General features: G+C 42.7%; 3 protein-coding genes across 4 annotated transcripts in view; 1 reads left to right on the forward strand and 2 right to left on the reverse strand.

Annotated features, from left to right (window-relative positions):
- Positions 1 to 4325: 4325 nt before the first annotated feature.
- ppp1r21 (protein phosphatase 1, regulatory subunit 21) lies at positions 4326 to 33727 on the reverse strand. Its single transcript, XM_007896833.2, has 23 exons — positions 33601 to 33727; positions 32473 to 32646; positions 31006 to 31074; positions 29721 to 29867; positions 28859 to 28960; positions 27155 to 27319; positions 25889 to 25947; positions 25704 to 25798; positions 24687 to 24739; positions 21251 to 21400; positions 20296 to 20397; positions 19956 to 20044; positions 19358 to 19494; positions 18511 to 18603; positions 15627 to 15754; positions 12939 to 13091; positions 12056 to 12148; positions 11513 to 11767; positions 10236 to 10271; positions 9833 to 9949; positions 8582 to 8680; positions 7341 to 7469; positions 4326 to 5198 (listed from the first exon to the last, which is right to left on the reverse strand). Exons 2-23 carry the CDS (start codon positions 32524 to 32526, stop codon positions 5169 to 5171), a joined length of 2355 nt encoding a protein of 784 aa, XP_007895024.1. The 5' UTR covers positions 32527 to 32646; positions 33601 to 33727; the 3' UTR covers positions 4326 to 5168.
- An 8892-nt stretch (positions 33728 to 42619) lies between these two features.
- On the reverse strand, positions 42620 to 84662 carry foxn2a (forkhead box N2a). Its single transcript, XM_042333169.1, has 8 exons — positions 84593 to 84662; positions 83297 to 83399; positions 59344 to 59437; positions 55357 to 55484; positions 51211 to 51275; positions 48778 to 48846; positions 47592 to 47706; positions 42620 to 46909 (listed from the first exon to the last, which is right to left on the reverse strand). The coding sequence occupies exons 1-8, from the start codon at positions 84660 to 84662 to the stop codon at positions 46411 to 46413; spliced, it is 1143 nt and encodes a 380-aa protein (XP_042189103.1). The 3' UTR covers positions 42620 to 46410.
- Positions 84663 to 118909: 34247 nt separating this feature from the next.
- LOC103180792 (F-box only protein 11) overlaps positions 118910 to 144179 on the forward strand; it is a 44629-nt gene continuing 19359 nt past the window's right edge. Inside the window, exons 1-6 of one of the 2 annotated variants that reach the window (XM_007896836.2) lie at positions 118910 to 118927; positions 126705 to 126832; positions 137437 to 137518; positions 140857 to 141001; positions 142739 to 142868; positions 144115 to 144179. The exon at positions 144115 to 144179 is cut by the window's right edge and continues 19 nt beyond it. In XM_007896836.2, coding sequence (XP_007895027.1) covers positions 118921 to 118927; positions 126705 to 126832; positions 137437 to 137518; positions 140857 to 141001; positions 142739 to 142868; positions 144115 to 144179 — 557 coding nt within the window. In that variant the 5' untranslated portion in view covers positions 118910 to 118920. Of the gene's footprint in view, positions 118928 to 122306; positions 122376 to 126704; positions 126833 to 137436; positions 137519 to 140856; positions 141002 to 142738; positions 142869 to 144114 lie in introns of those variants that run through there. The other variant, XM_007896837.2, reaches the window with a different exon arrangement.

Below are 144179 nucleotides of genomic sequence, written 5' to 3' on the forward strand. Positions count from 1 at the left end.
CGGATCTCTTTTCCGGGAGCAATAATCCCTTAAAAAAAATAATAATTTGGTGACTCAATCCACGACTGTTTGTGGGGCACTGCTGTGCGCAATTGGCTGCTGTGTTTCTCTCACAAAATCTACAGTCGATTCTTTGCAGTAAATTCTGTGAAGCGCTTTGAGACGTCTCGAAGACGTGATAAGGTGTGATATCGAATGCAAGGATTATTATTGTAAAGTTCATGTCCCAAACAATTTGACAGGTAATGTCGTGGCTGTGGTGCACATGTCAGGCTATCGCCAGAGTGTGTGCCTGCTGGAGAGTGTAATAGAATTGCATGGGGAGAAATGAGAAGCAGTGTGTCCTCACTGACACCAGTTGTGGCCTCCACTGTTACAGCTCACATCATAGGTTATATGTCACAAAGCACCTTCTCCCCTGGTGTATTACCAGCAGAATGGGGTGTGCAATGGTTTACCACCTACCAGTTTGGGGGTGTATAGGAGCCCTGTCGGTCAGTGATTATTTTTCTGTTTACATAGTGTATTGGATCTTTATCGACGGGACCTGAGTTTAACGTCGAATCCATAAGATGTCACTCCGGCAATGGTGTACTGTGCCCCAGTCCTGCCGTCCTGGACTGTGAGCTCGAATCCCAACGTGGGGCTTGGATTCCCAACCTTCTGACTCGGAGGCAAGAGTGCTACAGACTCAGCCAAGCTGGCATGGCTCAAATCCAAGTGAACAGCTGGAGGAGGCTGTACTGTTTCAGGTTCAGCTTTACTCTTTTCAACTGACTACGTGCCAGCAGCTCTGTTAAACAAAAATGATGTTGAAAGTTTTGCTGGGAATGAGCACGACAATCCCCGCTAGCAAAATACCCAACATTGGATTGCCACCAAAACACTGAAGGCTGACTTACTGAAAAAAACATGGAGAGGTAAAATATTCTGGGAATTTTGTTTATTTCCACTTGTGGCCTGATCATTTCCTGAATAAGGTTTCTGCAAATTCTTGGCAGCTATTTACTGGATCCTGCTGTTTTTCATGTAGACAGCCAGTGAGTGGGTCCACAGTTGGTTTCAGTCGGCAAACACTTGGATCTTTGGATCGAGGCAATGTACCACTGAACAAACAGCCAAACTGCATGACACTATTGCATGGCAACACACTCAATTAATTGGCCGCTCATCTCGTTGCTGTTTTTTGGGATGTCCATCACTGCCGTTTCTCAACAAAACTTTCATTGCACTTCAAAGCAGCTGATTGTATGACGCTCTGTGTCCGCTGCCCGGATACTCACCCGCACAAAACTCTGTCTCCCCCGCCCCCCCATCACACCAGTCCTTGCCAGGCTCCACCGGCTCCCAATCATCAAACGGATCGACCTCAAGATGCCTTCACTCGTCTTTAAATCAACTTTGTTCCCACGCGACTCCCTACCACAACTGAGAGCTGAACTTGCAGCAAAAATATCTGGGTAGCAATTATTTGGGAAAGGGAAAGGAATATCACACAAATCCTGGATGACATTTCCACAGACTGGAAAGCAAATTCGGGGCCTGGAGGCATGCGTTCTAACGAAGTGTCCCACACAAGCCATTAACTTGCCTTTTTTCGCTTTCAGACGCTGACTGTTTGTGGGACGCTGCTGTGTGCCACCGGCTGTTGCGTTTCACCCACAAAATACACAGTCAATTCACTTTACAATGCTGTATATTCCGTGAAGCTCTTTGAGACATCGCAACAATGTGATAAGGTGCTTTATCAAATGTAAGGATTATTACTATTATTATTATTGACCGGCTGTGGATTTCCAACATTTTCTTTTTTTGATCTCAGCATTTGAGTCTTCTGTCTTTGCTCTTATTTCCCTGGTGGAATACCATGACACAGTTGATTTATTGTCTATTCGTGACCCCGCAACCTTAAGTAAGTGAGGATACATTGTGAAAATCACATCTTGAGTTCTCCCTTTCTAATAAAAAACAGCCTCTACAGACAATAGGTTTTTATTATTCTTCCCAGGAGTCGTGACATGAGACAGCAATTCCTTCTACATATAGAGGGAAAAACTGAATATAATCGGATCGTCCTTTTGGCCAGCGGAGAATACGCGAGTAACCAACACACACCTATCCCAAAAAGCATTCTTACCAATTAAATGAGTGAGATGGCATATCCTTCTATTTCACTGATTGCCCTAAGTCAGAGTGGTCCAAATGGCAGCTGCGTTCAACCCGGGGTCCGATTTGATCCACTGGCCCCCTCCAATCTTTCTGGCTCACCCGCTCCCTCCATAACCCTAAACGTTATGTTTCTGGAAGGGAAACGCAAAAAGATTGCGTGTGTGGTCTCCAATAGGGCATCCAGCCCTCAGCACCCAAAAAGTTGGACACCCCTGCGCTAAGCTACCTTGGCCAAATGGCCATCATTCATGCGTGAGCAGAGTAGTGAGTGTGAACAAACTGCACGGAGCCATCAAATCTGGTCGTGTAGGACACGTTACCAACCACCTTTTGTCAGTTATATTTAAGTGGCGCAATGAACCTGATTCTGTTCTGAAGCAATATTCAGACTTTTTAAATCGAGCACAAATCTCCTGATGATGGTGTAACCAGGACCTGAGCTGATTCCCTCCCCCCCAGAGGACTATTGTAGCCTCCCAAACGAGATCAGTGCATTCTAAACCTTGGCCTTCGAGTCAGGAAGAGCTTTCACCTTTATCACGTGGTCTATTTAGGATGCCGTGGCATTTAAGAACATAAGAATTTGCTGAGCGAAAGAGGACCAAGGTCCATCCAGTTTGCCTTCCACCCATCCCGACCATCGCTTGACATGTCCTGACCCAAACTGTATACTATATCCCAAGATAATCTGTTCTAACACAAATCTATCTAATTCATTCTTGAAACAAACGACACTTTCTGCTTCCGCCGTCTCCCTCGGGAGCCTGTTCCATATGTTTGCTACTCACGGATTTGTTCCGAATTTAACTCCTTCAAATCAGGCTAATTAAATAATTGACCAATTTTAATAAGGTGAAGGGCTACATGGAGCCACTGGGATTGCTCAACCAATTGTAGCTCAGTGGTTAGAGCACTCGCCTCGCAAGCGAGAGACCCGGGTTCGATTCCCGACAGAGCAAAACCTTGGGCAAGTTTCCTTACTCCACACGGCTGATAATAATCCCTCAAGAAGAAAAAAGATAATCAATTGGTCACTTCAATCCACGACTGTTTGTGGGGACGCTCCTGTGCGCAATTGGCTGCTGTGTTTCGCCCGCTAAATATACAATCAATTCACTTTACAGTATATTCTGTGACGCGCTTTGAGACGTCTCAAAGACGTGATAAGGCGCCATATATCAAATGCAACGATTATTATTATTGTTATGCTATCTGGAATATGGGCCTGTCGTCACACTACTCTAGTCAAAGGCAGTCAATCTGAAGGCTCTTTGGAGGCCCTCGGTTTCTCCAGGACATTGTGTCAAGGCCCAACATCAAACAAAGATTAATTATTTATTTTATCCATTGCATACATCATTGACTAACTTTCCACTGCCTTTGCCAACGGGTCATGGTGCACATAGCACACAACAGTTGAGTCTCGTTTCATGCAATGCAGCAACACATAGCATCTGTCGGACTGAAATTCTTCTGCCTCAGTGTAATCTTGATTGCAAGCATTTTAAGTATAAAGGTGTTCCCACACCAGATCCTAAGCATCCCTAAACATTTTCTACTCCCCATTTTCTGGCTGGTTTCCCTAGATTTTCTCCTGAAGTTTCACAATTTGTGAATAGATATACATAAACACACACACACAAAAGAACAGCACAGGAAAAATATTTTGGTGAAGCAAAGGAAGTTTACAACAAATAATAATAATCATCTTTGCATTTGATATAGCGCCTCATCATGTCTTCAGGACGTCACAAAGCGCTTCACAGAATATACTGTGAAGTGCAGCGACTGTGTATTTTGTGAGCGAAACACAGCAGCCACTTGTGCACTTTAATGTCCCACAAATGGTTGTGGAATGAGTGACCAAATTTTTTTAATTACATTCTCCTGCTCTTTCTCGCTCACGTTCAATATTACTCTTCCTCAAGGGTTTTATCGATTGCCTTTTAAACGCTCCGATACACTCAGCTTCAGCCATTTGCATTGGAGGATTCTTTATTCCAACATCTTCTAATGTGCAAAACCGTTGCATCTGACAACCCTCTATGCTTAAAACCTTTGCTTTTAATAGCCCTCGGAATCAGAAGACTGGTGTTGCATCAGTGTGCCACTGGCATATCAGTGAAAGATACAGAATACAGCTCGTCAGGACACTGTTTTTTTTTAACGTTGTATTATTTAATGTATAGGTAGATTACGAAATTGTCCACGTTCTCAACAAAGCCATTGAATACCCACAGCGATTAAGTAATCTACTCCACAGTTGGCTTTGTAGCTTCACAAATGCACCTCCTTTAAATGAGACAACAAGTTTTCGTGCACGTGATATACTCATTTATGAATTCCCTCCCCACCCACCGCGCCATTAACATTCAATGCAGTGAACTGTTTCACATTTCAGGTCTGCAGGGAAGAAGGAAAGGAAGGTGCATCTCATCACTAACAGTGGTCCAAACACTGCAAAACTAGGATGGAGTTCGGAAAAATTAGATTTGTGCTCCGTGTTTTCAACAAGAATCGACGCAATTAATTCTCACAAGATGCTGCAAATTCAGAAGACAGTTACACCAGACGATATGCTCTGCCACATAATTCAGTGTACAAACCCCCCCCTCCATTATGGCAATACATAATGAAGCAAAATGTCAGATTAAAAAGTTGTCATTACAAATCATCTGTTTTATTGAACAGGAATTTCATAAGCACATTATTCGTGGAGTTTACTCTCAAGTGCGAATACTTTTTCCCCCATTGTATTCCTAAATCTCTAGAGAAATATATATATATAATATATTCTATATATTATATATATATATTAAAAGATCCCTTTTAAGTTAGGCATAGCTTTGATTCCCTGGCTCTATAACAGGTACACCCCACCATTGCCAACAAATGTCTTCTGCAAGAAAATGTGACTGCATCTTCATTTGGCATCAAATGTCCCTATAGCCAATGCATCTTCAGTTTACAGCTCCACGTTTGTATAGTGACCTCAGGCGCTAACGGCTCTTGTTTTTCTTCAGGTTACCCTGCAAAGCACGAGAAAAGCGTAACATTACATAACATGACTGGTAGTTTGATGGTCGTTTAATCTTCCCCCCACTTTCCCACATTAACATCTTTGCAGTGAACGGTTTCACATTCAGTTCATCAGGGAAGAAGAAAAAGGGGAGGGAGGGAGCGTCTCATCAGCAACAGCGTCCAAACACACTGCAAAACTAGGGTGATATTGAGCGCTCTGGGATGGGGCGATATAAACGCAAGTTGTCGTAGTTGTTGATGCTTGCGTAATCGAGAGAACCGGAATGCCCAGATCACGCTTGCACTGGTGGAAACAAGATACAAGATACAATACAAGATTACATTGGCATAGCGTCTTTCATCGGGAGGACGCCTCCAAGGTGCTGGCATTGGCTGACTGGGGGATCTCTGCCCGTTGGCAACTATGTGAGGGCACAGAGGCATGAAGTCAGTGTCAGCGCCAGCTGAGGGGCTGGTCATTGGCTGCTCAGGAGAATCAACGGGACCATTTCTAAATAGACCCTGAAACAACTCGAACCGTCCCTCCACTGCAGTGTTGCGAATGATAAGGTGCCAATACTACCTCAATGTCTGGGTAGTGAGCTCTGACAATTCACACTGGATCAAGATACATAATCCCCATTAACAATGTTCAGATTACTCCACGGTCTATCCCACCCGAACCAAATGCCATCGGCTCCAACTTTACATTGCAATCCATACTCTCCACCCCTTGATTCTGGTCTAATCCTCACTCTCCACTCTTATTGCTCCAACACTGGTGACCACTCCTTTTGTTTCGTCTTTAACCGCCATGACTCTGTCCTCTGAAACACTTCCAAAACATTCTTCTCTCTCCCTTGAAAATGTCTCCAAAAAAAAAAAAAACTCTCTTTTAATTTTGGTGTCGTTGGTTGAATATCTTATTTCCCCGCTTGGTGTGTCCACCACTGCACTCTTGAGACATTCAATACCAGCTATATCAATGTACTGGAGTGTTCAATGTTCAAACAGTACTTGTCCCAAAGGATCTCACAAGTAGTGCACAAATAAGGGAATGTGGGTTTTTAGCTATCATCATCGTACTGGACAAATGCAACGGCATAACATTGGTGCAGCACTTTTTGAAAACTCCTGTTGAAATTGGCTGGTCGTCAACTAAAACATCCAACAATTGGCCAGACCCCATGTTGGAGAATAGGACAGTCAGAGGGATGGATCATTAATGCAGGCATTTGGTCAGGAAAAATGGTTAACCATTAAACCTTAAAAATTCCCCTTGACGGAAACTATGTGCTGAAAACAAAAAGGCATTTGGAACAGGATTTGACAATCTATGACTGCGGGATAATACATAATTTTTTAATACATATTGTTTGATCTGATAATGTATCTAAAAGCTACACTTGCAGTATGAAAAAGAAATTAACACGACATATTTGTAGGCATTACAACAACCAACTTCAGTTTCATTGTAGAAATTGTATGGTTTCCAGTTTGCAAACATCAGTCAGAACAACGCAGAGTAATCTGACTGAATGTGAGTATTATTTTTATTCTTATAGAGAGTACTACAACAACAACAACAAGATTCCATTTATTGAGTGCCTTTCACGTCGGAAGGACGTCCCAAGGCGCTGTACAGTTGGGTCAGGACCCGAGCATTGGGGGAGGGAAATGGTCAGGGTGAGGGGAGGGAAGGGAGGGAGCGAGGAGGGGGTAGAGAGTCGAGGGGGGAGCTGAAGGCACTGTCAAAGAGAAAGGTCTTGAGACCGGCCTTGAAGGAGGAAAGGGAGGAAGCGGCGAAGGCACTGGGGGATAGAGTACCAGAGCCTCGGGGCTGAGAGGCTGAAGGCCTGACCACCGATGGTAGGGTGGTTGGGGCGCGGGATGTGGAGCAGACCGGAGCCAGAGGAACGGAGGGTACGGGCAGGTAGGTAGGGGGATAGTAGGTCGGAGAGGTAGGAGGGAGCGAGGCCGTGAATGGCCTTGTAGGTGAGGATGAGGATCTTGAATTCGATCCTCTGGGGGATGGGGAGCCAGTGGAGGCGAGCGAGGGTGGGAGTGATGTGTTCCCGAAGGATATCTAGTGTTACTAGGATATCAAGAGAGCACAAGGATCTCGCACATACACTCGCACACCGATTTACCTTATTGCCCATACGAAGAGTATCGATTTCTTCCCTTTGTTTTGACAAGGTTTCATTCATACGACAGAGGTGGTCGCTCATCATGCTCAGCTGATCCTCATAGCTCCTTTTGGTTGTGGTTAGCTCATCCTGTGTGTCCAATAAAAGAAATCCCGTAGCTTAGTGATTAGAGCGCTCGCCTCACAAGTGAGAGGACCTGGGTTCAATTCCCGGGCAGGGTGAAATGTTAAGCAAGTTTCTTTACTCCACACACCTCTGTTTACCTCGCAGTAAAGTAGGAACCCGAGTTCAGCTCTCCGGGATGCCACCTGGGGTGAAGGGCACTATATAAATGCAAATTGAAGCTGCTGTTGGATCGCTTTTCCGGGGTTAATAGTCCCTTCAAAAATTATTTATTTTCTTAAATAATAATTTGGTCACTCAATCCACGACTGTTTGTGGGACGCTGCTATGCGCAATGGCTGCCGCGTTTCGCCCACAAAATATACAGTCAACTCACTTTACAGTATATCCTATCGAAGCGCTTTGAGACGTCTTGAAGACGTGATAAGGCGCTGTATCAAATGCAAGGATTATTATTAAGAAGTCAACACCACAACCATCAACAACAACAAGATTACATTTGTATAGCGCCTTTCACGTCAGGAAGACATCCCAAGGCGCTGGACAGACTATCGTCAAAGCCAAGGGCCTTTGGAAGTCGCGATTTATTGCTCAAGCAACTATGGAAAGTCTTTCTCAACTGCCTGTATTGTATTTAACAAGCATTAGACTGAGAGAAGAGATTCCTTTTTAATCAATCAATTCAGATGTAAGAGAAGACCTAATAAAACATTAATGCAAATCAAAAAAATCTGTTAGCGTTTAGTTAAACATGTTGAATTCATACAGGCTGCCTTCTCATTTACTATTGGAAGAAGAACAATGATCATTTCTTCTTCAATTTTTGTTTGTTGTGGCAGTTTCTCCCACGTAGCAATTCACGGATTGCAATGTGCTCACATCTGGTCATTGAGAGAGCTCACACAAGGGACGAACCAGACTGAGCTTGGCCCGCATACGAGAATTAACCAGAGCGGACTCCTTGTGTGTGTTCTTGTTGTGCACTTGGTCTGAAACCCAAACAGGCAGCAAGCTAGCAGATGTAACCAGCGTGAAGGTGGCTATATCAATGCAAATTGTTGTTGTAGGCTGCAATGTTAACTCACACAGCAGTAGCACGAATTTACATCCGTTCTTACCTGCAATCGCACAACATTCTGAGTGGCCACTTTAACTTCCTCTGAGAGCGTTTCCCTGGACTTCTCTCCCAGTGTTAACCGCTTAGCAAGGGCTCGGCACTACAGTATTTTTTTGAAGAGAGAATAAATATATAGGTTTAAACGGCTTGGAGATCACCGAACATACTAAAACACCAGATATTCACACGCAACCGATCTGTGTGCCTGCTGGACTCCTAATGCAGAAGTGAACAGGGGACTTGAGTGATACCAGCAACGAAGGGTAGCGGAGATCTGGAACCATCTCCCCCAAAACAATTCTGGATCACTCTAATTTTCAAGACTGAGGTGGATAGGTTTTTGTTGGGTAAGGGTATCAAGGGATATGGAGCAAATAATAATAATAATAAGCCTTACATTTGATACAGCAGCTTATTACGTCTTCTAGACGTTTCAAGATCTAATAGAATGGTGGAACACGCTCGAGGGGCTGAATGGCCTACTCCTGTTCCTATGTTCGTGCAAAAGAATCCCATTGCACAAAATGTTACGAGGGACGTGAGTTGCCCACTCAGCATGACTGCGCCAGCTGTGTTACTGTATTAATAAAAATAAACCTTATATTCAATATAGCTTTTCCAACTTGAGGATGATTCAAAGTCTTTCACAGGATATACTGCCAAGTTGGAGTGACTATTTTAGGCGAACAAGGCAGCTAATTTGCAACAACAATCTCCCACAAACAGCCATGAAGTTATGGGTCTCATGGCGTAACCCTGCACAATCCACAAAAGTGTTTTTTTCTAAAAGCAGTAGTGCAAAAGGATTTATGCTTTTGTTGCCAGGAGAAATGCAAAGTAAGTGAGAGGGAGATACACACACACACACACAAAGCAATGAGAGAGAAAAGGAGACAGAATAGTGCAGGACAATTTTTTAAAAAATCTTTGGGATTGGCCAGATGGAACTGGATTGTACACTCCTCTGATTCATGTCCCACAGATTAAAATTGCTAATGGGATTTGTGCATTAGCACCTTTATCAGGTCTAATGCCATCTAGGGTTAGTGTCAACTTCCCACGATAAGGAGTTTGCTCCGGGGAGAATTCGCTGCTGAAACAGTGTTTGTCAGGAGGCGTCAGTAATACTATCACTTTCACCAGCGGCGCTTTTCACTCTGGGACGCTGCCTTGAGTGAGGAGCGCTATATAAATGCAAGGTGGTGTTGCTGTTTTCGGCCCTAATGCTGCACATTAACATCGACTGTTTTACCTCTGAATAAAAATGGACAGACTTGCTATCTGCCACCTGAAGCTGTGAGGTGAGCTCTGCGACTCTGGTCATGTAGTGACTTTTGATCAGGTATTCTCGGGAGTCCTCGTGTAGAATCTAAAGACGGAAACAGACCAGATTCCTTCAGTGATAAAATCGCAAATGCGGATTACTTCTACAGTTTTCACCAATACATTTTCGTTTCAGTGTTACTCAGACATTTCATAACCAAACCAGTGTCAACATCCCCAATTCCCCATTAGTTTAAACACAATCCCCCTGGATATGATCTGCTATAACACTATGCTCACACTGTAATTAGCAATAGAAACCAAATGTACCTGAAGGGAAAAATAAAAGCTAGGTAGCGCGATATTTCGCAAAGGAACAGACAGTACTATACCTCATCAGTGCTGGTGGAAGTAGTCATATTTCCAACCTAAGGAGAAAACAAACCTTTTTTTAAAAATCAACGACAAAAGTGGAGTCATAAAGAAAACCTACTGGCGTGTCAGCCTGGCTCAATTGGCAGCCCGCTTGCCTCGGAGTCAGAAGGTTGTGGGTTCAGGCCTCAGATTGGGACTTGGAACTCATAGGCAATACTGACCCTCTGATGCAGCGTTGCACTTCCTCCATTCCCCACTTTAAGTGTGTGTGTGGGGGGCTGGGGTACACAAGGGCGGGTGGGGGGCGCAGGAGAACCTGCACAAGCACAGCACTCTGCTAGTGGCTTCTATCTGCCCACTGCCCCGAGAGTGAAGACATTTTTTCTCCGATTTGACTTCAGGATAAAAATATCCTCAAAGAATATGTGTAAAAGTAATGGTTCGTGAATTGTTGATTTAAAATCACTATTTATTGCCTTTGGGTACTTTTATGGAGCAGATGTCTTGAAAACTTACTGCATTATAATTATTTGAGGTGTTTTATAGTGCACGTAAGTTTATAGCCACACTGTGAATCCGCACATCTGGCTTCCGGCACGCAAATACAGAGAGTAACACAAGCAGTGAACAGATGTTTCGCCCACACAATACACAGCCATTACACTGCACTTTACAGTATATTCTGTGAAGCGCTTTGAGACGTCTCAACGACGTGATAAGGCGCTATGTCAAATGCAAGGATGATATGTAGTGCAGAGGAAGGGACGGGTGTAGGTTTTCTGTACATAATGTACAGGAACTGACATTTGCAGTGGTTTTGACTGTAGAGCAGACAGTTAATGGGCTTGAACAAGCTCTTTGCAGTATTTTTTCCGCAGGGAATTAGGTATGTTACAATGACTCGAAAGATGTTGGCTCTGATGTAAGATCCACAATGAATTAAGATCGTACAAGTTACGAGTTGTGAGGGTTTCTCTGCAGTGAAGTTTACGTTGTGAAGTGATCTTTCTGGCAGTCAGGCCCCAATAAATGTTGTTATCCAAAGCTGGGTAATGCTGGGGTTGAGAATCAAAACAGCACGCAATCATTGAGTCCTATTGAGCTTCTTGTTGAGACTACAAGAAAAACAACACTATATTGAGCTCTTCGCTTAGGTTAGCATCTCTTTGAGCACCAACTAGACGTCAGATCACTTGGCTTGATAAGAGGACGAGGTTTAAGCAGCAGGAAAGCTTTGTCAATAATCACAAGTTGACTGTAGCATCGAAGGTCTTGTATCATTCACATCTCTTACCAGACTTGTGCTTGTAACTGGTTTTCTGGATTCCTGTTCAACAAGGGCACCGGTTTCTAAGTTGAGTGCAGAATCTTCCTCCTGGTTCGAGTCAACCAATGGCATGTGTCCAGGGAAAGTGGTTTTAAGCTGAACTTCCAAGTCTGCTATTCTCTGATTCTCTTTTTCCAGTTTTATTTTGGCCAGTTGGGTCTCCAGCATCCAATGCTCCTTCTCTTGTTCCAACTTTGCTATCTTCTCTTGGCTTTGTATGACCTGGAGAAAGATAGGAGGAAAAATAAAGCTTGAAGGTGCTGCAGACCTTTTTTGCCACATACAACAGCCTCAGCACTCCTAATAGCACTCATAATTCAGCCCTTGGGACATCCTCCTGACGCAAAAGGCACTATACAAATGTAATTTGCTGTGGCATTATAAATAATCCTTGTTTTTGACATAGCGCATTATCACAGCTTTGAGACGTCTCAAAGGCGCTTCACAGAATATCCTATATTGACTTACGTCTATCAAAATTCACGGTGCATTCAGTGTGCTTGTCATTACCTGCTGCGAAAGACCTTCTCGGCTTTCGGTAGAGCTCAGAAGGACCTTGCGATTTACCAAAGCTTCTTTGTAAGGCACTGATTCTGGACAAGGCTGTAGGAAGATGGCTCCAATTAGATCAGTGTTATTCATAATTAAGCAGAGAGAGAAAAAAGGTACGCTTTGTTCTTTTGGACTGTTGGCTCCCAGGGTGACAAGTTTGTTGACGGTAGATAAGAAACGAGCCAATTCTCTATGGTGTCTTCCTGAGCCAGATAGGTCCATAGTTCTCCAGGACATGGCCAATGATGGACGAACTCGAGGCGCTGATCACTTGTTGGGGGCTGAGATTTCAAGCTGATAAACTTGCAAGCAAAAGCCTTAAAGGGTCAGGGTAGGGTGGACCTACCAGTGGGAAACTTGCCAGTGTTAGCTTTGGTAAGGTGCAAGGTGAGTAAACTTTACAGGATTAGGTAAGCAGAATGCATATCCCTGGCTTGACAGCACAAACTCTATTCGGGACAAACGGAGACTGTACTAATACGGAACGCTCAGTAGCTTCGGTTTGGATACCTTTAAGCATAGATGGGTTTCCACGTGTATCAGATACCCGGTTGACCACCCCACAAAAATGGATCCCAGCTGGGAGATGTTGGTATTCAGCACTTCCCTTGTTGCTAATACTACCTACCTACTTGCATGGAACCGTCATTTCTATGGCTCTTCCCACCCATGGGGTGAAGTACTATCCTGGGGAGGTGGAGAATGTGGTGGCGTGGAAAGAGAATGTAAGCAGGATCTCCTTAGAATTGAGATGCCTCTTGCCAACCAGACCCTTATAGAACTGTGCTTAAAATCAAAGAGTTCAGCTCTAACAAAATGCAACACAAAAATCCACACCAACCTTCTTCAGAGACTGAATATAAGCGTGTGCTTTCTTCTTATTCTCCAGCATGCACTCTGCAGAAAGGGGGTGTATAACCCCCATTCCTCCTTTTGAACTGTACACCGAGGGAGAAGTGAAGAAGTCTAGGTTGTTGCTGAAGTATGTTCCAATCTGGTGAAAGAAGAAACCCAAACTGTAGATAAGTACCAACACTGGAGGTCAGCTGTACACTTCTCTCTTACAACCGGTTGTTCAGATTCCATATTATTCATTTTCAAACAGTTATAGAATAATAATAATCCTTGCATTTGATATAGCACCTTATCACATCTTCGAGACGTCTAAGAGCTCTTCACAGAATATACTGTAGAGTGAATTGACCGTATATTTTGTGGGCGAAACGCGGCAGCCAATTGCGTACAGCAGCGTCCCACGAACAGTCGTAGATTGCGTGACCACATTTAGTTATTTATTTTTAAAAAGGAGCATTATCCCTGGAAAACTACTTTTTTTTTTGAAGGGATTATTATCTACTGTCACCAGCTGTATAATTTCTAGAAGAAACAAGTGTGCCTGCATGCCTCTGCCTACCACAGGCAACGTCTGTGTAGAGCACGGCTCAGTGACAAAGACATTGGCCAGTGTCAGATGTCCTGCATTGAGTTTCGCTCCACACTGTTACCCAGAAAAGGCAAGTTTGAACCGGGCTGTGATTGCACCTCAGGGTCAAATAGTTTGCAGACACTCGCTCCAGACTAGCACGTGAAGTGTGTGGAAGGTACCAGAGAGTGGTTGCCGTCCGTTAAACCGTTCCTGGTCGCATGACAGTACCTTCAGGGGAAGAGAATTGAAGAACAAATGCTACACGTTACTTCTGTTACTGTGACCATAGCTTTTTTTTTTAAGAAACCAAAAAATCACTGAAGACGTAAAGCTATGAAAAAAATTCCTGTATGACCCACAGTAAAAAAAACAGAAATTTTAACTAATTCCAAGCCTTTTCATAGCATCTTATTTATTGACCACGATTTCGAGCTTTGATACAATCCCGCTGAGGACCTTGACTAATGTATAGAAAACAATGAACACATTTGCCGTCGATGCTTTCCAACTAACCCTAGTGACATAACCACACAGCTATGCTGAATTTGGCAAACTTTTTTTGATATAAAGTCAGCAACGAGATGTCTGTGCTTCCTTTGTGTTGAGCAGATTTTGCAAACTAAGTGAGAGCAATAAACTGTGTGAAGATGAAGAAGTGCCAAACCATTCAGCCGTGTACACCAATACACACACACTAATACACACTAATACACACACACACACACACATATATTGTTGCAGCGTATTCCAGAATGCATTAGTTACAGACACGGCTATATATTAAATGCTGGTGTCTTTGCCATCACTGAACTTTTAGCAGTCGACCTGCCTCATTTACCCCTCATTTACACACGCACTCGCACATCAACTTAAATCATTCTGTGGACAAAAAGCTGCTCATCGGCCTTTCAGCTCCAATATCATGTTCTGCATGATCTCACCCTTGGCTTTCCACATTGGAGTTGTCTGTCCATCCACTTGGAACACCCAGCTGCTCTGCATCTGAGAACACAGCCCCCTCCTCCCCGCACACACACCCAGCTGCAATCCACACATTCCCACGACCCGGACCTTCACACCAATCCAAACCTGTCACTTTGGAACACAAAAAAATCCCTCAAGCGATTTAAGGAACAGAGTGAGAGAACGAGAGAACAGCACAGTTCCCGGTATTCTTCATCTAGAAAAGAACCATGGTTGTTGGAACTTCATATAATGTCTCTACTTCAGCATTCGTGAAATCTAACTGAAGTTTAGAGTGCAGCCTTACCTCGGACTAGATACACCCAGGTTTTATGGCTACCATCTCCTCTCGTGCAAGCTGAACAAATTGCACCGCAACTTTTGACACGTAGCAATTTAAAGCTTCATAGAAAAGCAAGTCAGAAGAAAAATATACAGGGCGATCCCAATAAGTGTGATGGTTTGGGTCCATGAAATTAAATCGAGTGTTATGCTAGAAAACTAGCCATGAAAAATAGTTATAAAAGTGTAGCGCACTTCCGGTCTACGTTGTAACCTTGCTATTAAGTGGACTATATACCAAGACAACACGGCATATATTCTCTTCCCCCCCAGTAAAGATATTATTTGCACTTCCTGGAATGAAAGAAAATATGAACGAAATCGGGAAAACAACTAGCTTTAATAGTTGTACAGCTGGTCTAGATTGAAAGATATAAAATGATGATTGATACACACCCATTTTATTTGTGGAAAAAAAAACTTGTTACAGTGCCTGTAAATGTCACAACGTCTCAGGCGCTTTACAGTAATTACTGTGAAGTGCACTGACTGCTTTTGTTGGCAAACATGGCAGCCGCTCTTGGACACAGCAAAGCCCCAAAAATAGCCTTTATTAGATGACTGGTTGCCAGAAACTGCAGGGCCATGAGTGAGGGGAACACAAATGCAGTTTAACGCCTTATCCAAAAGAACAGTGAAGTATTGTGAGTTTGAAAAAAACAGTCACCATCCATTATCCAAATAGAAGCATTAGCACTGACCGTAATCATATGTGGCAACCGACTGACAACTGCCACTTGCTTCCGTGTCAAATTACAACCACAATCACAGCTGAAGAGTGTAAAATAAAAAGATTACCTTTCCTGAAACATTTGACAATGCCACAATGGAAGACAGGATGCAGTCGTTAGTCGTTTTAAGCTTCTGTGTTACTGTGGGGAGCTCCTGTTCCAATGAAGCCTTCTGATTGTAATGCTTCAAAATATCTAACAACATTAAAAAAAAAGATTTAACGGTGGTGAATCAATATCAATACAAGTTACACGTGTACAGTACCTTTCACGTCAGGAGGACGTCACAAGACACTGGACAGTCAGGGATTTGGAGTCAATAAATAGAATGCTCATAAGAGTCCTTCTTCTCCCACTCATCCCCTTCCCTACTCCGAATCTGATCTACGCTCACCGCCCCCCCACTCCTCCCTCCATCACAGCTCAGCCTTCAGACACCATGACCCTGCTCTGGAACTCTCTGCCAAACTCCCTTCATCTTTTCTCCCAGATTCAAAACTCTCTCAAGAACACGTCTCTTTGACCGCGCCTTCATCCAGTACCCTCAAAATCACTTCCCTTCCCACCTTGCTCGGTAATCCCAGGCTTTTGTTTTGAGTCACTGTCCTACATGAAATGTGCAATTTGTCCTTCATTCCTTCCTGTATGGAGGAGCTGTGTATTTCTGGGGGCTGCTCAGCGCCTTAGGACGTCCTCCCGAAGTGAAGGGCGCTTTACAAATGTAATTTTGTTGTTGTTGCTCAGAAGGAGAACCTTACATACGCTCTGCCCTGGCAGTTATCCGGGAGTAAAGAAAATGTACTGACATGAATTGCGTAGTCCAGTCGCAATCAAATTCAAGCGCTGAGAGACAACATCAATAACATGATTGACTGACAGGCTGACTATGAGCAAAACTGCGCAGGTTTTACTCCGGCTGTGCAAAGAAGATGCTCCAGGCACATGTGGATTAGCAGCAGTTTCGCTGCCAGAAGCAAACAGAACGTTACAGAACAGGTCAGTGTGCCCATCAAATCTGCATTTTTCTCTACATGATCCCACACTCTCCTCGCCTCTCCTATCCTCGTTAGCATTCTTTTCCAAGCATCGAATTTCCTTTTAAAGTAATCCATCGACTCTGATTCAGCGGTTTGGCACACAGAATTCTACATTTCAACCATGCACTGTGCAAAGATATTTATTGTAATCTATCGTTTAATGCTGTCACAGCTAGAATACAAAGTGTAGTGTTTTTATGGCTCCTTTGTTCCGCAAGAGAACAATAGCGCCTTAATTTATTTTTGCACATACATATAGGTTTGCACTAGATTTCTAAAAAAAATACGCGTTTGGTTTATAAATGGAATGAATTACATTCAGCTGGAGCTCACTATAAATAAACTCGTGATGTAATGTTCGTACATATGCTTCACGAGTGAAAGAAGTTTGGTAGTGCATAGATATTGTAATCTAATGTGGGTATATTCTATCTGAAAAAAAGCACGGAGGCTATACAAAGGAAACATGTTATGGCATATAGAGAGGTGTCAACTCAATAAAAATAAATCAGCACATCCTGGTGTGTAAAATTGGGTAGGAAGCCTATTTCAAAAGATACAAAGCAGAAACCTTGCTGTGACAATTTAGAAAATTGCCTTAGTCACTGCAGTTATGTATAAAAAAAACAGGAACAAAGGCAAGCAGATTTCTGAAAGCCATTGTTTGCACAAGACTGCTCGATTTCTGTTGGAATCAAAAAGACAACGTCAAATGACACCCCCAGCATAATGAGCCTTGAAACAACAACAAAATGACGTGCGTATAGCACCTTTCACGTCAGGAGAATGTCCTCCCAAAGCGCTGGACAATCAGTGTTTTGGTTTGAAAGGCTCGTTGCTTCCCCCATGAGGTTCAAAGACCCCTGAAATTGTTTGGTTTAAGATTGCAGGACGTTAGCCAGGCTAGGCAAACACTTAACGGGGGGAGAGAACAAACAGTATACATTTCTGACAGCACGTCTGTAGAAAGAGAGAAAGGAGAGAGAGAGAGAGAGCAGGCAAGAGCTTGTTTTTTAAGGAAAACTTACTAATTAAACCATTTTGAAACTAGTAGCTTTTATACTTAGTTTTCTCCTATGTTATGTCTTTTACCCGGTTCTTTATATTCCGTGTTGCGTACATAGTACCTTGTTTTCATTAGTTATTAGATTGTAATTGGAAAACAGGTGAGATTGGAGATATTATTTTGCTTCCTATATAAAAGACTGAGAAACAGAATTGCAGTTTTATATCTTTCCAAACAGTGTCATGGGTTCTTTATTGTCCACCTAAATAAGCAGTTGACCTTAGTTTAGCATTTCATTCAAAGGATAACACCTCCAACAATGAAACTCTCCCCCCAACATTGCACTGGAGTCAAAGTCACTGACACAGGATTTGAACCCACACCTTTCTAACCCAGAGAGAGCAATGCTGGATCTTTTCAATCAAAGATTTATTTTTTAATTTTTTTAAAAAAACGCTGTGTGATCAAACAGCAATCAAATACACTGATCAGAATTGGTTTGTGTGAAAGACAATCTAGCTGCGTGCCGGTTTAAAGCATCGCCTATTGCTGAGCTGACGCATTTACTATTGCTAAGATAGTGACGTTGAAACAAGCAATCCCATAATGTTGTAACTTTGGCAAAAGGAATCTATTGCACACCACGTGGAAGCCTGAGTACAGAAAGAACTGCAGGAGTATTTAATTATGTAATTATGTAATTAACCACTCGTCAAAAGGGACTGGTTGTTAATTAAAAAATTAAGGTATTTGTAATTGCCTCTCTACACGTGGTGTACACATGGAGCACAATAGCTTCCAAGTCTGCCAGTTGTGTTGTGACCTTGAACCAGGCACTCTATGTAGAAAGGAATCCTTGCAGCCCCCTTATTGGCATTAAAGCCATTTTATTGCTGTGTTTGCATTACCTTTTGTGACATCGTGTAGTGAATGAAGACAAGCAGCAAGCTGTGTGAAAACAATGTTGTGGTTGGTCTGAAGAAGCATTTCAGGTTTTGTGCCTGTAACGAACAAGAAACGCAAAGTAAAAATTCAGTTGAATATAAGACAGCAGCTCCATTGAATAAAATATAAATATACCCTGAAATATTTAATGCTGGATAATTAGTGCTCAGTATTGGTAGTTGTGTGTGTGTGTGTGTGTGTGTGTGTGGGTGTGGGTGGGTGTGAGCCGGACGGGGGAGAATGATAAAATGGGAGCAAACTTCCCCCTCAATAGTTAAAAACACATTCATTAAGTGTTCCTGATCCCAACCACCAGCTCGGGTGCAGATCTCTGACTGTCCAGTGCCTTGGGACGTCCTCCCGACGTGAAAGGCAATTTGTTGTTGTTCACCCACTGCAGGTTTTAAAACAATTTCAGGAAGGACCAATAATTCTACACTGCTGTACGTAAACTCTGCTAATGTGCATTGTATAAAATGCCCAGATAATCAGCATTCTAGATGCAATAGCACCCGTTGCGTCTTCCATAATTGAAGTGACAACTTGTGCAGATCGATGTGTGTGCTCTCCTCACTGGAGCATCCCTGAGTTTTCGCTACCAAGACAGCAGCGGAGCAAATACTTGAGCAAAAGAATGGACACAAGGAAATAATGCACCAAGCCATTACTGTTATTAAGAGTTATTGACTATCCACTAAAAAAAAAGCCACTCTGAATGGCAGCTTCCAAACACCTACAGTAAAGGGTTTGAAGACGTCAGCATCAAACATACTTTTAAGCAACGGAGACAAAGGCATTCTGTGAACTCACTTGGTAAAGCCAGGAGGCTGATATAAACCTGCAGCTTCTCAAAGACAGCAGTCAGCTGTTTCATATCAGATTGTAGCTCCAGGTTTCTGGCTTGTAAATGAGCTGTGCAGAGAGGAGACTCACATTCCTCCTCTAAACTAAGAAGTATTTGAACAAAGTAAAAATGAGTAAGATTCCTGACAAGCATCTGAGCCAAGCATTTCTGAATCAACTCCCACCCACACTCCCTCCACATACACATTTCTGAATGAGTCTCAATTGAAGGAATTGTATCCAAAACATAACAGCCATGTTTTATGTACACATATATATTATATATATATATATACACACACACACACACCTAAAACAGTATGTTGTAGGACTAAGATTCTGTAAAGAGCAGGATATAATTAACTAGAAGAGTAATCTTCACTCATGTGCCCTGAGAAAGGAGTACATAAGAATTTTACGAATAATGATTGCTTGGGCAAAGTACCAGAGGGTTTCTGTCAATGTTCCTAAGAATAACAGATAAATAAATCCAGCTTCTACATTATCAATGTCTCCATGAAAAGCTACAACGTTTATTTAAGAAGAATCGGTCCAGTGAATTTACCTTTTCAACTGATAGGGCAGAATCTTCTTCAGAAAGCACACATAAGCGTTAAGGTTTTCAGAAAACGGTTTGAGTTTCACAGCAGTTTCCTAATAAAAAAAAGTGTGTGGGGGGGGGGGGAAGGGGGGAGAGAAGATTAGTGTTCTCGACGGAAAACAGAATTTGTAATTTAAATTAGAAACATGTGCTGTTTTTATGTTCTCTCCACTCCAGGTTAAATATTTTCAATAATTGGTACCAGACAAACTCCAACACCACAGATCAAGTTTGAACTTGTGCCAAAAAGTATTAGAAACTGCGCCTTTGGCCTCTTTTTACACGTTCAGACTTCAGACCTTACCAGAGAGGTAACAGTTTCCTCAGTGATGCTCTCGTACAGATGTAACATTCCGTCCTCCAGAGGGCGAACGTAAGAGGCGTTCTCATGGAGATACTCGGAAAACTTTTTTAAAAAAAAGAAAAGTATTTTACAACATAGCTCTGGTAATTATATTCGAGAAAGTAAGAACGTTCTTTCTACAAACAGTGTGATCGTTATAGAAGGTGTGTTTGCCCACAAAATATACAGTCGAGTCACTTTGCAGTGTGTAAAGGTACTGGTGTTCAATTTGTTTTTTTTAAAAAAAATGATTTTCACAAATACCCGTTTTGTTTGGTTAAAAAAGTTTGGGGTTAATTGGTTAAAAAAAAACTATTTTCACCCGAATTTAAATTATAAAAGCTGATTTTTCCTATTGATTGATTAAAATTGATTTTGCCAATGATTTTCTATCTGTGATTGTATGCATTCAACTGAAGCTCATCTCATCGCCTGTCCCACATTCCCCTCAACAAGCCAGTGCAATAGTACATGAACTGTTCCTAAGGAACAAGACTCGATGAACCCTAGCACCCACTACATGGAGATATTCAAGAAGACATCTCAACCTCCATTCTCATTGATTTTTTACCGCCTGCCATTTTTGTTTCTCTTCTGAAGGCATCTGAGTACTTCTTACTTAATGGGGCACAAACACCCTCTCCCTAATTCAGGGTTAAGGAGCCAAACCAACATCACTTATTGCTATCCAGGGTGAAATCAGCTAACTGAGCAAAGACCATAATTCAAGCATGCATTGTCCAGTGATCCATCGGAATTGCTTTGCTCATGTAGTTATTATTTTTAAACAATAACAAACACGACTTCTGTGCTAGAAACCAAACTATTATACAATTAAATTCTTGGCAGAATGAGACACATGGGTCGGTTGAAATTGTTTCCTTCATACGTTCTTTGTCCAGGAAACAAAACGTACCTTCTGGTTCAGTGAAGATACAGTATCTGTCGCAGAATCAATGGGGTAGATCTGAACCCTCTGTTCCATATACGTATGCAGATTCAACAACGCTCCTACCAGGTCGCGAAGAAAAGCCAGCGCCTGGCTGGCAACATCCCGAGCTTTCAGCTGAAATTGAATATCTCAATTACAACTCTATACATAGGACATAGAACATATATATAATAATAATACTTGCATTTGATATAGCGCTTTTCACGTCTTCTAGACGTCTCAAAGCGCTTCACAGAATATACTCTAAAGTGAATTGACATGACAGATTAAGCATTTCAGTCAATAAAGAACTATACCGTACTTACAAAGTGCATTGTTTTTCAATGAAAGAACTAGCCTTATTATAGCACTTTTCTAGTCAAAAGATATTTATATGTACTTGTGGTCTCGTGACTTGTGTTTAATCCAAAGGTGCCTTTCTGTGTTCTGTGCCATAAAAAAAAGTCACTGGACAGCCAAGGCATCAATGACTAATTGATGCTAGAGAATTGGTGGCCAGAACGTCATGAGAAACTCCAATTTCTTTGAAAATATTATTTTGATCTTCAACATCCATCCGAACATCAGGCAGATGGGACCTCAGTTTAATGTCTCATGCAAAGGACATTTATATCCCCTACGCACATCCAAAGGGAGTTCAATATCAGCAAATGACAGACATCACCAGTACCCAACTAAATACCCTCAAAGATCCATCTACCCCCACCCTTATTACACTCAACCACATCACATGCAGTGCTTCCCAAATGTACAGCATTTGTATTTGATATAACTTCTTAACACAGTGAAACGTCTCAAAACAGTTTACACATCAAATGCAGCAACCCTATTTATAGATAACTACTTTGCGCACATTAGAGTTGCTAACATCTCCAGTGCAACATCTGGGCAAATACCTTGAAACGTAATATGACCGCAAAATGTCATGTTGCATAAAAATAATAGTTATCCAACTTGTGCTGTTAAGCATTTTGAGACCGCGCAGTGTTGCATAAACAATACAGTTGATTTACAACACACAAGGGCTTATTTAGCAGATGGGTTAGTGTCTATGCCAATAACAGCAAGTAGTGTATTCATCTGGCTCCATCCAGGCACAGCTTTGACGATCAACCTGGAGAGCAAGTAGCTGTTCAAAGCTACAGAGGGAGGAAGACGTTCCTCCACCCCCCGTACTGTCTCATGTGGAGTCCCTCAGGGTTCTGTCCTCGGTCCCCTCCTCTTCACCCTCTATATGCTCCCCCTGTGGTGACATCATCTGCAGACATGGAGTTAACTTCCACATGTATGCGGATGACACCCAACTCTACCTTTCCTCCTCTACCCTCAACTCCACGACCACCGATGTCCTGACAGCTGCCTGTCCGACATCGAGTCCTGGACGAGAGACAACTTTCTTCAGCTCAACGTGCGAAAAACCGAGGCCCTCCTGATTGGCTCAAGTCAGCGCCTCCGCACCTCAGGCGCTGACACCATCAGCATCCAAGGCTGCACTCTCCACCTCTCAAAGCCGGTCAGGAACCTCGGCGTTTTGTTCGACCCTGAGCTGTCCTTTCTCCCTCACATCCGCACCACAACTGGCACCGCCTTCCATCACCTCCGGAACATCGCCAGATTACGGCACTACCTCACCCCTCACGCCGCTGAAACCCTGGTTCACGCCTTTGTCACCTCAAGGCTGGACTATGGGAACTCTCTCCTCGCCGGCCTTCCCGCCACCTCCCTCCACACTGCAGGTCATTCAGAACTCTGCAGCTCGTGTACTGTCCCGCACCAGACACCGCGACCACGTCACTCCCACCCTCGCTCGCCTCCACTGGCTCCCCATCCCCCAGAGGATCGATTTCAAGATCCTCATCCTCACCTACAAGGCCATTCACGGCCTCGCTCCCTCCTACCTCTCCGACCTACTATCCCCCTACCTACCTGCCCGTACCCTCCGTTCCTCTGGCTCCGGTCTGCTCCACGTCCCCCGCCCCAACCGCCCTACCATCGGTGGTCGGGCCTTCAGCCTCTCAGCCCCGAGGCTCTGGAACTCCATCCCCCAGTGCCTTCGCCGCCTCCTCCCTTTCCTCCTTCAAGGCCGGTCTCAAAACCTTTCTCTTTGACCGAGCCTTCAGCTCCCCTCTCGACTCTCTACCCCCTCCTCGCTCCCTCCCTTCCCTCCCCTCACCCTGACCATTTCCCCCCTCCTCGCTCCCTCCCTTCCCTCCCCTCACCCTGACCATTTCCCCCCTCCTCGCTCCCTCCCTTCCCTCCCCTCACCCTGACCATTTCCCCCCTGCTCGGGTCATGACCCAACTGTGCAGCGCCTTGGGACGTCCTCCTGACGTGAAAGGCGCTTTATAAATGGAATCTTGTTGTTGTTGTCTATTGGACGCTGCTGAGGCATCCTCCCAATGTGAAAGACACTATATCAAATGTAAAGATTATTATCATCATCATCATCAATATCTAACAGTGGTGACTGTGCGGCACTTACAATATCATTTCCATTAGCACAAAAGTCACAGGGTGGGAAGTGAGCACAACTTAGGAATTTTGCTCAAATTCTTTTCTACTTCTCTTAGTTACAAGAGGACACAAATATAACATCCCAAAAACAAGGAATGGGGGGGAACAGAAAAATATGTCTTAACAAATATGGTGATTGGAAGATGAATATGAAGTGATGTTGAGGGGAAAAAATACTATTGTTGCATCTAAGTAAAGTTGTGCCCAAGTTCATTACAGTGTGCAACACTAGGTCAGCGTCCTTGGAAACCAAACTGGCAACCTCACACATGTGGACAAAAAGTATTTTAGCCTGTACTTCATCATTATACATCCAACTTCCACTTGGGAAGCCCTTGTGATTAAACGGACATGTTGTTAACGGCTTTCTTATGTTCTTTCTTATGTTCTTTAAGATTCTGAAGGGACTAGATAATGTAGACCATGATAAGCTGTTTTATCTCGTACTGAACAGTAGAATCAGAGATCAGAGGACACGGCCTGTGATTGAAGGCGGTTAAATTCAGAACAAATCTGTGGAGACACTACTTCAGTGAGCGAGCAGTAAACTTACGGAGCAGGCTCCCTAGGGAGACAGTGAAAGCAGAAAGTGTTGTTTGTTTCAAGAACAAATTAGATAGATTTCTACTAGAAAATAATATCTCGGGATACAGTATATAGTTTGGGACACGACTTGTCAAGCGACTGCCAGGACGGTGGCAGGGGAACTAGATGGACCTTGGTTTTCTTTCACCGATCAAATTCTTATGCTCTTATGGCTTGTGGATAAATGGCATTCTACTGTAGGGTTATATTTTATAAATTATGACTGAGAATGAAAAGGCAGGAAGAGATAGAATAACTAATCAATTAAACAATTCCCACTACTCAGTTCAAGGATACTCACCTGATGTCTCCGATCATGGACCGGTACATTCAGAGTGTTGTACTGAGTAAACCCTGTGTAGAAATGAGACATTAAAAACATCTTTTGAACGGTTTTTCACCATCAAGAAACAAATAACTCAACAGGACCAACTAATCAGAAGAGCAATGGTCTTTTCTAGTCCTGCACATTCTTATGTAGAAAACAGGAGTGTGAGAAGGTTTACTTTCAGAGAAATTTGGACAATACTTAATAGTCACAAAACGACACCACTCCGGCCACGGGAGATTGATAAAACCAGTCTGGGCTATCCTTCAGAAGAAAAGGCAACATCCTGCCTCAGTGTGAAATATATGCATGTTCAGGATTGGGCTCTGATACAATAACCTCTGCAGCGAACTCGCCCACAAACACTCACTATACATGTCAAGCCAGAAACATCAATCAAAATATTGTGGCTTGTAATCATAAGATCTATAATAAATAATAATCCTTGCCTTTGATGTAATAATAATAAATCTTGCATTTGATATAGCACTTTTCAAGTCTTCTCAATGTCTCAAAGCACTTCACAGAATAGACTGAAAAGTGAATTGACTGTATATTTGTAGGCGAACGCGGCAGCCAATTGCGCACAGCAATGTCTGTCCCACAAACAGTCGTGGATTGAAAATGACCAATTTATTATTGTTTTGTTTGGGAGGGATTATTATTATTACATGTGTGGAGTAAGGAAACTTACCCAAGGTTTTTCCATGCCTGGAATTGAACCCAGGTGTCTCCCTTGCAAGGCAAGTGCTCTAACCACTGAGCTACAGGACTCCGTAGCTCAGATCTAGTTACCCTAATAAGGCAACTTATCAATTTGTTACAATTGATCTTAAAACTCATGGTGATCCGCTCATTTTTGTTATAACCACATTTAAGCTGCAATAAAAAAATATTCACCAAAACATTGAGCAAAGTTTGTGGTCTTCCATTATACCAAGAGACAGACCTGGAATCACGAAACACGAAAAACAACAAAGAAAAACTCACTCGTGTCATTGAACGATACTTTTTCTTGAATGACACTGGCCGACTGGTCCAATCGACTGCTCAGATCGTCGTATGTATTCTTCAGCTGTTGCTGACTGTTTTAAAGAGATTCAAAACCGGTTACAAGTTGTGTAACAGTGTGGAATGATCGGTGGCAAGTAGCACAGGACAAATGATAGCCTTACCATTCCTCGGCCCTCAGCCTACATTCCTTTGCCTCTCTCTCCAACGACTGGGACTTCACCTGGGGGAGAAAACAGCAGGTTCTGTAAGAAAAGCTTGCAGCTGTCTTGTCACTTGTGACAGGGGTCTTTAAGTTACACCTGCGCATGTGGGTGCGGAATATTTCTGGACAAAAATCAGCCGCCTTCTAACTTTACAGCTCAGTCTAAAGGCTTATTGAACCTGCAAATCAGCAAATGATTCTGACATTTATGGGGCTTTTGAAACAGACTAATTATAATGACTAAACAGCTGATAATTATTTCCTTTCCTCCCATTTAAGGACACAGGAGGAGTTTTGATGAAGAAGACCTTTCAGCCCACTTGAACTCAACCTTCCACAATACCCATCTTACCGTTTATCTATTACAGCTTCAAGCCATTCCTTAAATGAGTCCCAACATCCTCGCCTTTGCAACCCATCTTGGCAACTCTTTCCAGCTGTTGATCACTTTCTTCAAATAAATACTTCCTGGCATCTGTCTTAAATGGTCCTTCACAACCCTGAATCCATGACCTCTTGTCCTGCTTGTCTATGCATATCTGAAGGTATTGCCTCTCTATTCATTAAGCAGCTTATGTACCTTTCTATAAGATCCTCTCTGAGGCAGCAGTTTTCAAGGTTGAAGAGTTTTAGCTTATCTAGTCATTTCCTCATAGTTCATCCCTCTGCATTAGAGAATCAGCCTTGTTGCTCCCCTATTGCTGTCTCCGAGTCTACGCAGCTTTAAGTTGCGTTTTAAAAGGAGTTACTTTTCTAAACATTAAACTTCAAAGCCTCATCTTCCCCCCGGAATACCGTGTTTTTGATATCTTTTAACTGTGCAGAGATTTTTTTTAAAAACCAATTTAAGATGTTTATAACGCATACAACAAACAGCTTGCATTTACACAGTGACCCTCACACAGGGTAGCGTCCCAGAGCACATCCGGAGCAACCACCTACCTTTCCCTGCTTTGAGGCTCGGCAATTGGCGTCACCGTCAAAGCGATGGAACGAAACGTGCTCAACACAGAGTGACCACTTCACCACACCACAAAGTAGAAACATCCAGTAATTCTGCAATGAGTTTTCAGAAACAAACCCTACCTTGCGAGCTCCCCCTAGTGGGTAAAGGAACAACGGGGCACTGAAAACCACAAAGCCAGATACCAATGGGGCTCAACTGTGATTCGAATTTTGCGTTGGAAAAACAATCCGCAGAGGAACTGATGACAGGCTAACCAACCTCCAGATTGGCTTTGTCGTTCTGGAGCTTCTCGATCATATCCATATATTTCTGGTTCAAGCCTTCAACTACAGCTTGATGCTGCGCGGTTTCTTTCTCCAACACGGCTAACCGCCCTCGAAGATCAGTCTCGATTTGTCCATGTTGCTCGTGGGCCTCGTGCACCTGTTTGTTTTAAGAAAAATCAAAGAATAATATAATAATAATCCTTGCATTTGATATCAAGTCTTCGAGACGTCTCAAATCGCTTCACAGAATAGACTGTAAAGTGAATTGACTGTGGGCGAAACGCAGCAGACAACTGCACACAGCAGTGTCCCACAAACAGTCGTGATGAGTGACCAAATTATTCTTATTTAAACCAAAAATTTTTATGAAGGGACTTTGAAGCGATCCATCAATCAATCCAGGTTCCTACCTACTGCAAGGTGAACAGAGGCGTGTGGAGTAAGGAACCCTGCCTAAGGTTGCACCCTGCCCGGGAATCAAAGCCAGGTCCTCTCGCTTGAGAGGCTAGTGCTCTAACCAATACTCTACAGGACTCTACGATTGTGTAGAGTGCGGATGTCTAATAACGGGAAGGCTTATTGTTTGCCTGGGTCACAAGCCATCTGTGAGATTACAGTCCAGATGGGTAACAGTCGGTCCAGATCATTGGGTGGGCAGCAGGGAGAGAAAAAACATTTCCTTAGCCAAGATTCCAATGTTACAGGTAAATCCTGGAATTTATTCAGACCCAGAGGAGAACTGCGAAGCCTGTACAGACCGACAACACAGCCAACACAGAATTGCTAACCCCAGGATGCTCCCCCCCACCCAATGCGTATGGTCGCATGGCTTCAGATTTGAGACGTCTAGAAGATGTGAAAAGCGCTATATCAAATGCAAGGATTATTATAACAATATTCTTATTAAATTGGCTCCCAAGTCTAAACTGCCAGTTACTGGAGCTGTGGGAGGGTTGGAGTGGAGGGTGGGAGAAAGAGTAGGGGAGCAAGTGGAGGATCGGTAACATTTAATTCCCTCGCCAAAACGTACATCACCAGAGCAATCAAGGAAGGAAAGTGGCCTGACATAGTTAGAAGTCCGTGAAGTGGAAAATTCAAGGTTGTATTTTCTATTGGAAAATTCACAGTAAACCCCAGGGTATCTGGGATTCATCCCTAACTGGATCAGGCTTGAAATGGAAAAAATATTTAAAAAATAATTCTTCTGGCTAGCCAGGTTTTTATTGTAATATATAACATAATAATAATCCTTGCATTTGATATGGCGCTTCATCGCATCTTCGAGATGTCTCAAAGCACTTCACAGAATATACTATAAAGTGTAGTGACTGTATATTTTGTGGGCGAAACACGGCAGCCAATTGCGCGTAGCGGTGTCAGACAAACAATCGTGGATTGAATGACCAAATTATTATTATTATTTTTTGAAGGAATCATTACTCCCGGAAAAGTGATCCGCCAATCAACTAACAACCAGGTCCCTACTTACTGCTGCTAAACAGTGGCGTGTGGAGTAAGGAAACTTGCCCAACGTTTCAAACCCAGGTCTCTCGGTTGCGAGGTGAGTGCTCTAACCACTGAGCTACAGGACTCCACGAAGTGTACTTTCTGTTCAAAATATTCCCTCCAAGATGGTCCTTCAATATTCACAATATCTTATGTAAAAGCCAATTTGGAAATCACAGGCCAGACTCACCTGTTTGTGCAGTCGTTCGTTTTCCTCAATCTTGTTCTGTAGATCTTCATCAAACACACTCTGTCGCTGCTGCCTCAATTGTGATGGAGAGTCATTACTCTTCTGTGTAGGAAACAATTCAAGAGTTATAGGTAACAACACCTTGCATTTAAATCGAGGATCTTTAGCAGCAAGAGCACACTGTCCAGTGTGAAACAAAGCTACACAGATAGGAAGGCCCTTAGTTACAATGGCTCTCCCCTCTTCCCCGTGGTACACTGATACTCATGATATCAGCTCGCACATGAATAACTGCCCTGAGGCACAAGTGGGTTTGCGTTTGACGCCTCAGAAGAGAAGCACAATATAGGTTTGAATCATGCATCAGCACCAAGATGAAGCTTTAGCTCTGAATTGCCAGAAGGCAAGTCACATGAAACATTCTGTTATCAGACACAACCTCATGAATAAATGGTGTACTCAAAGTAAGCATTTTACGACACCTAGGGAAACACAGCCTTTTAATGTTTGTGGACAACATGTGACAATGCAGAGATCCTCACTGAGACTAACACAAGCAGTATACAATGAGGCAGTACAAGGAGAAAACTCTTATCTAAGGTGCGGTGCTGGGACAATATACTGTCGGAGATGCCATCCATTGGATCTCACATTAAACCGAGAATCTGTCAGCCGAGCCTGTTCAGGCAGATCACTTGACTTCTTCACATATTTTAAAAACTGCTTGTGCTGGGGGTTATATCTAACATACAGTTCTTGGAAGCCCTCTTTAAGGCAGAAAGGTTAACAACATTTGAATCAAATAGTCACTGGATTGAGGCTCGCGGTTCTCAGGAGCTCAGCAACACTGCAGCTCTCTCACCTTGTTTTTTTTGCCCTTGGTCTCGCTGTTCACCAGCTCCTCCTGAAGTAGTTCAACGCGCTTTGCCAGCTGCTGATTGCGGAATGTCAAACTGTCCATTTCCTGCTGCAACTTTCTAACACTTTGGTCCTTCATCTTCAATTCCTCCTGTCGACAATGCAAAGACTGGAGGGTTAAATCTCTCTTTATCACCTCAAGGCTGGACTATGGAAACTCTCTCCTCGCCGGCCTTCCCGGCCCTCCCTCCACAAGGTGCAGGTCATTCAGAACTCTGCAGCTCGTGTACTGTCCCACACCAGACTTCGGTACCACATCCCTCCCACCCTCGCTCACCTCCACTGGCTCCCCATCCCCCAGAGGATCGAATTCAAGATCCTCATCCTCACCTACAAGGCCATTCACGGCCTCGCTCCCTCCTACCTCTCCAACCTACTATCCCCCTACCTACCTGCCCGTACCCTCCGTTCCTCTGGCTCCGGTCTGCTCCACATCCCCCGCCCTAACCGCTCTACGATCGGTGGACGCGCCTTCAGCCTCTCAGCCCCGAGGCTCTGGAACTCCATCTCCCAGTGCCTTCGCCGCTTCCTCCCTTTCCTCCTTCAAGGCCGGTCTCAAGACCTTTCTCTTTGACCGAGCCTTCAGCTCCCCTCTCGACTCTCTACCCCCTCCTCGCTCCCTCCCTTCCCTCCCCTCACCCTGACCATTTCCCCCCTGCTCGGGTCCTGACCCAACTGTCCAGCACCTTGAGACGTCCTCCCGACGTGAAAGGCGCTCTATAAATGGAATCTTGTCGTTGTTTAATCCATACAGAATCCTGATGCTGTCATCACTGAAAAAGTAAATAGAAGGAACGCACCAACAACAACAAAAACAATACATTACATTTGTACAGCGTCTTTCATTTCAGGAGGACGTTCCAAGCAGCTGGACAGTCAGGGATTTGGACCCGAGTAGGGGGTTGGGATCAGGTAAGGTGGAGGGCAGGTGTTCACCAAGGTCCACTCATGGAGTCTGCAAGAAAGCTTGGTCTCTTGTTCAGTTCCCAGCTGTCCTTCAAACCCTACATCCAGGAACTGACTCACCCACTCAACTTTCCATTATTTTCACAACATTGCCCACCTCAGCCAATACCTCTATCCCATGACACTACCCTGCGTGAAGGGTGCCTCTCCAAAGGCAGGTTGTTGTTGTTCCAACCACGCCCTCCACTCAGCGGACACCAACATGCTTTGGGTCATGTTCAATGAGATTGTATTGCACTCAATTTCAACACATCATAGGATACCTTTAGCGATGTACCATTGGCCTGTTCATCCACAACAGCTTTCTTTAGTACTTGGTTCTGAGCCCGAAGCTGAAATATTCAGAAAACACTTTTACAATCCCAATACTCAGCTACTCAGCAAACAAAAATCATAGCAAACAAGGGTTCACCAAGGTTCAAGTCGCACTTTCGATACAGCAAGCTACACAATGTTCAAGCAGAATGTTGTAAGGATCTGTGGGCACGAAAATAGCGGCAATGCTCCCATGCATTTCATGATGAGCTGTGCTGTTCACCAGGAAGCTTGCGGGGAGTTTCTGATACCTGCTATCCACCTAGTGAGAGCTCACACTTGAGTTTGCCAGATATCAAATGACCGACTGGTAACTTATCTCCTTGGGCTAGGGGGGGTGCGGGGGGGGGGGGGAATAGAGAGAGGAGTACATGGAGCCTCCTTGGAGCTGAACTGGCTCCAAGGTGACATACTTAGCAATGGAATGTTAGTGATCTTGGTAGTCCTGTTCCTGAGCCCACAATACTCCAGGTCACTGCTGATGGCAGCCCAGTCAGCCTGGCTAGGGAGGGGGAGGGATTCTGTCCACTCAGCTCCCATTAACTGTGTAAGTCAAAGCCCTAAAGGGTAGGCTGATCCTAGTTGTCAAGCAGCAGAAAAGCTTGCCAGACAGTGCTTTCAATTGTAAGCTACACAGTGTTAGCTGGTACCCCAACAAACACACACTCTGGAAACCCCAAGACTCAGCTCTTATCCCCAACCGGCACCTGATGCTCTTCGGAATAGGTAAATAAGAGAGTACAGATTCCAAGTGAGTGGACCAGGATTCGGTTCACGGGCAAGGCAAGTTTCCTTACTCCACAAGTCTATGTTTACCTATCAGTAAGTAGGAACCCGGATGTGAGTCGATTGGCAGATCCCTTTCCCGGGGGTAATTATGCCTTCAAAAAAAATAATAATTTGGTCACTCAATCCACGGCTGTTTCTAGGACACTGCTGTGCACAATTGACTGCCCCGTTTCAACAAAATATACTGGCAATTCACTTTAGTGTATTTTGTGAAGCGCTTTGAGACATCTACAAGACATGATAAAGGCACTATATCGAATGCAAGGATTATTATTATTACTATTCCAAACACAGGAGTTTTTACGTATAGGTGGGATGCATGAAACTCTTAGTCTGGTTTGGATTCTCTTAATGACGAGTTTCTGCATGTGCCAGATCAAAAACTATCGATTCCCAAATGTGCAGCGCGTCCATTGCAGATGTTATGATTGCATTAAAAATATCCCGTTGTGCAAATGGCCCACTCCAAATATATTCCATTCTCATAACCGTTGCAGTTGAGGGATTTATCTGCTACGATAGTGTCAGTTCGTTAACCTTACATCTCAAAATAAACTTTCTCTTTTTTTTAAATAATATAATGAAGACAGCAAAACAAATGAGCACCGAATCCCAAGAGGCCACACCTTGGAGTATTCCTGAGCGAGTTTCTGATACTTGGCTTGCAAGTCCGCCGCCATGGCGAGCTGGAAGTCGGTGAGCAGCTTGCCGGGAGCGGATCTCTCATCACTCAGCGGGTCTGGATTCCCAGGAGACCTGCATCTCTCCGCCCTTCACAACACACAGACCGACAGCAACATCTTTAAAAAGGAAAGGGGGAGGGAAGGAATGAGGCAGGTCTTGAAACCGAAGAGCGAGCGATGAAGAGAAGAAGCGAGCACTGAGTCAACTCTTTCACTCACTCATTTTCTCTCTCTCTCTCTCTCTCTCACACACACACAGTCTCACACACACACACTCTCACACATATACACACACACACTCTCTCTCGCACACACTCACTCACTCTCTTTCTCACTCTCTCTCACTCTCTCTCTCACACACACATACACTCTCTCACTCGCACTCTCACACACACATACACACACATATACACACACTCTCTCTCTCTCTCACATGCACTATCCCTCTCTCTGGACAGGCCCTGCTTTTTCCCTCCAAAACTCTGCAGCTCGTGTACTCTCGCGCCCCAGGCTCCGCGTCCCCATCACCCCCACCCTCGCCCGACTCCGCTGGCTCCCCATCCCCCAGAGGATCGAGTTCAAGATCCTCGTCCTCTCTTTCAAGGCCATTCTTGTGGAGTCCTGTAGCTCAGTGGTTAGAGCACTCGCTTTGCAAGTGAGAGACCTGAGTTCAATTCCAGGCAGAGGGCGAAACCTCGGGCAAGTTTCCTTACTCCACACAGAGCCTAATAATAATCCCTCCAAAACCCAAAACAATAATAAATTGGTCATTTTCAATCTACGACTGTTTGTGGGACATTGCTGTGCGCAATTGGCTGCCGCGTTCGCCCACAAATATACAGTCAATTCACTTTACAGTGTGTTCTGTGAAGCGCTTTGGGACGTCCTCCCGACGTGAAAGGCGCTCTCTATTAAGAGTGTCATTGTGGTGGAGGCGGTGGTGGTGTTGTGGTGGTTGAGGCCATGTTATGTTTCTGCCAATGTATTCAGTCGGACTGAGTTATACCTCCGTCTCTCTCTCTCTCTCTATCTATATATATATATATGTTTAAAGATGTATATATTATATACTTATGGCTGTGACGAATGCTCAGCGGGACTCTGACGGCGGGTCAGGCGGACGGACGAGCCTCCCGGCGGCACAGCTCCATCGGCTCCTGCCGTCCCCGCGCCTCCTTTGGCGTCGATCACTTCCGGCTCCTGCGCTGCGCTGCGCGCGCGCGCGAGGTTGGGGGTGGGGGGGGGTCAAAGGCCGACGGGCGATCACGTGCCCCGCGCTCACTCTCCCCCCCGCTTCCCTCGTCTCTCGCCCGCCCCTCCCATCCCCCCTTTCCGGCCCCGCCCCCGCCCACTCGCCCGCCACCCGGCCCGTCGCCGTAGCAACCAGCGCGCGTCGCCACGGTAACGCGTCACCGGCCCGGGCAGCCTCGTTCCGGCTCTGGGGCTCGCTCTCACGCGCTCACGCTCCACCCCCCCCCAACACACACACACACCCTCCCCCCGCCGCCGCGTCGCCCTGGCAACCAGCGTCACCGGCTCTCCAGCTCCTCCCCGCGGGGCGGGGCGTGACGTGACGTGACGTGACCAGGCGGTGGGCGAGCGCACCACGTGACCCCGAGTCCTGTGGTGACCCGTTACCACGGCAACCGGTCACTCCAGGCCGCTGGGCCCCCGCGTTACACACACAACACACACAACACACACAAAAAAGTTAACTTGGAATACGTATTATGTTTCTGTTTCTATTTCTATTTTCTCTCTCTCACAATCGGCAAAGAAAAGGGGGAAGAAATGGTGCACTTGACGTGGGTGAGTCCGACTTTGCTCTCTGTATTTTTTTTTGGAGTGACTTCGTTGCTCCTCCAAATCACTCTCTCTCTCTCCCTCTCTGTGTGTGTGTGTGTGTGTGTGTCCTTCTGAAGTGACTGCGACGTGAGACCTGACTCGTCGTCTTAACTTTTATCACTTGTATTTATTTGTTTGTTTGTTTGCTTTGCTTGTGTGTGTGTGTGTGTGTGTGTGTGTTTGTTCTTATTGGTTCTCATTGCACCACCAGACAGCAGAATAAATCCTGACTTTCATCTCTTGGGACATTTTGGGGTTACTCCTGACACCCCCCCCCCCCCCCCCCCACACACACACACACACACCCCACCCACACTAAAAAGCAAGGATGGATGACAGTAAACTAGAAAAAAAAGGTAAGAGATCTATCTATCTATCTATCTATCTATCTATCTATCTATCTATCTATCTATCTATCTATCTATCTATCTATCTATCTATCTATCTATCTATCTATCTATCTATCTATCTATCTATCTATCTATCTATCTATCTATCTATCTATCTATCTATCTATCTATCTATCTATCTATCTATCTATCTATCTATCTATCTATCTATCTATCTATCTATCTATCTATCTATCTATCTATCTATCTATCTATCTATCTATCTATCATTCATTCATTGGTGTTGTGTTTATATTACAATTAAAAACAACACACTCTTAAGGTATGTTACGAGACAGAAACGTATATATTGGTTTTGAGATGATCTGCAGTTTGTGACAGTGATAATAATGATCCTCGCATTTGCTGTAGCCCCTCATCACACCTTCGAGACGCCTCGAAGCTCTTCGCAGAATGTACTGTAAAGTGAATCGACTGCATGTTTTGTGGGTGAAACGCTAATATCTCGTCCCACGTGTCTCATTTTGCTCTTTTGTAATGTATCCGTACTCTGTTCTCCCTCTTCCTTCCCCTCTTTTAAAGCCTGCTTTAAGATGGCCTCTTTAACAACAACTTGCACTTACATAGCGCCCTCCCCGCAGGGTAACGTCTCAGAGAGTTTAACAGTGACAGATCCTGACTCCGAGCCGGGGAGCGGGGAGGTGACTGTAAGAATGGTCGAACAGGACGGTTTTCAGGTGGGTCTTGGAAAAGGGTTGAGAGGGAACAAGATAGAAGGATTGAGGGAGATTGTTCCAGTGTTTAGGGACATATGGCTCAAAGCGCGACCTCCAATGGTGGGGTGGAGGGTGTGAGGGACAAGCAGGAGGTCGGTGCCCCGTCGAGTGGAGGCACCGGGAGGTGGATTGGGAAGTGAGGAGGTCAGAGAGGTCGGGAGGTGCCAAAGAGTGATGGGATTTGAACATGAGCGTGAGGACCTTCAAGTCGATCCGTTCGGCAATGGGGAGCCAATAGAGACTGGCCAGAGCTGGTGAGAGCTTCAGCGCCTTGGGACATCCTCCTGACGTGAAAGGCGCTTTATAAATGGAATCTTGTTGTTGTTGTTGAGATGTAGGTACGGAGCTTGGTCTGGGTAAGTATGTGGGTGGCAGAGTTCTGAATGAGCTGGATCTTGTGAATGGTGGAGCTGGGGACACCGGCGAGGAGTGTGTTTGAATAATCCAAGCGGGAGGTGACAAACTCATGCAATGGGGTTTCGGCTGCATTTGTCCACATTCAGCTGCAGGAAGTTTGCACTCATCCAGGCCCTGACGTCTGCCAGACAAGCTGATGGAACATCGGCGGACCTGGGGTTGGTACTGGAGGAGGCAAAGTAGATTTGTGTGGAAAGTTACACGTGGAAGGTTATGCATGTATGCAGATGACATCGCCCGGAGAGACCATATAGATAAGGAAAAGAAGAGGGCCAAGGACGGAGCCCTGGTGTGTCCTGCAGGTGACCGGGCGGGGGCAAGAGGAGAAACCATTTGCCAAGATGAAATAGAGGCAGTTAGTTGAGTAGGACTCGAACCATGCGAGTGCAGTCCGACTAAGGTGGATGAGGGAGGAGAGCCAGTGGAGGAGGATGGCGTGGTCAACTGTGTCAAACGTGGCAGAGAGATCCAGGAGGAGGAGGAGGAGGCAGAGGGAGTCCTGGTCACAGATGGAGAGGACATAGTTTGTGACTTTGACAAGCGCTGTCTCTGTGCTGTGGACAGGGCGAAAACCAGATCGCAGAAGCTAGAGCAGGGAGTGGAGGGAGAGGTGTGACCGAAGTTTAACCGGGAGAGGTTCAACCGCACGTTAGGTCATCTCTCCCCCTCCCTCCCCCAACCCGACTGCCCAGACAGTTGTGAAAAGTGCTTTGAGGCGTCCTTCTGACATGTAAGGTGCTATATAAATTTAAATTGTATTGTACAGGGTGACCAAAAAGTCATAATATCATTACAATGTCTAATAAAGTTTTAAAGAAATGATGATGAAATACAGTAAATTATTATTAAAACAAATGGTCTCATGACTTTTTGGTCAGTCTGTACATTCCCTTTTAAAAGAATATAGGACAGCAAAAGCAGTTTATCAAACTCTGATGGCTCATCAGTAAAGTGTGTGAAATTGGTGTGAAATTGACCTATAAAGTCCAAGAAGGCCCCTCTCTTCTGTGCTGATCTCAGGCAGGAACGACTGTACAGTTAGTCTCAGCCGCGCTGGACCGGGAGATGTGGGGGGGATCAACTGTTCCTGATTGTGGATGATGTCCGGTGACCCCCTGCTGGAAAGTGAATGCTTATGTATGTATGTACTTATGTATGTATGTACTTATGTATGTGTGTATGTATGTGTGTGTATGTATGTGTGTGTGTGTGTGTGTATGTACGTACGTATGTATCAGGATTAGGGTCTATGACCGCAGTACTTAAGAGAGCCAATTTAAATAGCTGGATTTGTCACGCTTGTCACGCGTGTCCTTACTGTGTTATATTGTGAAATGTCCATTTTAAAATGTAAATGTTCAGCTTTTTCATCACTTTCCAACTGCTAGTCTGAGCTTGCTGGAAGGAATGTAATTGATAGTGATGGGGATGATTATATAGCACATCACTCTATATAATGTAGCCTGGCTATTGACTCATCCTGTAATAGTGTTTTGGTTGAGGTTAATCGAAGGATATTTGACGGGGGTAACAATGCAAAGTTTCATAATGGATTTGATAATTATTCAATGTATTTTTGAATATTATGAACCATTGCATTTCCAACTCAATATATTGTAGCAGCTTCTTCTTTGGTTCGTTATAAGATAGTACTATATTTACAAACCTAATTTTTAAAAATATACATATAGCAAAAACTGGAACTAAAGTGTTATGTCGGCACGATACATAAATGCATAGCTTTGCACAGACTTGATGGCGGAGGGGAGAGAGAGCCCTCTTCTCTCTCTCCCCTCCGCCATCAAGTCTGAGAATGTGTATAACAATGTCGTAGTGTGGCTTTGACGCATACTAATGCTATGTGTGAGGCTCTAACTTTCAGACAAACCTGCTATCCCACATGAATACAACGTTAAGCCTACCGATGACATTGCGTGATAGTATAATTGCTTAAAAGTATAGCACGCAACACGTAGCATGGAAAGAAAAGATTGCAACATGAAAAGCAGTTTGATGCTTTTATGAGCTTTTGATGTGCAAGCAACAACGTAAGCTTGGATAAGATTTCAGGGAAGAGCTGAGCAACATCTGTACTTCCCAGGTAATGACTATCTTTTCAGAGTATGTGTTTGTTCACCAAGCAAATGTGCTGACAAGATTTCAAGCCCCGCCTGGGATATGGACAAAAAATGAATTTCAGGCTCCATTAAACGGAATTCACTGTGATTATAGACCCTAGAAAATTTCCCCAGGAGATCACATATACCTTTTTGATGGAATTGGGGGTAACGTTTCCAGATGTAGTTTCTTTTACTAGAATATTGTCCGTGTAGGTTCCCATCATCAGAACAACCCTGTTGGAAGGACTCCAGGCCAGGAGGTACTCAGAGCTCAACTCGAAACTGGAGCTCGACTGTATACAAAAAGTGAAAACTATGTGAGAATTTTTTCTGAATGGGAAGAAGAAATTATGAATTTACTTAAAAGTCTCCGTCAGCAGAAGCGCCTCTGTCAGAAGTTGGCAGCAGTGTATTTGAAAAGCCACCCTATTTAGAAATGTGTGTTTATGGTTAAATCGTTGTACATAAAATGGTGGTAGTGAGAGTATCCTCTTCCATTTTGGGCAGCACAACGTGCGTTAGTCCAAGTTCTTGTTCTCTGCATTAGTTCTGATGTTGCTATGTAACACTAGAGGGCACTCTCATGGCAATCATTGGATCTGGAGAACTGTAGCTCAGTGGTTAAGAGCACTCACCTTGCAAGCGAGACCTGGGTTCGATTCCCAGCGGGGGTGAAACGTTGGGCAAGTTTCCTTACTCCACACACACGCCTGTTTACCTAGCAGTAAGTAGGAACCCGGTTGTTAGTCGATGGCGGATCGCTTTCCGGGGGTAATAATTCCTTTAAAAGTATAATAAATCGGTCACTTCAATCCACGATTTTTTGTGGGACGCCGCTGTGCACAATTGGCTGCCGCGTTTTGCCCATAAAATATACAGTCGATTCACTTTACAGTATATTGTGAAGCGTTTTGAGGCGTCTCGAAGACGCGATAATGTGATATATCAAATGCAAGGATTATTATTATTACTGTACAGTAAGTACTCAGAGTAACACAAACTTTTATCATGTGCTGCCACTGAGTAACATTTTAAGGCGGTTTTCATAGAATCAAAGAAAGTATAGCACAGGAGGTTATATCAAACCTTTGCTAGTGCGCATTCCACTGGAGCAGACGATGCTAATCCCAATTGTCTGCTTTCCTGTCAACATGTTGCTTTCTTGTCAGCATGTTTTAAATTTCCTGCTTTTATGGAAGAGTGCATGATGAAAGAGTATACCAAATAATAATAACCCTCGCATTTGATAAAGCACCTTATCACGTATTGAAGACAACAAAGTGTTCGCAGGATTTACTGAAAGTATAATGACTTTTTTTCTGGCAAATGCAGCAGCCAGACTGTTGCACACAGGACTGTTGACCAGGACATTGGTGAAATTGCCTTCTCTTCACCTTCACACCAATCACAACCCAAAAAGAACAAGAGGCTGTAGATCAAAATAAAGACGGTGAATGCTGGAAATCTGAAATATAAACACAAAAATGTTGAAAATCCAGAACAGATCAATCAGTATCAGAAAGAGAATTAAGATTATAGTAGGAATCTTAATAATAAATTAAATAAGCAATAAAAATATTAAGTCACTCAATCCACGACTGCTTGTGGGACGCTGCTGTGCACGATTGGCTGCCGCATTTTGCCTACAAAACATACAGTCAATTCACTTTACAGTATATTCTGTGACGCGCTTTGAGACGTCTCAAAGACATAAGGCGCTATATCAAATTATTATTATCTTTCACAGTATAAAAGGTCATGGCTTACATCAGGTACTTCTATCTTTGACTTTGAAGCCTATGTGCAAACAGCAGCAGGGTCTGAGTTTCGAGGAGCTGTGAATGATTAATGCTAGAAGCTAGTCAAATGCAAGGATTATTATTATTATTACTTAAGTAATGATACATGAGTTAAGTGGAACATACATGCATCTTGCTGCCTCTGGAGCTGCCAGTGTAAAGGAAGTGTCCTCATGAAGGTGTCGCAAGATTAGTGGTGGAAGCTTAAAAACAGGGTTTTGACTAGCAGTAAACAGGAAGGGAATGGGAAGAATCCCAGCTCCCAGTTACTGGTCTACTCCTCCGTGTCTTGCTGACATGTCAGGCTGTCTGGTTCATTGTCAGCAGTGCCTTCAGTATTGTAAAATCCAGTAACCGGATTACTGAGACTACCACAGAGGATCCACTCAACTCTACAATTTACTCGCCAGAAATGTCACCTTGGACACCAGCCCTCCAACTGGCTGATAATGAACCAGCCAGCGTGATGCAGGGAATATATGACATGGGCATACCAAGGACACAGATGAAAGCAAGAGGGATTTCATTCTCCAACCAACTAACAAAAAGACATAACTGCACAAATTTAATTGTAGCCATCATTTTACAAACAAAAAAGTTTATTCAATAATTACCATATGTATGCAATTTGCATATCTTTGGTGAAAATAAACAATATAAAACTTTTTAATTAACAAAGGGTAGCATACAAGTTTCTGCAGGTGTAATTAAACAGTTTTAAAACATATAGGTTCAAACAACCTTTACAAGAATTGGGTTGGCATCAGAAGGTTTTGGTATAACTTGCATCACAAGCAGTCACACAGCACAAATTCAGTAACTTAGATAGTCATGTGTCCCCTTCGTTCCACTGCAATGTCGTTTGACAGCATTTCCAAGGATAGATTGAATATTTAAAACACTGCTACAAATTTGCCCCCCTGGGCAGGGGAAGGAGAAATCAACCATTCCTGATCTCCATCCAGTGCCCTATTGGAAATGTGCTTACATTGATATAAAAGGAAATGATTTGGCTCAACAAAGACGTTTCCCCCGTCCCTGTCTTATAACCTGTATAGTATTGTACCTGCATCTTTATACTGGGAAATCCCATCCATTAAGACGTAGGAAAAAGTTGCTATTTTTTAGTGATCAACATAGGTTAGACACACCAAGAATTTGCCACGTGTGAGGTGATGAAGGGCAGCCAACACCTGTGGACTCTACCCCAGCATATGAGAGAGGAAGGGAAAAACTAAATTTAAAACAATAAAAAAGCTATTTTGGCAATTAAAATTGAGCTCTCATTGAGTAATTTATATTTTGAGACGGGTCTTGATGGAGGCAAGGGAGGGGGTGATGCGGAGGGACTGCGGGACTGAGTTCTAGAGGGTGGGGGCAGAGTGGCTGAAGGCCCGCCCGCCAATGGTGGGGTGTGCGAGGCGGGGGACGTAATTTTCCAAAATTCTGCACAGTCTTAAATTTTACGACAAAATAGTCTTATAAGCCTAAGACTCGATGGAATTTTAGACCTCCATCTCTTTCACACAAGGTCCTAATTCTATCCCACAATTACCCGAGTCAGCGCCTTTGGACGCCCTCCTGATGTGAAAGGCGCTACACAAATGTAATTTGTCGTGGTTGTGGAGTAGCTGGCCCAAACTGTAAATACTCTGTATATAGACAGATGGGACACATAATAGAACCAAATATAAATTACTTGATGAAAACTCGGGCAGAATGCCATGGCTCATGCAAAAAAATAAAACGTACAACATTGTGAAAAGTTGTGACAATAAAATAAGCAAATCCCACTCAAGTTACCCGATTCAAAATATACCCTGATATTTTTCTTCCCCAACATCTCTTGATGGTATGTTCTCAGAGGATTTCTCTCCGAACATTCTCATTGGTGTCAATAGAGTTGTGGAAACACCACCACTTTTCCTCCGCTTCCTTATCCCCTTCATTAAAAGAAAGCTAAATCCTTAGCCTCAACATGAAGAATGACAAGGTACCAGAAAGCTGTTGGCGCACAAGGAACTCCACACCAGCTTGACAGCACCTCCAGAAAAAGTAAAGTGTCATAAAGATGTATGAAGTGTCATTGTTGCTAAAACAGCCACAGATTTAACGTAATGCCAATGCTACATATAAATTGCAATCAAAGGTGGAAATCGCAACTATCCATTCCCCCCTCCCCACCCATACACACACAACTTAAGTGCTCCGAAACTCTAACCCGCATGAAGGGCACTATGTAAATGCAAGTTGTTATTGAAATATGATATTGGGTTGCACAAAACACTTAAGTCTTATTCTTTCTCCCCTCCCTATTTGCATTACTGTATTGCTCTGATCAACAATAATAAATTACATTTGTATAGCGCCTTTCACAGCAGGAGGACGTCCCAAGGTACTGTGTAGCTTTATTTTCAAAATGTATTCAAAGAGAGCAACTCGTTTGCTTAAATATCCTTCCCAATGAGCTGATACAAAATGGTCAAATTAATGTCAATGGCCCTAGCAGCCACATGGGATGCAAGTCTTTGTGCCAATACAACACAATCACAGGTTTAGGGAACTTTTATCTTGTGAGCTGTTTAGATATCGATTCCCTTATCCCTCACTACACCTCTCATGAAGGATAATGAAGTTTTTAATTACTGTGCCAGTCAATTTCTTACCTTTCTTTCTCTTCAAATTTAGTGAACGTATGATAAGTAACAATAAGGTTTTTGTCGCAAAATATGCAGTCAATTCCTTCACAGTATATTCCGTGAAGCACTTTTGAGACATCTCGAAGACATGATAAGGCGCCATATCAAATGCAAGGATTATTATTATAATAAAGAAGTTATGTTACACTTGGGTGGATTTAGGTAAAATCTGTGGCTGTTTTAGCAACAAGAAACTCTGTAAACATAAGTTTTGAAAATGAGGAAATGGCAGAGTTTTTTTATTTAAAAAAAACCTTAATGAGACATCATTGCTGACCACCAGATGGCAAAGTAAAGGCAGGTAACCAGTATATCCCTGTTTCTGAGACCAGGAACCATTTTGTGTGCTGGTATGGTCAGCCATCTTGAAATCTGTTCATTCTATAGGTGAGTTTCATTTATATTTTAAAAAAACTGTTTTCTAAACTCTGCATCTTTGCTGTACATTTTTTTTAAAGTAATGATATAATTTAAAGAAAAAACTATAGGACAATAGGAAGTATTCTTCAGCGTTCAAGAAGCCCAGCTGATCTTCCCAGGTGTGTTGGAAGATTAGTTACGCTCATTTCAAGGATGGGAGATTCCTAGGTCAGGCTATTATTTGTGTGTATGGTCACAGCTATTTCCTATGTGTATTTAAGTACACTGCGATTTGCATTAAAAAGGAAGACGATTTTTGGCAAGTGCTCCTAGATGTATAGACGTATCACAACACAGAGGAGTTCAATGCCACAATTAACTTTTCAATTGACTGGACAGACCACCTCCTGTCACATCTTCTGAATGCAGAGAGGAGGAGGTGGTGCTGGAAGCTTAGGAAACGTGCCAATAAATCTCGGATCTTAAAAACACAAAGTTTGATGTGGAACCATTTGCTGAATGAAGAAACCATTTGCAGCAAAGAGGAACGGTGTGATGAGATGATGATGATGAGAATCTAGAGGGAATGTATTCCCCTGTTGAGTGTTTTAGCAAGATTCTGAGGAGGAAAAGGTGGATTGGTAAAAAAAAGGTAACTTAAAACGTTCTGGTGACAAAGAAGCTTTAAAAATACCCCAGTTGAATGCTATTGCTATTTGTGTATCACACCTCTAGACCCAAAGGGGGACTTTACATGCAATTGAATCATTTTGCTGTCAGAAAGAGTTTGTGCTGTTGAAAAAAGCAACATCTGGAATTGGTCCCAAAGGAGTGATGAACAAGCTCAGGAACTTTCAAACTATTGTGCTTTAAAATTGTCTGACACGCCACTGTATCATTCCCTATCTAAAGACCAGGAGGTGAACTATTCCTGGGTCACTTGCAATACCAGCAACTAGGTGCTGTGCAACAGGCCTAGTCTGGTTTGTCCTCAGTTTCTCTTCATTCATACGGATGGGGAAAAATCAACCTCACTCAGTCATGAAAACCTGTGAAGAGCCACATTCCACACGTATACGATGCTGATGAACCACTTCCCAGGATTCTATCTAAAAGCTGCATCAGACATGTCCTCGTTTGTAAAACACAGATGCACATTACCCCATTGTGGATTTTTTTTCCTTTACGTTGTAAAAACACTTGGTGATTGACTGAAATCTGGCAAAGAGATTACCGTCAGGAAATGACTGCATTAACTAGCAGCTCAAATCCATGATGCAACGTTTCCTACAATGGTACACACAGAAAATGAAAACTCTCCACCCACACTCTCCCTCGGTACACCGTGTACTTCAACACTGGACTAGTAAATGGTTTCATATCTGTACCATTATTTGGACACGAATCCCTCACTCTCTCCCCAATAGCAATACCAACAAAACTGCTCACATTTGACTGATCCCAAGTCAAAGGAGGTTTACCTTTTAATTCGGAATTACGAGAAACGATAATATGCATCTGGCACTGGCAATGAGCCCAGCCTCCCTCCCACCACTGCTGTTAGTACTTGCATATCCTGGAGCTAATCAAACATATTATTTGCCATATCCTCATGTATTTCCTCCAAAATAATATTCCTCTTCCACTGACCCTTAAAATGGAGTAGCATTTTGTTTTGTAGTGTTAGACCTACAATTTCTGAAAGTCCTGTACACCTGAGATCAAAGCTGGTTGTAATGATCAGGTTTTCCATGAAGATTTATTTACATTTTATGAGGGTTCTGTATGAGCGGGTTGAGACAAAAGCAATGCACATTACATCAGCAGTGACAGAATACCATACTGCTTATTGGTAAAGAGAACAGAAGGAGGAAGCACCCCAGTGCCAAGGACTCTTGTCAGCAAATGCAGGAAAATAAATGGTATCTAATCAGATTAGAAAATGCACCAGCTCGACCCAAACCAAAACAGAGTTGGAATTGGTTAATGCTGGTGGACAGGGCTTTGGAAAGGTTTCAGAATTGATGAATGTTTTGTACTATTAAACCATTCCCTGAGATTTGATTGGGCTAGAGGTGAGGGATTGCACTTGTGGCAGCAATGCTCTGTACCATAGAGTAGCAGGAGATGGATTTGCATGAGCAATATGGCAAGATTACTGTTTCAATCAAACCCATGTGGTGAAAATGCTGAACTGGATGAGGGAGGGGGAGTAGCAGGAAGGGTACACAGAAAGACAACTCAAATGGTTCTACCTTGATTTGGGTGCAGGACAGATCATGTTACTGTTCCCTTCTCAGTGAAGTGTCTGGTGCAGAGAAACAAGAGTAAAAAAACTTCCACAGAATGGCATACAATGAAAAACACAAGAACAGTATATTAAGCGATCCGATAGTGAGTCGCAAAGCAAAGTAGGGTGTCATTGACCACCGACTCATTTATAAAACACCCCCAAGCTCCCGCCCCCTGAATTGGATCACAGTCTTGCACCTCACCACACCTGCTATTTTGCTTTTCGTGTATACATGTGTTACGGAGTTTAACTTTGTACATGTAAACGCAGCTACCACCCTCGGCAGGCTGACCCCATTCTATGTGCTCCGAGCTGTTGGCAGAGGTACACTGAACCCCCAGAAAATTACTCCACTACCAGGCGAGTCCCCAGATGAGGATGGCAGAGTTATTCACTATGCATTTTATGTAAATTTGAGGTGGCTTCTTTTTTGAAAAGTTTCGTATTTAAAAGCAGCCATTTTTTTAAATTCCTCCCTCCCAACGAATAATGTCTATCGTACTGTTCTCTAGAAACCACAAAAATGCACCAAAACATTTTTTTTAAAAAAATTATAACCCAACTGCATAGCAATTTTAAAATTTTACTTAAATGTTAAGTGCAGCCCTGTCACTGGTTATTAAAACATGGACAATTTTGAATTTTCTTAAAACTTTATTTCAAATTGGCAGGGATGTACTGTAACTGTTCTCTTGGAACCAAGGACTTGAGTGGGAAAGAGTTTGCTTATGTGGTAGAGAGTTTTAAGGTTTTAAATATTGTCACCAACCTGCTGGATTTGAGACGTACACTGTTATCTCAAAATGCTGGAAATATTGCAAAGCCCCACACCCCTTCTTGCTCTGAATAGTGAGGTTTAACCCCCCCCCTCCCCCCATTTTTAATATATATTAAAAAGAAAACACTTTTGTGCCTCTCCAACCACTACTTGAAAATTTAACCAATAAAACAAGGTCTGAACACCTACTTTTGACATGCATGGCAGTTACATTGCATGTGATGGTTCCCATAAAGTCCACTTTAAGAACATGTGCCACCCACGAGGAAATTCTCGTTTGCAGAAAGATGCAGCACATGGCAGTTTATGTAGCCGGGCAAAAACAGCCTCAGTCATAGTATGGCTTTTGTCTTCCTCTGAGAAGATTTCCGATGAAGAAATATTGCCACATTTTGCACACAATGGCAGGGGGAAGGGAATTGGGGAATGGAGAGAAGTGGGTGGCTATTTCACTCCACGTTTTTCACTCCGGCTCTTTCCCGGTTTACCGACCAAAGAATCCAGGCACATATGGATCCCGGCGAGGTGGAGGAGCGACCCGGCTGCCTCCTTCAGCTCGTCGTCAACCTCGTGCTGTGCCGCTTTACAGCTTTTCCCGGGCAAGTGCAGTGTCCCAGAGCCACTGCTGGCCCGACGCTGGGCTTTGTAAACTCTGGGCCCCAGCGGGTCACTTGATTCGTCCTCGCAGTCTTCAACTCCAGACTCATCGCTGTGGAAGCCATCGCTGCCATCGCTGCCCCCGCGGCTGGCTTTCGGGACACACGCGTAGACCTCCTCAACAGAGGAGAAGGACGAAATACTGGACCTGGACTCGCTGCGCTGGGAGGTGGCGCCAGCCCCGTTTGCGCTGTAATTGTGATCTTCTTTCGGATCGCCACTAACGTCCGATAACCCAGATAGGCGTTGGCCGGTCTGATGCGATGGAGGCGTGACCAGGCCCTCCCTGAAACAAAAGAAATAAAAATGAAGACAAATGAAGGTTGAGATCATTTGATTTTACCTAGTTGACTAAACGTTACACCTTCTGCTACAGTGAAGAGACTAAATTTGAACATAAAGCTGCAGGGAGACTTTCAGTCAATTATTCTAAAGCTCAGGTGGCCCAGTGGACACCAGGACATGGAGGTTGCAGGTTCAAATCCCAGCCTGCATTCAGTTAATTGAAAGCCAGAGTCAGCTACTATTTAGCTGTGTTCCTGATCGCTAGCAGTTCCGCTGTTGGAACGTGCACAAATGAGGATTTGAACTTGTGACTTCCCTGGGCTCACATGGCTCAGTTTCACACTGGTGAGTTGGTCGTTAATGGTGCCGGGTAGATTGACCTGGATTGTTGAGGTCCTCATGGTGCAAAAGTACATTAACAATCATTGTTTTCTTACTGGTCACTTGAACGAGGTACCCAGTTGAAAGAAAGGGTCAAGCACTCTCAGGAGTGGCGAAGGTGAAAAAATATATAACATATATATATAATATATATATACACATATATAATCTCAGTCATTTCAGAGCTAGGATATGCTGCTCCCCCCCCCACAAATTTATGAAAATTATGTGTAATTTTAGCTACTGTTCAGAATGTTGTCTTGTTTAATACCCATTAGGATGTCTGAGGGTAGCCCGGTTACCTTGTCCTGTGTATGGTTTCGTTTGTTTTCACTGCACTCGGCGCAAGCTTGGAAAGTGCACGTTTGTGAGTCCGCTTTCGGCTTGGCATTGGGCTGTGTTCCTTAGACTGGCCACCTGCAAAAGTAAATAAGTAGAACAGGACATGGTTTAGGCAGGTTTACCACACGTGAAAACAGGAACATGAGAACAGGGGGAAAAAAAATTGGACTTTAAATGCTCCATATTGGGACTTCCAATGGGGGATGTTATTTAACTTTCGTTCTTTTTCAACATGGTTGACTCCATGTTTACCCATTGAGGCCCAGCAAAGAAAGAACATATATTTTGTGGCATCTTATGTTGAGACGTGACAAGGCACTTTATGGAAAATACCGTCAGTTAATAATGACTGTATTTGCAGGTGAACGAAGCAGGCATTTTGCACACAAGGTCCCACAAACAGCCACAAAGTGATCAGTTTATTCGTAGGATTGTTGGACAGGATACAAGAAGAAGCTGCATTCTTTTTTCAAGTAGTGTAATGAGAATTTTAGCAACCGCCTGAAGAACAGGCAAGCAGAACATTGGTCTTAATATCTCATTCAAAGGACAAGATCTCCAACAATACAGTTCTCTTGCCACAATTGCACTGGAGTGTGCCATAACCTGAGGTTTGAACCCAGAACCTTCTGACCCAGAGGAGAGAATGCTGTCAGCTGAACCACGCAGGGCAAAACATTGGGCAATGGGCTCTGTAAATGGCTCTGATATAATGCCTTATATCGACCTGCCAATCGACTAACAACTGGGTTCGTACTTACTCCTAGCAGGGATTATTATTATATGGGTACCTAAAGCTGCATTTAAACTGCTTCAAGTACAATGCACTGGGAACCAATATCAATTCACCAAGATAAAATACTAGAATGGGATGTTACTTGCTTAGAATCTCTGGTGCATGCACTCCCGATGCTCTCCTGGGTAAAGATACTGTGTAATGTAGCACAAGCCACACAGGTTATGGGTTTGAATCAAATTTTGCATGTCCTGAATTAGCGAATGTTCAACCAAGGCAATATCTGGGCCTGAGTGCCAACATATTTTCAGGTAAATGGGTTCATCTCCAACAGAGACCAGAGAACTGAAAGTTCATTAGCACCCGCTACTGGACAGGACAGGCATGATGGCAAAGGTGGGCAGTCTTACATTGTGCAAGTCTCTGTTCCGGAGATGAGTTCAGTAACATCATAGCAGTGGCTGCGTCGATATCCGAACCTGACAAGAGAAACATGAAAATTCATTATCAGAAAGCCTGGAGCTGAGCTCGGAGTATAGATCAATCTGAATATGAAGCTAGCTGGCAAGGGAACAGGAGAAAAACAGCAATCATGTCTCTTCACTAGCATAAGCCAGTAACATAATAGTCATCTTGCGTTCCCCTGGGAGAGCAGCAATATAAATTATGAATAAACCACTATAGTTGCCCAGATTTAGTCAGCTACTAAGGGCCAATTACATGGCAAGGTTTTGGTAGCCATAGCTACAGACATGGGCATGGAAAGGGATATCTGCACACTCCAGCGTTACTCAGTACACTGTGGACATCCTTTCTCCCTCCACCCCATCTGCAGTTTGGGAGAAAGAGAAATGTAGCAGCATTTTACAGAAATCCCAGCCGGGAACCTCCACTATTGTGTGGGCCATAAAGTGCCACGTAGACAGTTGTTTTATTAAAAATAGTACACACACATGATCTGGGTTTATTCCATGTACAATGCTCCTAGACAGTGGAAGAGTCCAGTGATTCTCCTCTAGGTGCAAATAAATATTAATTAATAATCCTCACATTTGGTATAGCACTTTTCACATCAGGAGGGTATCCCAGAGCCCTTCACAGCGAGAGCACCAAAATAAATTATAAATTACATAAATTATAAATAATTACAAAATAACAAACTACTATGGTTGGTCAGATTTAGTCATTTACTGTAAAAAGGAGTGATTGTGTATAATGTGGGTGAGCAAAGTATTTTATATTTCCATGAAATATAGAAACATAGAAACGTATTGCGCAGAAGAGGATAGAGCTGCATAAAAAACATCGAGATGGCACCAAACTACTGTGTACATTGTTCAGGCTACTCCACTATTTTGAACCATTAGTGGATTTTACTCCACAAGGTCCACTACCCAATATGACTAGTTTTTAAATCGTTTTTCCTGGCTTGTCCCCATTTCTTCTTCTCTTTACTGAAACAGACATGAGTCTGAGGCTGGGTCTACGTTTGTACTATGTTAGATGGGTTATTGGCTCTGCAAAGTGGCATCTCTTGAGCATGAAGAATATAAGTGTGTACAATACAAATTTATATATTTATGTTTTTAGCTTGTGGCTTTCGCAGTTTATATTCTTGTCCTCTACTTCTCTTGCCCTGGTTTTGCAAAAGATATGTGCGATTCCCTTCGTGGTTTAAAAAAAAACTTAAGAAGCTAACTTCCAAATTAAGAATTTTTCAAAATTCTGTCTGATTTTAGTTCAGTGATTTTAATAATAATCCTTGCATTTGATACGGCGCCTCATCACGTCATTGAGACGTCTCAAAGCGCTTCACAAAATATACTGTAAAGTGTAGTGACTGTATATTTTGTGGGCGAAATTAAGGTTAAATCCAGGTGATATTCCTGAATGGCAAAACAGTACTTGTATCCTTTTGTCAAATAGAAGATAGGTTGAAGATTGATTGGGGCCCTCAATCCAGGTTTGTCCGGTCACTGAAGACCTGGATAGGGGAGGGAGGGTGCAGAGAAATACGGTTTGTTTTCAGGATCTGAAGTTCAACCCCAAAAGCACAACATTCTGGAACTTATTACTTCTGGCTATTGAGGCAGGATCATTGAAAAGTGAACTGGATAAGCATTTTAGTAAAACCATTAAAGGATATGGGTAGAGCAGGAAAATGTGATTAGTTAATGGGCGGGGGGGGGGGGGGGTTAGAGGGGCTGCGAGATTCAGCAAAACGGGTAGGAGCGGTGCAGACACAATGGGCTAAATGACCTCCTTCTGTGCAGAAAATTACTGTCTCTATGATTCGCTTTGTACTCTGCTGCTGGCGTTTCATGTTAAGGCCTTTTTGGTATTGTCAGTTCTGTTCAATGCCAGTTACACGCGAGTCCTCCACAATGTGTCCAAAATGGGCTTTAAGATTGCACTGAATGTACCAGGCAGTGGCAATAGTAATTATCATTATTGTGAATGTAAAATCTTTGCGTTTAATATAGAACCTCATCAGTCAAAACGTTTCAGAACTTCACAGGATTTTAACCACGAAATGTAGTTACTGTGCAGTTGTATGCAAATGTGGCAGCCAATTTGTACACAGCAATGTGCCACAAAGAGCCATGAAGTGATTGACCAATTTTATGTGGAGGATTGTTGGTCAAGATTTCCTTCTCTCTTTGAATAGTCCCTTGAGTTTGTTTATCAACACCTGAACGGGCAACCAGGACCTCGATTTAATGCGTCATCTGACAGGCGGCACCTTTGCTCTTTCAGCACCGCATTGGAACTCAAAAGTTCTGACTTTGGGCTCGAAAGCACACGTTCTGACTCAACAACATTTAGATTTATATAGCGCTCACCTTTCTGAAGGCAGCTTCGATGCTGAGGGGACATCGATGTGAAGTGATGAGGAGGTGGTGACGCACTGAAAGAAAATTCAAAGTTACCATTAAAAGACTGGTCACTGGGAGGCAAATTCTGTACTACCTACCCCCTTTCCTCTGGAAGCACCGTGTTAAGATCACGTAAATGCACAATTAGTAAAGGGAGTCAGCCCTTCCCTGTTCTGGGCTGAAGCAAAAAGAAGGAAAGGATTTCTGACCATGGGAGGGGAAAAATCACCCAGGAATCCATTCAATCTTGCAAGCAAATGCAAGGATGAGCACATTATAGAAATGACAGCAGGAAGCCATTCGAATGGAAGTCAATCAGCAACTATGAACCACGCCCCAGGAAAGAGTCAGCTCCTTGAGCAAAGGTGAAGAGGAACAGAATGGCTCAATCATCCGCTTCACATGCAAACACGTCATCTAAATGGGCCCACCTTTGCGGAGTGTTAACCTCTGGGGAATATTAAATTGCTTTCTGAAGATTCCATTAGCTTACATGTCCAGACAGGAAATCATGCAAAAAAAANCATCAAATGTAATCTCTGGATACTCAAAATTCCTTAGTCCTAACTAGTCCTGTTTCCCCTCCTATGTTGAGGTCAGATTTTGTTCCTTCCGTTCCTTAGGAACTGGACTACTGGGACCGATGTAGAGGGTTGACTTGATTCCAGCATTCCACAGTACTTTGCAACAGAATTTCAGAATCGGGTCAACCCTCTGTGGTGATCTCTGTAGTCCAGTTCCTGAGTCATACTATTCCAAGACACTGCGGATCTGTATCACTGCTGATGCAGACCAGCCAGCCCACTTGGTTTGTCAGCAGACCTCAGAGAGGCAGTCCAGCACTGGAGGCAAAAATTCTTCCCACTCAGTTCCTGGAAACCCTTCAAGCCAAAACCCAAAATGGGGCGGGTGCTCCAATCTGGACAACCAGCAGAAATCTTGTCATACAGTGATCTCAACATGAGCTATGTGGTTTTAGCTGGTTACACTCCGATAGTACCTCAATTCACACTCTGGACTGTCCAAGCCTGGGCTTTCACCAGCCTGCGCCTAATATTCTGGGCAAGTAGTTAAAGCAAGGTGGATTCCCTTGAGGAAGAGAGTACACATTCAATTCCAGACAGACGGAAAATGTCATTGTATAGTACATATGGAACTTATGGATGGCATAGCGCACATATATTATATATGGAACTCAGTCTGATTTAGATATTCTTAAGCATGGTGAAGGGATTTCCTCATGTGTCAAGACACCTGGCTGACCAAGACCACCTTTAAAATATATTTCTAAAAAGATTTCTTGAGCAATAAAACTACTGCTTAATGTGAACCTGAGAAACACAGACTGAGGGGGTTTTTGTTCTGTGTTGAGTTAGCCAATCTCGACTTTGTGCAGCAGTTTGCACAACAATTGCCTCAGTACCTTTGGAGATAGACAAATGAGCCAGAGCTCCTATTCCTGATCTGTATCCACATCTACTGGAAGGTGTGGGTGTGGACATCAAATGAGGATGATTCAGATGTCTAGTGGTAGTAAACCCTGTCCAGACGAGCACATAGCCAGTCCAGACGAGCCACTTTCGCTACTGGATCATCTTCATTGTGGGGGGGGGGGGGGGGGGGTAGAGGGGTTTGGATGTAATGTGGCTTCTTTTGATTCAGTTCAGAATTCAACATAGAAACCCCATCACATAAGGATTATCTATATAATACCTTCAGCAGTGATAGATGTGGAGTCCTGTAGTTCAGTGGTTAGAGCACTCGCTTTGCAAGCGAGAGATCTGGGTTCAATTCCAGGCAGAGGGCGAAACCTTGGGCAAGTTTCCTTACTCCACACAGAGCCTAATAATAATCCCTCCATTTTCAACCCACAACTGTTTGTGGGGACGCTGCTGCGCGCAATGGGCTGCCGCGTTTCGCCCACAAATATACAGTCAATTCACTTTACAGCCTATTCTGCGAAGTGCTTTGAGATGTCTAAAAGACTTGAAAAGCGCTATATCAAATGAAAGGATTATATTATTATTATTCGGGGATAGCAGAGAAAAGCTGAGCAAAAAAAATCAAACCATGACTCTTGAGAAAAGAGGGTGTGAACGATTCACTGTCTGTGCCACTTCATTTACTTATCTCGTCGGTGTGCAGTGACCTTTCAAACACACACCCACATTCCTCACACTAAGCACAGCACACCTAGGTGACTGACTGAACATCCTGCGGCTCCGATTGCGGACTCTCCTGCCCGCTCCCCTACTTGCCAGAAAACAAAATCCCAATCGTAATGAAGAGCTGTAGTCAGTGGCATCTCACCCGGTCGTTTGTACCTACAAGAGGTGCTAACGCTAGACACGTGTGGTGGTGTTTAATATGTGCATTAGTTGCCAAGCAACAAAATATGTTTTATGATGGCATTGTATGCATTTTATATAGATATATTTTGCAATGCGTTCCCATAGTAACATCACCACTGGCTCATTTACCATCATTCCTGTCTGCTGACAGATCAGAGTCAGTCACCGCCTATGAACCTCTTTTAAAGACATTTACACACAACAAATACAGAAAGATGTTTCCCATATCCTCCTTCCCCCCCCCCCCCCGCAACACACACACACACACACACAAACAAATAGCTTAGTCAATTTATTTGGTGAGTACCTAAACCGTACAGGTAGGTTTTAAGGAGTTATTTATATAATAATACCATATTAATCCTTGCATTTGATATAGCGCCTTATCACTTCGTTGAGATGTCTCAAAGTGCTTCATGAAATATAATGTAAAATGGTTTGACTGTGTATTTTGTGGGCAAAAATGGCATGCACCAACGTCTCACAAACAGCCATGAAGTGAATGAAATTTGTTTTATTTTGGGGGATTGTTAGCCAGGACACTGAGAAACTCCTTTCTCTTTTCAAATAGTGCCATGGGATCTGTAAGATCCACCTGGAGCGGCAGATGGTTTAAAGTCTCCTCTGAAGGACGGCACCTCCATCAATGCAGCACACCCTCAGAAGTGGAGTATCAACATAGACGATATGGGTTCAAAGTCCTCAACTGAGGGTTCGACCCAACACCTTCTGACTCCGAGGTGAGAGTGATACCAAATGAGCCAGGATGGCAGACTTCAAGATAGAGAGGGGGCGAAACGGAGGGGTAGAGGGAGGAAGTTTCACAGGTTAAGAGGTGTAGCATCTGAAAGCTTAGCCACCAATGGTGGCCTGCAGAGGCCAGGGGAACCCGCAGGAAGCCTGAGTCAGTGGAGTCTGGTGATGACTGGGCTGACAGGCACATAGGGCGGGTGAGGATGCAGTCGGCGGAGTTTTTGATAAAATTGGAGATTATGGATGCTGGAGCTAGGGAGACCAGAGAGGAATGAATACATTTGAAAAGTCCAGGTGAGAGGTGATAATGAAGGCATTCCAACTGAGCCCAGCTACATACAGTACTATTTTTTTTACAGTAATTTCTTTTGAATCGCTGATGTTTCAGTAAAAACACTTAACTCATTTAGGAAGAGAACTGGAAAATAGAATTAATAATAACACATTTAGATCCTCTCAGAGAAAGAGTGCCTTCAATCTTCGGTCACCTTCCTTTCCCTCCACCCTCCCCGATCCCGACCCCCTATCTCGGGTCCAATACACTGATTGTCCATCGCCTTGGGGCGTCCTCCCGAAGTGAAAGGCGCTATAGAAATGTAATTTTGTTGTTCGTTGTTGTTGAACGTCTTAATTCAATGTTTTTTGTGCAACGTATAGCCACACGCTAATGCTGACACCTACTGCTAAATTATTTAATAATAATCCTTACATTTGGTATAACATCTTTCACATTGAGTGGATGTTTCAAAGTGCTTCAAAGGACATACTGTAAAGTGGAGCGAGTACTGCGTGTATTGTGGGCAAAGCCTGAGAATAATTTAAAAGTAAAACATCACAGAGATCTTATTCAAAGCAACCCCTTCACTCTCCCTGCTTAAACAACATTAGTTTAATAGGTTAAAATGCTCAAGGTTACATTGCAAAGGAGAGGTAGTGCTGTAGAGCTGGTTAGACCACATGTTCTCTTGAACAAAGACTGGAAGAGCCTAAGGGGAGAGGATGTGCTTACCTTGGAGGTGAGGCTGGTGGTGTATAGAAGGGCTGCAGTGTAGAATAATACGGTGTCTTCATCAGGGCCTGGATAAGGTTTGGCCTGTATTGTGGGTCGACACACCACAGCGAACCCTTCCCAACGGTCTGCACAGAATTACACAGATAACTCACATTAGGATACACATTGAATGCTCACAAAGAACTGGTCACTTAATCCCTCCCCTTTTTTCCTCGCATTTCATTTTTCTCTATTAGATATTTGCGCAATTCCCTTTTAGAGGATTTATGGATTCTGTTTTAACCACCATTTTTGGTAGAGCAATCCATGTACTACTACTAATAATCTTTGCATTGGATATAGCGCCTTATCACATCTTCGAGACATCTCAAAGCGCTTCTCAGAATATATCTCAAGTGTAAAAAAAACTTCTATATTTTGCGGCTTTAATATTGGGAAAAAGCAGAAGAATTTTTCTGCTGTACCTGGGGCTGATTCTTTATTTTAAGGACTCAATAATAATCCTTGCATTTGAAATAGCACCTTTCAACAACAACAAATTACATTTGTAAAGCGCCTTTCACGTCGGGAGGACGTCCCAAGTTGCTTCATGTCAAGAAGATATCTCGATACACTTCAAAGGATTTACTGTAAAGTATAGCGACTGTATTTGTAGGCAAATGCGGCAGCCAATTTGCATGCAGCCATGTACCACAAACTGCCATGAAGCAAATGAACAATTTTATGTAGGCTTTGTCGGCCAGATCATCGGGAGAAACTCCCTTCTCTTTTTTAAAGAGAACATGTTTCTCGACAAGCAAAACAGTTTACAATAAAAAGAAAGTGCTAAATCGGACGTTCGGAGTCTTTACACAAACTCTCCCCTCAATCCACGACTATTTATGGGACGCCGCTGTGCACAACTGGCTGCCACGTTTCGCCCACAAAATATACATTCAATTCACTTTACAGTATATTCTGTGAAGTGCTTTGAGAAGTCTCGCAGACATGATAAGGCGCTATATCAAATGCAAGGATTATTACTATTATAGTAGTACACAAAATGTGGGTTCTGGCAGTAACACCCAATACAAGGTTCAAGCCCTTTTAACCTGAGGTGCAACTTCGAAGAATTTCACATTTCCAACATGAGATTGTGAAATGTTTTCACATGAATCATGACCACTTAGGAGGGTTCTTGTGGAGCTCTATCCCGAGGAAAGGGGGGGGTTGCGAGAAAGTGATTCCAACATCTTCTAACAGAACCCATTTAGATTTCTTTGCACTCGTCGTATTTTATAAATCGGATAAAGGACTAAAAATTGTAACAGTTTCTTGGCCGGAATAATCCTAATTCTTATGCAAGTCATCTCCTAACTCATGACACCGCTTCTGTACTTTCAGTAAGTCGTACTGAATGTGATGCGAGTTTTACTGTACTGCCTGTACACACAATAACAACAACAACTTGCATTTATTTAGCGCCTTCCACGCCGGGAGGCGTATCAGAGCGCTCGAACTAGACTACGCACCAGACTATCAAGGGAGCTTCGGAGAATGGTTTTTGATTAAAACCTAGAAGCGTTTCGTATTAAGCAGCATATTAATTTCTGCTCTGCACGTGAAAGTCGATGACTCATAACAATACTCTGCGACTTCAGGACTCGGCCAGTATTGTGCGAGTAGTGATAATCACAGTGATAGATCGCAGCTACATTTGCAGACGACACCAAGCTAATCAAGGTGGTAGCTTGCAAAGCTGAACAAGATAGGCCGACAGGAGGATTTGAACATACTTGGGAATTGGGCAGATGTTCTTACGTTCAAACTATAGACGGCAAAGATCCCTTTACAGCGAGCAGTGCTTCCCTGTAAACCACTATTTCAATCACTTACTTTTAAAATAGAAATTTTCTTTGCTGTCCAATGAGAAAACATAAGAGAATACAACGAGGAGGCAGAATTAGTCCAGTAGAGCTAGTGAAAGCAGCCAATTTTTTTTTGTGTGTGTGGGGGTGGGGGGTCGCGGAAGGGGTAAATTTGGACGAGGAATGGAATCTAAGCCAACGTAACTGGGAGAAAAACTCCACCGTTTTCAGGGCTGAAATGAGACATCATTCTGGATCGTGATGTAGCACTATGTGCTGACTTCCTGCCACAGGTACATAGAGAATGTGTTTTGTTCAAGCTCTGACAGATGTCCCTTCTGCCCCCTCCCCCACCTCTCACGCCATCTGAGTGAAAAGCAGAACTGCAATGTCAGCTCTCACGTCAGCAGGCTGTTGGGTTCTGTGGTTTGATCCACTGATGTTTGGCTGAGTGCTTAATCTTGCTGTCTGTCTTGAGGAGGTGCTTTCATTTTGAACTCTGATATAGTAATGACAACATTTGTGCTTCTCTATTATAATAATTATCAATAATAATCCTTGCATTTGATATAGCGCCTTATAACATCGCTATTAAATTGGCTGCTGCCTTTCGCCCACACATATACAGTCAATGCACTTTATAGTCTATTCTGTGAAGCGCTTTGAGACGTCTAGAAGACGTGTAATACGTAAACCAAATGCAAGGATTATTATTATTATTATCCTTCCCTATGTAAATATAGCCAATCTGTTAGGATATGTTCACAAGGTCAGGACCTCACAGGGTCAAGTTTGAACGAGCCGATTTGATTCCACCATTTCCAGTACCATCCATTACAACATCAAACTGTTTTCGAATTGCGTTCTGCATTCTGGCCTCTACTTTGGTTTGGTTTCTTCTTGAAATAAATATTTCCTGATAATATAATAATAATCCTTGCATTTGACATATCAAAGCGGACGAAATGCAGCAGCCAATTGCACACAGCAGTGTCCCACAAACAGTTGTGAATTGAGTGACCAAATTATTATTATTATTTTTTGTTGTCTGTCTTGAAATTGGTCATCCAACCCTGAACCTTTCTCCTCGTCTTGCTGTACCCGAAAGAATTGTTCTGGGTTTCCTTCCCCAATTTAGTATTTATATACTTCCAGATCCCATTTTTTTTCCAAGGCTGAAGACCTGCCCATTTTGGAGAGTGAATAATAATAATAATCCTTGCATTTGATATAGCGCTTTTCACGTCGGGAGGACGTCCCAAAGCGCTTCACAGAATATACTGTAAAGTGAATTGACTGTATTTTTGTGGGCGAACGCGGCAGCCAATTGCGCACAGCAATGTCCCACAAACAGTCGTAGATTGAAAACGACCAATTTATTATTGTTTTTTTTAAATAGAACTGAATAACTGGTTCAGTTCTATTTAAGCCAATGACAGTGTGCACACATTGCACCCCCTCCCCACTGAATCCAGTAGAGACACTGCTATGTTCCTCATAAACTCCCACCAGCCTGCACGCAACGTACAGGAAGACCTACTATCCATTTAGTTTCAGTCTCTTTCTGCTGGGGGGAGTGGGGTATGGGGGCAGTGGGAGATTTGGAGCAGTGAATAGAGATTATTTTTTGAATCTCTGATCAAGAATATTCTTTCGCAATAACCCAAATTACAGGGACGATTTTGCAATATTTCTTAATGAAGAAATCCAAGACACAGACTTGCACGAACATTCTTCCTATTTTCTATTACCTATTCTCAGTCACTAGGAGTAGTCCACATTTCTTAATTAAGAAATCTACTAAAAAACACACCAGTTGTTCGGAGCTTCTAGTTTCACCGCACAGGCCCTCAATGTAGGGAAAGCCATGCATCTCGATTTACTCTGAGAAAGAAAAATCCTCTCACATAAGCATTAGGGGCCGATCGGAGAGCTCCAACCGGGGATTTAAATGTACCAAATCGATTGGATAAACTTTTGAAATAAAAGAATATCAGTGTTCACAAAGAGGGCAAGGAGAGAAATCAATTGAGATTACGGTAGTTCTCTCCAATGCTGTGAACTACCATTTGAGACGGAAGTACAATTCGAAATATTCCCACCACCCCTACACCACACACCCACGTCTGATACTTACAACAGTGAGGTGCGAAGATGACCAGATAGTGAGCAAAACCGATTCAGCAAAGAGTTCCAGTAAGAACTCTGCCAGAGGAGGCTTCTGATGGATACTAATTCAGTCAAAGTCCAAATTCCAGTTACTTGCCAAAAAAGCAAGTAGAGAGTTACAGGAGGTAGTGTCTGTCGGTGGCAGATAAAGACAGCCACCAGCTGCAACACTGGTGATTTACGAGGGGGGTGGAGGGAGCTTAAAGGGACAGTGCTTACATGAAAATGTATTTGACAACAAAGATTTTGGATAGTTCGGGCTGGAGAGACGTATTGTTTCCATAACTAAAATCATTGTTTTCCACATTAATAATAAATGACACTTGCATTTGATGTAGCGCCTTATCACGCCATTGAGACGCCTCAAAGCGCTTGACAGAATATACAGGGTGAAACCTCGGGCAAGTTTCCTTACTCCACACGCCTGATAATAATCCCTCAAGAAAAAAAATAATAAATTGGACATTTTCAATCCACGACTGTTTGTGGGACGCCGCTGTGCGCAATTGGCTGCTGCATTCGCCCACAAATATACAGTCAATTCACTTCACAGTCTATTCTTTGAAGCGCTTTGAGACGTCGAGAAGACGTGAAAAGCGCTATATCAAATGCAAGGATTATTATTATTATGATGATGCGAAACATCTCAATCATATTTCACTTTAGAATACTGGACACACCCATTACGTTTAGTCACTTTTCTAAAAGAAAAACTTTCTTGCTTTTAAGTTTCCAACAAATCTTTCATTTACATCAGCTGAGGCAGTGACGGGCAGCTTTTGCCTATACTGTTGAATATGTCATTGGCTCAGTAATAGTATGTGGGCCCCTTATTCACATACAACACAGGTCATTTACCCTCCTGATGATGTGTTGTTGCAATAGTAACCCTATTGAACTGAACTTGTAAAGTCACACCCTCGGGTTCAAAAGTCATTAACCTTGACAAGTATTCCAAAACTAGCATAAAGCACATTTGCAATTATGACCAAAGATTTTGTTTTAGAGTTTAAGGTAGGAGAGCAGCAGAGCTGTTCACGGGGCCTTTCGTCACCGAGACAGAATGAAGTCTTCTCGTTTTTCTGCCCAACTCAAATCAAGAGCAATTTTCTTGACAAAACAGGAAGCACATGGTTTGTGTGCAAGCGGTAATGCTCTTATCCAGTTAAGCCAGATCACAGGCTTGTATTATGATCACCAGCAGGTCATAAACTGATAGGGAGCTAAAGGAAACGTTGCTGCAGCAACTCAAAATCCAGGCCACAAAATGAAACCTGTCCTTGCTGAGCAACTTCCTGACAACAGCTCAGAAGGCAACCAATCTGAGAGTCATCATTTCATTCCACACAAAACAACCAACAACTATATCAGTCAACTTCCACCCCTGAACTTCGATCCCTGGGGAAGAAATTTCATCTGGAGTAAAGCTTAGACTTTTTTTTTAAAAAAAAGAAACCCGCAGAAAAACTGGTTTCAAAATCTGCATAACTCTGAAATGCTAAGAAAAAGGCCGAAGTTTAAACCAGGTAGAAATCCTCCCTCAATTTTCAGATTTTTTTAAAAATGAAACTAACATTCTAGAGTTAAACATAATAGGCCAAAGCAATGTTGTTTTGTGTGGTGTTTGGTGTGCCATCCAATTGAATAATTGGGTTAGCTGATCTTTGTGGTAGTGGTGAGTGAATGGGCTCCATCATTGCAATTGGCTGTTTGCGTTATTTTACTTTGTGCAAATTGACTGCCACATTCATCTACAAATACAGACAGATTACCCTTTACAGTAAAATCCTGTGAAGCACTTTGAGATGTTTCAATGATGTGATATCAAACAAAAGGATTATTAAAAATAAAAATCAACCAGGCGTTCTTGCTCCTAAGGTGCAAAATTCTACCAGTAAGACCATTTTGTTTTAAAGGTGTAAGATGGAGCAGAATTGCTTTACATTCCTAAATTCACCCTTTTTAAGAAAGGTGGAACACCACTTCCAAATGAGCGACTGAATTTAAGCATTTTCCACAATTCAGCAACATATCACAATTTTAAGACCAAATGGTCTTACGGGCTATGATGAGCTGGAATTCCAGAGCTCACGGTTCATGTTATCAAAATGAAGGTAATATTTTGGCAGCCCTACTATATCCAAAATCCTTGTGCAAGCCAGACAGCACCGGACCTGATTTGCTAACTGCATCACTTTTCACACGGCCTGGGCTAGAGGTACATAAGCAGAATTCTAATACATCAACAAGCCGTGCATTTGATATAGCACCCTATCACATCACGGAAACGTCTCAAAGCACTTCACAGGATACACTGTAAAATGTCATGACTGTATAGTTTGTGTGCGAATTTTCATCGTCCATCACCTTGCCATTCCAGATTAGCTGCCCGAAAAGATAAACGAAATGAGCTTGCATTTTATAGCTCCTTATCATGCCAAAATGTCTCCAAGTTCTGTCAGGTTTAATTTCAATCAGCGTTTTTGTTCCTGATTATTGTGGAGGTGTGCAGCTGAGGACAGGATCGAGTACAACTCTGATTCGCCCTCCCCCACCTCCCGTCAAATACCCTGTGATCCTGTAAAGACTCACACATAAATAATAGCTATTTGATTGTGATTGAAGGATTGAAAGACTGAAGAATGCCTAACATCTGTGAACTGAACCCCAATAGAGGCAATATGTGTGCCCCAGTACAGGCCAGACCAGGAAGGGAAGGAAAAAACATGAAATATCTCCGGGAGGGGGGCAGGAGAGAATTTGGCAGGAGAAAAATGCGCAAAAGGTATTATTGCAGCTGAGTATTGCATTCTGTTCAGATATTCTGGTAGGATATTTATTTGCATGGTCAGTGCGGAAGCAACGTGAGCCAAGCTGCAAGAGGCTGTCGTCTAGTGGTCCCCATGAGTTATATCAATATTTATCAAGGTTTGAAGCCCCTGAACTGTACTTATTGAGAACAGAAAAGATCTGACACCAGTCAACTCTTTCACTCTGCAGAGACGTTGTCCAGGCCAGCACGGTCCTGTGTTTGACACTGGGCCTGTGCTGAGTTGGTCAACCTTAGCTAAGATAGCACCAGGGGTGCTACAACTGGCTGGGATGGGGAGAGAGGCAGAGAGAGAGTGAAAAATTTTCCAGGGTTCCCATTGCTGATCGCCATGTGGTGCCTCTTGCTGAACGTAAAGGCACGTGCATCCATGGCTGCCTCCAGCATCTTGCTGGGACCAAATTGGCTGCTGTGTTTGCCTGCAAATACACAGCCACTACACGTGACAGCACTTTGAGGTGTTTTGAAATGATAAGCAACAACAACAAGATTACATTTGTATAGCGACATCCCAATAAACACTATATCAAATGCAAGCATTATATGACAGCAGAATGACAGCCCATAATACACAGCTGTATACACACACCTGGTGCTGGACACAGCTGTATACACACACCTGGTGCCGGACACAGCTGTACACACACACCTGGTGCCGGACACAGCTGTATACACACACCTGGTGCCGGACACAGCTGTATACATACACCCGGTGCCGGACACAGCTGTATACACACACCTGGTGCTGAACACAGCTGTATACATACACCTGGTGCCGGACACAGCTGTACACACACACCTGGTGCCGGACACAGCTGTACACACACACCTGGTGCCGGACACAGCTGTTGTACACACACACCTGGTGCCGGACACAGCTGTATACACACACCTGGTGCCGGACACAGCTGTATACACACACCTGGTGCCGGACACAGCTGTACACACACCTGGTGCCGGACACAGCTGTACACACACCTGGTGCCGGACACAGCTGTAAACACACCTGGTGCCGGACACAGCTGTACACACACCTGGTGCCGGACACAGCTGTACACACACCTGGTGCCGGACACAGCTGTACACACACCTGGTGCCGGACACAGCTGTACACACACCTGGTGCCGGACACAGCTGTACACACACCTGGTGCCGGACACAGCTGTACACACACCTGGTGCCGGACACAGCTGTACACACACCTGGTGCGGGACAAAGATGTGTACAATAACAACTTGCATTTATAAAGCACCCTTCTCGCAGGGTAGCTTCCTAGAGTGCTCGCCAGTGGCGGAGTCTGACCCAGAGTCAGGGGGAGAGGAAGGGTATAAACACCTGGTGGAAAAACACAGCTGTGCGTATACCTGGTGTAGGACACAGCTGTGTACACACCTGGGGCAGAAATACAGCTGTGTATGTGCATGTATGGTTCTGGACTTGATGCACGATATATTCCACTATTATTTCCCAACCAAGCAACTCCATCTTCAGTCTGTTATTGTTGCAGCCAGTACAGCACTATCAGCAATGCTTTAGTGCGAAGAATCCAATGACACCCAGGGCCTGTCATGACATAGTAAGTGGGGAAAAAAACGCACAAGCTTTTCTTAAACACCAATATCACGTCTAAATCTAATGAATATACGAGTGATTCCAGGGCTTGCCCACTTCCAGCCATGATGAGGGAAATACCAGATGGAAAAAATTACAATCCGTATTCCGCATCCTAGAATAATAATCCTTGCATTTGATATAGCACCTTATTACGTCTTTGAGACATGTCAAAGCGCTTCACAGAATATACTGTAAAGTGAACTGACTGTAAATTTTGTGGGCGAAAAGCGGCAGCCAATTCCAAACCCTGGAATTAGGTTGAACTCTTATTGCTTGGCTGGAGACAAAAGATATTTTTTAAAAAACGAGCTATTTAATAGTCCTTTATATTGCAATGTCCCAAAACATTTTATCGTAATTAAAGTCGAGTGTAATGACCGTATCTTTAAGCAAGCATGACAGCCATTTTAAGCACTGAAAGATCTCAGTAAACTCCCTTCTTTTTCCCAAATTGTATTATTCAGATCTTTAATGCCCATCTTAACAGACAGGACCTCAGTTTTATTGGGGAGGTCCCCAATATCGGACTGGAGTGTTAGCCTAGACTTTGAGCTCAAAGTCCTGACATGTATTATTATGATGATGCGAAACATCTCAATCATATTTCACTTTAGAATACTGGACACACCCATTACGTTTAGTCACTTTTCTAAAAGAAAAACTTTCTTGCTTTTAAGTTTCCAACAAATCTTTCATTTACATCAGCTGAGGCAGTGACGGGCAGCTTTTGCCTATACTGTTGAATATGTCATTGGCTCAGTAATAGTATGTGGGCCCCTTATTCACATACAACACAGGTCATTTACCCTCCTGATGATGTGTTGTTGCAATAGTAACCCTATTGAACTGAACTTGTAAAGTCACACCCTCGGGTTCAAAAGTCATTAACCTTGACAAGTATTCCAAAACTAGCATAAAGCACATTTGCAATTATGACCAAAGATTTTGTTTTAGAGTTTAAGGTAGGAGAGCAGCAGAGCTGTTCACGGGGCCTTTCGTCACCGAGACAGAATGAAGTCTTCTCGTTTTTCTGCCCAACTCAAATCAAGAGCAATTTTCTTGACAAAACAGGAAGCACATGGTTTGTGTGCAAGCGGTAATGCTCTTATCCAGTTAAGCCAGATCACAGGCTTGTATTATGATCACCAGCAGGTCATAAACTGATAGGGAGCTAAAGGAAACGTTGCTGCAGCAACTCAAAATCCAGGCCACAAAATGAAACCTGTCCTTGCTGAGCAACTTCCTGACAACAGCTCAGAAGGCAACCAATCTGAGAGTCATCATTTCATTCCACACAAAACAACCAACAACTATATCAGTCAACTTCCACCCCTGAACTTCGATCCCTGGGGAAGAAATTTCATCTGGAGTAAAGCTTAGACTTTTTTTTTAAAAAAAAGAAACCCGCAGAAAAACTGGTTTCAAAATCTGCATAACTCTGAAATGCTAAGAAAAAGGCCGAAGTTTAAACCAGGTAGAAATCCTCCCTCAATTTTCAGATTTTTTAAAAATGAAACTAACATTCTAGAGTTAAACATAATAGGCCAAAGCAATGTTGTTTTGTGTGGTGTTTGGTGTGCCATCCAATTGAATAATTGGGTTAGCTGATCTTTGTGGTAGTGGTGAGTGAATGGGCTCCATCATTGCAATTGGCTGTTTGCGTTATTTTACTTTGTGCAAATTGACTGCCACATTCATCTACAAATACAGACAGATTACCCTTTACAGTAAAATCCTGTGAAGCACTTTGAGATGTTTCAATGATGTGATATCAAACAAAAGGATTATTAAAAATAAAAATCAACCAGGCGTTCTTGCTCCTAAGGTGCAAAATTCTACCAGTAAGACCATTTTGTTTTAAAGGTGTAAGATGGAGCAGAATTGCTTTACATTCCTAAATTCACCCTTTTTAAGAAAGGTGGAACACCACTTCCAAATGAGCGACTGAATTTAAGCATTTTCCACAATTCAGCAACATATCACAATTTTAAGACCAAATGGTCTTACGGGCTATGATGAGCTGGAATTCCAGAGCTCACGGTTCATGTTATCAAAATGAAGGTAATATTTTGGCAGCCCTACTATATCCAAAATCCTTGTGCAAGCCAGACAGCACCGGACCTGATTTGCTAACTGCATCACTTTTCACACGGCCTGGGCTAGAGGTACATAAGCAGAATTCTAATACATCAACAAGCCGTGCATTTGATATAGCCCCTTCACATCACGGAACGTCTCAAAGCCTTCACAGGATAACTGTAAAATGTCATGACTGTATATTTGTGTGCGAATTTTCATCGTCCATCACCTTGCCATTCCAGATTAGCTGCCCGAAAAGATAAACGAAATGAGCTTGCATTTTATAGCTCCTTATCATGCCAAAATGTCTCCAAGTTCTGTCAGGTTTAATTTCAATCAGCGTTTTTGTTCCTGATTATTGTGGAGGTGTGCAGCTGAGGACAGGATCGAGTATAATAATCCCTTCAAAAATGAATAGTAATAATAATAATTTGGTCATTCAATCCACCGCTATTTGTGGGACACGGCTGTGCGCAATTGGCTGCCGCGTTTCACCCACAAAATACACAGTCAATTCACTTTACAGTATATCCTGTGAAGCGCTTTCAGACATCTCAAAGTCATGATAAGGCACTATATCAAATGCAAGGATTATCATTAATATAACTTATCCTCTTGTCAGTTTCAAATGCACGGATTTGTCCTTTTTGCCCTTGAGGTGTACGTTGTCACCGCTGGGAACAACACCTCAAACAGCGGCTTTCACGTTTAAACTGATCGCATAGATGGTGTCGATCACCTAAAATGGCGACAATATTTACTTTGGTTATTGCCTAAGTAAATAGGCTTATAGCCTAAAAGTGCTCATCTCCCCCACGAGCTCTGCATTGGTGTCTCAGTCTAGACTTCTGCATTTTTTTAAAAAAAAACTGGTCACTCAATTCAGGACTTGTGCAATTGGCTGCCGCGTTTCGCCTTCAAAATACAGGCAGTTCACTTCAAGATATATTCTGTGAAGCACATTGAGACATCTCAATGACGTGGCAAGGCGCTGTATCGAATGGAAAGATTATTATTAATATAGCGCAAAAGGCATTATATAAATGCAATTTGTTGTTATTAACAAGAGGCCCTTGAATAACAATAACAACAACAAATTTGTGTATATAATGCTTTTCGCGCTATATTAATAATAATCTTATACATTTGCATTTATGTAGTACCTTTCACGTCGGGAGGACATCCAATAGCACTGGACAGTCAAGAGTTTGCACCCAAGCTGGGGTTGGATTCAGGAGGGGCGGGGGTGGAGTTTCAAGATATCCTCAGTGAAAGGCGCTACATAAATGCAAGGTGTTGTCCCTTATCCTGTACAGATTTTCCGCTTTGTACCCCCTCCGAAAGGCCATTGCACTGAACAGTAATTACTGTAAAACTCTTAAGGAATATCAACAAATTTCACTGAAGCAATGCAAGTTCCTTCTCTCCTTACCAAGACTCAGGGAGGCCATTAATATACATATATAATGCTTCATTTAATGCATTGATTCATTCATTCTTTCATTCACGTGAGGTGTAAACAGCAAAGCTAAACAAGACAATGCACACTCGCTCAGTTATTAGAGATTAGGATCAAGAGCCGGCAAGCTACTTACTCTGCGGATGCTTCATTCTGCAAGGAGCGGAGGAATCCTGCAGGTTTAATTGGCTATAAATCTGGTCCAGTCTCATCTCCCTGACACTCTCGCACAAAGAGCTTTTCAAACAGAGCTGGAAGAGACTAATTTTACTGTGTGTGCTTTCAGCCCTCAGTCAGATAGCGGTAATGGCACACGCTGCCTAGTTCATTTAGAAGTAACTGTGCTAATAAAAGACTCTATTAATGAAACCTTCAGGAGAAACAATTTCCCTGAAGGTCATTTTTCACTTGGGATGTTACGGTAATTTCTTACTGCTGTTGCTGACAATGTTCGGGTTCCATTCCATAGTTACGCTGATGATATTCGAAGCAAGGTCCTCAAATATACTGGTCTGGTTACCAACACTAAAGCAGCAAGTTATTGGGGCACTACCCCCCACCCCACCCCACCCCGCCCCGACCCACTCACACACACACAAACAAGACTTCTTTTCGATAGATTACTAGAATTGTAGAATTGTAACTTTGAGTGACATCTTCTCAAAGTGCATGTTATGAATCTAATCGGAAATAGAGAAAGATCTTTATTTTTACAGCTCTGTGTCACATCGTAATGTCTCAAAATGCTTTACCAGTAATTATTTTATGCACCGTAGGGTCCACTAAACAGCGGTGAGGGTATTAGTAAATTTACCTGGAGGATTGTTGAATTAGCACTATGAAATCTTTAATGACTACCTGAAGAATAAGCAGACGGGACCTCATTTTTTGGAACATCTCTTTAGCCAACTCTTGGCAAGTAAGACGATTCTGTGTTAGAATTTGAATGGGCGCTAAATTTGAAAATGTCATAAATTCAGTCTTGTTTCTTTCTGAGGCTACCAGATTAAGAATTAGCTATGGTTCTGTTTTAAAACAAAATAATCTTACAGGTGAAGAGTTCGTCAAATTGTAGGCCTTAGATGAGCATAGGCCAGGGATTAACCTAGTGCTTCCCAGGGACGGATAACAAATTGATTCTACTATTTTCCTTGGGCAGGTAAGTGGCTGAATTAGCTCCAAGGTTACACGCTCAGCAATGGAATGTCAGAATCAAGTCAATCCTTGATAATCCGGTTCCTGAGCCGGACAGGTTCAGGGCACTGCTGATGACAGCATAGCCATCCTGGCTCATCGGCAGGACTTGGAAGGACAGACCAGTCACCGGGGGCAGGGTATCAACCCGCTCAGCTCCTGCTAACCCTGCAAGCCAAAGCCCTAATGTGAAGGGTGATTCTAGCTTGAATTCAAGATCCTCATCCTCGCCTACAAGGCCATTCTCGGCCTCGCTCCCTCCTACCTCTCCGACCTACTATCCCCCCACGTACCTGCCCGTACCCTCCGTTCCTCTGGCTCCGGTCTGCTCCACATCCCCCGCCCTAACCGCCCTACCATCGGTGGCCTTCGACCTCTCAGCCCCGAGGCTCTGGAACTCTATCCCCCAGTGCCTACGCCGCCTCCTCCCTTTCCTCCTTCAAGGCCGGTCTCAAGACCTTTCTCTTTGACCGTACCTTCAGCTCCCCTCTCGACTCTCTACCCCCTCCTCGCTCCCTCCCTTCCCTCCCCTCACCCTGACCATTTCCCCCCAATGCTCGGGTCCTGACCCAACTGTCCAGCGCCTTGGGACGTCCTCCCGACGTGAAAGGTGCTCTATAAATGGAATTTTCTTGTTGTTGTTGTTGTTGTTGTAGCTGGACAAGCAGTGGGAAAGCTTGCCAGACAGTGCTTTTAATGCAATATCCCAGTGTACACTCTGAGGTCTCCATGCCTTGGCTCTTGCAAACCTACACCAAAAACTCTCCGGAATTAGGTAAGCAGGACGCTTAGCTCCAGGGAGGGAGTGTGCAATACTTTCCAAAGCCGGGGGATTTCCATGTGTAGTTGGGATGCATGGAACTCTTGACTGGTTTGGAAACTCTTAAGAATGGTGATGGGTTTCCGCAAGTGGCAGACACCTGACTGACCAACAAAAATGCCCATTAACCATCACGCAGAAAGAATGGAAATGGAATCATAACTCAGACCTTAATACCTTCAGAACTGTAGAAAATTCTTAATTTGGAAGCAGTTCTTGCAATGACTGGGTTTTAAAATTAATACTGAATTTTATAGGGAAGAAAAGAGGAAGAGATATATCATATAGAGTGAAAGGGCAGTGTGTGAACCATCCCTGTCATCTGGGACACTGTGTTTTCCCAGTGCTGCATTGGTAGAGACACAGCTTTTGTGTGCGTGGACAAGTAACCTGTTATCGTGGTGTTGTTTCAGATGTTTGTTTATGTAAATTGGTCTTCAGAATACCAAAGGCCTTTCCACCTCCAACACTTGAAGTTAACAAGTCATTTTGTTTGCTGAGTATAATTTAGTGCAGCAACAGATCTGATTTTTATCCGTTTTTTAAGCAATGCTTGAATTGTTCCACCTTCCTGAATATCAAGATAATCTGAGAATCTGGATAGAATGCAAAACAATGAACTTCGTCTTTAGCAAAACTCATTTACCGTGAGAGTTAACTGACTTTCTGCCTGTTACTTTTCTTAAATTACAGGAACAGATTATAGCACCCTGCCTATTCTTTGCTTACTCAATAAAGAACAACCACGTCCTGGAGTTTAATCATTCACTGCATAATAATCCTAATAATACAGGGCAACCCTGATTAGTGGTTAGAGCACTCGCCTTGCAAGCAAGGGGATCTGGGTTCGATTCCCAGCAGAGCGATAGTTTCCTTACTTCACAAGCCTCTGTTTACTTAGCAGTGAGTAGGTTGTTAGTCGATTGGCAGATCGCTGCTTCTGGCACCTCATCATGTCTTCAAGACGTCTCAAAGCACTTCACAGAATATACTATAAAGTGAATTGACTGTATGGATGTTAGTGAGCGAAACGCGGCAGCCAATTGCGAACAGCAGCGTCCCACAAACAGTGGTGGATTGAGCGACCAAATTATTAATAGTATTTTTTATTTATTTTGAAGAAATTATTACCCCCGGAAAAGCGATCCACCAATCGGCTAACAACCAGGTTCCTATTTATTGCTAGATAAACAGAGGCGGGTGGAGTAAGGAAACTTGCCCAACATTTCGCTCTGCCGGGAATCGAACCCAGGTCCTCTCACTGACGAGGCGAGTGCTCCAACCACAAAGCTACAAGACTCAACAATAGGCTTAGTGGATAAACACAAATTAGAACTATGGCCAACTTTCATGTTGTCTCTAACTTCAGTTAATGAACGTTGTACACGTGATCAGGAGCAGTATGCACATTTGTCTTTTGCTTATGACTCTATCCTAGACATACTGGATCCAGACAACAGACTTATAATGGGATTGCCCTGTAATGATAATAACCCTTACATTTAATTGGCACCTATCATGTTGAGGCGTCTCATAGTCCAGCGCGAGTAATTGTTGTTGAATTATCTGTAATTTTGTAAGCAAACGCTTTTGTAAGGTCCATTAAACAGCCAAGATCGATTCATCTGAACAACTGTAAGCCAACACACCCGAAGAAACTCTTCTCTTTTTGAATAGTGCTGTAGGATATTCAGTATTCACCAAAAGAACAGGCAGGCGAATTTGTGATTCAACATCGCATTCAAAGTTTACAATGCAGTGCACTTACCCAGCGAGTCATCAAGCGAGCTTGCTTTCCAAAAGGAAATGTTCTAGTCCGGAAAGTAATTCAACTTGAGCCATGTCTGGGTTGGAACTGACTTCCGTATGCTCTCCCTACTGTAAGTATTTCTACAAAACCAGTAAAAATATTATTGACGCCCAACTATCAACCTTTGCTTTAAGGCACTGAAACAGAGTGAACTCAAAATCTGCTGAGCACATGTCAGATTTCACACCGGAAGAAAAAGATTTTCTCCCAGTGTCCTGGCCAACAATCCTCCTGATTAGTCATTCACCTCATGGCTGTTTGTTGGACATGCCGTACTTAAAATAGGCTGCCACCTTTTCCTACAAATACAGTCACAATACTCGGCAATAATTACCTGTGAAGCACTTTGAGACATTTTGAGGTTTGAGGCACATTATTAATTGCAAGGATTAATTATTATTATTATAATACAAATGCAGCCAGTTCAAGCTGGCCTGGAAGCAGTGCATCTTGCCTTCGTGTGCAATTGGGGTTGGGGGCAGGGGTAGAAGGAGATGGCCGGACAGTGGGGGAAGGGGTAAATTGTGTCACACTGTGCTGTTAACATCCACCTGTTTGCTGACATGTACCAGTGGCCTTTTATGTCAGTGTAAGAGGAGGCATTCACCAGCAAAATACAACCAGCAATTTACACCGACTCCTTTTCAAGCCGATCTGACAAATGCATAGTTATATCAGTAACAGAGGCCTCGCGAGACACTGTAATTATCTGAACACTACGAATGCTAATAGAATCAGCTGTCTGACAGCTTCTCGCGCACAGCTGAGCCAAATACACAAGTGGCTGTTATTGCAGGCTGCGGTTGCTATTTGAATTCAGGTACAATTTTGGCTTGAATTCAAACAGTGAACCATCTGAAATTCAAAACAATTGGGGGAAAAAAATGTGGCAGCGTCTTTGATTAGGCAAAACAGATAGAAAGAGCAGTGGTTAGAGCACTCGCTTTGCAAGCGAGAGACCCGAGTTCAATCCCAGGCAGAGGGCGAAATCTTGGGCAAGTTTCCTTACTCCACACAGAGCCTAATAATAATCCCTCCAAAACCAAAAACAATAATAAATTGGTCATTTTCAATCCGCGACTGTTTGTGGGACATTGCTGTGCGCAATTGGCTGCCGCGTTCGCCCACAAATATACAGTCAATTCACTTTACAGTGTGTTCTGTGAAGCGCTTTCGGACGTCCTCCCGACGTGAAAAGCGCTATATCATATGCAAGGATTATTATTATTATTATAAAGATAAACAATTGGACAGATAAATTGTCCTGTGTAAGTTCTTCCTTCACGCTGAAGGCAGAAGTCCCTCATAACTCTGAGGCTCAAGGCGATAACCGCTGGAAGGCATTACCTGGAGTCTGGGTTCATTTACACATGTTTATATATCCAGGGCTTGATAACTGCCTTGATTGATATGCAAAGAGGTAAGCATCTGATGTTGAAGCTCTGCATTTGTAATTGGTAGATCCATCACTCAATGGGGAAGGGTGTGTACGTGTTCAGGCTGCGGTCAGCAGGATGGTGCCAGTGATCCCACGTATTTTATGTTAAGTTGTGTTTCTTTCTACCTTCTGATGGCCCAAAACTGCGCTTGTCCGATAACTGATGACCAACTAGTGACTATCCTTAAGAGTTGCTTTTCAGCTAAATTTGCTCCAAGATGAAACGGAAGAAATGGGCGATCCTTTGTGGCAGTGGCAACAGTCTGGTTCCTGAGACATGCAGGTCCGTGCTCTAGGGCATGTTGATGATACATCAGACAAGCTTGGCTTGTTGAGAGAACTTGAGAGGAGCATTACCAGTCTCTAGGGGCTAGGATTTTTTATGTTTGGTTCCCGATACCCCTACAAACCAAAGCCCTAACAGATAATGTGTTCCTACCTAAACAAGTAGCTAGTCTTCTGCAATGGAAGACAATATGGTTTGGGCTGATCAAACTGCATCAGTACCCCAATGCACACTCTGGAGTCCCCAAGCCTTGGCATTTGTCATCCGACATTGAAATTCTGTGGGATTAGGTAAGAGTGGTGGGTCCCCATAGTAAGAGAGGGCGCACTCACAAAGTTTCTGTAAAATGTAGTGACTGTATTTGTAGACAAACACAGCAGCCAATTTGCACACAGCAATGTCCCACAAACAGCGATAAAGTGAATGACCAATTTTATGTGAAGGATTATTGAAACTGCTTTCTCTTTTCAAACATTGTCATGAGATTTATAACTTTTGCCTGACCAGGCAGGCGAAACCTTACTTTAATCCCTCATACAACGGATAGATTTGAGACATTTTGACATTTATAGGTGCTATTGTCAAATCCAATGATTATTTATTTATTATAAATGATTGATTCAAACCCACTGCAGATAAGAGCAGATATAAAATTTCTGCCAACAACAACTTGTATTCCTCCACAAAATATACGGTCAATTCATTTTACAGTATGTTCTGTGAAGCTCTTTGAGACGTCTCGAAGACATGATAAGGCACTGTATCAAATGCAAGGATTATTATTATTTATATGGCACCCTTTGCTTGGGGTAGCATCTCGGAGCACTTAACAGTGGCAGAGCTTGACTATGGGGACTATAGCAGAGCCATAGTATTAACAGCACCACAGACAGTGAGCAGCTTATTAGATTGTTGTTTTGCATAGTGATAGAAGAGCACAGCACAATTTGCAGTGATCTGCGGGCTGTATTTATACTGTGCTAGTGAAGGGAGCATTCAAATGCATTTCCTTCTCCACACCAAAGCACAGGGTCATTTAAATGTGAATGGCTTTGAGAGTTTAATGGAGAGTCTGCCAGGGCAGGAAACAAAAGGAATAAAGAGCACTGAGGACACAAATCTAGTCAAATGATTTGGTAAACCTCATTGAGAGACTAAGTAAGAGGAAACAGCAGGGGTGCGAGAGGAAGCAGTTCCTTCAATGACATTCAGCACTCAGGTCCAAAGAGCCAAACCCAATTGTCAGCAACAGCAAAGGCTTTTATGTAAATTAAGGAACCTCGTATTAAAGCGAGAGACTTTAGTTTATTTAAGAGCATGTGTCACTGTACCTGATCTCAGCGCATCATAATCACAATAGAGGTCTGAATGAAGAAGGCCATTGATAAAAGCCATTGATATTGTCACTAGTTTGTGTCCAGAGGCGAGCCTGTCTCTAGAAGAAGCCTGACTCGGAATCAGTCCTGATGTTGCCTCTACATGGCTGTTTGTGGGGCCTCACTTTGTGCAAATTGGCTGCCATGTTCAAAATGTTTGCCTATAAATACACAGTCACTACACTTGGCACTTGCGAAACACTTTGAGACGTTCCAACAAAAAGGCATTATATCAAGCGCATGGTATTACTTCTATTATAACAGTTACTATGCCTCAAAATAACTCATATGTAAGTTTGAGGTTTTTCATTGTGATAAAGCATGTATCAAATGCCAGTATTGCTATCTCTTCAAAGCAGCGTGTGCTACGTTCCAAACTGGGCATAAGTTGTTAGGTATTGCAGCAAAAAAACAGTTCAGTGTTTTCAGTCACATTTCTCTTGTCAGTGATGCTTCACTTTCAGTCATCACTTCTGTACCTGACTCAATTGCGGAGTTCTGTAATAATAATAATCCTTGCATTTGATATAGCGCTTTTCACGTCTTGTAGACGTCTCAAAGCGCTTCACAGAATATGCTGTAAAGTGAATTGACTGTATATTTGTGGGCGAAACGCTTAGAGCACTCACCTTGCAAGCGAGACAACCTGGGTTCGGTTCCGGAGCAGGACGAAACGTTGGGCAAGTTTCCTTGCATCACACTGTTTACCCAGCAGCAAGTAGGAACCCAGTTGTTTGTCGATTTGTGGATCGCTTCTCTGGGGGTAATAATTGCTTCAAAATTATAAAAAAATGTAGTCACTCAATCTCCGACTGTTTGTGGGGACACTGCTGTGCGCAATTGGCTGCCACGTTTCGCCCACAAAACATACAGTCAATTCACTGTACAGTATATTCTGTGAAGCGCTTTGAGACAAAATGCAAGGATTATTATTATTATATTATTATTACTTGACCCAATCTGTAATTTGGTTGATTTGAAACAGATTATTGAATAAATATCAGATAATAAATACATCACTGGCAGGAAATCTCAAGCTGAAATGTAACCAAGTTGTTCTTGCATCATAAATTTATGAACATCAATATAAGTTTCAAGTTAAAACTTATTGCTTTCTCTGCCAGTTATGTGACAAAATAAATATAGCTTTTATGCCTTTAAATCTACTGGGGGCACAAAATGTGATTTGGGCTTCATAGCCCAAATGCTAACCATCTTCAAATGCATACCCCTGGCTTTAATTATGTCACTAACAACAACAATTTACATTTATATAGCTTCTTTCACGTCCAGAGGACGTCTCAAAGTACTTCAGAAAGCTGACTGAGAGCCGGAGCTGCTTATATTGGGTGACTGGTGTCTGGAGGTGCTTGATAGCGGGTGACTGGTGTGTGATATCGGGTGACTGGTGTGTGGAGATTCATGGGATCAAGTGACTGGCGTGTGTGGCATTAGGTGTCTAGTGTATCAGTGCATGGTATCAGGTGACTGTGTATGTAGGTACATAGTAAGTTATGTCTGGAGTTGAATGGCATTAGGTGACTGGTGTCTGGAGATACATGAGATCATTAGTTGGAAATAATGAGCCTCTTGTGTTGCAGGTAAGATAACTCAGCATGACTCAATGCATTTACCGTAAATCACTGACTCCTCAGTAGACATTTGCTTTGTGAAATCTAATGTCTAAAATGCAATATCTGTAAACTTATTTTATTGATAATAAATATCTGATTGTTGCAAGATCCCAAACTGGATTTCTTTTCAAACTTTACCAGCCTGGAATTCACAAGTGGCCCTTTTTGTGGATCTCACAATCTGAAATTCGCAAATACCAACGCCAAAAACAGCAACTGGTTTGCCAGTACATTAATTATAAAATAATGATCGTTGCATTTAATTCTGATTTGCATTTGTGGGCGAGACGCGGATGCCAATTGCGCACAGCTGTGTCCCACAAACCGCCGTGAATTGAGTGACCAATTTATTATTATTATTTTTTTGGAAGAGATTATTACCACGGAAAAGTGACCTGCCAATCGACTAACAGGGTTCGTACTTGCTGCTAGTTATAAACAGAGGCATGTGGAGTAAGGAAACTTTCTCAATATTTCGCCCTGCCCAGGAATCAAACCCAGGTCCTCTTGCTTGCGAGGCGAGTGTCCTAACCCTTAAGCTACAGGACTCCACATTATTGCAGATTAGACCCCCGTTGGCCTTATATCATGGTTTTTAGCAGTGAATTACTAGCAAATATCTTTAACACAATATGCTTTAATTGCTATTGAACGGAAAATGGTTAGGACCAATTACTTACAAAGAGTCAAGAAAGGAAAACGGTTAGGAGGAGTTACATACAAAGAGTCAAGTGGTGGCTTGTATTTTCTAACTAAGGTTCTTGAATAGGGTGAGTAGTGAAACAAATACGCTCTGTGTAGAGTTCTGTGCAAAGATCATGCTTCTTATAATTAACAATGGTGGCCCTTTGAAAGGGAGGAACTGGCCTAACAACTGTGGCTTTATAGAAGGAATTCACAGCAGCAGAAATACATTTTACACGGGAGAGTTTTCAGCGTCATCGAACCGGGGGAATCTGCCGTACTTTCGCATAATGTAAAGGAAGAGCCTTCTGAAGTACCACTGCATTCCACATTTTTTTTATAATAATAATAAGTCTTGCATTTGATATAGAGCCTTGTCACGTCTTTGAGACGTCTCAAAGCGCTTTTAATATTTAAAGGTTATATCCCAGTACCCCAGTGGATCCACTTTCATCCTTTAGACCTTTGAAGGACTAGACCTTAAAATCACTTTACAGTTTCGTCCCTTCCTACCTATGAAATGCCCTCTATTGCTATTCTCTTGCCTGTGCTCCGTGCCTTTTCAACTGATGTTTCTCACTTTATCCATCACTGGTGATTGAGCCCCTCGGCGCAATTGTCCCATTCCCTAGAAATCTCTCCAATAATCCCTTTTCTTTTTCTCCTCACCTTCAAACCTTTTTATTTATTTCCTGGTCAGCCAGATGTCTGACACACGCGGAAACCCATCGCCGTGCTTAAGGGTATCCAAACCAAGCTGAGATTTCCATGCCTCCCACCTACACATGGCTATACCCCTACAAGGCCATTCACGGCCTTGCTCCCTCCTACCTCTCCAACCTACTATCCCCCTATCTACCTGCCCGTACCCTCCGTTCCTCTGGCTCCGGTCTGCTCCACGTCCCCCGCCCCAACCGCCCTACCATCGGTGGTCGGGCCTTCAGCCTCTCCGCCCCCAGGCTCTGGAACCCCATCCCCCAGTGCCTTCGCCGCTTCCTCCCTTTCCTCCCTCAAGGCCGGTCTCAAAACCTTTCTCTTTGACCGAGCCTTCAGCTCCCCTCTCGACTCTCTTCCCCCCCCTCCTCCCCCTCCCTCCCCCCACCCTGACCATTTCCCCCCGCTCTCTCCCCCCCCCTGACCATTTCCCCCTGCTCGGGTCATGACCCAACTGTGCAGCGCCTTGGGACGTCCTCCTGACGTGAAAGGCGCTTTATAAATGGAATCTTGTTGTTGTTGTTGTTGTTGTTGTACCTACGTGCACTCTCTCCCTGGAGGGATGCATCCCGTTTAGCTAATTCCGGAAAGTAAATCCGTGGAACTACCCAACAGACATTTGAGGTCACCCTGCCTTAGAATTAAAAATTCTTAAATTTAGTCTTTTTATCTTTTTAAGAACTTGTAAAACAGGCTTTCAAATTAAGGTTGAATTTAAGACTTTTCCACAATCTTACACCATCTTAAATTTTAACACAAGATGGTCATAGGGGTCAAGTCTCGGGGAAATTTAGGCCTTTGATTTTTTTGTATTTTCTCAGATACATCTAGTAGCATCTTCCCTCCCACTTCACCTACTCCTTGGTCCACCAATCTTCTGCTTTTGTGCAAGAGTTTCGTGCAGCTTTGCAGCTATTTAAACTGAGCGATTTCACTTACCACGACTCACTTAAAGGATGACAGTGTTCTTTGCAGACAGGCATAGTGCTGCACACCGATTGGGGCCCTTGGATCCTGACACTTTTGAGTGAGCAGGATTGTGACTAGCCAGACTGCAGAATAATAGTCCTTTTGTTGCTGTGTTTGCTGTCAGTCCATATTAGTAATAGTTTGGTGATTGTTCCAAGCACAGTTGTATTGTCTCCACCCCCCCCCCCCCCGGCTCCCTTTACCCAGAGCCTCTGTTTTTTTACAAAAGAATGATGTGTTGAAGCTCTGTTATAAATCACATCAGTTTGGTGCACTTGGTAGAGCTCTGGGACGCTACCCCGTGTGAAGGGCGCCATATAAAATGCAAGTTGTCGTTGGTAGCATCTTTAATTCTGAACAGCGCGGTTGTGGATTCAAGCCTCACACCAGCTGGAGGCTGACAGAGTGCTGTTTTTTTTGTGTGTCGGAGGGATGGGCGAATCAATTATTTGGTTAAGGACAAGTGGTCTTGTGCAATGTTGATTTCAACGTAGCTGGTGGCACGCAGGGATTACTGAAAACCACATAGAACTCTGTTAGTTTAGACTGTTTGTTGTCCAGCTCCGAAAACGCACGCCCTATTGGCAAGTATCTATTGGTGAAATTCACTGGAGAGGAATCCATGAACTCGTGATGCCCAGTTGATTCCGTAGCGCTTGGAACGTGCTTGGTTTCTTTCACAGAAGAATGAGCCCACACGGATCACTCGCAGAAACGACCTGATTTTCCCCAGTAGGTAAAGGCACCACCCAAAATAGTGAGAAGGTCGCGGGGTCAAATCTTGGTTCTACGTTGAGTTAACTGATGTGAGTCAGGGCCAACCCAGGGGCTATCATTGACCTCAGCGTTTCTGGCAAAGGAAGATAAAAAAATCAACTAAGGCCGAGTTGACTGATTAACTCTTGAGGCCTGACATTTCACCAGGTGTGAATTTGCACCACTGTTTTGCCTTAAAATTTAAGATGGTGGAAAATTCTTCCATTTAATCTTAACTTGGAATCCAGAATGTACAGGGTAGGTGGGTGGTGCAACTGCGGTTCTTAAAAACTGCGTCATCAAAATGAGAGCAAATGCCTCCTGCAATCAAAGAAACAGATAGAGAGAGTGGAAAAGGGAGAGAGAGGGAGAGCAAATGTACAGGGATCACATTGTTGGCTGGTAATGAGGTTGGCTTCAGAGTAAAGCCCCCTTGAAAGTGCTTCCATTGATTGCCGACCAAAAACCTGGCTCTAACCATCCTTTTGTCCCAGGAAGAGGTGGCCATTGTACTGAACGGCAGACCATGACACAGTTCCGTCAATAGAGACATTTAGTGCGCATAAAGCCCTGGAAGACAATTTTTTTCACGCCGCTCGAGGATTAGCGAGAGATTTTTGAGCTAATCCACTGCATACAAACTCAGAGAGCAGGGCCGGCAACTCATGGAGAAGCAGAACAGGCAAAATACTGAACAGTTACATGGAATGTGAGAGCAAGGAACGGGTTCGGGAGCACGTTTTGGGTTGGGAGATTGTAAATAAATACCTGGTGAAGCACTGGTGTAAACAGGAAATAATGTGTACCATTCTCCACCCCCTTCCACCCTCCAAATTCTCACTCTCCCCCACCCTTCCCCCCCACCTCCCGTATGCTATATTTCAGCGATAACATGAAGGGACCATTGTTTCTGGACAGTTAGCATGTTGTCCCCAGCAAAGAGGTATTCGGCCCCTGTGCCCTGTTGCAGGCAGTACTGAGCTACAATACAATATATTTTTGTATTAGCTCTTTGTTTTGTGCAAAGCTCAGAGGAAACCAACAAAGAGGCATTGCTATTCTTGCTAATTAATTCAGTTCATTTGATCTTTTACCTTGGTTTCAAATGCATATGCCTCTTTTTCCCTTCCAGCTTTTTCTCCCATATGCAACTTTCCCCCTCCCCCCCACACACCCTACGGGTGAACACACTGTCCTTTGGCATCTGGTGTCAGCTCGGTTTAGTTGGGAGGTCCTATTGTCTCAGTGGTTGTGCATTTAAGCTTCCCATTGGGATTGAGCTCACAGTCTCCCTTGAACTAACACGCCTGTGCAGTGCTGCTGCATTGTCAGAGGTGCCATCTCTCAACTGAGAATTTAAGACGGGCCCCAGAGACAGTAAAGATTCTCTGACCCTTTTCAATAAGGGAGGGAAGTCCTACACAGTGTCCTGAGCGCTTTGAGAAACTGCCGTTAAGCCCTACCAACTCCCCATGTCTCAAACCTGCTCGTACCCCAGTCCTTTGCTGACACAGGTCTGCTGTATGTTCTCCCGACCTCACCGCGCGACCATTGGTGCCGTGCTTTAAGCAACTACACCCCGAATCTCTGGAGCTCCCTGTTCCCATCCCTCCGGCTCACCACCCTCTTTAACATATCTTTAAATCGTTCTCTTTGACCTCACCTATGGTTGAATACCCGTTCTCCCTTGGTTGGTATTCAACCCTGCCAATGTGCTGTCCTGTGTGAAGGGTGCTATATAAAGCCAAGCTGTGGTTGTATTGCACTGTGATGAGGCGCTATAATACAGACAGGGCGTCACCCCGGCTTAGTTGATAGCACTTTTGCCTCTGAGCCAGAAGGTCAACCCCAATGTTGGGACTTTGATGCCCAGTTCAGACTGACACTCCAGTGCACTGCTGGGCTGTGCTGCTTTTGTTGGAGGTGTCGTCCCTGGATGAGAAATTAAACTGAAGTTCCTTCTGGCTGTTCAGGTGAACATTAAAGATCTCAAGGCAAAAGAGAAGGACGTTTCTCCTGGGGTGTTGGCCAATATTCTCTCCAATAAAATGAATCACCCTAGGGTAAAATTCTGCTCTCTCACTGAGTTGAAAGGATTGGGCGGTCTCAAACCAATGCCCTTAGCATTACAAAACTGTTCATTACTTAGCAGGAATTGGCACTGAAATGTAAACTCAATTACATGAATGTACAAAATAAAAATTAGCCTCCCGTGCACCGTTGTCGCAGCTGTCTATCTAGGTCAGTGGATACAGTACGTATCACCATCTGGGAGCCCTCCATGGAATATGTCTTCTCTGAAACCTTTGCCAAACTCTCACCAGTAAACGCTGTTCGAGCACTTTAGATGAATCATTTTTCCAAAAGAGCCAACATTAATAATCAACTACAAAAATAGCCCGTGGCATGTGCCTTCAGTTCCAGATAAGAAAGAACCTTCATTTTCACAATGCCTTATTTTACTAACCTCCCCTTTATTTTTGATTATCTGAATTATAGTATTCTTATTACTAACTCGCCGACCATTGGAAATAATTTACTTCTGTGTAATCATTATCTTGAAGAGCTCAATCAGGTCATCCCTCAACTTACTCAATTGTAATAAAAAAAGTATCAAGTCTCTTTCTTCATAACTGAAACCCCTAATCCTGGGGAATTGCTATAACGTTGTAGGCACGCATGGCAGCTATTTTTAGCACACATAGCAAGGTCCCAGAAACATTCAGTGGGTAATCAATTCATGTATCTGTTCATAGATTTTGGCAGGAAACTGGGCAAAAATACCTTCTCTTTTTGAATAGTGTAAACGGGATCTTTACCGTACACCTGAACGAGGTAGACGGGGTACCTTGGTTTAATGTCTCATCTAAAAGATGACACTTCCCCAATAATGAAATGCTCCTCCAGTACTGCACTAGAATCTCAGCCTCGACTCAAGGTCAAAGTCTGGGAAAACTTGAACCCGCAACCTCCATTGTTTGAAGTTATATATCTCTGAATAGTGAATAGGCACCGTTTGATAATAATAATCCTTGCGTTTGATATACCGCCTCATCACATCTTCGAGACGTCTCAAAGCGCTTCACAGAATATACTATAAAGTGAATTGACTGTGTATTTTTGGGGGCGAACCGCGGTAGCCGATTGCGCACAGCAGCGTCCCACAAACTGTCGTGGATGGAGTGAACAAATTATTTGTTTATTTGTTTATTTATGTTACGGGATTATTACTGACACACCAGTAATAATCTGGAAAAATTACCCAATCATTTTAAATTATGCAAAAGAATAAAAATGGCCAAGTTATTTTATGTTGACCCCTAAAAAGAGCATTTTTTGCTACATCCTGTTATAAGGATTTAGCAGAAATTAGGCTATTTTAGTGGCCTGGCATACAACATTAAATCATTATTTGGTTTCAAAAGTTCGAGGGAACTATCTTGAAATGAAGCCCAGTAGTTACAGAGTTGTCTAATCGTACACTGAAATAGCCATGATTTATCCTAACTATGTATAACTGTAAATCTCATTATAGGAACTTGGTGGAAAAATGACTAACAACTTGTAAATAGCATCGGAGATAACATCTCAAAGTGTGGTATAGAAATGGAGTGGATAACCAAGAGAGCTGGGACGAGAGGGGATAGAGGACGTTGATTGAAAGAATGATTAAAGCGATGAGTCTTGAAGACAGGGATAAAGAGGACACAAATTGAAGGGATTTGGGGACAGAGTTCCAGAGAGTGGTGGCACAGTGGCAGAAGGCTTTCTGCTTGTCCATTAGGGTGAAGGGGTGAGGTAAATGCAGCAGGGTTGAGTTTGAGGAGTGTAGACGATGCACAGGAGGTGTAGGAGATTGCAGAGGTGTGATTTGGCAAGAGCAGGAAGGGATTTGAAGGTCAGAATATTTTGCAGTTGATCTGCTGGGGCACAGGGAGGTGAAGGTAGTGGAGGTTGCCAAGGCTGGGGTTGATGTTCACACAGAGCCGAGTGCGGAGATGATGGAGGATGTGAAGCTCTAAATGAGCTTCTAGTGATCAAATTACATTGGACCCGAGAGAGCCAAGGTTCAGCATTTTCCTACACAGGACCCAGTTGCAACAAATATTCCTGTAAAATATAGGAAATGTTATATATATATATAAATATATACACATATATATAAATGGGAGTTTTTATTTTGAATTGTAGTTACAGTATTGTATAAAAAAGCAACATTTGCCCAAAAGGAACAAATTGCTTTCAGGTACCCACTTACTTTTCGCCCTCGCCAGGCGAGACAAGCTTGGCACTGCCGTTGACCCCCGCATGAGAAGAATCTACGGCAGATGGTCCATTACCGTGGGCCACACAAAAGTCCGCTGTGAGATGGTGTAAGCGTAACCAGGCAAAGTGCAGCTGCAACCAGCCATGTCCCCACTGCCATCTGAGGCCGACAAGAACAACAAAAAAAACATTTGGATTGCAGCACCAAAAAGACGTTGAATTCACTGTCACTTCAGACAGATGGTACAACATAAAAATCACACAAACAGGAGCTGTAGCTTTAGTCCTTTGTGCAGTGCCGAGTTCTAGTTATTTTGCGTACAGAACGATACTCCCATACAAAAGTCTCATGAAAGACATTGGGCGGCAGTGTTTTGCAGCTATTTTGTAGCTAAATGTTGGTTCAGCTGCTATTGGGCTCCGAAACTGGAATCCCTCGAGAATAGTTCTAAGTAATCTTGCAATAATACGTAGACACTGCAGGCGCAGCTGTTGGGTACAGACCTAGACATTTATTAACAAACCAAGATTGTGGAGAATATTATGTGCCATGTGTAAAGCAATTGTTAACACATCTGTACTATGCACCGGGTGTAAACCATGTGTAAACAGAATTACAGGTGACCTTAATCATGCAATTAATATAATAATCCTCGCGTTTGATACAGAGCCTTATCACGTCTTTGAGACGACTCAAAGCACTTCACAAGATATACTGTAAAGTGAATTGACTGTATATTTTGTGGACAAAACGTGGCAGCCAATTGCGCACAGCAGTGTCCCACAAACAGTCGTGAATTGAAGTGAGCAATTTATTATTATTATTTTTTTGAAGGGATTATTACCCCAGGAAAAGCAATCCACCAATCGACTAACAGCCGGGTTCCTACTTACTGCTGGATAAACAGAGGCGTGTGGAGTAAGGAAACTTCCCCAACATTTTGCCCTGTCGGGGAATTGAACCCAGGTCCTCTCATTTGCGAGGCTATTGCTCTAACCAGCCCACGACAGCATTTAGGCCAGGAACCAAACCTGTGACGTGTAATTAACAAAACAGACACGTTGAAGAGTAACGAAAGGTTAACAATCAGGGTATGTGTAATAACAGGTTTCCTTTTTTTTCCCACAGCTCTATGTTTCAAAGACAGCAGTGCCCATGAAATATCAGCACTTCCAAACCAGGAACCTCACAAAAGCCTGGAGGATGACTTCGAGCAGCTGACAGTCTTTTACAAGATTATATAAAAAAATCACAAGCAGGGTTCGGATGAAGAAAGCCCAACCAAACCTGGCCACTTGGGAAGGTAGTAGAAGGTGTCTTCAGTCTCTTTGATCTGATCCTGCCAGAATGTCCACATCTTCCTATTACAGCCTCGAGCCGTTTCTTAAATCAGTCCAGCGTCTTGATCTACAACCACCCTTCCTGGTAAGCTGTTCCAGATGTTAATTACCCTCTCAATAAAGAAATACTTCTTAGCGACTGTCCTTAATGGGGAATTTCGGGACAGATACTAGGAAGTATTTCTGTGCCCTCTGTCCTGCTTCCTTAGTGAATCCAAAAGTGTGGGTTCACCTTTTCAATCCCATTTCGTATCTCATATATTGCCTTTGAAACCCGCCCCTCTCTCTGGGCCTCTGAACGAGGAGGCTTTTTGTTGAGGCGCAGGGGCACTAAAAAGAACGGCCACAAACTAACGAATCCGCAGGGCATTCTTGATGGACTGGCATTGCTTCAACACATGAATGTGCCCCCTCCCCTTCTCTCCTTCTTCACCCCTCCCCCGTCCCACCCTTCTTTATCACAGGGCATCCACAATCAGAGTCATCAGTTGGGATCCTCCTGTGCAAACAAACAAAGTGACGTGCTCTGTCGTGGCTGAGCACAGTTGACTACTTGACCCCGGAGAGTGAGTAGGACAGACTTCCCTGCTGCCCGGCTAACATAGTTGGACAACCCACTTCTCACGACACATGGCGAGACCAACAACGAGCGCGTCCGGAAGATCACCAACCCTTGTGGTCGCCCGAAACCAGTTGGTGTACCAGCACAGCACCACGTCAGAGGGGGGGGGGGGCCGGCCTGCTGCAGGCTCGCACACTCCGCCGCCAGGGACCACGTGCTTCGGGAGGCGTCGAAGCTCGGCACAGCCACGCCAACAGGGCCAGGTGGGGCCTGACCCCAACCGGAGCCGCTCCTACAATGGCCGGGCTGACAGCAAACGCTAAACCCCAGCGGAGATGCTCACCGTGTAGAAGAGGCGTGCGGAGTAAGGAAATTGGCCCAACGTTTTGCCCTGTCGGGGAATATAACGTGTAAAGAATAAAATGTTAAGTGTCAGGATACAGAAAACGCAGTGTAACGGTGGTGCTTTGCGTTTTGTTGGATTTTTTTGTTGTACCAAATATTATATTTTCAAATAAATATGTATTTTCAACAACGAAAGAAAGAGAGTTGGCCAACACCCCCTGGTGAGCTGTCAATCTCAGTACTCTGCCAAAGTCCTGCTTTTGGCGTATTAATTTTGGCGTAATCCTCTCAGGTCACCTTCGAACTCAGGCGCCCTCCCTTCCACCGCCAACTACTCTCTGCCATGTTTCTTTCCGTGTTCACTTTGCTCGATAACAAGGATCAGTTAGCAAGGAGACAGGAGTTCCGATCCTAGCTCTATGCGGTTTCTCAGTCACTTGAGAGAGAAATCTATCATTACTCGAGAGGCTGATTAAAGTTAGCATCAATTTGGTGGCTGATTTTCCACAGTTCCTAAAAATAAACTGCCTTCCAAATTAAGGCCGAATTAAAGAATTTCTCACATTTCTGCGCCATCTTATACACTATTTAAGACAAGATGGTCTTGCAGTCTAAAAGTAGGTGGGATTTTGGGCCTCTGAAGATTTTACTGTTGTGCATAGCCAACTTTTTATGTGTGTGTGTGTGTGTGTGTGTGTGTGTGGTGGGGGTGTCGGTGATTTTTGAGATATATCTTACTTGTAAATTGTCTTTTCATTTGAAATTGAGCTGCGATGAAGCCCCATTGGAATTTGCCAGAGGGACACATTGGTTAACAATGCCTCCCCACAGCTTCTCTGTTGTGTATGAATTCCCATGAACCGGAATAATAAAGATCTGCGGAGCATTCAACTTGGAGGAAGGGTGCTGTTGTCCATCATATTGGAGCTCAAGCCGATTCTTTGTCTGAAGGCCGCACAAGGCACACATAAAGAGTCACTGGATAGCACAAACACTGGCTGATAATTATCCTCTCCCTGTTCTGAGATATTGAAGTCAGTTCCACTGCAACAACAGCAACAACATGCATTTGTATAGCATCCTCCATGTGGGGGTCACATCTGGAAGTGTTGAGCAATGGTGGAACTTGACACCGAGCCAGGGAGAAAAGGGAGATGACCTTAGCTATGGTCGAACATCTTCAGGTGCGATTTGAAGACGGGTAAAGAGGAGCACGGAAGAGCGATCGAGTCAGGTTTCCTAGAGGTTCGGGGCTAAACGCATGACTGGCGACGGTGGAGTAGAGAGTTCAGGGCAGCACAAAAGGCCGATGATTCCTACACTAAGTGAATGTCCTCGATAAATTATTGAAAGTAAGAGTTAATCTGCAGTGAGAGCCTCATCTTAAATGAACGTGATCCTCCTTATTTGGAAAGTAAACCAACGCGTATCAAATCTGTTAAAAAAAATTAAATCGTCCCCTGTGAACCAGATTATCTTTTTGTTGGAATGATAGGTGCCGCAGAGCTAACATAATCACATACTTTATTATATTACTGTGATCTAATTAATATAGCATAAAAATCCCTAGAATGTTCATTATAATCATATCAGACAAGTCTGATGAAATGCATTATTGGTGACCAGCGAGGTTGACATCCGCCAGTTGTTGGCTGTAAGAATACTGATATCATAATATCATGTATCAGACACAAAAAAAAATTGGTCGCTCAATCCACAATCCACAACTGTTTGTGGGACGCTGCTGAGCGCAATTAGCTGCCACGTTTCGCCCACAAAATATGCAGTCAATTCCCTTTACAGTATATTCCGTGAAGCGCTTTAAGACGTCTTGAAGACGTGATAAGGCGATGTATCAAACAGAAGGATTATGATTGTGAAATTTTGTGAAGCGCTTTGAGACATCTTTCCAGAGTGAAAGGCGCTACATCAAATGCAAAGATTATTATTATTCTATTTTCCACTGTGAAACAGCCACTGCCAGTTTATATGTATTCAAAATGGGGATATTCAAAATCCAAACCTAATCCAACTGCCTTGTTAGTTTGGAGGTCTGAAGGTAGTAGATTCATCCACCCCTCACCCCTCTACCCCACCCCTTCCATTTCATCTGGCTCACCCGCTCCCTCCATAACCTGTAAATGTTATGTTTCTGGAAGGGAAACACAAAAATATTGCTTATGCGGCCCACATATGCTTCTTAAATAGAGCGTCCGACCCTCAGCGGCCAAAAAGGTTGGACCCACCCTCATTAGGATAATACACTTGCAATACTGGGTGAGTGTTCCGTTGTTAGAAGTTCAGTCTTTTGGATGAGACATTGAACTGAATTCCCGTCAGGTGGATGTTATGCTATATATAAAGTATGACTGACTGACTCCTGCTTGGTTTTTTGTACCCCTGGAACTGGGCACCCGCTACTACATTCCCATGTTTCATGAGTGAGCCTGGATGGTAAGTGTTGTCGTTGTGTGTGTGTGTGTGTGTGTGTGTGTACATTTGGAGGAGGATGGAAATCATAATCAAATACAGTGCAATCCTCCTGCACTCAACCAAAATTAACAAACATGTACACACACACACACACACACACACAAAGATATAAACCAGGGGTGGACAATTATTTTGGCTGATGGGCCACTTCACGAGTTTTGGTAAGCTTCGCGGGCCACACACTTAATATAGATGCAAATGCTTAATAATAGCTCAAAATCAAATCTTACACTTGTACATGCATGAAATAAAATCTATATAATTGACATTCATTAAAATTAGGTTAAATAAAAATTGATGAGAATGTGAGACGCTCACTCAATGGGAAGAATGAAAGTGCTGATATGCGTTAACCAGACAATTGAAGTCAGGCACCGTCTCCGTTGTTGCAATGTGGAGTACTGCTGCAAGGTGGTCATCAGTCATCACAGATCTATGTTTTGATTTATTGAATTTCATCACAGAAAATGTCTCCTCGCATATGTATGTTGATCCAAACAGCACAAGCATCCTCCGGGCATGAGCCTTTATTTTTGGAAAGGTATATTCATTAAGAGAGGCGTAAAAACTGGGAAGCGGCACTGATTTGAATTGCTCCGCAAGCAATGGATCACATTGCAGGTCAATAAGCTCGAGTTGAAGGTCAAACGGGGCTTTGTCAACATCAATGAGAAAGGTGAAGAGACCAAAGACAGGTCATTTTTGTTCAAATTGAAATCCTGGAATCGGCGAGAAAATTCGGCACCTAAGTCAAGTAGTGATAAAATATACTTTTTAAGGCTTTGACCACAAACAGTAATCTGCTGCAAAGTTGGAAAGTGGGCGAACACCCTGTGTCCTATCTAACGCGATAAAAGAAATAATTTTGTCATAAATAACTTAACACTGCAATACAAATTGTGCACAAAGACCCCCTTCCGTTGCAGTTTTGAAATCAGTTCATTCATACGGCCCATGATATCAACGGTAAATGCGAAATCAGAGAGCCAATTTCGCATCATTCAGCTGTGGGAAATCCGAATCTTTTTGTTTCATGTCCAAAAATAAATCAATCTTTGTTCTCGGTTCCCACACTCTTTTCAAGACCTTTCCTAAACGAAGCCATCTTACATTTGTGCGATACTAACATCGATGTGCTCAGATTCCAATTCCTCAAGCAGAGTTACAAATTGCCGGTGGTTTAATCCTGTTGCTCGAATGTCGTTGACCAATTTCGTAACTGTGTCCACGACACATTGCACTCTTACAGAGGATCTCTTGGTGGATAATGCAGTGTAGAAAAACAATATTCTGTTCTGGATTTGTTTCTTTGACTTGATCTTGAATTCTTTTCAGTAACCCAACATTTTTGCCTGTCAGATTTGGGCTTCCATCAGTGGTCACATTCACCAATTTTTTACACTCCACTCCTAATTTATTCACTGCCTCCAAAAAGTCTTCTCCAGTCGTCGTATCTTTCATTGACTGCATTGATGCCAATTCTTCCGTGAGCTCAAAATGTTTGGTGATACCTCAAATAGAAATTATCAACTGGGCTGTGTCTTTGACATCACAACTCTCATCGAGTGCCAGCGAAAAACATGCAAAATTGCTTACCTTATTTTGTAACTGCACCCTGTTTTTATTTTCTTCATTTGTTTTATTTTTTCATTTAATTTTATTTTGTTTATTTTATTTGTTTTATTTTCCACCCACACTGGTAAAACAAAATATTTCGAAGTCCATTCTTTGTTGAATGTTCGACCTTCAGCGTCCGCTTTCCGCTTCTTTGATAAACTCATTTAGAATTAACGTCCTCTACAGTGAAAAGTATTGCCGTGCGCGACTGTTTGAAAATTTGCCGATCCGTGCATTTCTGACGTCAGCCCGATTGAACACTTAAGGGAGTGTGCGCACAACTAAGCCGTGTGATCGGCTGATGTTCCCGGTCTGATTCAAACGCGAAATTCGTGCGACTTTCTGGGACTGAACGAACTATCATTTTTTTCTATTGCCAGACGCAATGACGGGCCGGATAGAATCATTTGGCGGGCCGGATGTGGCCCGCGGGCCGTATTTTGCCATAGGCACACAAACCAAAACACACACGTAAATGTTCCAGCAGAGGTTAGTGGATAGAGATATCAGAAGCAGAAATCCTGCCTTAGTTTTCCCCATCCTTGCTCCAAACCCACCACCTTTCCGAGCCTAGGGTGCCCCTGGTGTTGGCACGGTGGCTCGACTGTTATCTCGGTTGATTGAAGCGGGGTTGAAATTTGGGAAGAAGCTCAAACATTTGCTTTTTCAGGGTTGTAATTAGATAAAAACTTTATCTTATTTATCTCCCCAACCAAAATACCAGACATGAAGTGATCAATAGAGTCAACTTCATGTTGTTTCACAGGTAAGCACTGTTCAGGTGCACATTCATGACATACAGATGACTCCCCCTCCAGTGCGAGGATTCATACTGATAGCACTGCAGGTAAACAGACAGAAACCACTATCTCCACTCTTGCACTCAAACAGATTGCACAGTGCCCTGTCAATCAGCCTTAGCAAAGGTCTCTAAAACACATATGTGTTACTTTCTGTAGAAGTGGAGATGCCCAATTGAGTGCCAAGGCTGTAAGCAGGTCACCTGTTCCAATAATAATAATAATAATCCTTGCATTTGTTACAGCGCCTTATCACGTCTTTGAGGCCTCAACGCGCTTCACAGAATATACTGTAAAGTGAATTGACTGTATATTTTGTGGGTGAAACGCGGCGGCCAATTAGGCACAGCAGCGTCGCACAAACAGTCGTGGATTGAAGTGACCAATTTTTTAAAATTTACATCCACAGGTCCCACCCAGAAGGGTGAGAATCATTGAATATTTCAACACGAAAGGATGGCCTTCAGACCAACACAACATGCTTTTACCAAATCTGTAAGAGCTATCTGTTTAGCCTGTTATTTTAAAGCATTTCAAAATAGTGAAAAGTGCAAAAGGTTGGGTATATTGATTTATATGATGGGTATATAGTGCCTCGTTTTCATGGGACATTTAATGTAATTGATTCCATGGTTAGAAAAAATCCACAGAATCATAATCCGCATTTTTTTAAAAAAAAAGCTGATTTAATGCTGCTTAGTGTTAATGTTGTAAACTAAGTCAAACTGCCTGGAAGGGAGTCAAATTGAAAATCATGAAGAAAATTATATTCCACTAAATTCAACAGGTTTCAGAATTGTTTACAATTTTGATGCTAATTGTACAAAAGCAATTGGTTCACTGCTCGCATTGCTTTAACGAGGTGGGCGATGAGTTAAGAGCTACTAAAATAATAATAATAGTAATAATTTGGTCACTCGATCCATGAATGTTTGTGGGAACGCTGCTGTGCGCAATTGGCTGCCACGTTTCGCCCACAAATGGACAGTCAATTCACTTTACAGTATATTCTGTGAAACGCTTTGAGACATCTCGAAGACATGAATAGCTCTATATCAAATGCAAAGATTATTATTCATTATTATTATTATTACTTCCTATATGCATTATCTTTAATTATTCGTATTGAACTTTATTTGTCAATCGTCAGCCCAGGTGCATATCTTATCAAGTTCTCTTTCTGAGATTACACAGTCCCCTCCCCAACTTGGCATGACTTGCAAATATAACTTATTTACACTTGGTCTGCGAATCCAGGTCATTAATATATACAAGGAATAGGTGGGGTCCTGGTACAGAGACCTGAGACGGTCCACATAATACCTCCCCCCATTTTGACCTAGCTCCCCTAAAAATGACCCTCCACTTCTTTTTCTTCACTCAATTTTGAATTCACTTCATATCTCGCCCTCGATACCCAGAAATATCAGTTTGTGAAAGAGTCGTTGCTGTGGGATTTTGTTGAACTCCTTTTGGAAGTCTAGATATACTATGTCATATAGTTTTCCACAGTCAATTAGAGATGTCACCTCCTCAAAAATATTTATGCGGTTGACCAGAAAAGATTAATCTCTTCTGAACCCATATTGGCTGCCATTTATTAGACGATAATAATAATCCTTGCATTTTATATAGCGCCTTAACACGTCTTCAAAGCATCTCAAAGCACTTTACGGAATGTATTGTAAAGTGAATTGACTGTGGAGTTTGTGGGCGAAACGCGGCAGCCAATTGCGCACAGCAGCATCCCCGCAAACAGTCGTGCATTGAAGTGACCAATTTATTATTTTGTTTTTATACAATCGGTCTTCCATTTTCTTCCTGATGATTGATTCCAATTTATTGGTTCAGGCTAATGGGTCTATAGTTGCCGAGATGTGCTTCTGTCATCGTTTATGAATATGAGAACATTTTCTTGCTTCCTGTCTGTTGGAACCTCACCAGTGATGATTCACTTTCTCCTATTGTCTGTTAGTGGCGTTGTTGAAATCTAATGTATTTACTTTATATCTTTGTTCAGGTGCTGGGAGCATCCAGCATTATCCAGATGGCAGGCAAATGACTTGACAAGTAAATATTGTTTTATTACCAGCTATATGACTGCAACATTGTACCATTCTCCCTCCAAAAATATTAGCGTATACGTTGTGTTATAGCTGTGCTATTCTCAGACAGCACTGGAGAGAGTAAGAACAGAAAGTTATCAGTTCATAATAATAATGATCCTTGCATTTGATATAGCACTTTTCACGTCGGGAGGACGTCCCAAAGCTCTTCACAGAACACACTGTAAAGTGAATTGACTGTATATTTGTGGGCGAACGCGGCAGCCAATTGCGCACAGCAATGTCCCACAAACAGTCGTAGATTGAAAATGACCAATTTATTATTGTTTTTGGTATTGGAGGGATTATTATTAGGCTCTGTGTGGAGTAAGGAAACTTGCCCGAGGTTTCGCCCTCTGCCTGGAATTGAACTCAGGTCTCTCGCTTGCAAAGCGAGTGCTCTAACCACTGAGCTACAGGACTCAGCGGTTAGAGCCTTGTTCGGTTGTAATTATCTTGGGAAATGGTGACGGGGAGGAGATATGGTAATAAATTGCAAGATGAGCATTTCGGTGGAACTTGCTTTGTGATCTGACGCTCAAATTTCCGCCAAATGCACGTACACAGCTTCAGACGCCTCGTAATTTGTGCAAATCCTTAAATTCAGTCTTAATTTCGAGGTCTAATTTTCCACACGAGGTAAAAGAACCGTCTTCCATATTAACACCGAATTTACGAGTTTTCCAAAGCATCACGCGATCTTGAAATGTAAGACTAAATGGTCCTACGGGGTAAGTAAGGACTGGGTGAAATCTCAGGCCCCTTTACAGACTTAACAGATAGGAATATTTTGCTTTTATTGCTTTATATTGGCGCCATCGGGTGGTAAGGAAGGAAACTGCCAGATAGATCACAGCACAAAGCCGGCTGACTCTGTGAACTCCAAGCAATCCCTTAATATTGGCTCAGTTACCCCAATTAGGGACGTGGAACAGGATAAAGCCATTCGGACCCTTACTTTCAAATCCCCCTGTGCCCTTTACCCACCCTACCTCTGCCATCTCCACCACGACTTCTCTCCCTTCCAAACACGCCGCTCGTCAAAGTCAATGCTACTTCACGTGTCTCGAACTCTCTGTCCCGCCATAGGTGGCCGAACCCTCAACCGCTCATGATCACAGCTCTCTGGAACACCCTCACCCTCACGCTTCCCTCCCCACAACAACAGAAAACAACAACTTGCATTTGTACAGAGCCTTTCACAAGAGTATTTTGTCTCTCGGAGCGATTAACAGCGGTGTGGTTTTGACAGTGAGTCGGAAAGGGAGGGGCGGTGACCGAAGGCACAGTCGAAGAGGAAACTCTTTAGGTATGATTTGAAGATGGGCACAGAGTTAGCTGATTTCAGCCGGGGCAGCAGTTGGGGATCTACAGTTTGGCTTCAATGCATGATTCCACTTCCTGTTTGATATTCAGAGAACACTGATGGGAAGGTGAGGCCATGATGGTGCTTGGCAGTGATTCTCGCTGTGATCCGTAGTGGAATAGCCTGACGACATTTGCTGTCGTCTCTCAGGTGAGGTACCAGAGGACTCCCATGGAACTGTGCCCATTGGCTTCATGGGGAAGGGAAGAAAATTGAAGGGGGAAAACAACCCAACGCCATTAAGCTTGTTCCATGTAATGTTAATAGCAAGTTTATGTGGAGTCCGGTAGAGTATTGTTCGAGCGCTCACCCTGCAAGTGAAAGGACCTGGGTTTGATTCCCAAAATCACCTCCCCTCTGTTTCTTTTAACAACTATTTTAAATCGATGTCCTCGGGTTCCCGACCCACCCACCAGTGGAAATAGTTTCTCCTTGTTCACCCTATCAAACCGCCTCATAATTTTGAAAACTTCTGTTGAGTTTCCTCTTAACCTTCTCTGCTCCAAGGAGAATAACTGAGCTTCTCTGGCCTCTCCTGATAACCGAAGTCCCTCATTCCTGATACCATCCTGGTCAATCTCCTTTGCGCCCTCTCCAATGCCTTGACGTCCTTCCTAAAGTGTGAGGCCTAGAACTGAACACAGTCTCTAGCTGAGGCCGAACCAGCGTTTTATAAAGGCACATCATAACTTCCTGACGTTTGTTTTCTATGCCGCTATTTATAAAGTCTAGTATCCTGTACGTTTTTTAAACAGCTGTATCTACCTGTCCTGCCACCTTCAAAGATTTCCTTATATGAAGCCCCAGGTCTCTCTGTTCCTTCACCCCCTTTAAGATTCTACCATCTATCTTACATTGCCTGTCCTCATTCTTCCTGAACATTTCTTCACATTAAACTTCATCTGCCACGTGTCTGTCCATTTTACCAGTCTGTCTATGCTCTCTTGCAGTCTGCTACTGTCCTTTTCACTGGTTACTACCTTTCCTAGCTTAGTATCATCTGCAAACTTGGAAATTATTTCCTATACTCAAGTCCAGGTCATTTATATAGATCAAAAACAGCAGTGGTCCCAATACCGACCCCTGGGGGACACCACTTCCCTCCAGTCAGTAAAACAACCGTTCACCACCACTCTCTGCTTTCTGTCTCCCAGTCAGTTCTGTATCCGCTTACAAGTCTCTTATGTGGCACTTTATCAAACGCCTTTTGAAAATCCATATAAACTACATCAACTGCACTGCCTTCATCCACCCTCTCCGTTACTTCATCAAAAAACTCTTATCAGGTTTGTTGGACATGATTTTCGCCTTTAACAGGTCCGTGTTGACGCCCTTTATTATTGGTACTGGAACTCCAGTTGATTTACCTATTCTTAGGTCAATTGTATCGCTACGTTATACATCCTTTGAGACGAGACATTAAACCAGAGGTACTGTTCCTGTGGCCTTTATGGAGAAGGGAGTTTCTCCTGGTGTCCTGGAAAGCAATCCTCAAGAGAAATTGGTCGTTCACTTTGTACCGATTTGTAGGTCGTTGCTGTGCACAAATTGACTGTCATATTTGCCATCAAATACACAATCACTGCACTTAACAATTACCTGTGAAGTCTTTTGCGAGGTTGATGTTGTAGGCGCTATTTCAAATGTAACAATTATTATTTTATGAAAAGTCTTAGTTGGATCAAATGCTCACTGTCATTCAATCTCACTCTAGTTTGGGAAAACAGGAGGTTTGTTTGCCAGGAGAGAGACTTCTGTAGTCAATTGCAAATGATGTGTTATGGAAGCAAATATAATATCCAGCTAAATGTGAACACTGACCTTTACAGGCTTCGTTTATTTAAATATTGTTTCCAAGTAGATTAGGTATTTATTTTTGTTATTAGGATGAGGAGGTTAGATAAATAGAATTACAATCATTTTAACAACCAAGCCCTGATCTCCAAATACGCTTAATGTGGTCACGTAGGTTGGAGGATGTCCCAAAGCGCTTCACTTACTGTGGAGTGACTGTATTTGTAGGAAATGCAGCAGCTCAATTGCACTCAGCAATGTCCCACATACAGCTATGAAATGAATGACCCCATCACTCCCACCCTCGCCCGACTCCACTGGCTCCCCATCCCTCAGAGGATCGAGTTCAAGATCCTCATCCTCACCTTTAATGCCATCCCTGGCCTTGCCCCCTCCTACCTCTCTGACCTGCTGACTCCCTACCAACCTGCCCACTCCCTTCAGCGGCCTCCGTCCTGCTCCATGTCTCCCGCCCGACCCGCCCTACCATCGGTGGCCGGGCTTTCAGCCTCTCTGACCCCACACTCTGGAACTCCATCCCACGGTCCCTTTGCCTCGCTTCCTCCCTCGCCTCCTTCAAGGCCGGTCTCAAGACCCTTCTCTTCGACCGTGCCTTCGGTCTCCCTCCCACCTCTCTGCCTTCCCTCACGCCTACACCACCCCTCCCCAATGCTCGGGCCCCGACACCTGACTACTTTGGGACATCCCCCGAAGTGAAAGGTGCTCTATAATGTCATTTTGTTATTGTTGTTGTTGAATGACTAATTTTATTAGGGGGTTTGTTGGCCAGGACACCAGTCGAAACTCCCTACTCTTTTCAAGTATTGCCATGGGATCTTTAATGTTCATCTGAACAGGCAGACGGGGCCTTGGATTAACATCTCATCTGAAGACAGTACCTCCGACAATGTGGCACCCCCCCCCAGCTCTGCATTAGAAAGTCAACTTAGACAATATGAGTTCAAGTCCAGATATTCAAGTCCTGGTTTGAATCCACGACCTTCTGACTTGGAAGCAAGAGTACTACCAACCGAGACCAGACTGACGTACACTGAGGCGGGCTTTCATAATAATAATAAATCGGTCACTCAATCCAACACTGTTTGTGGGACGCTGCTGTGCGCAATTGGCTACCATGTTCCGACCACAAAATATACAGTCAATTCACTTTACAGTATATTCCATGAAGCGCCTTGAGACCTCTCGAAGATGTGATAAGGCGCTATTTCAAATGCAAGGATTCTTATTATTATTCTTGTCTGCGAAATGTTCCCAAAAAGTCTGACGAAAGGCTGGAAAGCAAACCCCAGATGCAAAACGGTCTGTCTGCATTCGGGATTGGCCTTTTTACTATAATTGTTCAGGTATTTCTTTGTGACTCATGCAATTTCAGGCCCACAAATTGCAGTTAGCACTGTGACATCTAGTTTATGAATGCTTCATTTTAGAACCCCAACATTCCAACCATTTGTAAAAGAAAATATAAAAGTGACGGAGGCAAAAAGCAGCGGAGTGGAACTAAATTACATGATGGCCAAATTAAATATGTTCTTTTGACTGATTGCCAAAAGCCCTGGAGATGTAACACAATACTTAATGAGTTTTCTGGACAACAGTCTAAAACTGACTGGAAATGTTCAGTGAATGATCAATAGTGTTTTTCCTTCTTTACCTCTGTGAATGGATTCGAACGAACATTTTGTTCCTGTTCTCCAACACGTGCATTGTTTTGATACCAACAACCTAGTTCTTCTTATCAAGAGTTGGCTCCACAGGATTGGAGCTCTTCCCAGGACTGGAGAAAACATTCATCATAATCAAATGCGTAATAGCAGAGCTTGGCATAATGAGGAACAAGTGTAGATTCATTCAAGAACCAGGTTGACACTCAAAGAAAAATGTTAGGGTTGTTATCATGGCTAAGGCACTCCGGGAATAATAATAAAATAATCCTTGCATTTGATATCACACCTTTCACATTCGGTTTATTGTAAAGTGTAGTGATTAGGAGAAGGATACCTCAGTAACTTATGTTTACAGAGCCTTGAGACTGTAAGGTCATTCCAATCAAATGCAAACTCCCTGTTTGTCGGCCTCTCCAACTCCTCCCTCCACAGACTGCAGATCATCCAGAACTCTGCAGCCCGTGTCCTCTCCCGCACCGGGCTCCGTGACCCTATCACTCCCCTCCTCACCCAACTCCACTGGCATCCCATCACACAGAGGATACAGTTCAAGATCCTGGTCCTCCATGCCTTTCTCCTCTCTACCTCTATGACTTCCTAACCCCCAACCAACCTGCCCACGGGCTCCAGTCTGCTTCACGTTCCCTACCTCGTTCACTCAACCATTGGCGGGCGGACCTTCAGCCTTTCTGCCCCCACCCTCTGGAACTCCATCCCACGGTCCCTCCGCCTCGCCCCTTCCTGGTCCCAACCACTAGTTTGGGTGCAGATCCCTGACTGTCCAGCGTCTTGGGATGTCCTCCTGACGTGAAAGGCGCTATGCAAATGGAATTTGTTGTTTTTACTAAGATATATATAGTGGTTCTTTTTTTCTTGTGGTTCAAAACAGTGCTCTAAAATCTTCCTATCAAAAGTGGCCATTGTAATATCCATTTACTAAACTCACACAGTTCAAACCTGCACTGCCAGCATATGTCAGCCACAAAAAAACTTCTAAACATGGAAGCTATTTTTGATTTAAGAAAATAAGTTTTGTTACCCTTCAGTTCCTCTCCTTTGAATCACGCTGGGATACCTCGTCACAGCTGCCCTCGGGTATCTTGATAAAAAGAGCAATAATTTCCATTTATATATCAGCCTTTGTATAGGATGAGTATCTCAAAGTGTTTAGGAATGAAAGTAGATAAAATAATAATCCTTGCAATGATATTAACATCTTATCACATTATTGAGATAACACTTCAAAACACTTCACTGAATTACTTTGAAGTGTAGTGATTGTATTTTGTAGGCACACACGCCGGCCAATTTTCTCACAGCAATGTTCAACACGTTTTGCCCACAAAATATACAGTCAATTCACTTTACAGTATATTCTGTGAAGCGCTTTGAAACATCTCGAAGACCTGATAAGACCCTATATCAAATGCAAGGATTATTATTATTATTAAATAGCCTTTGAAGTGACTGACCAATTTTTATCTGGAGGAACGTTGGATAGGACATCAGGAGAAACTTCTTTCTCTTTTTGAGCAGCGCCTTGAGATTTTTAACATTGAGCTGGACAGGTGCATTCAGTTTAATTCATCTGACGGAAGGCACCTCTGACAATGCAACGCTTTCCCAGAGCTGTGTTGGTTTGTCGGCCAAGACTGCGAGTTCGGAGTTCCAAAGTGGCATTTAAACTTACAACCTTCTGACTCAGAGATGAGAGTGCTACCAACTGAGCCGGTTGTCACCTCGATAATATTATATATATATATTTAGTATTACAAGTATTACACAACATGACGGGCCTAATATTCTCGAGTTCTGGGACACAACATACTAAGATTTTCTGAACTTTTCCAATGAATCAATATTTTAATTTGTTTACCCTCCCTGCCCTCCAACAACAACAACAACATTACATTTGTACAGCGCCTTTCATGTCGGGAGAACATCTCAAGGCGCTGGACAATCAGTGTTTCAGACCCCAGCTGGGGGTTGGGATTGGGGCGGGTGGAGGACAGGGGAGAAGAAGGTTGATCGAAAGGACGGTCGAAGAGGAGGGTCTTGAGGCGGGTCTTGAAGGAGGCGAGGGAGAGGGCAAGGCAAGAGGGACTGCGCCATGGAGTTCCAGAGGGTGGGGTCAGAGTGGCAGAAGGCCTGGCCGCCAATGGTGCGGCAGGCAAGGCGGGGGACATGAATAATGCTAATAATAATAATAATAATCCTTGCATTTGAGCCCGCTGAGTGGAGGGAGCCAACAGGTTGGTAGGGGCTTAGGAGGTCGGAGAGGTCGGGGGGAGCGAGGCCATGGAGGGCTTTGAAGGTGAGGACCAGGATCTTGAACTGTATCCTCTGAGTGACGGGAAGCCGGTGGAGTCGGGCGAGGATGGGGGTGATAGGGTCTTGGAGCCTGGTGCGGAAGAGGACACGGGCTGCAGAGTTCTGGGTGATGTCATAATAATATCTAATAATATTATTACTATTATTATGGGTGATCTGCAGCCTATGGAGGGAGGAGTTGGGGAGGCCGACAAGCAGTGAGTTTTGTGTAGTTGAGCCTGGTTTATGAATGCATGTATGAGGGTCTCGGTGGCCTGCGGTGTGAGACAGTGGCGGAGTCGGGCGATGTTGCGGAGGTGGGGGAAAGCACGGATGTGGGGTAAAAAGGATAGTTGAGGGTCAAACAAGACCCCAAGGTTCCGGATTGGCTTAGTAAGGTGGAGTGTGCAACCATGGATGGTGATGCTGTCAGCGCCTGAGGTAGAAGTCCTGCAGTTTAGGTAGAACAGCAACAACAACTTGCATGTATATCATGCCGTTCACACGGGTTAGTCTATTGTACTTCCTCTTTCTCATGGTCTCAGTCTCAAATCTGAGGTTTTAAAAGATCATAAAGAATTTTGGAAAAATCTAAAATTAGGTCTTAATTTAGAAGCTTTTCTTTCTTCAAAAGATCTGTGGTAAACACATTCCAAATGAACACTGAATTTAACAGTTTTAAGACTTTGACAGTTCTGACAAACTCTGATCAATTTTGACAAAAGTCTTAATGGTAAGACAATGAGATTTTGGATAATAATAATGATCATAATAATAATAATCGTTGCATTTTGATTCAGCGCCTTATCACGTCTTCGAGACGTCTCAAAGCGCTTCACAGAATATACTGTAAAGTGAATTGACTGTATATTTTGCGGGCGAAACGTGGCAGCCACTTGCACACGGCAGCGTCCCACAAACAGTCGTGGGTTGAGTGAACAAATTTTTTTTAAACATTTTTTTTTGAAGAGATTATTACCCCCGGAAAAGCGATCCACAAATCGAATAACAACTGGGTTCCTACTTACTGCTGGGTAAACAGAGGCGTGTGAAGTGAGGAAACTTGTCCAACGCTTCACCCTGCCCAGGAATCGAACCCAGGTCTCTCGCTTGTGAGGCGAGTGCTCTAACCACTGAGCCACAGGACTCCACAAGCTACTGGATCAGGAGGGAAAGCTCTGAGAAGATTGATGGAGAAGACAGCAGCAGTATAAAGCAGTGAGACACAACAACAACAACAACAACAACAACAAAATTACATTTATAGAGCGCCTTTCACGTCGGGAGGATGTCCTAAGGTGTTGGGACTCATTCTTCTTCACTTGCTTAGAGGAATGAAAGCGAAATAAGAGTAGCTGAAGATAAAATGAAAGAAACAATCCCTGCTGAGGGAAATCAACACTGTTCAAAGCAGATCTAATCTAATCAGAAGAAAGTACTGAAGGGTGAAACAAGTAGATTCACTGACATTTGGTCAAAGGAACGTTGATATTATGGTTGCAGATTCAGCTATGAGGCGAGATCAATTCGGGAAGGGGATTCCATTTGGGTTGCACATCAAAAGAAATTGCTCTACATAGCAAATGAAAAACAATAACCTTCCCATGGTTATGGCATGGTAGAGGCAAGCAGCTGCTGCTTAAACTCCGCACCGCCAATTGGTGGACCCACCTCTCAATGGGAAGGGATGTATGCCCGAGCTGCGGACAGGAAGCTAGTAGCAATGCTCTCACGCATTTCATGCTGAGATGTGGTGCCCACCGGGAAGCTCGCAGGGAGTTCCTTGTACTTACCATTCAGCTAGTGAGGCCCAAATCCACGCTTATCGGATGTTAAACGATCAACTAGTGACTATCCTCCTTGGGGGGAGGTAAGCAGGGTCTTCTTGGTGCTGAACTGGCTCCAAGGTGACAGGCCTGGCAATGGAATGTCGGAATCGAACCAACCCTCTGTGGCGGTTTCTAGTCCGGTTTCTGAGCCAGGCGTGTCCGCTGTATTCCAGGGCACTCACTGCTGATGCCAGCACCGCCCAGCCTGGCTCATCGGCAGGACCTGGAAGGGCAGAACAATCAGTAGGGGCAGGGAGTCATCCCACTCAGCAACTGTTACCCTGCAAGCCAAAGCTCTAACATTAGGGTGTCCTGGGGGAAAGCTTGCTCAACGGCAATATCAATGGCAAGCTATGCAGATTTAGCTGGTTAGACTTCAGCAGTTACCCCAACGAACACTCTGGGGTCCCCAAGCCTTGGCTCTTGCCAACCTGTGCCTAATACTTTCCGGAATTAGGTAAGCGGGATGGTTTCTCTAGGGTGAGAGAGAGAGAGAGCGCATTCCATTCCAATAATCTATCTCTGGGATTTCCATGTGTAGGTGGGATGCATGGAAACCTCAGCTTGGGTTGGATACTCTTAAGCACGGTGATGGGTTTCCGCATGTGTCAGACATTCGGCTGATCCTCCAAAAAAAGAGTCACCAGACTGTCCAACTATGTGGAAAATCACATATAAGCCTAAACCTGTTATCATTTAATGTTAACATGAACACACGTTCCACCAGGTTTATTACACACCAGATCACGCACAAGAGAGATGCGATAAAAGCTCTTTAGCTTTCAACCATTCAGCCCATGTAATCACATCCTTCCAGAATAACACCTTACCATCTTTCTTCACAGCATCAAGCTGTTTTTTTTAACTGAGTCCAGTGCCTGGCTGAAACTATCTTTCCTGGTAACCTGTTTCAGTCGTTAATTACCCTCTGGGTAAAAATACATACTTCCTAGTGTCAGTCTTGAAATTGTCCTTTACAACCCTAAATCTTTGTCCTCTTATGTTGTCTGAGTGCATCTAAAATAATTCTTCTTGGGTTTACTTTCCCATTCCCATTTAAAATGTTGTATACCTCCAAAATGTCCCTACTGTGAAATTGAGTGACTATATATTTGCGAGCAAATGTGGCAGCTAGTTTGTGCCCAGCAATACACAGTACCATGAACAGCCGTGAAGTGAATGAAAAATCTTATCTGAAGGATTGTTGGCCAGGCAACCAGAAAAAAACGAGATGTGTCCCTCCAGGGAGAGAGAGCGCATTCCATTCCAACAAGCTATATCTGGGATTTCCATGTGTAGGTGGGAAGCGTGGAAATCTCAGCTCGTTCGGATACTCTTAAGCACTGTGATGAGTTTCCTAATGTGTCAGACATCTCGCTGACAAAAAAAACTGTGCGCATTCTACAATGCAGATTAGGTCAATGACCCACTTGGTCCTTTCACCATTCCACATGAGAACGTTCTGGTCAGTTTAGAGTTATTCTTTGATCCATAATTTGTGTCACTTCCTTGCTCTCTTATCTCCTTAGTTTCCTGCCTCATGGGAGAAGTTAATTAGAGGAGAGGGGGAACTTATGAATCTGCTGAGTCTCTGGTGAGATCCCTTAAGTAATCTTAAGCATCTTTCTTGGTCAGTCCCTGTATAGTGCGTAGCCTTTAGAATTGGAGCGTTATAGTTGGGGTAAGAGAGATATGTGGTGAGATTGCATATGTTTTGATTTCCTCACTTGTTCAAACTCTTATTGGTCTTTGGGTTCGTCAATGGAGGGGATCAATTCTTGACTCTGCAGGGCCACGTGGGTGTTATTGTCCAGCAAAGGTAGTAAGAAGATTGTTTCGCCCATGAAACACACAGTCACTACACTTTGCAGCACATCCCGTGAAGCACTTTGAGACATCTCAACAACATGATAAGGCGCTGTGTCAAATGCAAGGATTATTATTATTATCGATGTAGAATTCTCTGCCACAAACCATTGTGGAAGCAGAGCCCAGAAATGATATAGAAAAGATAGCTGAAGAAGGATTATTATTATTATTATTATTATTAAAAGGTACGGGGAAGTGCGCAGGAGAGTGGATTAGTTCAGGTATCAGTCTGATTCAGTTGCTAGGACTCTCACCTCTGAGTCATGAAGGTTGTGGTTTCAAGTTCCATGTAAGGACTTTGACCTCATCGCTGACACTTCGATGTAGTGCTGGAGGAGCATCAAACTTTCAATGATATATCAAACAGAGTTCTTGTCTGCCTGTTCAGTTGGGTGTTAAAAATTCCACAGTACAGTTTGAAAAGAGAAGGGCGTTTCTCCCAGTGTCCTGCCAACAAACCCCCAGATAAAATTTTTCGTTCACTTCATGGCTGTTTGCGGGATATTGTGGTGTGTAAATTGGCTGCTGAATTTGCCAACAAAATACAGTCACTACACTTCACAGTAATTCCTGCCGTGAAGTGGATCTCAACCTAATACATTGCAATATGAAATAATTACTATTATTGTTCTTGTTGTTATTCTTGTTGCTATAATAAGAGGTTCATGTAGAGACAAACCTATTATTGTACATTCCACAATTATTCCATGCGATTCCATTTGGCAAATCTTTGCTTTCCTGGGACTATAAAGCATTGCTCTCTTCCTCTCCTCCTTTCTTGAACAGGTTTTAATGCCCATTTTCATGTACTGAGAGTACAGTACAGTTCCATAAACATAATCTTATGTACCCCACCCAACAGGTGTAAGTCTTGACCCTCTGTCAGCAGATAATCAAACACAACTGACGTTAAACCTGTCTCACCTATACCTACACAAACTTCAAATATGATCGCGCAGAGATTTGAATGAAGAAGACCCCATTGGTAGTTTTGATCTCATCCTTACAGAATACCAACCCTGCTGTATTCCCATTACATCAAGCATCAAGTTGTCTTTGGAGAGTGAATAGGAGCAGGAAACGTGGCAGATTTTCTCCTCCTTAACTCGAGCTATCGAGGCTAATAACCAACTGACCCTCTACCTGAGATCAACTGGCAGCACAACAACATCTTCCCTATCTGGATTACTCAGGTAACAGCTGGGTGACTTGTCAGGGAGCTATTCCCTGAGTATTTTAGTTTTACTTTTTAAAAAGTTGCTCAAACCCCCTTCTATTTATTGTGTGTGCTGGCACGGATCAACCTTGGGACGTTTTTCCGACGTGAAGCGGGCTCTACAAGTGTAATTTGTTGTTGTTGTGCAGTCAGCTGCATGGACCTGAATATTACAGTGATAGATAATGCACAGCTGTGGCAAATGGTGGGACAGCTACGGTAGGACACGGGTAATCAGCCGTGGTGTCCATGTTTTTTGGCTGCTGATCAAGCTATCTTACATCATAAACGTGGGTATTTGCAAATGTACACGAAGCTGCCATTAGTCATTAGGGAGCACCATTCGTCAGACGCACTGAGCTATATTTTCTCAACAGTTCATCAATTATTTATAGCCTATTTTTCAAGGTAACGACTTCTGAAGTGTAAATGTTTCTTTTCTTTGATGTTATGTAATGCAACGTTGATTTCTGCAGCGCCTGGCAATTGGGGGAAAATTAAAAAGAAGCATCTCCCTTTAAGAGGTGGTCCTGCAGCTCAGTGGGTTAGAGCACTTGCCTTGCAAGTGAGATACCTGGGTTCGATTCCCGCAGGGCGAAACCTTGGGGCAGGTTTCCTTACTCCACACGCCTCTGTTTACCTAACAGTAAGTAGGAACCTTGATGTTAGTCAATTGACGGATCGCTTTTCCGGGGGTAATTCCTTAAAAAAAAAAATTGATTACTCGATCCCCGACTGTTTGTGGGACACTGCTGGACGCAATTGGCTGCCGTGTTTCACCCACAAAATATTACAGTCAATTCACTTTACAGTATATTTTGTAACGCGCTTTAAGTCGTCTCAGAGATATGATAAGGCGCTATATCAAATGCAACGATTATTATTATTATTACTTCAGAATAATAACAGAACGCAAAGGCTCTGTCCCTTTAAAACGAACTGCAGCCAGAAGAAAATGGGCTATTTTTGTTCTGTTTTACGCATGCTTCTCCCAATTATTAATATTGTGACAGAATTATTGAAATTCCTCAGATGGATTTAATGTTACTCAGGTGGATTAGAGCATTGATGGTGCTCTCGCCAGAATATTTGGAGGAGGATATGCAAACCGTCTAATCATATTTAAAGAGAAAAGAATAGCAAGATGCAGTGGCGAACTCTATTGATTGCTTTTGACATCAACGTTCTTAAGCTACAGCTCTCATTTCAAACTTTTTTTTAACTGAAATGCGTTGCAGAGTTTTGTGCCACTTAATTAGTCGAACTATTTGTGTGAATTGAGCAGAGTTTTTGTTCAAAGGTCAATTTAGAAACTGGTTGCCAAGGAATAGTCGCTTGTTTTTCAGTTACTGAGCATTGCATCCAAATTGTTTTTTTTTTCTCCCCCCCCCCCCAATTTTTCTCCCCCTCTCTTTTCCTGGAGCCCTTGATTTTCTACTGGTGCCTCACCTAAATGATCATTATTCGCACAAGTCTCGACAGCAAATGTTGGCAGGCTGATTGACCACAGCGGGTGGGTGTAAGAGGCGCGTGCGTGTACACTACAGCCAAGCATGACCCATCCTCCAGTGATCTGGAGTGATCAGGAGTGGCGACTCGGTCTGGGTGGGATTCTGTAGGTACCAGCAGCTGGATCTTTTCTTTGCCTGACCTCAACGTTCCAGCAAGAATCAGCCTTTACCAAACAGGAGTGAAAACGTGGAGTCCTGTAGCTCAGTGGTTAGAGCACTCGCTTTGCAAACGAGAGACCTGAGTTCAATTCCAGGCAGAGGGCGAAACCTTGGGCAAGTTTCCTTACTCCACACAGAGTCTAATAATAATCCCTCCAAAACCAAAAACAATAATAAATTGGTCATTTTCAATCTACGACTGTTTGTGGGACATTGCTGTGCGCAATTGGCTGCCGCGTTCGCCCACAAATATACAGTCAATTCACTTTACAGTGTGTTCTGTGAAGCGCTTTGGGACGTCCTCCCGACGTGAAAAGCGCTATATCAAAGGCGAGGATTATTATTATTAAAATCATGTCTGGGTTTTCTTTCTTCCCTTCTGATGTCAGGGTGCTGAGAGCAATTAAAGCTTCCTTTGCTGATATCAAATGGACAGGGACGTGTCCTGTGTGCATGGCTCAGGAGTGTATCGAGCCACCATTTAACCACTGATTCCTTGCAGCTGAAATTCATTCTTCAAGTATTGGTATTTTATTTATGTTTGTCTGTGTGCTCCTGATTTGTACAAACTGTAATTGCATTCAGTGGATGTTCTATTTCTTGTGGCCTCCAACTTGAGAATTACATTGTTGTTTTAAAGCCGAACACTTTACGGGCGGGGGTGGGGGAGATGATTTTTCATTCACAATGCCTCCGCTGCTTAAAATTATTGTCCTGATAAGCACATGCTCGGTGCAGTCAAATGCGTTTTCAATCTAGTGCACTAGAACATTTGAAATAAGGTATTTTTTTTCAAAAAAGGAGATGGAAGAGAATATTCAGGTTGGAAATGATTATCCTTGTATTAGGCTTAGCAGTATTTGATTCTGTTGAGCTCTCTTGATATTTTAAGTCTTAAGCAACTTTGATTATGTGTTTTGTCTTCATCAGTTTTTGGTATCATTGTGGCTATAAATAAACTGAATGGTGACAGCTGTAATAAATAGGAATTCCTGTGTGACCGTTGTTGAGATGTCGCTCTATAAGCAAGGCACACAAGATACTGTGTGGACTAAATTGTGAGTTGTCTTGTGAGTGAAGATATTAAACTGTACATCGTTGCCGGTCATGAGATAAGTCTCGCATAAGAGTCATCCTTATGAATTATATAATCGCCTAAGTCGTACATTCAGCCGAGTCCCTTTCAGTTTCCTATTTGTATTAATTACCTTCTAACTCGTAACACTACTCCCCTGCCCTCCATTACTCCCGCGCCTACTGGCTGCCTTGAATCGCGGGAAACGGCGCCCTGATCTGTTGACGCGTGCACATTGATTCACAGGGAATGTAGCATTGATGCATGTGCAGAGGAACTTCATTGCCTTGTGATTCACTCCGATTCCAATGTTTGACGGTAAGTGTGCGTGCGGCGACGGGTCAAGACACATTGAATCACGGGACATGCAGTCTTGATCGGTCGCCGCATGCGTACTTAACGGCTGCATTAAATTACGCCCGTGAGGTGCAGATTATTGATTAAATCGGATTTTATACGAATTATACGATTTGCTTACAACTCGAACTTTGCGTGGGTCATATTAAATGTTATGATCCCGACTGATACTGAGACTTGTGTGAACTTTACTGTATACAAAAGTTCAGTTAAAATGTAATGCTTAGTGTTTTTAAAGGTGGAGCATTGCGAATGTGGTGTCAGAGCCCTCCAGAGATCCAAAGCTGGTGTGTGTGTGTGTGTGTGTGTGTGTGATATTTATGCAACTGATGGATTGAACCACATAGGTCACTGGAGTACATCATGTACAATTGAATTCGCAGGATGCATCAATAATGGGCTTGCAGTTACAGTCGTGGTACTGAAAAATGCCAACAATGAACTCTATAAAAATCGTGTCTTCGATGTTCAATATATATTTCATCTGTTTGCTTCTGCGGAGCCAGATTGGTATTTTTGACACCATGCTTGACGTACTGGATGTAGTGAGGCACCCATGCTTGTACGACAGAAGCACTTTAGGTAGAAGCAGGTTTTAGGTTGTGGCTCAAGTTGGCGGCTTTCGTTTCAGCATCCTGGGCCAGAAAAAGTGTTGGTCAGCCAATGTTGGTTACTTTGCTGTTGCCTCCGGTGGGTGGTGTGAAGAGGAAGTGCCACTTGTTGAGCTGGGTCTCTGCGTCTCTGGAGACAGCAGCAGTAGCACCATCAGAGCGCTTCCCGTTGGGTGCACTGCTCTGAAGTAAATGTGAGACAGTGATCTTTGTATCTTTGTGTCATTGCACGGGTGGCATTGGCTGAGTATTGCATCATGTCGACGTTCCTGGAATTGCAGTGGTTTCTCCTCGAGGCCCGCACCGACTCGTGCGGTGTTCCTCAGCTCTGTCCTTGGTCCCCTCCTCTTCAATATCTATATTCTCCCTTTTGGTGACATCATCCGCAGACATAGGGTCAACTTCCACACGTATGTGGATGACACCCAACTCTATCTCTCTGCCTCCATCCTGGACTCCAGGACCACTGCTGTCCTGACTGAATGTCGGTCAGACACCAAGTCCTGGATGAGACCTAACTTTCTTCAGTTGAACGTCAACAAGACCGAGGCTCTCCTGATTGACTCCCGTCAGCACCACCACACCTCAGGCGCTGACAGCATCACCATCCATCTTACTGAGCCAGTCCGGAAACTTGGTGTCTTGTTTGACCCTCAACTATCCTTTCTGCTCCACATCCGTGCCATGACCCGCTCTGCCTTCTCCCACCTCTTGCCCGGCTTTGCCACTGTCTCACACCGCAGGCAGTCGAAATCCTCAGAATTCCCGACGTGAAAGACACTATACAAATGTGTTGTTGTAGTATCAGGTTTGAGTAGCTGTATTTTAATATAAGTCATGTTTGTGGGACGCTGCTGTGTGCAATTGGCTGCTGCGTTTCGCCCACAAAATAATCAGTCAATCCTCTTTACGGTAAATTCTGTGAAGCGCTTTGAGACATACTCAAAGACGTGATAAAGCTCTATATCAAATGCAACCATTATTATTCGTAGTGTTTGATACAAACCGGACTAATTTACGTTGAACCTTCTCATTATTTGCGATGTAAAGCGAACAGTAGAGTACTATTTTCCACAATAAAATGGAACTCTCTAAAGTCGCAGATTGCTATACTTGGTGATCCATTGGGGGGGGAAATGATAAAACTGGTTATGTGTTAAATCTCATTGTTGACCGTGGATTTGAGAACGTGTTCCAGGAAGTATCAAATGTACGTTTGCAGATTCTAATGCATGTTTTAACTGGTTTTGTCTTGGACAGATTTAGCATGGAAATATACATCCTCGCTATCAAGTAGATCAGCTCTCACTTCTGGATTTGAAGCCAGAGTGCTTACTTACAGGTTGATATTGATGTTGATAAAGTAGCCATAATTTGCACATCAATTTACGCTTTGCCATTCCTGATTTTAAGATTTAATCTCCCTCCTCCAAGAGCTGGAGTCCTGTAGCTCAGTGGTTAGAGCACTCCCTTTGCAAGTGAGAGACCTGAGTTCAATTCCAGGCAGAGGGCGAAACCTTGGGCAAGTTTCCTGACTCCACACAGAGCCTAATAATAATCCCTCCAAAAACCAAAAACAATAATTAAATTGGTCATTTTATCTACGACTGTTTGTGGGACATTGCTGTGCGCAATTGGCTGCCGCGTTCGCCCACAAATATACAGTCAATTCACTTTACAGTGTGTTCTGTGAAGCGCTTTGGGACGTCCTCCCGACGTGAAAAGCGCTATATCAAATGCAAGGATTATTATTATTATTATTACTGTCATTTGAATCCTGGAAATTCCCAAATGCTTCCGTTTTAATTTTGACTTTCCTCAGCTATTGAAACGGTTGGAATTTAAAACGGCAGCCACGCTGCTAAACGGGTCTCAGTACAGTTTACGTGAGGTGGGTGATTAGCGCTATCAATACAGTTTACAAAGTTTGCCTTTTAGACCCTGGAATTAAGTTACTGACGGTGGGACATTGGGAATAGTAGATGTAACTATTGTCTGGATATTGTGGGAAGTCTGCAGCGTAACAGGCATCTTAAGATTTGGTTGAACTGGTTCTGGTTATCTCCTAATGTGTGACTGCTTGTGGCGTGGTGTGGCTTAGCCTTTAGAAGTGAGGGTACTTTTACTGTAACTTTTCATTTCAATACCGATAGCTATTGGCGAGATGAAACGTGACCTTGCAAAGTTTTCAGCTTGGAATGTGCTATAAACTTAGCAGCCGCTCTTAATGTTGTTACTTTTTCCAGAAGTGTGATCATGATATGGTATCAGGTTTTGGGTAGTGAAGATACGTACTGCAGTCTGGTTCATACGTGATAATAATCCTTAAATTTTAATATAGAGCTTATAGCGTCGCTGTTGCAATAATAATAAATAATCTTTACATTTGATATAGTGCTTTTCACATCTTCTAGACGTCTCAAAGCGCTCAATGCACATCACAGGAGTTTGCTGTGGAGTGACTATTTCTAGGAGAAAGTGCAGCCAATTTGCACAGAGCAGCCACGATGTGAATGACCCATTTTATCTGGGAGATTGGTGCCAGGACACTGGAAGAAAATCCCCTTTTATTTTAGAGTAGTGACGTTGGATCTTTAACATCCATCTGAATAGGCAGATGGAACATCGGCTTTATCCTGGAGTCCTGTAACTCAGTGATCAGAGCACTCGACTCGCAAGCGAGAGACATGGGTTTGATTCCCTGGCCGGGTGAAATGTTGGGCAAGTTTCCTTACTCCACCACACGCCTCTGTTTACCAGCAGTATGTAGGAACCCGGTTGTTAGCCGAGTGGTGGATCACTTCCGGGGGTAATAATTCCTTGTGAGGAATGGTTTGTATGATGCCCAGGCAGTGATTAGGCATAGTGATTGGTAGATCATACGTTTGTCCTTAGTTATCTGATTTCACTTTGGATGACATGTAATTATGTAGTACCACAAAATATACAGTTAATCCACTTTTACAGTATATTCTGTGAAACACTTTGAGACATCTCAACAATGTGATCAGGCGCTATATCAAGCGTAGCTAATATTATTACACATAGCCTCAATACCCTGCTTTATGGTGAGTAAAGCGGTCAAACTCGAAACTGATCATAACTGAACGGAATTACTTGCATTTAAAAAGATACCAGATTTGTTTTCAGAAAAAGGCTGAAGACGAGGGTAAATGCACAATCGAAATAGATTTCCAAACTGTCAATGCTAATTTTAGATACATGGGCTTCGATGGCCGGAAGGATTATGCTGTGGACACAAGAATATAAGATAAAGAGGCCATTGAGTTTGTGAAGCCTATTCTTCCAATGTATTGAATCGTGGAAGATCTCTTAATTCCATTTCCCATACCTATAACTCCATTCCCATAATTGCCCTTACTTCCCAAGTGCAGTATCCAGAGGGTACTCTGCAACTAAATGGATAACATTATCCAAATTATTAAATGAAGCTTATTTGCTTATTCTCTCATTACTTTGTCACGTGCATAGCTTTGTAGTTTGTCAAGTGAGGGACAATTCTTTATATATTTTAGAAAGTATTCTTCAAACTCAGCTCCAAAAGATAATGGATGTAATTGCACAGATCATTTTTAGAAAGTGTATGTCAGAAATTAATCCTACTCTCTCTTTTTCTTTATTAGATAACATCTAGTGCACTCTGGTCAAAATACTAAAACAAAAGTCACTTTCTTATGTTACTCTAACTGGTTCAGAGAACTCCATACCTTTCATTTAGTCATCTGAAGATGAATGGATTTGTTTTTTATGTCTTTGGGACAGGGTGTGTCATTAACTTGGATGATGGGAAGATACGGCTACAGCTTGGCTCAGTTGGTAGCACTCTTGCCTATGAGTCAGAAAGTATGGCCAGCAAAATACACTTTTTTGTTTGAATATGTCTTGATTTGTGTCAATAAATCCACCTCTGGTCTAGGCTAATGCTCCAGTGGAACGAACGCTGGTTGTCGGTGTCGTGTATTGTTGGAGATGTTTTTTAATGAGGCGTTAAACTTGAGACAGTGTCTGCTTTTTCAGTTGGATGATAAAGATCCAATGGCATTATTTTACGATCAAATGCAAGGATTGCTATCGATACAGCTTTCTAAATTGCAATATGAAAAGATCATTGCTTTTTTGGAAAACACTTGGGAAATGCTGACAGCATAAAATGCACTTCTTGCTACTTAGCTGATCATTGCAGCTAAAATAAAAAAAACCTGCCTATTTACTACTTAATCCAGCAGATATCTGAAAGTCCAATCCACTGATTTGATGGGTCAGATGGACATTGTATTGGATAATCACATTTGATCACTGAAGTTCTGTTTGACTATTTTTACACATCTAAGCTCTCTGGGACGCTACCCTGTGTGCTGTATAAATGCAAGTTATTCTGGTTGTCAGGACTCCTCCACCTGGTGAGAGATTAAGGAAACCTAAGCGAGTTTATATAAAACAGCAACTGCTGTTTGTCAAGGACAGTTACTGATTCTTTACATGAAAGACAATATAAAAGAGATTGGACAAACATTTGGAGAGTTATAGAAATGTATGAAAGAAAAAGCAGGCAATTGGGTTTAGGGTAGGTAGCTCCAGTGGGTAACCTAACGTCAGTGTAAACCGGACGGGCCAAATGGCTTCCTCCTCTGCTGTAACTTCTGTGATATTAATTGTAGTCGGCAGCAGTATGGCTGATTGCACGGCCTATTGCCATTTTGCAATGTACTCTAAACAGCATTTCCTGGTAAGAAGCTGCAGATTGTTGCTCTGTAAACATTCAGCTGTGATGGCACACTATCCTCTGCGTGAATGCTCCTGCACCAAAAAAAAAGACAGGAAGTATACTAGTGGTCCCTGCTAGCACATAAACAAGTAAAACACAATGATGTCTCCCCCCCCCCCCCCCCCCCGCCCTCATTTTGAACGCTATTCTAAATTTGAATCGAGTGGAATTCAGATGATCATTTTTAATTAGTTTGATATCTGAATTCATGTTTAAGATTAATGTACTAGCCTTTCAATCTTTTTCTGCCCCATAAGTAAATACGTTCCATCAAGTTACTCAATCCGCGAATGTTTGTGGGACACTGCTGTGAGAAATTGGCTGCCGCATTTCACCCGCACAATACAGTAAATCCACTTTACGTTTGTTATTCTGTTTTAGTGAGACCTTCAAATAAGTTGGCATCAATAAGAATTTCAAAATTTAAATATGTACATAAGAAAAATGTACACGTCTGCAGTTATTTTACAGTTAATACTTCAGCTATTATTCCTCAAAGCTCTGCTTTAATCCAGAGTTTCCTCCTTGACACCTCTTTAACCCATCTTCAGATTGTTCCTGAAGACTTTCCCCTTCTACCACGTCTAAAACCACCTCTCCTTTCTCCCCAATTGGCATCAAACGACTCTGAGACGCTACTGTGCATGAAGGATGCTATATCAATGCAAGTTGTAGTTGTTTCACTGGCATCAGAGATTGCATGCATATATTAAAAAAAAGTTGTTGGGGAGGAGGCAGTGGAAGAAAGTAAAACTGAATAGCCTCGGAATGGACTGGGAAGCTTGCAGTGTGATGATACCTTGGGATTGAAATACACTCAGGTTCTGCTAACTTGACATTGGCTTAACTTGTGACTGGATAAGGCGGAAGGCCAAGGCTCAGTCCTCAGACCTCTGCGACACCTCTGTTCCCGTAACATATTGGTTAAAGCACTCTCCTCGCAAGCGAGAGGACCCGGGTATGATTCCCGGGCGGGACGAACCTTAGGCAAGTTTCCTTACTCCACATGTCTCTACTGTTAACGTAACAGTAAGTTGTAACCTAGTTGTTAGACGATTGGCGGAGGGAGTAAAAAAAATCTCCCCCCCCACCCCATAAATAAATAAATTCCATCAGGTCACTCAATCCACAGCTGGTTGTGGGGACGCTGCTGTGCGCAGTCGGCTGCCGTGTTTCACCCACAAAATACACAAGTCAATCCACTTTACAATATATTCTGTGAAGCGCTTTGAGACGTCTCAAGGACATGATAAGGCGCTATATCGAATGCAAGGATGATTATTATTATTGTCTGAGCACGTGCGTCCAACCTCCGCCGAGCCCTCGCACCAGTCACAGCGTCCCCTTGTGTCCTGGGAAGACCGAGTGCAAGAGTCCTAACAAGTGAACTCGTCCGACACTAATTCTTAGTTTATGCAAGCAAAACCTAATCTGGTTTATTTCCAGTGTTGCTTGTAAAGCTGGCAAAGGTGTAGCAGCTATTTAAAATTCAAAAGGGCTAGCCTTTATGACATTGGTGTCCGAGAACTAGTAATGAATCTAGTATAATTGTCTTAGCAACAACGAATGGTTGAAGCTGTTGCTGCTCATTGGCTTTGCCTCGTTTACTAAAATCCAAACCAACATGTTTTACTTGCTTATCATGGTTAATTGGGTTTGTTGGTTAGGTATCCTGCTAACGTATTGCGGCTAAACCGAAGGTCCTGTCCACAATTTATCCTGTTTTGTAAAAGAAGTTACGCATTACTGAGTAATATAATAATAATCCTTGTGTTTGGTATGGAGCCTTATCATGTTGAAACATCCCAAAGCACTTCACAAACTTTTTTCTGTCAAGTACAGTGACTATTTGTAGATTGATGTATTATTTCAGTGGATAAGTGCCAGGGATGCAGTAATTTCAAGCACCTAATAAATTGGTGGGAAAGCTGTACTACCGAATATATTTGCGAGGGTGTAGTCCTGTAGGTCAGTGGTTAGAGAACTTCCTTTGCAAGCGAGAGACCTGGTTCGATTCCCAGCAGAGTGAAACCTTGGGCAAGTTTCCTTACTCCACAGGCCTGATAATAATCCCTCAAAAAAAATTGGTCATTTCAATCCACAACTGTTTATGGGACATTGCTGTGCGCAATTGGCTGCAGCATTTCACACACACATATATATATATATGAAAGGCTGTACACTGTCCAGCGCAGACGTGAAAGGCGCTAAACAAATGTAATCTTGTTGTTGTATTCTGTGAAACGCTTTGAGACGTCTAGAAGATATGAAAAGCGCTATATCAAATGCAAGGATTATTATTATTAAAACATTAATATCTCACAAATATATTATTGTTGTTGTATCCTCCCAACGTGAAAGGCGCTATACAAATGTAATCTTGTTGTTGTATTTCGGTTGATGTTAAAGTTCCTGTGGCGCTATTTGAGTTCTAGGCTGCATGTGTACAATTTACAACTGACGCCGTTGAAAGAACAAAATTGTTAAACCAAGCAGGCGGTTTCCTGTTATCCTAATACACTGCACTGGCAGACTTGCGATGGCTCTACGATGGGGTTCTCGGACTGGATTCAGTAACCCCGGCTGTGGCTCACTCCCTCGGTCTTGCATAAATTTAACATTACTTGCTTGCTTTTACATTCGATTAGCTATAGCTAATCATTTTAATTTTATTTTAGATGTTTTATGTGCCACACTGGCAAAATCTGATGGATGTTACCAGGCAAACCAGAAGTTAGTTGACAAACATGAGATGCACAAAAGTATTCAATTATCAACCATTCTATTGACTGTATATTAAAGTAACAAATTGAGTTATTTTGCAAGTGCCAAACTGATTACTCTCAGAACTCTCTATTCACTAAACCAAGGCAGCATAAAAGGGTTGTCTTTGAAGTCCAAACATTTATTTTTGCAAGACGTACATTTACAAGGTGTTATATGCGGAGTCCTGTAGCTTAGTGGTTAGGCCATTTGCCTTGCAAGCGAGAGGATCTGGGTTCGATTCGTGGCAGGACGAAATGGTGGGCAAGTTTCCTTACTCCACACGCCTCTGTTCACTTAGCGGTAAATAGGAACCCGGTTGTTAGTTGATTGGTGGATTGCTTTTCCCAGGGAAATAATGCTTCAAGCAAGAATAGTTTGCTTTTCCAAAAAATAAAGAAATAATAATAATTTGGTCATTCAATCCATGGATATTTGTGGGACACTGCTGTGTGCAGTTGGCTGCCATGTTTCGCCCACATAATATAGTCAATTCGCTTTACACTATATTCTGTGAAGCGCTTTGAGACATCTCAAAGACGTGATAAGGTGCTATATCAAATGCAAGGATTGTTATTTTGCAAATTTTGTCAGACATTCTTTGCTTGAACATTGCATAACTTGCTTAGTGACTAATTCAAAAATTATTAAATCAGTGCTGACCTCCTTAACACTTAATTTAATCTTAAAGAAAATCTTTCTGTACTGCTGTACAGGTCCAAGGATAATTTAACTCTTAGTCTCTTTGTTTTAAAATCTTAATTAATAATATGTTTAATAAATGTACAATGGAATACCTACTATATAAACTACTGATTTTTGTTATTGCTGAATGACCAAAAAAGCTGATTTTAAATTAAACTTAATTCTGATATGTGGCTACAATAAAAAAAACTGAAGGTTTGAGGAGTTCGGTTTTAAATCTGAAGTTAAAAATGTTAGTTTTGAGATTTGATTCTAAAAGAATCATTGGATTAGTTGGAAGTCAATACTTTTAGAAAATATTTGCATATGACAAATTATGAAGTTTCAGAAAGTCTCTGCTCTAAAAATGCTTCCAGTTGCTTTGAAATATGGTTTGAGTTGGTTGCACTCAATTGAGTCCGAACTTACCTGGGGGTAAATAGGTGAACAAGGCCTTAATTATTCTGGCACTTGAATTAACGCAGCCGTCCAATATTCTTAAAAAGCTGGCCATCTTTTTTNCCGAGATTGTTGGTTTTAACGTTATCTTTTCATATCAGTGAAATTTAATTGGGTTCCTCGATCGCAGCAATATTTTTTNCTTACGGACTTGAATGAGTGGAATGAATGCCAATAAACAGCGTATCTTTAAATAATCTGTTGTTAATCTCAGCAATGCAGTTTGACCTCTAAATATTTTTNCTAAATATCAAGAAATCTATATTGCGGAGACGACAAAAGTTGAGTACAGAGATATTGCAAATCTTATTTTGAAAGGCTATACTTTTGTTTCACACAGTTATGACAATTAGCAGCTGATAGAGTACCGATGACTAAAACCCCACCTTAACCCTGTTTTGTGTCAGCAGTCGTGATCAGCAGCTAGATGTGGACGCTTATTAAAATGCTGCAGTTATCATGTTCCGACTTTACAAATGTGGATAGACATTTCCGTCTTTACATTATGGAGATGCGCTCTATACTTCAAGACAAGTAATCTCTTGGAAAATGTAAGCGTTTATTATGCATTCGTGTGACGTCTTCCCCGAATGATTGACAAGGCAGGAGGATCTTTCCAAGTATTTGTTCAGATTGTTAGATCCGATTGAGCAGATGAATAGGCAGAGAAGCTTTTTGTGATTGTTTGAGATTTTACCCATATGTGACAGTCAATGTAAGTCGTTTTTTATAATCAGGTCTTTATTCTAATGTGCTGTACTCTTCTGATTTGCATACACAAGCGAAGGTCCTTCGCACCATCGTTCTTGAGCACTGGTTTGATCGTGCTGCTAATTGTAATTCCCCTTTTTTTCCCCTGGTTTCTGGTGCTCCCTTAACCCAGGTAAAATAAGAGATTATCTTGTATTGTACGAGGAGTCCCAAGTTTCCTTTAGCACATCTAGGAGTTCTGCATACAATAATCATGCTAAATGAATTTCAATGGAGAGTGCCAAAGAAATTTTTTTTTATATAAGATTTGAAGAAGCTTTCATTCAAAGGCTGATTGCACAGAACGGTAATCACAATGAATAGGTTTCCCTATTATTTTTTGAAAAATCTTGGATAATGTATAATAATCCTTGCACTTCAATATAGTGCTTTTCACTTCTTCAGACGTCTCAAAGCGCTTCACAGAACATACTGTAAAATAAATTGACTGTATTTTTTGGGCGAAATGCGGCAGCCAATTGTACACAGCAGTGTCCCACAAACAGTCGTGGATTGAGTGACCAAATTATTATTTTTTTTTCATGAGGGATTATTATCTGGTGTGTGGAGTAAGGAAACTTGCCGAAGGTTTTGCCCTACTGGGAATCAAACCCAAGTCTCTTGCTTGGATCACTAATTCCACCAGATTTCCTTTCCCCGTGTCTTACATCAGGTCTTTATTCTAAGTTGCAATGCTTTATCTTAGATTTGTACATGTTAGTACAGTACTTCACCAGAGCAAGTCTATTTTTTTTTCCCCTCCGTCAGCATCTGAGGTCCCTGTGGTTTGCCAACTCACTCCCTTTCCATTTTCCCCCTGATATTTTTAATTTGTGACTTCCGATTTTAGGAGAAGCATTTCCTCTTTCTCTTAAGCATCTTTCAACTTGCTAGTCTTAATATCGACTTCAGCAGCTTCAGACGATGACCATCTCCACGAGAGAGTGTCGCTCATTCTTCTCTCTCAGATCATCACTTACTTTGTGTTGTTTTTCTAAAGCCTGCATATCATGTGTGCATATCCCTAGAGTTTGATTTCTGTCCACAGTTCGTGTGGGGATAAAATGATAGAACATTTGAACGTAGCTCACGTTTCTGCTTGCCTGGGAGGATCTAGTCACTACTTGATATGTATGGTAAGATTATATTTATCTCCTCTGTGAAATCACTACTGCGCTATTTTCTAGGGCCTAGACTAGATTTGCCGTGAATTCTTCTAATGAAAAATACAGGAAGAGAATTGTATTGAAACATTCTACATCCTTGCATCAACAGTTTATGCATTAGAGGCCTTTTTTTATATCTTCGTTTTTATTTTTTGCCTGGCTTTGAACTTTTTAAACACTAAACTGAAACGTGGATTATAACCAGCGAACACAGATCTCTTTGGTGCTGTTGAAGTTACATGTGGCAAACTTGCTTCAACAATGCGTCATCTTCAAAAGAAAGGGTTGTGATTGATTTGGGATTCTAGATGGCATCTTCTAATCTGAAAATTATAGCTATCAGCTTCAAAACCTTTGCTTCCTGAGAAACTTACTCTCGTCTTGTTACTCTCAACTCCCAGCCTTCTCTTGATATTCATCATATGTGTTTTTGCCAATTAGTCCCAAGTACTTGAAGAATACTTGGCTAACGTGGGCTGCAGGATATATATAACGCCTCAAAAGTCTCATTTTGGTCTAACTGAACCATTGAATTTGGGATGAAGGCATTTTTGTTAATTTTAGGACTCCCTCCTGAAAGTGAAAGGTGAGCCTATATCTGTATTGTTATGCAGTTTTTAGAAGGTGTGACACATGTTTGGAAGGTACAAGTGTACACGTGTTTGTATGAATTGGCCACTCTTCCACAAGTTTGAAAAGCTCACGAATGCTTGCAGTCGAATCTCACTTACAAACAATGGCACCAGAAGGTGACAGAAGCTGTATCCGTGTAGAAGGAAACCTGAATCAAATGCTGAATCAGATACTCAGCGTATCTGAGTGCTTGGCCATGGCGTAGCTCGGCGACGAGAGAAGGGAGGTGGCCCTTGACAGTCAAAGAGGAAGGTCTTCAGGTGTGATCTGAAGATGGGCGGAGGGCTTGAGGCAGAGAGTTCCAGAGTTTTGGGGGGTAGTGGCTGAAAGCTGCTGATCGTCCAGCTGAGGGGAGAGGGACGTGGAGAAGGCCAGAGGCAGCTGAGCGAGGTGGGTGGGTGGGGAAGTCGTTCACAAAGGTAGGGACGTGTCAGGGCATGAAGTGACTTGTACTTGAATGCGAGGATCTTGAATCCATTCCTGCGACCATTCAGCATGGCCTAACAATGCACCTTTACTCACTCGACTATTAGGGACTACAATGTGCAGTTTTGATTAAGCCTTGAACTTTGTAAAACTGGAAAATATTATCACTGAGGAGAGAATTTATCAACTTGCCTATTTTCAGTAGGTGACTATTCAGTAGGATACCCAGATATGCTCAGGAGAGATTCATTCAGCTTTGACATAATACTCTATGAAAGTGCCGGTAGGCTTTCACCAGATGTTCTTCAGGCACCATCAAATTAGTTAGCTCCTGTAAGTACAATCATTTAATTAGATAGTCATTACTTTACTCATTAAAATGAATAATCTCCGTCCAGTTGAGTTTTTCTAACAGTTCATTTTACATTGAGCTGTTGTCAAAATAGATTTGGGCTTTGTATAGAGAAATGAGGCATAATGCATTCAGTACTTTTAAAATTCTTTAGCTTGTGGTTCCCTTGCTATCTGTCAGCCTGGGTCGGTTGGGAACACCCGCACCTCTGAGTCAGTAGTTTGTGGGTTCAAGTCCTGCAAGCGCCACAACAGGACTTTGAGCTGACAGTCGAGGCTGACTCTCCACACTGCAGGGCTGCGGGAATACTGTACTGCATTGTCAGACGGTTAATGGGATGTGGAATAATACGCTGTCAAGTACGGTGGTAGAGGCAGAGTCCACTGTTAAGTCAAGAATGCTATATAAATGTATTGTTGATATTGCAATAATAATCCTTGCATTTGGTATCGCGCCTTTTCACGTCTTCGAGACGTCTCAAACCCATTTCACTACTTAGTGTAAATTTACTACAAAGTGGATTAACTGTACTTTGTGGGCGAAACGCGGCAACCAATTGCGCACAGCGGTGTCCCACAAACAATTGTGGACTGAGTGAACAAATTATTATATTTTTATTTTGTTGAGGAGATTATTACCCCCAGAAAAGCGATCCACCAATCAACTAACAACCAGACATGTGGAGTAAGGAAACTTGCCTAAGGTTTTTGCCCATCCGGGAATGAAACCCAGGTCCTCTCGCTTGCGAGGCGAGTGCTCTCACCACTACACCACAGGACTCCAATGTAAATATAAGTTTTACAACTCTATTGTAAGTTAAGGTTCAAGTGGATTAATAGATGACTAAATGTGGACCACGTTGTATTTTCGCAATAACTTCAAAAATATTTTTCATACCGATCATTCGTGGCAAAATGAGGTTATGAGGAGATTTAAACAAATCAGATTTTACAGCAAACAAAGCCCAATGAGTATATTTTTGTATAGAAATTACTTGGAACTCCTAAAATAACTTGCAGCTCTCATCGCAAGGTATCGCACCCCTAGCGATTTTGTTGTGGAGTTGGCTTCGTAGGTTATTGGAGACTGCTTTGGTTATGAATGCAACGGGTTGATCCCACAAAATATACAGTCAATTCACTTTACAGTACATTCTGTGAAGCGCTTTGAGACTTCTCGCAGACCTGATAAGGCACTAAATCAAATGCAGGGATTATTATTTAGTATTATCCACTCTATTGAAGAGGCACACGTTTGTTATCTGTTGACCAGTTCATTGGACCTACTGTACTTTTAATGACTCCCCTTTTTCAAAATGTATATTCCCCATGATGCATAATTCAGGGAGGCTTATCCTGCTGCATGTGATGATCACATGTAACTGTTTGGCTTTTCAATGAAATATCCAGGCTCAGCGAGAAGCTGAATGTTATTTTGGATTACATGCTTAAAAGTCTCCCAGTGTGGGGGTCAAGTTACACAGTTATATGCTTATTTTACACCATCACCAGATGAACTGCACTTCATCTCATTTTCATGGATGTGAGTTCTTTTTTTTCCTTATATAATTTATTATAGCACTTTTTTTTAAAAAAAAGACTTGTATGTTGGTCTCGGCCCCAAAAGCTTAGATGTTTTTATTTCCATTTCATTTACTTCCTATTTCTTCCCACCCTAAAAGATCAACGCACTCTAGAGTACGTACCCTGGTCGTCTTCTGGCTTCTCTTTGTTTGGGAGCCCATGCACTAGACGTTGCTAAACTTTATGACTAGACAGGGTGGGTGGGAGGAGGAGCTCAGTCTGAGCTCAGGCCTGTCCTGAGCTGACAGGCCTATGTGTCTGCATTTTCTAGAAAGTGTCTCTGGATGGTGAACGTTAGCAGGAATCCTGTTTTGATTTTTTTTCTCCCACCCAGGCCGAGAACAATGAGAACAGTCATCGTGATTTTGCTGAGATCAGTTCAAGCAGGATAGAGTTTGGAGAGAAAGGCAGTGTTTCCTGTATGGTTAGTGAATGGGTGTAACCTAGCTGGTACTAATAAACCAATATTAGTTATTTGATGTCTTGTACTTTTACTCGTCTGCATTATCAAATAAAAAAAAATAAGGGTGCAACAAGAACATTGATAATGCTTTTGGGGTCAAATGCTGAAGATTGAAGTGTAATTCGGGATTGCTTTGGAGTTTCAATATTTGCCCTTCTCTCCCCCGCTCCCCATTTTGATAAAAGAGGCTTTAAGTCTGACCCGTGGTAATGCAGTTCTGGATCAGCAATTACTGGGAAGGGGTGAGTTTAGAAATACAATCCTCTATTTACGATGCCTTACAACATTGAAATGACTTGGTCAAATTAACCTAAACTGGGATGCAAATGTCTTGGCTCCTCTTGAGTGTACGTACAATAGCTTGGAACTCAGCCAAAACAATTACAATTCCAAATTATGGTTAGATAAGTTAGATACGCATTTGATCCATTCAAATAATAAATAATTTCACTTCTGTGGCAAACAAGGAAACCGCTTGATTTCACTCTGCCTTTTTAGCATTATCAGTCTAAACAATAAAATAATGAACAGTGCAGAAAAGTGCTTAAAAATTGTTATGCAATACAGTATTAAATGAAAATTATTTTTATATAAATTTCAAATGAACACAAGATGGATGCATTGTGCCCTGAGAGTTGGTTGCAAATGTTTGTGAGCAGTTACCCGGTAACTGCTTGTTGGAGTTAACTTTGTTTGAGTTGTTATACAGTACTTCGCTTTTTAGCAACAACAACTTGCACATAAAATATTTTATATATATTATATATTTTTTATATATAATATATATTTTTATATACAATATATATTTTTATATACAATATATATTTTTATATACAATATATATTTTTATATACAATATATATTTTTATATACAATATATATTTTTATATATATATATATATTGCACATATTATATATAAGTTCTGGATATATGTATATCGATCATATATATATATTTATATGCCATTCACATGGGGTGGTGTCCTGGAGCGCTGATAGCAATGATGTTGTTCTGATATTTTCTCAAAACTGCTATTTTCAGATGGCTGTCCCCTGCCAGCCTGATAATTTGTTTTTAATATTTGGGTGATTAGATTTATCAGCAAACTGGCAGACAAGGATATCTGCTGGATGTATACAGACTTCTATGCAATTTTTTTTCTTTAAAACCCCCCGAATCTTTTCAATTGAGGTTTATTTTCTAAGTTCTCAAATAGCATGGGAAATTGGAAAAAATCTGGACAATTGATCTTTAAGGCAGAATGTTTGCAGTTATATTCCTAACTACTAGTTAACTTGACTAATTATTTCGTGAGTTGATAGAGCCATAGTGTATTTTAATTAACACTGAGATATGGAAAGGTATCTGTCCTGGCTTCTAGATACCGTTTACCGTGGAGTCCTGTAGCTCAGTGGTTAGAGCACTCGCTTTGCAAGCGAGAGACCTGAGTTCGATTCCAGGAAGGTCAGGGTGAAATCTTGGGCAAGTTTCCTTACTCCACACAGAGCCTAATAATAATCCCTCCAAAACCAAAAACAATAATAAATTGGTCATTTTCAATCTACGACTGTTTGTAGGACATTGCTGTGCGCAATTGGCTGCCGCGTTCGCCCACAAATATACAGTCAATTCACTTTACAGTGTGTTCTGTGAAGCGCTTTGGGACGTCCTCCCGACGTGAAAAGCGCTATTTCAAATGCAAGGATTATTATTATTATTGTATTTAATACTGCTTTTACATTCTAGTTTGTCTCACCTAATGTGAGATTGCTGTTTTTCTCGGTGAGGAATTTCTCAAAGCCACACTCCTGTGTACAGAGATCCGATGTTGTGAAAAGTTGTCATCTAACAGATATTGCGAGTTCTGTCAGACTTGCAAGCGATTCCAGTAATACTTTTTGTTGCTGTCTGCTACCTTAAATAATAGTAACCAGGAGCAAAGCGGCCAATTTTTCTGACCTGTCTCTTGTCCTCCGTCCGCTACTGCTGTTTGAGGAGCGGAAATAACCCCCAAAATTCTAATGGTATAGGTGAGTTGTCTACCATGGTGATGCGAGCATGATGTCTGTGCAAATACAAAAGATCATTTCCTGCAAAGCAGTCATCGGAAAGGTAGAGGCTCAAAATGCAACACTTCCAGTTTGAAGTTGTAATTCAATCTGCTTTGTATCACGGTGTAAAAGGAGCATAACTTTTCTTTGTTTGCAGTCCACTTGTTTGATCAGCGTTTTATGTCGTGTACCACCAGATAGATGAATGGAACTGTTTTTAGTCTAAACCATTTCTTTAAAGGGGGTATCTGGCATGCTATCTTCAAGGAAAATTCCCTGAGATCAAAGGGTCACTAGGCTTAAGTAGACATTTTTAAAAAAATATATATCCTTTAGTTCTGCAAATTCTTTTAGTGTTTAGGTTGGATACAAGACCCAATTAGAACTCACTTATCCATATTGTACAATAAGTTACTTATGTGAAGGAAATTACTGAGACATCTTGTTAATTCAGCACATTCTGAGTGCAGCAAATCTGTTGTGCGTATCTTAGTCTCGACTCACAATTTCCGCATCAAGGAATTGAGGTTACAATCTACTCTCGTCAAAAATGACTAACACGCTCAATTAATGCTTTTGTGCTTATCGAAGTGTTAACTTGCTTTACATTGCGATAGAATCCGGAAAGTAAACTTGATTTAGTTTTAGTTCGGAAGTCTGTTCTGATAATTTCCTTTTTCTGAAGTAGATTTGATAATGTAGAAGGCTACATCCACCCAAAGGTCTAATTTGTGAACTCTTAATTGTCAGAATTATGTTTGCTATGAAAATTATAGCTTCCATATTGTAGGGGCACCGCCCACTCAGAGTTGCATTGTTTTGGTCAGCTGGGTATTTGACACATGCGGAAACCCATCACCATGCTCAGGTTTATCCAAACCATACATGGAAATTCCCGAGATATTTGGAGGGATGCAGCTTGCTTACCTAATTCCGGAGAGTATTATGCGCAGATTTGCAAGGGGCAAGGCTTGGGGACCTCAAAGTGTGTGTTGGGATGGTGCTGGAGTCTAATCTGCTAAAACCGTATCGTTTGCTGGGTGTCAAGCGTTTCTGCTGCTTGTCTAGCGAGAACCACCCTGGCTTGCAGGGTTAACACAAGCGGAGTGGGAAGAATCCCTGCCCACAGTGACTGGTCTGACTTTCCAAGTCCTGTCGATGAGCGAGGCTGGGTGGGCTGTCATCAGCATTACCCTGGATTTCTGTAGATCCGCCTGGCTCAGGAACTGGACTACCGAGACTGCTGCAGAGGCTTGGTTGTGACAGCTGAGCGAAAGCGGTGGGAAAGGTGGGAAGGGAGTGGGGTGGGAGCAGATCGGAGAGGTAGGGAGGTGCTCGGGCAAACGGGCATTCAGAAAATTGGTAGGACTGGGATCGCGACTGGAGGAAGAAGAATAGATTTGGGTATCATCTGCATTCAATTGGTGATATTTGCATTCAAGTCTCCAGATGATATCACCAAGAGGGTATAGTGTATGTAAAGAAGAATAGGGAGGGGCCCAGAATTGAGCTTTGCGATACAACACAGGTGACCTTGCAGGGTGGGAGGAGAAACCATTAGAGGAGATTAAATGGTAGAGGTGAGTCAAGCAGGCCTTGTGGACTGAGCGAAGTAGGACTTGCAGTCTGAGCTGAAGGTGTAACTGATCATTTCTTTGTCGCATGACCCTGGGACTTTGGGCACACTTGAAATCCAAAGAATACTCCCATTAGTTGACGGGAAAATGGCCTTCTCGGGCAGATCCAAATTTCAAACTGATTTTATAAGTTAGTTTCTGTGCGAGTCTCCTTTTGATTGTCCTTTTGGCGACTGAAAGGAACACTTAAGCAAACCTGTTACTGTGATTCGTAGTTTACCTGTTGATTTGTTTTTGGCAACCCTTTACCTTGCAACAAAAATGTGCAAGGAAGAGATTTTATGTGGATTTAAATATATTGGTGAAATGACAGATTTCTTTTAAGGTTATTGTGCAATTATTAAATTGCAAGAATTAGAGGGGGTTCGGAAAAAAAATTAGTGTATTTTTTTGAAATTCAGTCTTGTTATGAAAAGCGTCAAATCTAGAGATGTTGATAAATGTACTGTGGGGCATTGTTTCCTGATTTACTTCATCACAAATAAAGTCCAATGTGAAGCAAATTATGCGTATTCTGCAGCGTGAAAAGTCTCGATTGAATAGTTTTTTTTGTTCAATGATTTGTGAGAAGTAACTTTTTAATTTTCTTCTTCTCTTGTAGATGATGACGTTCCTGCAGACATGATTGCTGAAGAGTCAGGACCTGGTGCACAAAACAGCCCTTACCAACTACGCAGAAAGTCACTACTGCCTAAACGAACAGCTTGTCCCACAAAGAACAGTATGGAGGTGAGTTACTATTGAAAGTGTTCTATTTATTTTTGAAAATTGCCTTCCGTTTCCTTTCTCCTGCTCCCCCCTCCTCCAACCACAACCCCCCAAAAAAGTTATTTCCTTGTACGTGGCTTCTATCAGTGGCTGGATATGTCATTGATCCAGCGCCTTGTGATGTCCTCCTGCCGTGAAAGGTTATACAAATGTAAGTTGTTGTTGTTGGGTGGTCAGAGTTAGCATATCGCAGCAGTTACTGATTTCTCTTGTGCTTTTTCTCTCTTCCACACCCAAACCCACATCTCTGGTTTTACAGAATGCTCTGACAGAGGTTATCCTGACCAGGAAAAGTTAGCTTGCAAATAGTTTGCTTTCGTATATAAATGGGAAGGATTGGGAAAGTACATTCTTGGAGTGATGACAGCAATTTCTACTTTAGAATAACACAGCCTATATACTTTGCATGTATTAAAATCCCACCATTACCCACTCTGCAAAGAATATAGAATTTTCTTACTTTTTATTTAAGTATTGAAGTGGTGATTTTATAGGTTAGATTCACCTTACAGATTTTATCCTTTGAATGTGGAAAACTAGTCAGTTGTGAAAGTGTTTTTCAAGTCAAATGCAATTGATTTTTGTAGTTAATAGAGCGCATTCTACATATAGTGTAAGTTGTGTGATTTGGATTTTTGGTAACTATTGCAGATATTGGTGCGATTTATAACCAAGGGAATAAAGTGTTTTTCTCCTCTGTTCAGTGTTCTCAGAGGACTTTATATTTGTTTTGGGACTTGTTGTATTACATAATTTGCTGCTTTAGATACTGCCGCATGTGAATTCAATATAAAGGACTTTGCTGTCAAAATTTGTGCTGGAAGATAGCACTAACTAAACTTTCAAAGCGTACTAGTTCCGATATTCCAACCCAAAGTAATCTATGCCTGACAATTCTGTGGGAGGAATAAGGTGGAGAAAATCATAGGGATCGTCTAAAAGAATATCTATAAAGTGGCCTGGTGTTTATATAATAATAATAATAATAATCCTTGTATTTGATATAACGCTTTTCATGTCTTCTGAACGTCTCAAAGCGCTTCACAGAATATGCTGTAAAGTGAATTGACCGTATATTTGTGGGCGAAACGCGGCAGCCAATTGCGCACAGCAGTGTCCCACAAACAGCCGTGGATTGAAAATGGCCAATTTAGTATTTTTTGGTTTGGAGGGATTATTATTAGGCTCTGTGTGGAGTAAGGAAACTTGCCCGAGGTTTCGCCCTCTGCCTGGAATTGAGCCCAGGTGTCTCGTTTGCGATGCGAGTGCTCTAACCACTGAGCTACAGGACTCCACCTTGTGGAGTCTTGCAGCTCACTTCCATATTGGCAAACCTTGTGTAGACAGGTTAACGTTGCATCTTCCTGGAGAAATGGCATTAATTCAAACTCGCCACAGAGGTATTTGTAGTGCTTTTGCAGTTATTTTGCTAAGCATTTATAAACAGCTGATTCTCAGACTTCAAAATCAGGGTTTCAATCAACTGTTTGCGAAACACAAACTCAGCACTACTGGGGTAGTGGGATATGGTGATTTTTGGAAATCACCATCTACTGGGAGCATGAGTTTCTGCAATTTCTTTCCCACAAACAACCGTATTAGCATGGGCTGGCAGTTCGAATGGCAGTTTCTCTATTCCTCTTTCAAAGCATTTAAGAATACACATTGTTTTTAGTCCGGGATAAGGTAGAAAATATGATCCAAACATTTATTTTCCCGCATTTGATGACCGGTTGAGCAGTCTGGAACTATTTTAGACAAATTTGGGGAGTTCGCAATGCGGTTCGTGAGTTGTGTGGGAGACTTGAGCCTGTGCAGCGATGGGGATGAAGAATAGTGGAAATCTTGTGTCGTGTAAAATGTGTAGGACATTAATTAAGCCAATAGAGCATAAATGGCAAACACATTAGTCGGGAGTCGGTGTCAGCACTCGCCTCCCGAGTCAGGAGGTTGTGGGTTCAAATTCTGCATTGGCACTTGTAACCCATAATCTAGGCTGACACTCCCAATGCAGTGCTGCATTGTTGGGGGTGTTATTCTTTAGATGAGATGTCATGTCTGCCTGTTCAGGTGGATGTTAAGGATCCCATGGCACTATTCAATAAGAGAAGGAGTTTCGTCTGCTGTCCTGGCCAACAACAACCAAGTAAAACTGATGGTTCACATGATGACTGTTTCTGGGACATTGCTGTGTGCAAATTGTCTGCCTTGTTCACCCACTAAACACACAGACACTGCACTCTACTGTATATCTGTGAAGTGGTTTGAGACATCTTCCCAACATGGACCAGGCTATACCAAATGTAAGGTTTATTATTATTTTGCAGAAAAGCAACATGCAAGCTAGGCTTTTTTTAAAAAAAACACACTGTGTTCAGTTAAGAACCTGGATAGGCTGAGGAACTGCTATATAAATTGTTAATGAGAAGATGAGAACAACAACAAGATTCCATTTATTGAGCGCCTTTCACGTCGGGAGGACGTCCCAAGGCGCTGTACAGTTGGGTCAGGACCCGAGCAGTGGGGGGAAATGGTCAGGGTGAGGGGAGGGAAGGGAGGGAGCGAGGAGGGGGGAAATGGTCAGGGTGAGGGGAGGGAAGGGAGGGAGCGAGGAGGGGGTAGAGAGTCGAGAGGGGAGCTGAAGGCACAGTCAAAGAGAAGAAGTGGTGTCAGTGGTGACAGTGGTGTCAGATATCGGGGGGTCGGGTCTTACAAACACGTATGTGTGAACTTGTGGGCTATCTTGTTGCCGCTGTTGGTGTACTTACTCCTCCCACAGGTGCTCACCTAAGGGATGATGGCTGATTTCTTTGTGGTCATATCCTGACATTGGGACTAAACAAGGCAAGCGAATGCTGGGCTGCATTTTAGATGCCCAGACATTGTGTTCGCTGTAAAGGTTTTAGGGTCAGGAATGTGTAAAATTCTGCTGTCAACAAAAGGGATCAGCCTAGACCTTAGTAACAGGACAGAGAACAGCAAACGGACTGATTTCCATTGTAATAGGAAAGAGGTTTAAGGTTTGAAGGCCAACTTTAGAATAGGCATCAGAAAGCTCTACTTTACACAGAAGGTGATCTAGAACTGGAAGACTGGTAGGAGCCAATATATTGGATGTCTTTAAGAAACTGCTTTGTGCTGTAAAGAAGAGTAAAGGATTACTACAATGGTGAGCTTGATAGCAGGATTAGTTGGATCTGGTCCTATCGTGGATCGCAGTGTCGTGTGACTATCAGAGTCTCTCTCTCTCTTTCTTCCGCTCGCCTTCATTCAAACTTCTGACGATGAGAAATTGAGGCTATGGAGGACCAACATTTCTATGTGTGTTTTATAATTAGAATAGATTGTTGCCAGTGTGCATGGTTTGATCTTCCGTGGACAATTGTTTAAACTGCAATTAACCTCTTTGGCAGGCCTCTTACCGCTCGTGTATTCCAGAGAAGTTTTATATGGCAAATCAAATGTTTCACAAATAACCTTGCAAACGTTGAAGTGTGGAATCCACAAGCCATATATGGTTGGAGAGCTCAAAATGCAGTTTCCAGAAATAGTGTAGTGATGGCAAAGCTATTTGCAATCTTACAAACTGGTCTCTGTTACAATTAGAAGACAATGATTTCAGCCTCACCAGCATGTCAATTCAGACCCCGTTGTAGGGGCCGAACCCTGTGTAACCTGGATCCCATGTATGAGAATTGGAGTTGTGAAAAGTTCATTGTTATTAACGAGCAAAATTTGGAGTTGTATTGGCTGCTATGATGGTAAGATTTTTATACCACTATATTGTTGGGATGGAATGAATTAAAAGAAATAATACTTGAGGGCAGAGTGGCTGAAGGCTGAACAACTCAATAACAACTTTGCAATCCTTTGCAACCTGCATTTACATAGCATCCTTCTAGTAAAGTCTCAGAACACCGAATTAAAAATTGGGTCAGACATTGGCCAGGGCAGGAGTGGGGCAGGTGGCCAAAGGCGCAATCAAAGAGGTAGAAAAGACAGAGAAGAGGCTGAGATGGAGGAGTTTCCAAAGTTAGGATGCAGAATCTGAAGGCTTGGCCACCTGTGGTGGCACAGAGAGCGAGGGTGATGTTTGCCAAACAGAGGCATGAGCAGAGTGGGCTCGGAGATCGGAGCGATCAGGAAATGCTGGGTCGTGAAGGGATTTATGGACGAGGATCTTGGAATCAATCTCCATGGAGCCGGTGGAGCTTGGCGAGCACGAGAGTGATGAGAGAACTGGCGTGCAGAGTTAATGAGAGACTTTGCTTGTCACTCCACTTAAAACATCACTCATTGCATTCTAGAAATACTTGAAAAGTGCTTACAATGTAAAGTTGATTGGATAACTCGTCCTATAAAATGTCGTCTGGTATCCATGTGAGTGGTGTGGGCACGTGAGCACACATGCTCAGATGTGTCTCGTCTGGTCTGTGGGAGGGCTGTGCTGCAGCCGCCTGCTCTATCCAATAGACCAGAGGCTTCTGCGCTGCACCTGTGCATGTGTGTCCACCCTCCACCAAGCACTCGCAGCAGTCACAGCTCCCCCTTGTGACCCAGGAGGACCTTTGCCTAACTCGCCACTCCAGAATAACTCGTCACTCAGCTCTTTTCCCTCGGACTGACGCGTTATTATACTATTAATTTATTTTACTGTGAATTTTTATCCATTTCTTTTCCCTTGTCATCAGGTGTCCCTCCTTCAACTTTTGATGTATTTTTATTTTAATAGTACAAGTGCTATATGTTCTGGGCTGTTTAATGGTCCTGAACATCAAAGGGAACAATGTTCTGATGTTTTGCTTTTCAACTGCCATTGCAATTTTTTTTATGCGTTACGCAATTATACTCTTACATTAATTTGCCACATTTGTGGGTAGTCTGATCATGTCCTAGCCTGAATTAATTAGCAGTCTGTTACTCTTTAGGTAGGTCCATCTGTTTGTTAGAACCACTTTAATGACTCAAATGATGATGCTACACAATGTCCCATAAGAACCGGAAAAGTTTAACATTTGTAAAGAATTTTTTAAAAAATATTGTGCCTAGAATTTTTTTTAAAAAAATTGTGCAGTGAGGGGGATTCAACTTGCCTTTGCCGACAGCATCTTCCTCCTGCATAGATTGTGAGGGGCGGGGGGTGTGGTTGCATTGTCAGATGAGACGTTAAACCTAGTTTCCCGTCTGCCTATTCTGGTGGTCATAAAAAAAATTCCCATGGCATTATTTGAATAGAGAAGGGAGTTTCTTTTGATGTCCTGGCCAACAAATCTCCGAAATAAAATAATTGGTCACTCGTTTCATGGCTGTTTGTTGGACACTGCTGTGCGGAATTATGCTGCAGCGTTTGCCTGCAAATGCACAGTCACTTCATTGCACAGTAAATCCTGTGAAGTGCTTTGAGACACCCTGAAGTTATAAGGTGCTCTACCAAATGCAAGGATTATTATTATATAAAACAATTATAGCACAGAAAACAATTCAGGATATTGTGCACGTAGTGGCTCTCCAAAGGAGAGCAATTTTCTTGCCTTTTCCTGATGCTCTTTGATATTTGCCCTTTGATATTTCTCATTTTCTGATATTTATCTAATCTTAAAAAGTCACACGGATTCTGACTCAATTACTGTTCTAGGTAGGGCATTCTGCATTTTTTTTAATATTAAAAAAACTACTTATGCACTTAAAGTATATTATCTTAAATCTGTGCCCCTTAGTTACCAATTAACAGACCAGTGGAGGACATTCCTGTTTAGGTTATCAAACCCCTTATTTTTTTTGAAAAAAAGACTCGACCTTTTTTGTTTTAGGGAAAATCAGTTCTCCAAGTGTCTCCCTAAGTAAAACCTCTCATTCTTGATATCCTATTGAATCTCCTCTGTACCCTTTCTGCAACCTTGACATCCTTCCTATCGTCCTAAAACTAGATACCAAATCTTTCCAGCTTTGCCAAAGCCTAACTAATTTATATACATTTAGTCCAGTGCTGTTCATATTCCATGTCCTATTTATAAAGCCTAGGATTCCATTAGATTCTTTTTCTTTAAACAGTTTTTTTTGTAAAAAAAACATTTCCACAAATTCAAAAATAAATTAGATTACGAGTGGTGCTTTGTGGGGTGTAGTCCAGAAAAATTCCTCCCCGCGATAATGCAGTCTGATCAAAAATGGCTGTTGGAGGTCAGTCAGCACACTGGGAACGCACAAACTTCCTGTGCGTATTGCACATGCGTAGTATGCAGGAAGTCACTGTGTCAGTCTGATGACCACAAACAGCCATTTTTTTGTAAGCCCACAGAAAACTGCCAGCACGTAGGAAGCCAATTGTGGGTTCACAGGACAATATTTGCTTTAAGTGCTTTATATTGCCTTCCTGCAACCATTGGCATAACCTGTATCATTGGCGTAATTGTTTAAACAAATTACATTGCACGTACCACTTCAACACAAGTCATTCAAAATGAGGTGACCTTGATTTACAATGCCACAATGCAAGTCCTAATGAACTGGAAAATTGAAACCATTTTTTTTTAAAAAAAAAAGTTTGTGGATTTTTTTTTTTACGAAATGCAAATATTAACTGTTGAGATTCTATATTCTATTTTTTCTTGTTGTTGTTGTTGTACTCTTGATCTTCCCTCATACACTCCTGCATTACATCGAGGCTCAACTATGCAAACCCTAACTCCTCCCTCCACAGGCTGCTGATCATCCAAAACTCTGCAGCCCGTGTCCTCTCCCGCACCGGGCTCCGTGACCCTATCACCCCCCATCCTCGCCCGACTCCACTGACTTCCCATCACACAAGAGGATACTGTTCAAGATCCTGGTCCTCACCTTCAAAGCCCTCCACGGTCTTGTTCCCCCCGACCTCTCAAACCTCCTAACCCTCTACCACCCTGTTCGCTCCCTCTGCTCGACGGGCTCCGGCCTGCTTCACGTCCCCCGCCTCGCTCTCCCCACTATCAGCGGGCGGGCCTTCTGCCACTCTGCGCCCACCCTCTGGAACTCCATCCTGCAGTCCCTCTGCCTCGCCCCCCTCCCTCGCTACCTTTAAGACCCACCTCAAGACCCTCTTCTTCGACCGTGCTGTCGATCTCCCTGCTTCCCCCCACCCCCCTGCCCTCCACCCTCCCCCACCCCTCCCCTCAGATCGGGTCCGTAACTCTGTCTGTCCAGCGCCCTGGGACGTCCCCCTGACGTGAAAGGCGCTAGACAAATGTAATTTTGTTGTTGATGAATGATTGTAATTATTTTCTCTCTCCCCCTCCCCCATTCAATGATAACCTTTCTGTCCTGCAGACACTGATTTGTGCTGCAGTACTGTTCCACAATTGCCAACTTCCTAATGATGTGTTAGGTCTAAGTGCCCATCTTTGTGGGTGAGAGTATGGAGGGTGAGTGCTGGCAGGCGATTCAACCAGGGATATGCATCACAGCTGAGCCCAATCCAGTCCTCGCCCTGTTGTACACATATTTACCCTTTCCAGAAGAAGTCATTGATAGTGATTAATAGTGGGGAACCCTGTCTGACTTCGTCCTCCATGGGGGGGGATTTCCTGGGGAAACTGAAGCCAGTTGTAGTTCCCCAACAAAAATAGCAAACTCTGCACAGATCTGGATTCTTATAATAATATTAATAATAATATTAATATTGCTTGCATTTGATATAGCACCTTATCACGTCTTCGAGACCCCTCAAAGCGCTTCACAGAATATACTGTAAAGTGAATTGACCGTATATTTTGTGGGTGAAACCGGGCAGCCAATCGTGCACAGCAGCGTCCCCACAAACAGTCGTAGATTTAGTGACCGAATTTTTATTTAAAAATTTTTTTTTTTTTGAAGGGATTATTACCCCCGGAAAAGCGATCTGCCAATCGACTTGTACGGCTGTTTCACTCTAGCCATTAACTGGCGTCATCAACGGAGCTTGACAGGCATTGAATTTTAACTGAGCCGTTGGGAAGTGATGGAACGCAAGTGACCTAGTTTACCATAAATAGCAAATAAACTGGGGCGAATAACTGATCAGTTAAATAGATCCAAGTCAGAAAATCATTTAAATGCAGTGACCATTTTGTTTTTTTAAAAAAAAACGCAGTCCTGTACCTGAGGTTTGTAGCGAAATGATTCCATCAGCTATAATGTATTGCCGGACGATAAATCCAGAAATGGTTAAAATCAGCAGATCCTAACTTGGAAACAGTCTAAAAATAGAGGCTTGCGTTCGAACTGTAGAAAAAAGAAACTACTTGGCCCACAAGGTGCACTGCATCCACTCTTAACATACAATTGTTTTCAACTGGGACTGGAGAATTTAAGTGCCGATTTACATCCTTTCCTGCTGTAAACTTGCCTGAGTACAGTTTTCGCAGATAGATGTGTTGAATGTTGTTTCTTCCACCCCTCCTTCCATGCCTTATTACAGTAATTTGCAATTCTCCCTACAGTGATAGTGGAGGAATATGGGACTTCTTCTTTTAAATCACCACTGATTTTCAAATTAAGAAGGCAAAAGAGCCTAACATTTTATAGTTCTTTATAACATCACAGTCTCAAAAGTTATGGGTGTTGAGTTTTTTTGTAGGCAAATGTGGCAGCCATTTGGCACACAGCAAGGTTTCACAAGCGATCATGAGGTGAATGAACAATTTATCTCAAGAATAGTTGGCAAGGCACAATCTCGCCTCAAATGTGGCACAAAAGTAATAAAGTAACATGGAAAACAAGCAGTATTTGTTGTATGGGGAAGAAGGATGCATTGCTAAAACAGTCGATCATTGGCGTGCTACTGTAACTACTCTTGTTTAATAGATCTTCACTAGACTTCCTTTTCGAAAGGTGTAAAAGTGAGCATTCTGTAAGCCAAATATTATGTCGCAATGTATGGTTTTAAACAGGCTGGGGCACAGTTTGAACATGACAAACAGCCGGCTAATTGCTTAGCAAGAATTAGCTCATTCACGAAGGGTTGAAATGATGTGCCTGCTAACCGCATCATGCAAATAACTGGTTGTAAAAGTATTCAAAGCATTGATGTTTATGCCAAGATAAATGAAAACAGCAGCACATCAGCAAAGCTTGAGGAGGTGATGGGAAGAGAAAAGAGAAGAAAAAGTACTGACACAAAACTGCTCGTGCTTGGATTTTCATTTTAGTCCTGACTTGCGACAATCCAGGATGAAATTTAAATTATGTTTTCCTGTAATTAAGACTAATTGTACGCATCGTGACCAGTATACCTGAGTGAGTGTAGTCTGGAAGAGAAATGGGAGTTTTGGTGTAACTGCTGGATATGAAGGTTATTTATCCATATTATGTATTTCTTCTTTTTTTTTATTCAACTGGATTCTATGTTATCCTGAACACGTAATAAATTTCTTTACTTCTTTTCCCACCTGCAAAATACACAGTCCCTACACTTTAGAGTAAAATTCCGTGAAGCACTTTGCAGCATCTGCTCAACATGAAATTTACAATTTCAAATGCAAGGATAATTTAAAACCGAATTACTGTCAGTATCTCGGATGGGAATAGACGGATTCGGATGGGAGGTGATATCGTTTCCTTACTTCACACAGAGCCTAATAATAATCCCTCCCAAAAAAACAATAATAAATTGGTCATTTTTAATCCACGACTGTTTGTGGGACATTGCTGTGCGCAATTGGCTGTCGCATTCACCCACAAATATACAGTCAATTCACTTTACAGTGTGTTCTGTGAAGCGCTTTGGGACGTCCTCCCGACGTGAAAAGCGCTATATCAAATGCAAGGACTATTATTAGTATTATTATCGATCAAGTATCCCTGTCAGCACAGTACTTTGGAGTACAGATCTCCCCTTTGAGTTTTGTCTGGTCTTTTACCCGGACCTGCTTCGCGTCCCCCGCTTTGCCTGTCCAGGGGAGGGCCTTCAGCCTCTCTGCCCCCCACGCTCTGGAACTCCGTCCCACAATCTCTCCAGCTCGCCCCCTCCCCTTGCCTCCTTCAAGACACAACTCGAGACTTCTCTTCGACCGTGCCTTTGGTCACCCTCCTATCTACCCTCCATCCCACAACCACCAGCTCGAGTGCAGATCCCTGACTATCCAGCGCCTTGGGACGTCCTCCTGACGTGAAAGGTGCTGTGCAAATGTGATTTATTGTTGTTCCCCCCAACTCCATAAACTGTAATGGATGGACATAGACTTTGATGATTTATTTTCCCAAAACAATCTTGTGTTCCAAGATTTCCGGATACCGACTAATATAATTACATTCTGTGAACAGATGGGCTACCAGCTCTTTCCCACTCGAGAAAGCTTATCCAGCATCATCATTGATGGGTAAATGAAGACCGGTGTGGAGGGGGTGGGAACGTATACATAATTATCATTGCGGTGTAAAACTATTTTCCAGTACAGTAACTGTTCTTACTTTTCAGAATAAATCAATATGTTACTGTTAGGAATGTTTGCTGTTTAGGTGATCGAGTTGACATTGGCTTTTATTTGCATGATTTGATTGCAATTGTCAGTTGAGAGTTGCAGCAGTTGATGCTTTTTACTGTCTCTTCCCAGGGTGCTTCCACTTCAACTACAGAAAATTTTGGCCACCGAGCTAAGCGTGCAAGAGTGTCAGGCAAGGTCCAAGATCTTCCAGGTAACTTGCATTGACGTACATCAGTTTGCCTTTAAAAACGTCTTAATTAATTTAGATTGCATGAACAGAATAAGTATCAGAACATATCAGGATTGGTACTCAAATGAAATGAATTTGAATCGATAATCCTAACATACAATACTAATGCCGCCTGCTCCCTCCATTCGGCGGGCTCCGGCCTGCTCCACATCTACTGATGCCGCCCGACCCACCCTACCATCGGTGGCCGAGCTTTCAGCCTCTCTGCCCCCACACTCAGGAACTCCATCCCACAGTCCCTTTGCCTAGCTTCCTCCCTCGCCTCCTTCAAGGCCGGTCTCAAGACCCTCCTCTTTGATCGTGCCTTTGGTCGCCCTCCCACCTCTCTGCCTTCCCTCACACCTACCCCACCCTCCCCCATGCTTGGGTCCTGACCCCTGACTGTCCAGCGCCTTGGGACGTCCTCCCGACGTGAAAGGCGCTCTGTAAATGTAATTTTGTTGTTGTTGTTGCAAGACTAGGTGGTGAATTGAAATGCACACAAGAGTTCATAATGTCTAACCCAGTGACCCAGTCTAACCTTCTTGGTTGGCCAACAAAATAATCATAGAAATAACAAAATAATTTTCTGCCCTAAACCAAGAAATATTCAATCAAGAAACATTTATTTTGTTGGCGAACCAGAGAGGTTCTAACCAATAGCGCTCAATCCAAGTTTCCAGTTGCTCCAGGGAGTATCACCTTATAAATTCTTATGTTCCAAGATTCATGTTACATTTATGTTAAAAGAACACTTTATTTTTAATATTGATGCTCCTGTTTGCAGAGCAACAAATCACACCAATTACACAAATTTATGTATGCCTGATATTCCCAAGTGTCTGGCATTATATATAGGTCAACAAACCTCAAGTTCTTAAAAAAAAGCTTTTGAAACGTAACTATCTTAAATGGGTCATCTGGCAATTTGGTGATGAGATTGATCACTCCCAGCTGATGATTGATTTGGAGACCACAAAGAGTTCCAGCCATCAACTTTAATAGATAGAGCACAAATCCCATAATGCCACCCAACGTACAAATTGTAGGGGTGTAGGGGCAGAGGCATTCAAAGTTAACCTGAAAATTGACCACTTTCATCCAGGTGTGTATCCTTGCAGACCTTTCCAAGTGCAACCTTAAACTGCCTACATCTCCGGCACAAATCTTCCTGGCGCCAATATTTAAGCCCAGTGGGGATCTGATACAAACCATTTGGATCCTTGTGCTGAACATTGGATCAGTGCCATTGGTGTAGGAGGTGGTTCTCAAGCCGGGTTGCCCATGTCGCCATCTGGTGGCCTCAGTTGAGTAGGCATTTGAACCGTTTCCTTTGAGATTTGTACGCCTGAGTCAAAAATTTCCCCTGAACCTGCGGCAAATGGCAGGGGTGATACGATCAGAGCTGCCTTCCTAATAATACTGATGTTCGTCATTTTGACAAAATAATAATAATAATAATAATAATCCTTGCATTTGATATAGCGCTTTTCACGTCGGGAGGACGTCCCAAAGCGCTTCACAGAACACACTGTAAAGTGAATTGACTATATTTGTGGGCGAACGTGGTAGCCAATTGCGCACAGCAAAATAAATATAAAGGAAAGGTTTTTAAAAATCAGGTCAATTTGAATTTAATTTGTTTTGACTATGATTGTGTTGAAGTCTGGATGAACAGCAGCAGCCTATTAAATGTCTACTTTCTTCCAATTTAATATAAAGTTCAATCTAGAACCATTCAGATTTCCAAATTTGTGGAATCTCCGATGCTCTCTAAAGAGCAGGTGAACTACATATCAAAACAAATTGACTCGGTAAACCAATTCTAAATCTGAAGTATTAGTTGCCTTTTAAACACAAAGGCACTTTGTCTATTTAGACTCATTCTGTCAGATGGGGAGAGGAAGACTGCAATCAAATTGTCTATTGATTATAAAGACAGCTTTTCCTGACTAAAGGACACATATTTGGTCTAAGAGCTTAATCAGTCATTTGCTGATTTCTGGCATCAGTTTCTCTTCCCTCTCCTTTCTTTAAACTGATGGATCACTTGGTTTAATTTGTTTCTATCTGAATTATTTCAAATGGCATGATAAATATACAGGTTATATGTTTCTCTGGTATCTGCTGGACGCAGCATGTTGCACTGCAGTAACTTGCAGTATTGTGTGACTTCAGGTCAGACATCCTCGGCTGATGCTTTCAGTGTAATAATACTCCTTGCCTGCGCCATTCTTACATCAAAGAAGCAGTCTCTAAACTCGACTTCAATAAATACTCCAGAGCGAGGGAATTAATTCCATCAGGGGGATTGGTTGAGCTTCACTTGGACAGTTCATTGTTATCTCGTCGATTAAATTACTGCTTCATGGTGTGCTGTCCCCCAATCTGCATAAACTTTGATGTTTAGGCTTGACAGCAAGGACACGAACCATGAGTGTGGTTTATTGCCCAAAGACGTTTAATTTCTAGCTTTGAATATCAGTGTGGCCTGGTTTGAAAATGAACATTGCTAACGAAATGGCTCTCGATGTCTGAAGCTTTCTCAGTTTAAGTTGGTTGTCTAGCTGACTTGTTTTCTCTACCCCCCCACCCACTCAAAAATAATAATCCTTGCATTTGATATAGCGCCTTATCACGTCTTCGAGATGCCTCAACGCGCTTCACAGGATACACTGTAAAGTGAATTGACTGTAGAAATACAAGCTGAAAAATCACCTCCAGTTGATGATTTTAAGGTGCAAAATGTGAAGAAAGAGAGCCCCGAGAAATTCAGCAGAAGTACTGCTATTACTAATTCTGACAACGGATTCAGCTGTAAAATTGATTTCTCCCATCCACATTTGCTGCTGTGACGTGTGGTGAGCTAGCTATCAGCTCTGAATTGCTTCAGTGTAAAGTAGATCCAGCTCACAGATTACAGCTCCATATCAGTGTTTAAATAAGTATAAGTAAAGTGATCTGAGTAGCTTTATTTACAGATTAGAAGCTGCCACACACGTGGTAAAATCATTTGTGTTGCTGGAAAGAAAATCTGGCCGTGAAGATCCCAGATTTGTTTTGAGCTCCTGATGAGATGGTTAACCAGTTCGTCCTATTAGGACCTAATAGTTTAGCTGAGTGTTTTGTTTGGTATCTAGTGGAAATGCTGATTGAGTTTTGCTTTTCCCCTTGGTAATACAGCACATTGATTGTAACGCTCCCTGAAATCAGCCCAGTTTTGTGTTTGTGTTGAGCGTGCTACGAGCTCTTGATATACCGTATTTGTCTGGTGCATAATATTGCATCTAAATTTCGTGCTTGTGTTTTTCATCTTATAGCAGCACCAGCAGAGCAGTATCTTCAAGAAAAACTACCAGATGAGGTGGTTTTGAAGATCTTCTCTTACCTTCTTGAACAGGACCTTTGCAGAGCAGCTTGTGTGTGTAAACGATTCAGTGAGCTCGCTAATGATCCGATTTTATGGTAACTTGAGCCTCATTTTCTTTTCTTCACTTATTCATAAAATTCTCAGACTTTGTTATCTTTAAAAGGCAACTTCAGTAGTCAGTTCCAGTCAGTAGTGGGGAAACTTCTCACGACTGTAATCCACGACAAAGTAAACTTTCGCTTAGAAAAATATGAGTTAATAAAGGACAGCCAAAACAGATTTGTTAGAGGCAAATTATGTCTTAAAAAAAAGCCTGATAAAGTTTTTTGATGAAGTAATGGAGAGGGCGGACGAAGGTAGTGCAGTCGATGGTAGTTTATATGGATTTTCAAAAGGTGTTTGATGAAATGCCACATAAGAGACTTGTAAGCAAAGTATTAAAGGGACAGTGGCAACAGATACAGAACTGTCTGGGAGACAGAAAGCAGAGAGTGGCGGTAAACGGTTATTTTTCTGACTGGAGGGAAGTGTGCAGTGGTGTCCCCCAGGGATCAGTGTTGGGACCACTGATGTTTTTGATATGTATAAATGACTTGGGTATACAAGAATGCTAAATTCAGGAAGTTATGAGAAACCTTTATAAAACACTGGGTGGGCCTCAGCCAGAGACTGTGTTCAGTTCTGGGCCCCACACCTTAGGAAGGATGTCAAGGCATTGGAGAGGGTGCAAAGGCGATTTACCAGGATGGTACCATGAATAGGAGACTTCAGTTATCAGGAGAGGCGAGAGAAGCCGGGATTATTCTCCTTGGAGAAGAGAAGGTTAAGAGAAGACTTAATAGAAGTTTTCAAAATTATGAGGGGATTCAATAGGGTGAACAAAGAGAAACTATTTTCACTGGTGGGTGGGTCGGTAACCCGAGGACATTGATTTAAAATAGTTGTTAAAAGAATCAAAGGGGAGGGGAGGAAATTTTTTTTCACACAGCAAGTTTTTTAGATCTGGAATGCATTGCCTAAAAGGATGGTGGAAGTTGATTCGATAACAGCTTTTGAGAGAAGTAGGTAATTATTTGGGGAGATCAACGTTTTCAGGGCTATGGGAGAGAGCAGGGGAGTGGGATTGAATTGGATAGCTCTTTTCAAAGAACCAGCACAGACACGATGAGCTGAATGGCCTCCTTCCTTGCTGTATAAATTCTATGATTCTATGATTGATATGCATTAGAGAAATCAATAATCCTGCAGACATTAAGCATGCAAGTTATTCCTCATTGAGCTGCATCACTTTCTCCAAACTACTAGACAACTTGCAGTGCTAAGAGATAACCTGTTCACTCACTTACTTTATTCAGTTAGCAATCACAAGCCTTTTGGAACAGACCATATTGACTCAGAACAGTAGTAACCCTGTGCTTTTACTACTCGGCCAGATTCTAAAATTGGAGTCCGCATTATGCTACTTATTGAATCTTGAGTTTTCCAAATATTGTAATTGAAAAATATTATTTGAGTCAGATTGCACTGATACAGCACTTACATTGCTCTTATACCAATTGCATGTTAAAATGGTTCCATGTGGTATAAGAAATGGAACTTCAATAAAAATAGTTGCAACATTATGGAATTTACATATAGCATGGAAAAAAATTGAAATTGGACCCATCCCTTATACATTTATTGGATAAATGTTCATGTGGTTATACCTCAATTGAATTTGAGTTTAGTTCTGCTGCCTTACAAGAAATTCAAGAGATTTTATTCTTTCTCTACAGGGTTTCAAGCCTTTAAATCTCTTAAAATCTTGAGAAAATTGTTGTTTATTTTTCCAGGAAACGGTTATACATGGAAGTCTTTGAGTACACACGTCCAATGATGCATCCAGAACCAGGCGAATTTTATCAGATTAATCCAGAGGAGTGTGAGCACCCTAATCCGTGGAAAGAAAGCTTTCAGCAACTGGTACAGTACTTTTTGAATGTTTGCCGATGGGATACCTCTGATGAGATGGTGTTTGATACGTTCAAATCCCCTCTCCTTCCTAAAGCAACTTTGACTATTGTAGTTACAGAATTAATGGTGTAAAGATCTCTTCGACTGCCACTCGACAAAAGTGGTTCCATTTCAAACTAGGTCAGAATCCTCTGAAGAAGCAAATCTAAGAGAAAAAAAATAGAATTTTCAAAGGGAAGGGAGCCTAGTTTCTCAAAAATGTTCCTACAGGGTCTGGGGGAGGGGTTTGCAAAAGAGTATTCCCCTGGTAAACAGCAACATGATTATTTTTGAAGGTGTGAAATTCCTCCTGTTTTCTCTCTCGTGCCCTCCACGTGCGTTCTGTAGGTCACACGACTCAGTGGGTGAGTGACCTGCTCCCAAGTCTCCAATACCCAGAATTGGCATTGACTTACGCAGGTAGCTTCCCCTTCTACTCGCTCCTGTAGCTTTGGAAATTCAACGAGTATCTCTCGCTATGGTTGTTCTGATGCTTTAAAAAGTTACTAAATCCTGGCTTGTTATAACAGGAATTGCCTCCAGTTGGACACAAATTTGAGTCTCGGGTCTATCATTCAGATCGCCTAACTCGGTGAAATAACTCCTCAACCTTGAGTGCACTCTGTGGTCAATTACTGTGCAGAAGGCACAACCACAAGGCATTTTCATCCGGTGCTGAAGAGGCTGACCATTTTCAGCTTTGTGAATCTTGACTCCTCTATTCATTGATTTTTTTTGTGTGTGTGTGCCAGCAGGCTATCATTGCCCAAGCGACCTTTCAGTGTGTCATCCTAGATTATTGTTTTTTTTGTTGTCCTTTGACATGGACGCTTCAGTAAGATTCACAAGGTACTACAGGGATCGGGAAACTTTAGCTGAATTTTTTTCCCCACAAAATCTCTACCCCAAGGGGCCACTGAGATAATGCCTTCACTAATGTTACAAACATCAGGCCAGAAAATCACCTTGTCCTGTATATGGCTCAGACTGCAAATCACAGTGTGTAATATACTGAGACTAGCAACCCTTTATGTGTTTACTTTTCTGGCTTTTGTGCGCGTTTTCCAGGTGCAACATGCGATGCTCGTCAGTGACCGACAACAGGCTGCCACGATCGATACACACCCTGACCAGCGCTGAAGTGATTTTACTGGGAAATTCCAGCTTTTGTGTGTTACTATACATCAATTTTGACTGCATTCTCTTTGCATCTTAGTATAAAGGTGCACACGTAAAGCCTGGATTTACAGAACACTTCTACAGTAATCCCGCGAGGTATAA

The sequence above is a fragment of the Callorhinchus milii genome, unplaced genomic scaffold (genome assembly GCF_018977255.1).
Source record: "Callorhinchus milii isolate IMCB2004 unplaced genomic scaffold, IMCB_Cmil_1.0 Scaffold3, whole genome shotgun sequence".
Lineage (NCBI taxonomy): Eukaryota > Metazoa > Chordata > Chondrichthyes > Chimaeriformes > Callorhinchidae > Callorhinchus > Callorhinchus milii.

Coding starts and splice junctions, on each gene's coding strand:
- ppp1r21 (XM_007896833.2), bottom strand. CDS start 32,526: ATGGCGGCGGACTTGCAAGCCAAGTATCAGAAACTCGCTCAGGAATAC. Junction 25,948..27,154: donor ACGACAAAGCCAATCTGGAG/GTTGGTTAGCCT, acceptor TTTCTCCCCCAG/GTGAAGTCCCAGTCGTTGGA. Junction 11,768..12,055: donor GAGAAGGTCTTTCGCAGCAG/GTAATGACAAGC, acceptor ATCTTTCTCCAG/GTCATACAAAGCCAAGAGAA.
- foxn2a (XM_042333169.1), bottom strand. CDS start 84,662: ATGTGGACATTCTGGCAGGATCAGATCAAAGAGACTGAAGACACCTTC. Junction 83,400..84,592: donor CTACCTTCCCAAGTGGCCAG/GTTTGGTTGGGC, acceptor ACCATCTCACAG/CGGACTTTTGTGTGGCCCAC. Junction 46,910..47,591: donor GAAACCATACACAGGACAAG/GTAACCGGGCTA, acceptor CTTTTGTTTCAG/GGAGGGCCTGGTCACGCCTC.